The 114,325-nt window shown below is 48.1% G+C and overlaps 3 protein-coding genes and 1 long non-coding RNA gene across 9 annotated transcripts; 2 read left to right on the top strand and 2 right to left on the bottom strand.

The window, feature by feature from the left end:
* Nucleotides 1–12,953: 12,953 nt before the first annotated feature.
* RNF185 (ring finger protein 185) lies at nucleotides 12,954–43,086 on the top strand. Of its 2 annotated transcripts, none has more exons than XM_070628488.1 (7): nucleotides 12,954–13,124; nucleotides 27,628–27,851; nucleotides 30,463–30,481; nucleotides 32,443–32,555; nucleotides 34,003–34,057; nucleotides 38,570–38,687; nucleotides 40,608–43,086. In XM_070628488.1, the coding sequence occupies exons 2-7, from the start codon at nucleotides 27,676–27,678 to the stop codon at nucleotides 40,703–40,705; spliced, it is 579 nt and encodes a 192-aa protein (XP_070484589.1). In that variant the 5' UTR covers nucleotides 12,954–13,124; nucleotides 27,628–27,675; the 3' UTR covers nucleotides 40,706–43,086. The 2 variants fall into 2 exon arrangements, with proteins under 2 accessions (XP_070484589.1, XP_070484590.1); XM_070628489.1 differs by having other exon boundaries at nucleotides 12,958–13,120.
* Nucleotides 43,087–45,173: 2,087 nt separating this feature from the next.
* On the top strand, nucleotides 45,174–100,111 carry LIMK2 (LIM domain kinase 2). 4 transcript variants are annotated; one of them, XM_008542181.2, is made up of 16 exons: nucleotides 45,175–45,362; nucleotides 56,153–56,252; nucleotides 83,652–83,787; nucleotides 84,455–84,564; nucleotides 85,162–85,350; nucleotides 86,575–86,680; nucleotides 87,042–87,238; nucleotides 88,938–89,124; nucleotides 89,974–90,060; nucleotides 90,757–90,888; nucleotides 91,132–91,188; nucleotides 93,314–93,379; nucleotides 94,290–94,464; nucleotides 95,202–95,257; nucleotides 96,315–96,472; nucleotides 98,310–100,111. In XM_008542181.2, exons 1-16 carry the CDS (start codon nucleotides 45,347–45,349, stop codon nucleotides 98,452–98,454), a joined length of 1,917 nt encoding a protein of 638 aa, XP_008540403.1. In that variant the 5' UTR covers nucleotides 45,175–45,346; the 3' UTR covers nucleotides 98,455–100,111. The 4 variants fall into 4 exon arrangements, with proteins under 4 accessions (XP_070484588.1, XP_008540403.1, XP_008540405.1 ...); XM_070628487.1 differs by lacking the exon at nucleotides 56,153–56,252 and having other exon boundaries at nucleotides 45,174–45,362; XM_008542183.2 differs by lacking the exons at nucleotides 45,175–45,362; nucleotides 56,153–56,252 and adding an exon at nucleotides 74,534–75,055.
* On the bottom strand, nucleotides 60,916–70,980 carry LOC139084683 (uncharacterized). Its single transcript, XR_011542249.1, has 3 exons — nucleotides 70,575–70,980; nucleotides 65,017–65,219; nucleotides 60,916–63,476 (listed from the first exon to the last, which is right to left on the bottom strand). It is a non-coding gene; the product is annotated as an uncharacterized lncRNA (long non-coding RNA).
* Nucleotides 100,112–102,409: 2,298 nt separating the features above from the next.
* On the bottom strand, nucleotides 102,410–112,621 carry PIK3IP1 (phosphoinositide-3-kinase interacting protein 1). 2 transcript variants are annotated; one of them, XR_011542247.1, is made up of 6 exons: nucleotides 112,130–112,391; nucleotides 111,046–111,162; nucleotides 110,488–110,968; nucleotides 109,711–109,905; nucleotides 109,531–109,609; nucleotides 102,410–103,076 (listed from the first exon to the last, which is right to left on the bottom strand). XR_011542247.1 is itself a non-coding variant. In XM_008542184.2 (6 exons), the coding sequence occupies exons 1-6, from the start codon at nucleotides 112,197–112,199 to the stop codon at nucleotides 102,872–102,874; spliced, it is 786 nt and encodes a 261-aa protein (XP_008540406.1). In that variant the 5' UTR covers nucleotides 112,200–112,621; the 3' UTR covers nucleotides 102,410–102,871. The 2 variants fall into 2 exon arrangements, 1 of the variants encoding a protein (XP_008540406.1); XM_008542184.2 differs by having other exon boundaries at nucleotides 110,849–110,968; nucleotides 112,130–112,621.
* Between the last annotated feature and the right edge of the window lie 1,704 nt (nucleotides 112,622–114,325).

The following is a 114,325-nucleotide window of genomic DNA, read 5'->3' as shown; positions in this document are numbered from 1 at the left end:
CATTTGGATTGTTTCCACTTTTTGGCTATTATGAATAATATGTCTATGAACAGTCATGTAAAAATTTTTATGTGGACATATGTTTTCATTTCTCTAGGGCACTTACCTAAGAGTGGAGCTGCTGGGTCATGTGGTAACTCTATCTTTAACCATTTGAGGAACTGCCAGACCATTTCCAAAGTGGCTGCACCATTTTACATTCTCACCAGCAGTGTATGAGAATTCTGATTTCTCCACATCCTTGCCAACATTTGTTATTGTCTGTCTTAATGCCATCCTACTGGGTGTGAAGTGGTTTCTCATTGTGGATTTTTTTGCGTTTCCCCGATGGCTAACGATATTAAGCATCTTTTCATGTACCTTTTGGCTATTTGCATATTTTCTCTGAAAAAAATCTAGCAGACATCTTTACTGTAACCTCACGAGGCCCTGAGCCAGAACCACTCCACGAAGCTACTCTTGAATTCCTAACCTTCAGAAATTATGTGAGATAACAAATTTTTGTTGTTTTGAGACACTAAGTTTTGAGATATTTATTAAACAGCAATACGTAATGAACGCAGAAGGATTCAGGAATGCATTATGGGTGCCTACTATTAATGCTTCTGAAAGTCCTGGCCAATGCAATAACACCAGAAAAAGAAATACAAATTGTCAAGTTTGGAAAGGAAGAAACAAAAGTGTCATTTTTGTAAACTGGTTTTCCTACCCAGAAACTCCAGATGTATCCCACACCTGAGTGGAGAAAGCAGGGCAGTGGAACAGAATAAGCCTGAGACAGATCCAGATTTGAGTTCTAGCTTTTCCCTTACTTTCTGTGTGATCTTGGGCAAGTCCTTTCACCCCTTGGGGCCTCACTGGTAAAATGGAGATAAGAACAATAATCCTGGGGCAGGCCCCGTGGGCGAGTGGTTAAGTTTGCGCGATGTGCTTTGGCGGCCCAGGGTTTCGCCGGTTCGAATCCTGGGCGCAGACATGGCACTGTTCATCAAGCCATGCTGAGGCGGCATCCCACATGCCACAACTAGAAGGACTCACAACTAAAAATACACAACTATGTACTGGGGGGCTTTGGGAGAAAAAGGAAAAATTAAAAATAATAATAAAAAAATAAAGAATAATAATCCTATGCCATGAGGATTAATGTGAGAATATAAAAAGTGCCTCAGTGCCGACATACAGTAGCCTTTGACAAGTGGGGTCTCCATTTAGGAGGGGATTTGAAGGCAGCAGCCAGGCAGGATCACATTGTGACTGATCTGATGCCCAATTCCCAGGATGCGTTCCATTTCCCCAACTGACTCCAGCCTGCTAGAGGGGTCCTAAGAGGCTCAGCACATCCTTATCCACACCCTGGGTTCACCCCTGGCTCCGCTTCCCCTCACTCGGCAGCCTTAGGCAAGTTACTTACCTTGGCTGAATCCCCATGATGTAATCTGCTGATTGGGATGCTCATGCCTTCCTTTCTTACTTCCCAGGGGATTCGGTGAGAATCAGAGGATGCAAGAGTTGCTCACTGAAGGGAAAACTTCACATTAGGCCAAGAAAAGCCCTCATGAGTCCTTCATGCGGCATGAGACCCCACCCCCAGAACTGTAGGGAAACCCAACAGAAACAAGGGGGCAGAATGGGCCCTGAGAGCTCTTTCTAGCTGGACACGGAGGCCACAAAGGGTCTTGGGGTATAAGACAGAATGATGCTGAGTGCAAGATTCACACTCCTCCTGTTCAGATGGCACTTGACATTTTCACCAAGCCCAAGTGGTAGGGTTGCCGGATAAAATATAGATGCCCAGTTAAATATGAATTTCAGAAATCAGTGAATAATTTTTAGTGTAAGTGTATGCCCCCAACATTGTAAATGTCTTTTGGTTATCTGTAATTCTAATTTAACTGAGTGTCTTGTGTTTTTATTTGCTATATATGGTAACTCTCCCCAGCAGTGGATGAGGTGAGGAAAAGCAGGGCAGCAGCTTTTCACCCCACTTCACAGTGGAGGCACAGGGAGGAGATAGGGCTTTCCCAAAGATCTGCTGCTTACCCACCCTTTCATTACACACAGGATTCTTTCTTGAGGTTGAAACCTGGGCTATTTGTTGGCTCTAGCTCAGAGAACTTAGCTCACATCCCCTCCTTCCCTTTTGGGCTTAGCCTGGTTTGTGGGACCCTTGAGAGGCCCTGGGAGTCTAATCCACTCAACAAGATGAAGAGTGTGGGTGGGGAACATAAAAGGAAGATCAAGAGGCTCAGAGGGAGGTTTGACTGCAGACTTTGGCCCCTTGAGGACTAAATAATAAATCTTCCCTTTTTACAGCCAAGGACTCAAGTTCTCAAGCACAGTTTTATTTGGGAATTTGCCCAAGGTCAACAGCAAAGGGCAGTTGGAGCTAGGACCAGACTTTGAGCCTCTTGACACCCATGGCTCTCCTTGCTGCTCTGGGGTCTGGACAAGAAGGCCCAGGGAGCAGCTACCTCATCCCCAGACCAGGGACCTGGTAGCCGGAAGGCCTGTGGGACAGTGTGGTGGGTCCTGCCGGGAGCTCTCAAAGTTTGGTCCAGCCTCTGTTGCCACCTAGTGGGCACCTAAAGCCAGCGCCTCCTAGAGAAACTCCTGAACAAGGAAGGTGATCTTCGCGCCTTTCTGGTCTGTCCTTGCACCTACCTGACCCTTCTCATCTGGGCTCTACCCTCTGATTCTCTGTATGACACTGACAAGTCCTTTGCCTCTCTGACTCTCAGTTTTCTTTTTTAGAATAATGGTTATCTAAATGGCAGCAGGCTTGATCTTTCTAAAACACAAACCTGGCCAGGTCTGTCCCCTGACACCCCCTGTCTTTCAGGTTGAAGCCTGTCATGCCTTGCAGGGTCTGCGTCTGGTTACCTCACCAGCTCCCACTTCTCTGCTTCAGCCACACAGAGCTGCTTTCATTTCCTCAATCATCAGGGCCTCTTAGGGCCTTTGCACATGCTGTTCCCTTTACCTAAAACACTCTTTCCTCTCTTTCACCTGGTTTGTTCCTACTGATCCTTCAAGTGTGGGTTTAATCACCCTCTCCAGAAAGCCCTCCTTCCTGATGCCGCCAACCCAGGATGGGCAAGCATACTTTAGGTCCCCACCGAGGATTGATTGAAGTCTCAATGGGGATATGACACTGGAAGAGGTCAAATGGCAGTCCATTCAGGCCAGAGTGTTGGGAGTGGCCATTGTGGGGAGCCATGGGCTCAGAATTCAAACTGATCTGATTTCCCATCCTACTCTGCCATGATTGGGCAGTATAAACATCAGCCAATGACTCCACCTCTCCGAGTCCCTATTTTACAGGTGAATAAATCAGATTCTGTCTACACTAGCGCTGAACAATAAACTCTAATGCAAGCCACAGATGCAATTTTAAATTTTCTAGCGACAATTTAAAAAGTAAAAGACAGTTGAAATTAATTTTAATAATACATTTTATGTAACCCATGTGTAAAATATTATTTCAACATGTAATCGATATTTTAAAATTATTAACGAGCTATTTTATATTCTTTTTTCATACTAAGTCTTTGAAATCCCATGTGTGCTTTACACTTACCTCGCATCTCAATTCGGATTCCACATTTCAAGTACTCAGTGGCCACATGAGGATATAAAGGCCACTGTATCTATCGGACAGCACAGCTGTGTATCTTGATCTGTGTGGTGGTTACACAGGTGTGCACATATGTAAAACTTCCTGGAGCTGAACACTTAAGACTTTGACCTTTTTTGTATGCAAATTATATCTAGCCTAGAGAAAAAAAAGTAATTTCCAGGTTTCTGGCCTGAACACGGATGGACAAAGAGTGGGGCAATTTCCTAGGATGGACGAAGCTGAAGGTGAACAGACGGGGTGCAGGATGGGGGAAGGCTGAGAGTCTGAGGATCTTTGTCCTTTGGGTCTTTGTTGCCCTCAGACCCTGATAGTCTGCAGAGTCGCCTGACCAGGAGCTGTGCAGACCTCGGCTGCCCCCTGGTGGTCAGGTGACAGGTGGCAGGCAGCAGTTGGCCTTGTGCCTGGGCCTCCCCACAAAGACCTGAGAGAAGGTCACGGTGTCACTCAAACTTCTCTTGTAGACCCTACAGTCTAAAGCTCTTGCTGTTGGAGCCATAAGCAGCCCCTCTATCTAGGACTGTCAGATTAGCAATAAATAAAAGTCACTGAGTTAAATTTGAATTTCAGATAAACAATAAGTAATTTTTTTAGTATAAGTATGTCCCATTTTCGTTTATGTGAAATTCAGATTTAACTGGGCGTCCTGTATTTTATTTGGCAATCAGACTCCTAGCTCATCATCCAGGACTCAGAAGCACAGAATCCGGCTCTGCTTTCTTGCTGTGTAACGTTGGCCATATTTCTTCACCTCTTTGAGCGTCAGTTTCCCCCTCTGTAAAATGGCTAATAATTCTTTTCTCAATGACCTATTAAGAGGACTCACTGGGAAAAACATAAGAAAAGGAACTCCCCATAATGCCTGGCATGCAGTAGGCCCTGAGTAAACATGTGTCCCTTCTTCCTGGGCTCCCGGAAGTGAAGGGCAGAGATGGGCTGCCCAATGAGTACCCTGCCTTCCTTCCCACACTGCCCAGGGATTGGACCCCATGATCTCTTAGAGCCTTCCAGATTTTCCCCTCCTTCGCTAGTTTTTCCCTTGCTTGGTTTCCTGGACTTTTGTCCATGCCTCATTTGTGTTGGGAATATCCCAGAATCCTCTGGGAAGGGCCTAATTCTCAGGAATTGGGTCCTCCTGACCCAGCTCTCAGAGGATTCCAGAATATGGCCATAATACCACCTAATGGCCATGTCCCTAATCAAATAATACTGTCCAGACCCAAACCTAGGAAGTCAGTCTGGTTCACTCTGTCCCTGAGCCAAGTGAGACACTGCCCTCAGCCAGCAAAACCACCATGCAGGCAGAGTCCTAGGCCAGGCCCCAGAGGGAGGCAGAAGAAACAGACCCTGAGCTGTCCTGGGGCAGGAGGCTTGATGGCAGGGGTGCAGTGGGCTTCAACCTAAGCTTAGGGAGCCTGAGGCCCAGGGGTTAGGTGACATGCCTGAAGGCACACAGCAAGGATTTGCACATTTGCCCCAGGTTGCGTCACCAATGAGGCCATGCTCCTAACCGGTCTCCTCCGCTCCGTGGAAGGGTTGCGGTTGAGGAGGATTAGGGGGTGATTTCTCTGGCTTATTCTCCCTTCTGTCTGCACACGTAGTCTTCCTCTCTGAGCCTCCTGTACCCACGAGGGGAGACCAACCTCAGCCTGGGGTGGAGGGTGGGGACAGGCCAGGCCCAAGGAACCTTCTCCCTGATGTCAAGTGAGGGGACTGTAGGAAAAACTGATGCCAGCTCCTCACCACCTACCAGAGCTGGGCTGGTTCCTGGGATCCTGGAATCTTCTCTCCCTGCATTAAACAGAGAAAACTGAGGTCCAGGAAAGGGTAGAGACCTGTGAGTCTTAACAGACCAAATAGGCCACAAGGTCCCTCAGACCCCTTGCCTCTCCTCTTCTGTCAGATGTACACCTGGAGCCTCAGGGTCTCAGTCGCATCCTTCTCCCACCCAATCACCTGCCCTTTCCCACCATTTGCCCTTGCTGGCCCCCCAAGCCCCTTGACGCAGGTCCCTGCTCCCTTTGATGCTCTGCAGTGGCCTCCTACTTGTCTTGTGCTCCCAATCTCACCCTTCCCCTCCATACTCGGGAGAAGCTCCGAATGCCCCTCCACGGATTCCCATCCCCATCCCCCTGCCCAAGCCTTTTCCTTCCTTTCCAGCCCCACCCTCCCCTCCATCCTTTCACAAACACTCTCTGGCCCAGAGTGGCAAGGCAGCATTTCAACAGGAGCAGGTTTTATAGACAGATTCTAATCTTGAGCCTGACTCTTCCCAGCTATGTGGCCTTGGGGGTGTTATTTAACTTCTCTGGGCCTCCAGCTCCTCATATGTAATAATACTTGTGTCACAATTTAGAGGTGAAAATTAAATTGCATAAAGCCCTTAGCACAATGTGTGGCACATTAATAAACATGCAATAAATATTAGCATTAGTATTAGTATTAAAGGAGTAAGGGAAGAAGTAGGGGCGAAGGTTAGGGCTATTAAATTGAGAACACTTGGGATGCTCAGAGCAAGCAGAGGAAGAAATCAGAACATTTCTATTGATTTTATTCTTTCTCACTGGAATGAATATTTTTCATTCAGCACAATCTGTTGTAGGCATCAAATAACATTAAATTCATGCTGGGTCCTAGCAGGATAAATGCAGACATCACCAACAGGGCGTCTGGGGTCTATGAGTGCCTTAGTGTGCTAAAGTTGAGAAGATATTACTTGGCATATTTTTGAAACTGAAGTGCTTTCAAGTTTGGTAGTTTCAATTCTGTTATTTCTTGGGAACGTTTTTAATAACAAGAACATGAAGAAATAAACAGTGCTGGTTCCCTAACATTAAAGTTTCAGGAATGTGGTTATTGCTTGCCAGAAGAGACCATGAGAATGACCCCATTTCTGACAAAGGAAAAGTTGAACTCTCACCTTTAGTCTGCCTTGGGAACCCAACAAAAAGAGTGAAGGGGAATATAATCAGCAAGTTTGTCTTCATTGAAGCTGACGGCTTCAAGATCTTTTCATAATGATGGTGCTCTGTGAGTTTTTCTCTTTTTTTCTTGCTGAGGAAGATTTACCCTGAGCTAACATCAGTGCCAATCTTCCTCTATTCTGTATGTGGGTCACTGCCTCAGCATGGCTACTGATGAGTGGTGTAGGTCTGCACCTGGGAAGTGAACCTGAGCCGCCAAAGTGGAGCACACCAAACTTAACCACTAGGCCATGGGGCCAGCCCCTCTGACTTTTTCAAAGGAGGTAGGAGCTCAAGCAGGAATTTTTTAAAGTATACTGAGAGCTTACTCAGTGCTAAACCTCTTCTATATCCTCACAGCAACCTTCTGAGATGATAATAAATCTCTCCATTTTAACAGATGAGGAAACGGAGACTTCTGTAAGTGAAACTGCTGTCTAAAGTCACAGAGCTTGGGGAGCCAGCCTGGTGGCACAGTGGTTAAGTTCACATGTTCCCCTTCTTGGCGGCCCGGGGTTCGCCAGTTCAGATTCCAGGTGCAGCCATGGCACCACTTGTCAAGCCATGCTGTGGTAGGCGTCCCACATATAAAGTAGAGGAAGATAGGCACGGATGTTAGCTCAGGGCCAGTCTTCCTCAGCAAAAAGAGGATGATTGGCAGTAGTTAGCTCAGGGCTAATCTTCCTCAAAAAAAATTAAAAAGCAAAGAAAAGAAATAAAGTCACAGAGCTAGTGAGTGTGGGAGCTTTCAATACCCTCCAGTCAGAAATCCAGGAGGGGCCAGCCTGGTGGTGCAGCGGTTAAGTTCCCACGTTCCACTTTGGCGGCCCAGGGTTCGCTGGTTTGGATCCCGGTGCAGACCTACGTACCACTTATCAAGCCATGCTGTGGCAGGCATCCTACATATAAAATAGGGAAGATGGGCACAGATGTTAGCTCAGGGCCAATCTTCCTCAGCAAAAAGAGGAGGATTGGCAGTGGATGTTAGCTCAGGGCTAATCTTCCTCAAAAAAAAAAAAAAAAGAGACCACCAGGAACATATTCACGGTTGAACAAGGTGGGTTTATTACTTATTACTTGTTACAGCGAAGAGGGGATGTGAATCAGGAGGAATGATGAGGTATTCAGTAACAGGGTGTTAGGAAGGGCATTTAAGATTTAGGCTTGTGTTAGGAAATCTGGAGCGGTTAAAGAGGCAGGGTTTTGATCTGGATTGAATGCTATCTATGATTGGATATCTTGGTAAATCTAATCTAGAAGGCAGGAAGACTAGCCTGAGACTAAAGCTGTGATGAGTAAAGAAGCAGCAATCTCTATATAAACCAGGACAGGGAAATGTCTGGTCATTTTTGTGGTTTGGACAATGCTCATGTTTTGTCTTGTTCAAACATGATTACGAAAATCTCTTGCTATTTTCTGGATTCATCACAGTCACAGAGTGGCCTTGTCTGATGTTGATATTCTGTGACATTTTTATGCTCAACAGAACACCAAGGCCTACCTGTGAGTGCCAGGCCAGGTCCTGGATATCAGGGGCTTCTTTCCTTTTTCTCAGAGCCTGGACTCAAATCCAGGCTTGTGTGACTAGAAACATCCCCTCTGTTACTCTCTGTCCACAGGAACCTGAGAAGAAGGCTGGCAGATGAGGAATTTCATCTATGAGTTATTTTGCCTACTACCTTCATCCCCTACTGAGACCCTATGTAAGTGAACATAAGTGAGGCCATCTTGTTACACTGAATAACCCTTTCTTAGTTGAAATCTTTCTAGCATATGATCATTATAAATTGCTGCATGGTTTCATAATTTTCTGGCCCCGATCCTGTGCACGTACCCCTGCTGAGGGACTCTGATAGCTTTGTTCCTAACAATTTTAATGAATTTTCCCAGGGAATAAGAAGGCATCTAAAAAGAAAGAACACTTGTAGAATATACATCATTATCGACAGAAGAAAAGAACAATGAGAGATCCTGGAGTCCATCATGTACATTTCTAAATCCCCTCCTTACTGTCCATTTTCCCTACAAACTGCCTCAAGATTCTGTAATCCTTGAAGATGGGTTTTTGAGACATTAGTCACCCATCTTCTGATTTGCTGGCTAGTTTAATCTAATTAAACTTCCTTTCTCGATCTCTAACTTGTGATTAATTGGCTCAGATCGAGGTGAGCAGAGGGAGCCCATTGCTTGTTATTACCTATACCTTTGAAATGCCTCCCCCAGGGTGGCCAGACTAAGGGAATCTCTGAGGAAGCTCCTCCAGGTGCTACCACATCGTTCACCTTTCATAGTAGGGCTATTTAATTCCCACAGATTTCAGGCTTGACTTTTCTCTGTTGTTGAGGCTAATTTGAACTCATTATTTATATTTTTAAAAAACACAGTCTCTGGTGATGCAGATTAAGGTCGCCCCAGGGAGAGAAGCCCAAGGCGTACTGGCCTACATACCCATCTATATCATCCTCCGGGAAGTATAGGACGTCCTGACCTGATTAGTATCCAAAGTTATAAGACTCCAATAACCAGACGCCACCTGTACTGATACCATTTTAATGACTTTTTAATATAATCTTTCTTTTGTCTTGTAAAGAAATAACTCCATACCTATGCCCTATAATTTAGCCCTAACCCTCAACCCATTGCAGCTCTTCACTGCCCATGGGTCCCGTCCCCATGCTATTCTCTGAATAAAAGAGCACTGCTACCAGACCTTGAGAGTCCAAGAAATCTTTCTTTCGACTCCTTGGCTCGCAAGCCTGCACCGTCTGGGATAATTGTAGGCACTTAATAACAAATGTTTGTTGAATTAATGAAACAATGAAGACAAGTGTCAAGAACTCCAGAGACTGACTGCCTGTATAGTGGTTTCAGACTTAAAAAAAAAAAAACCCTTTTAATTGAATGATAAAATTGTCCAAACTTTTAAAAACTCTCCTTTACTAATGTGTAAAATGGAGATAGTCACCAAAACCATTCATAGGGCTGCTGTGAGGATCAAATGAACCATTGTGTGGAGTATGCTTAGTTTAGCTCAGTAAATGTTAGTGTGGGGGACTGGAATTGGCCACCCCAAGATATGTCTCTTTGGCATGAGGATTATTTGGGGCTGGTTACTTAAACTGCAGACAGGAAAGAAAATCTGAAAAGTAGAATTTACTTACCCTTTGTTAAGAGACATTTACATTGTAAAGGAAATCTCCATCTTAAAGGTGTCTTCCTCTCTGCACCAGGAAGAAGAGGGGATGACCTTATCTCTAGAGACTCTTAACGCCAAAGGCAAGGACTTAAATCTGCATCTTTTTTACTGTACTTGTCTGGTAACCTCCTGTAACTGACTCCACCCACCTCAAACATCCTCCTTTGTCTTTAGCTGAGGAGGATATTTAAGGTGGTGGATTCAGCCATTTTGGCGAGTTGCTGAGGTTGCCTGAGCCTCTCCCATGTATACATGTTATAAAGCTCTGTTTAATTTTCTCCTGTCTCCTGTGAATTTAATTTATTCTCTGGCCAGAAGAACCCACAGTGGGTAGAGGAAATGTCTTCCTCCCCCACAGTTGGTATTTTTTTTTTTTAAGGAGGATTAGCCCTGAGCTAACATCAGCCACCAATCCTCCTCTTTTTGCTGAGGAAGACTGGCCCTGAGCTAATATCCGTGCCCATCTTCCTCTAGATAAATAGTCTATTAGATATGTGATTACATGTTTAATATCTTTCCCACTAGACATGAAAGCAAAGGTCTTGCTTTGTCTCTCACTGAACTACCAGTGCCTAGCACATAAATAAATGTGTGATAGATAAATAAGGAAATTCACTAGGACTGAAGCACTCCCCCCTTTTTGGGGGTAAATTTTAATTTTTAGATCATTTAAAACTTAAAGAAAAGTTGCAAAAATTACATAAAGAACTCCATATAACCTTTACCAATGATGGGGTTCAGAGTAGGTCACCCCAAGATACACCACTTTGGTATGCAGATTATTTCAAGCTGAAGACAATAGAGTCTTAGAAGACTCAGGAAGAACATTTGACCTTGCCCCCTAACTGCCTAAAAGAAATTTAAAATAAAGGCCTGTCCCCTACAGGTCATCACCATAGATAACTCTGGGTATCTGTAGACTGGGAGGGTCCTTGCTAAGCTCACTCTTATTGAAGTTCTATTTACCAAACATTTGCTTTTCCATCTCCATGTGAATTGCCTTCCCCGCCTTTGAAGCCCCAAATCACTACCCACAACGTCCTCCTTGTCTGTGGCTAAAGATATTTAAACAGGCAGCCTCTACTGGATGGCTGAGTTACTCAGTTTCTCCTGAGTTTCTCCCTTTTACACATGCTATTAAACTTATTTTCTCCTGCTAACTTGTCTATTAAATTATTTCATCAGCCATAAAAACCTTGAGGAAAACGGGGGGAATTCACCCACCTCCCTAACACCTAGATTCACAGTTGTTTTCATTTGCCTCATTTGCTTAATCATTCTATTTATATATATATGTGCATTTTTTTCTGAATCATTTGAAATTAAGTTGGAGACATTGTGCCCTTTTACCCCTAAATACTTTCACAAAGATTTCCTAAGAACAAGGACATTTCCTTAACATAACCACAATACGACAATCATATTTAGAAAATTTAACATTGATACAATATGTATTAACAGCTAGCCCACAATCTGTTTTTAAATTTCATCATTTGTCCCAATATTGTCCATTGTACCTATTCTGTCCCCCCTCACCCCAGTCCAGGATCCAATTTAGAATCACACACCAGGGGCCAGCCTGGTGGAGCAGCGGTTAAGTGCGCATGTTCCACTTAGGTGGCCTGGGGTTTGCCAGTTCCGATCCCGGGTGCCGGCATGGCACCGCTTGGCAAGCCATGCTGTGGTAGGTGTCCCACATATAAAATAGAGGAAGATGGGCACAGATGTGAGCTCAGGGCTAGTCTTCCTCAAGAAAAAAAAATCACACACCACAGTCTATTGTCATGCCTCTTTAATCTTCTTTAAAGAGTTCCTAAGCCTTTCTCTGTCTCCCATGACAGAGTTATTTCGTACAGTGTTTCTGGACTTGGATTTATTTCATGCTTCCTCATAAGATTTGGGATATGCATTTTTGACAAATACCACAGAAGAGATGTTGTGTCCTCCTCAGCGCATCTTCCCACCCCCCCACCCCCCCCCGCTTTTTCTCCCCAAATCTCCCCAGTACACAGTTGTATATTTTTAGTTGTGGGTCTTCTAATTGTGGCATGTGGGATGCTGCCTCAGCATGGCCCGAACAGCGGTGCCGTGTCCGTGCCCAGGATCCGAACCAGTGAAACCCTGGGCTGCCAAAGCAGAGCAAGTGAACTTAACCACTCGGCCACCTTTTCAGTTGATCTTATTAGGAGGCACATGATCTCTACTTGACCCATAACTGGTGATGTTAACTTTGATCACTTTGATTCACTTGTTCTTCAAGGTTATACCTCTGTAAAATTACTCTTTTTCCTTTGTAATCAATAAGTAATTTATGGGAGACAATTTTACTGTGTAACCATCCTGTTCTCAAGTTTTACCATTCACTATTGATTTTTCTAACTCAATCATATTCGTTGGTTGGCATTCTACCGAAAGGAAGAATTTTCCCTTCTCCCTCATTTATTTATTCACTTCTTTATTTATGTCAGTAAAGACTCATGGATTACCATTTTATTCAATTATACTCTGTTACTATCATTATGTATCTTGATGGTCAAATTGCCCTGATTTGGCCAGTGGTATCTCCTTCAAGTTAACCTCTGTGTTGACCCCTTTGACATATTCCCATCATTCTTATTCCTATCATCCTCACATTCTGATGCAACAAGAAGTTCTAAGCTTATCTTGATGTGGATCAAGGCTGCCCCAGGTAGAGAAGGCCAAGGTGTCCTGGCCTACATGCCTGCAGCCCTTCATTGCCCATGGTTCCTGTCCCCATGCTATTCTCTGAATAAAGGAGTACTACTACCAGACCTTGAGAGTCCAAGAAATCTTTTTTTTGACTCCTCCGCTCGCCAAGCCCGCATCAATCTGGTACCTTCTCTGCCTCAACCAAGGCTCTTTAGAAGCTGCCAACGTTACCCCAGCTCTGGCTCCATAAGACATTAAGCACAACCTGCTCAGAACAAGCCAAAATGTTATCTTTAGCTCGCGACACCGAAAAGAGGAAGAACTCCAAGAGGAAGGGCAAGAGACCCTTCCTCGGGCGGCTCCCCAGTTGCGGAGAATGTTCAGTTGGTAACACCAAGTAGGCCCTAGGGTCCCCCGCTGCCTGCCCGCAGGCGGAACCTTAGAGCCGGGTACCTGGATCGGAAGACAGTGCAGCGGACCAACCTTTTCCGGTTGTGGCCGGAAGTCCCTCGGGGAGGGGCGGTTCTGTATCAGGTGACCGGAGTCCGCGTAGGAGGGATCAGAGGTCTGGCCTCGACCGACTGACGTGACTGCTGGAGTTGCTGGGCGGCCGACGGACGGGGCTGCGGCGGCCTCGGCGGCGTTATCTGAGCAGAGGCAGGTACATAAGGGGCTGGGTCGGCAGCTCTGGGCTGTCGAGATTGAGGGACGGGGGCAGGGCGCTGCGTTCCTTCCTCACCCGGCCCCCGGGCTGCGACTCCTGAGCCCAGGGGCGCAAAGACAGCAAGCCCAGCTCTGCCCCGGGCCCGCCGCCCCAGAAGAGAGCTCGGGCTGGCGTTGTGGTCTTCCGTCCCGGGATTATAGTTTGGGGAAACTGAGGCCCCGAGAAGGGGAAAGCTCCCACGAGCTCTCCTTTCTAGGCAGGGACTCATTCTCCTTCTGTGCCCCGCTCGAAGCTGCCTCTCTCATGTGGAGGTGCTTTTAACGAGTTTCCCGAATGGTCAGACGAAGCCGGGAACCGTGGTAAACAGAGTTGGGGTTGGGAGTAAGAGAATCGGGTTCGAGACTTCGCTGCCGACAGCCAATTGTGCGTTCTGGGCCAAATTCCTTCCCTGTGCTGGGCCTCAGTTTCGTCATTTGTGAAACAGGGCAGTGTTTCTCAAAGTATGGTGCTCACACCATCTGCTTTGAAATGCTCTGAGATGCATGCTTTACACGACGAGGCTCAAATAAGACCCCTGATTTAGCATCTGGGTCAGAACCTAGGAAACTGCGTTTTGAACTTAGACTTGGGGGTCCTTTGCTTACTGATGTTTGAAACCCACTGATCCTAAGTGCTTTCCTGCTGTGAGTACTAGGTATCCATTCTTCGCTTTCTGGCAGCTGGAGCCAGTTCAGGATCTTTGAAAGAATTGGGATGTTTAGCTCAGAAAAGAGAGCCCTGCAAAGGAAGTGTCGTTAAAAACTGAAAAAGTTGTTATGGTGAAGAGGGCTTCCACTTCATCTTTGGGGTTGAAAGAGGCAGAACTAGGACCAACAGGTGAATTCTACAAGAAGACAAGATTTTGACTTAATTAAGAACTAAATGCTGGGCAGAGGTGACCAGCAATGGAATAGATTGCCTCCACAGGTGGTGAACTCCCTGTTGAAGGAGGTATACAGGTGTCGGATGAAGCTCCTTTCCAGCTTAAGAGTGTCTGATTCTGAGTGGTTATTTTGAATCTTTCTGGTACTGAGTGCTTTTTTTCTGCCCTCTTTCCTGACACCTCGATCCCCCTAGCCTACATCCTCTAGAAGTAAGGCCGGTGGGTCTGAACTTATGTAATCTCTTCCTGGTTGTCCTGTGCACCATCCTTCCTTTTAAGGACTTTAGAACACCCCATCTGATAAAGGCTCCTTAAAGGTTTATTGAATGAATAGCTAAGCAGGGTCCCCACCCTATGGGTTTGTAGCTTATTTTCTTAGAACAACTTGGAAATGCCTCTGAAGACTTTGTGTTTGATCAGAAGAAGCCAGTGGACTCTTTGGATCACAGAATGAGGGGTCAGAAGGGCCCCTTGAGATCGTTCAGGCCAGCCTTTCCTCCCTGAGACATAAATCCCTCTTTAATCCTCTCTCCAGCAGTGTGTTGTATAGATGTGTCTACAGAGAGAGTTTTTGAAATCTGTCAGCTAACTTTCCATCCAGCATTTAAAACCAGTCCTCTTAAGGACTTGACTTGCTAGTTAATCCTCACTTACATGTAATCTGCAGATAATACTCTAGCGTGTCTTTAGTTTTCTAATCAAACATCAAAACTCCTTATTTTGTGATTTACAAAATTCTAAGCAGATCACTTTTTCAGAACCTGTTAGAATGCTTACGTTGCCCTGTGGCGCAGAGATTCCATATTATGACCTAATTCTGCTGACACCACCCTCCACTTCTCTTCCCCTCCCCCCCAGAAAAGGTTGGGTTTGAGCCAAGACTTCCTGCCTGTGTTTGTCTTCCTGCCTTGTTTGTGTTTCCTAGGATTAAAAAAAAAAAAGTTCTCAAATGCTTATTCAGATATTATCCAGGTGCTGGGTAAAACTATTTTAATTTGGTGGCGTCTTTAAAGCTTCTCAATCTGAAAATTTCCTTTTAAAAAAGTTCCTAAATCAGCATTTCTGTTGTGTGTCTTCAGGCCACTAGTCTGAAGAGATGCCCCTGAAAAAAGTGTTGTGTGGTAAAAATAAGTTTGGAAAAAGCTACGTATCATTATCCCTTCTAGGAGCTTGTCAGTGTGTAGTACCACATTAAAGGCACTGAGATGTCCTGCAATAAAGGCGTGTACCTAACCTTCTTTGATCTAGTGTTGCCAAACTTAATTGATGCGAAGCAATTTTTTTGCCTTAATTGAAGCACGCATTGGCAAATTCTGACCTAGAGCAGGAGTCTGCTGTCCCTGCCCTGTGGGCCAAATCTGGCCCTAATGCCTGTTTTTGCATGCCTGTGAGCTAGGAATGGCTTTTACTCTTTTTTTTTTTTTTTTTTTTAAAGATTGGCCCCTGAGCTAACAACTGTTCCAGTCCTTTTTTTTTTTTCTTTCTGCTTTTTCTCCCCAAATTCCCTCTGTCCGTAGTTGTATATTTTAACTGTGGGTCCTTTTCTAGTTGTGGTGTGTGGGATGGCATGTGGGATGTGTGGCCTGACAAGCAGTGTCATGTCCGCTCCCAGGGTCTGAACCTGCAAAACCCTGGGCCACCGAAGCGGAGCGCACAAACTTAACCACTCGGCCACCGGGCCGGCCCCTGGCTTCTACATTTTTGAATGATGGAGAATAAATGCAAAGAAGAATAAAATTTTGTGATATTTGAAAATTATAGGAAAGTCAAATTCCAGTGTCCATAAATTAGGTTTTAGTGGAACGCGGCCACACTTGTTAATTTACATATAGTCTTTGGCAGCAGAGTTGAGTAGTTGCCCCAAAGACCATATGGTCCACAAAGTGCAAAGTATTTACTATATGGCACTTGACACAAAAAATTTGTCAACCCCTGACCTGCATCGTGTACTTTTTTTTTTTTTTTTTGAGGAAGGTTAGCCCTGATCTAACTGCTGCCAATCCTTCTTTTGCTGAGGAAGGCTGGCCCTGAGCTAACATCCATGCCCATCTTCCTCTACTTTATATGTGGGACACCCACCACTTCATGGCGTGCCAAGCAGTGCCATGTCCACACCAGGGATCCGAACCGGCGAACCCTGGGCCGCTGAAGCAGAATGTGCGCACTTAACTGGGGCAGCCTCATGTACATTTTTTTAAACTTTTTGTTTTAAAATAATTTTAGACTTGCAAAAATAATACACAAACTTCCTGTATGCTCTTTGCCCAGTTTTCCCTAATGTTAATGTTTTACATAACCATATTCAAATTATGTAAACAAGAATTTAACGTTAATGTAATACTACTAACTAATCTATGGACTTTATTCAAATTTTGCCATTTGTCCCATTAATGTCCTTTTCCTGTTCAGGATCCAGTCCAGTTTCCCACATTGCGTTTAGTTGTTAAGTCTCCTTAGTCTGTTTTCTTTTTATTTTATTTCTTTTTTTACTTTTTTTTTGAGGAAGATTAGCCCTGAGCTAACATCCACTGCCAAGCCTCCTCTTTTTGCTGAGGAAGATTGGCCCTGAGCTAACATCTGTGCCCATCTTCCTCTATTTTTTTATATGTGGGATGCCTGCCACAGCATGGCCTGGTAAGTGGTGTGTAGGTCCGTGCCCAGATCCAAACTGGCAAACCCCGCACTGCTGAAGCGGAGCGCATGAATTTAAGTGCTATGCCACCAGGCTGGCCTGCTTAGTCTCTTTTAATCTGAGACAATTCCTCCATCTTTTTTGTCTTTCATGACTGGAAACTTTTGAAGAGGACTGGTCAGACTGGTCAATTATTTTAGAGAATCTCTCTCAAAAAAAATTTTTTTTGAGGAAGATTAGCCCTGAGCTAACTACTGCCCATCCTCCTCTTTTTGCTGAGGAAGACCGGCTCTGAGCTAACACCCATGCCTATCTTCCTCTACTTTATATGTGGGACACCTACTGCAGCATGGTTTTTGCCAAGCAGTGCCATGTCTGCACCTGGGATCTGAACCAGCGAACCCTGGGCCACCGAGAAGTGGAACATGTGAACTTAACCGCTGCGCCACCGGGCCAACCCCCACTCAAATTTTTTTGACTGAGGAAGATTCTCCCTGAGCTAACATCTGTTGCCAATCTTCCTCTTTTTTTTTGTTTTGTTTTTGAGGAAGATCAACCCCGAGCTAATGTGTGCTGCCAATCCTCCTGTTTTTGCTAAGGAAGACTGGCCCTGAGCTAACATCCATGCCCATCTTCTTCTACTTTATATGTGGGATGGCTACCACAGCATGGCGTGCCAAGCAGTGCCATGTCCACACCCGGATCCGAACCGGCAAACCCCAGGCTGCCAAAGCAGAACGTGCGCACTTAACCACTGCACCACCCGGCCAGTTCCAGAGAAATGTAGTTTTTAAAGTAGGGAGGAAGCCACCAAGTGGCCCCTGGCTTAAGATTATCAGAGGTGGCCCAAATTGCTGCATTGTTACCATGGCCCCTACTTCTCTACTCTTCACATCAGCTAGAAATGGCGTGGGTCCATCTCTTCATTTCATTGAGCAGTGGGAGCAAAGCACCGCTAAGTGGTGGTGCCCTTGTCCACCAACTGGCTTAAGGACACACAGAGATCAGAAGCAACAGGCCGTGCCTGCTTCTGGAAGTGGCCTAGGTGACTGGCTGGCCATTTCAACCTGGGACCACTCGTCAGGTTGACTGCCATGGTAGTCTCCACAGCACTTGGCTGTTTACTGTCCACACTCCCCATTGTTCCTCAGAAGTGCCTTGTGATGTAGGCATGGCAGGGGTTTTAAAGATGGACAGCTCTGGGGGCCGGCCCATGGCTGAGTGGTTAAAGTTCCGTGTGCTCGGCTTTGGTGGCCCGGGTTCGTGGGTTCGGATCTCGGGCATGGACTCATCAGCCATGCTGTGGAAGCATCCCATATACGATAGAATAGAGGAAGATTGGCACAGATGTTACCTCAGGGCTAATCTTCCTCAAGCAAAAAAAAGGGGAAGATTGGCAATGGATGTTAGCTCAAGGCGAATCTTCCTTGCCAAAAAAAAAAAAGATGGACAACTCTGAATATGGGAGTGGATTCTGGGCAAAAGCTCAGGAAAATTACTTGTTTTTTACTACTATTTCTACAGAGGCGTTTCTCACTGTGAGGCGCTTTTTAAAAAATAGCAGTTAAATCCTGACTAGATGGTGGATTCCTTGAGAGCAGGAACCAGAACCTTGTCTGATTTATTTTTATCTTTGAGCCTAGTTGTTGGCATTCTTTAAATGTTTCCAAAACCACACCGACAATTAATGTCAGGTAGCTTGGGACACAAGCCTGATTTGTAAAAATCAATATTAATAGATTATTCAAAATGATTTCATTTTGGTTTTATTGTTTTTAACCACAGTTGGTCTATCTTATATATGCTTTCCTGATGGTCCTCCTGGGGACCTCCTATTGAAATGACAAGTGAAATCATTGTTTTGTCAAGTATATACTGGATGTTATTAAACGCTTAGAAATTTTCTTTCTTAATTAAATCTTGTCAACCTTATTCATTTTCTTTTTATACTGTACCTTCAGAGTATTTTATAGGTCTTTAGCTCAATCTCAGGTAAAATCTGAATTGATGAGATTTTGTAGAATCTGAATTAATTAGGATTAACTGCCTATGTGACAACAAAACCAAAACTCTCATTTTGAAAACTTTTCTGATAACAAAGGAAGGGCAGACACAATTCCCCCATTTGCAAGTGAGGACCCTGGCTTGGTGAGTGGCAAAGATGAGCATCAGACTAGGTCCTCTGGCTCCTTTCACTATATTGTACTAGAAATCCGCAGCCCTTAACTGGGAGCTGACCAGTCTGAAGATCTTTTCCTTAACATAATACTCAGTTATGTTGGTTTGAATTGAAATTTGCACGTCCCCATCATTTGTTCACATACTTTTATCGAACATTTACTGTGTGACAGACACTGTGCGTGCAGCTCTAGGAGGTGTCTAACTAGAGTGAGTAATAGACAGTTCAATGAATAATTAATCCTCTGTGTGTGTGTCATTATCCCCAATAGAGGTGGGTACAATTTGAGAAAATCCAAACCTTTTTCTGGTGGCATATCCCTGATCTTTTTTTCTTGTTTAATAGTGTTGGGTAATACTTATTTAAAAAAAAATTACTCTAAAACCATTATGTAACATTCCAGTTCTGAAAACATCACTGAAGAATGTCTTATTCTTTTAGGATATTGATTTTCCACAACTTGAGTTGGCCTAGTTGATTCATATTGAGTTGTCCAGTTCTAAGTACTCCTGGGCATCAGATCCATCAACCCACACACATTTGTGAGGTGCTCTTGAGGTGCCTGGCCCTGGGCTGAGTAAGGCACCTGGAAGCTGAGTGTGGTCTTGAGGAGACAGACACCAAGAGATCACTGAGGTACTGTCTGTTAAGCACATTGACTTGGGAGTTGGGAAGCTTTGCCTTTGACTGGCTCTGTGACCATGAGAAGTGACCTAACCACTCTGAGCTTTAATCTAACATCCCAGGAGATGCTACCAATGATATAATAGTGTTTACTTCAAAGGCAGGCTGTAAAGATTAAATAATATAATTCATTGTAAAGGGCTGGGCAGAGTGTTAGCTGATGTTATTCATAGTGATGATAAATATAACAAGTGCCTCGTGATTTTAACGCTTTATGGGAAAATCTAATTTTGCCTGAATCAAACTGTGTCCCATTCTAGATTTCCTTATAGACGGTTCTGATGCCTCACCTACCATCCCTTCAAGGAATGTTGCTTATTCAGAGAGTGAAGTTGTGATTCATTCGTTCAGCAAATGAACCGAGTACCTGCTGATTGCGTAGCTCTGTGGGGAATATAATGAAGCAGTACACCTTCAGTGTACTCCGTGAGAGACCTTACGGTGGAGAGAGGAACATTTCTTGAGCACTTAACTGTGTGCCAGGCACTGTGCTAGTCCCTTACTGTTTTATCTCTTTACTCCTTACAGCTGTCCTGTGAGGAAGGTAATAGCTCCTTTTTTACATATGAGTAAGACAAAGGTTTAGAGAGGGAAGAATGTCTGAAAGAGTGAGTGGCAGAGCTGAGGTTTGAACCCAAAGCTATCAAATTCCTCTGTGCCATGCTAGTTTTTAAGGACAAAAGTCCATAAAAAGTTAAGGGACATTTTAAGACAGTGATGTAAGGGCTGACAAAAGGCAGCCTCTTGGATGGTCCTTAAGAGCTTGTGCTAGGTGTGCCCAAGTCCTACTTCACCCTTTCTTAGGAAACCTGATAAACTTTTAGAAAAAGCATTGAAGCTTAAAACAAAATAAAAAGCCCTTTTGATTCAGAAATAGTGGAAGAAAATATGAGAAAGTAGAAACAGCTGACCCTAGAATCCCAATTCAAGTATGACGGGCGCAAGGACTCTAAGGCCGTTCTTCCTGCCTCAGTCCCAGCCCTTGCTGCCCTATCATTCTCATATGTGCCCTGGGCTCCAGCCACACTGAACTTGGCACATTGAATTGTCCACTTGTCCCGTGTGCTGCGTCTGTGTCCTCCCCAGCATTCCCTGCCCTCACACACTCTGTACACACCTCTCTCAGCACCCAGCACACTGGGCTGCCTTGTTGGTTTACTTGTCTGTGTGTCACTTTAGACTGAAATCCTTAATCTCTGTATCCTGAATGCATGGCAAACAGGATCTTTAATAAATCTTTGAAGGTAAGAGAGGAGTTGGTTCAACAGAGGGTGGATTAGAGGGTACCAGAATAAAGGACCAGTGCAACCCCGAGGAAAAGAGGCCAGTCTTCTAGCCTCCTCTGTCCTTCTGGACCTGAAAGGCCATTCATGCCCTTAGTCCTGAATTTGAGGGCCAGGCCTCTGTGAGCTAGCCTAGAGACCCAAATTCCATTTAGTCTCCAAAATTTTAGAGCCTGCTTTCTGTGTGTTCCAATCAACCTACTCAGATTTCCTCCCACGCCAACCTTCTGTGAATGTGATGTAGATGTTCTTAGGGTCTGGATCCTGTTTCTGCCTCCATGTGATCCAGCAGCAGCCTAATGAGCAGCGCAGACAGGCTCAGGCACACTGCAGTTCCTGGCAGAAAGCTTCCCTGTGAACAAGTGTGTGCCCACCAGGAGCAAGACCTCTGCTGGATCCCCTCTCTGATCATGCTAGTTATTTATCACGCAGATTTCTAATATTCATAACTAGGATTAAGGTTTCTAGATGTCTGTGTACATCCTGGTTCAGGAATTCTTAAAGGAGCAGAGAAGGCAAGTTATGAATATCTGCAATTGTCTAGAACCTGAGAACTGATCACAAGAATGCTACAAAGAGATTTCTTCATGAGGTTGAGTTCCCTGGTAGTTCCTACAGGGATATGCAACTCTTGTGTTCTTTTCCTTGCTCAGCTCCTGTGAGGTGGTCCTGGCCAGCTCTGGGAAGGTAATAGGAGTGAGGATGCTGGGTCAGTCGACTTCAGCTTCCAGGCTATGCACTCCTCCGGGGATAAGTATTGCACCTCTGCCTTAGTCCCAGCACCATGTGTTACCCTGGACATCTCAAATTTAGGAATGTTTTTCAAAACTAGGTTTGAACTTGTTTCTTAAATGGCCGGCTCTCTCCTGGATAGGCAAGGTGCTAGCTGATCTGAGATCTCAGCACACTTGTCCCCCGCCCCCCAAGTTTATCTGACCTCTTTGTAATCCCTGTGGACTGTAGCTGGGGGTTGTGTGTTCTGAAGGACAGGCCCTGAGGTTACTGTCCCTCCCAAACTCTGTGCTGTGCTGTGTTGCTTTGTGCTTTTGGTAGAGTTCTTCCCTGTTCAAGACCTGGGTTTCCAAAACTCTTCATCAGATGGTCATCTGGATTGGAAGGTCGGGACACATATTTAAAAATATAGAGGCGCTGGCCCTGTGGCCGAGTGGTTAAGTTCAGCATACTCCACTCCAGCAGCCCAGGTTTGCTTCCTGGGCATGGACCTAAACTACTCGTTAGTGGCTATGCTGAGGTGGTGGCCCACATATAAAATAGAGGAAGATTGGCACACATGTTAGCTCAGGGTGAATCTTCCTCAGCAAAAAAAATACATATATATATTTATTTATTTATAGATATTATATATTATTAATATATTAATGTATATGATATATTATTATATATTATTAATGTGTATATATATATGTGTACATGTATATATTCTTGGGCACTATCCAGATCCTATTTAAGTTACTGAAGGGGTCTAAGAACCAGATCTCGGGGAGAGTGCCTTGTTTAGGAAAAACAGACAAGTTTGATGGAGCCCCTTGGTAAGAATTCTTATAGGGGCTGGCCCCGTGGCTGAATGGTTAAGTCCACGTGCTCCAGTTCGGCGGCCCAGGGTTTCGCTGGTACGGATCCTGGGCATGGACCTAGCACCCACATAGCACAACCAGAGGCACTCACGACTAGAATATACAACTACGTACTGGGGGGCTTTGGGGAGAAGAAGAAAAAAAAAGATGATTGGCAACAGATGTTAGCTCAGGTGCCAATCTTTTAAAAAAAAATTTTTTTTAAAGAATTCTTAGAATTATCCATGTGACTTCCTTAGCTCCTGTTCTAGACTCCAGAGCGTCAACTTGGCCTTGCTCTTCTTTGTGAACCCCGTCCCCAGTTTGATAGCCCCATGCCTCCAATGTAGTTTGGTACTGGAGATCTCTTGATTGAATGCATAAATGGATGAGTGGTGAGTTTACTTTACACTCACTTCAGAGAACACAAAAGTTACAGCATTGCACGATAAATTTGAGTGAAAACAAAGACCAAGTATTTAACTTTGTAAAGCTGCATGTTAAAGGGGTAAAATGTAAGAGCGAAAAGATTGCTGATGTTGTGTTGGGAAGTCTGAATTTGGCACTATATGATGCCTGGCCTTGGGCAAGTCCTCTAACTTCCCTGGCCTGATGTCCTCATTTGTAAAATGGAGTGAAGGTTGAAAGTGGTAATACATGTAAATGTGCTTTGAAAACCAGAAAGTGGATTCAGATCAGGAGTAAAGAATTGTCAGGGTAGGAACAGGGGCAGAGAACCAGCCACACAAGGTTGCTCTGTGGTCAGGACCAAGTCCACAGGCCCTACAAGGACTAGGTGAAAATTTTAGTAGGATGGCAACTCAGTCATGCTCAGGACCTTTTATTCTGTCTAGTTCCTGAGCCAACCAGGGCCCTCTGTCCTCTGAATCACTGTCCTGCTCCAGCTGGGCCTGTGATGCTGTGACCACTTCTTTGTTCTACACATGCTCCGTGGACAGGCCCCAGGGAGGGCTGCTCACATCTGCCATGCTGGCCTGGTGTTTATGAGGGTAGGGAGGAGGTGAGGAGGAGAGGCTCCAGGGATGGGTATGTGACTGGGGATATATTGGAAAGGAAGGTTTGTGAGCAGCCCGCCTGGGAGTTGTCCAAAACCAGTCATGCATGCCTGTACCTACTCACTCAGCAAGTATTTGAGTGCCTACCAGGATGAGGCTGTAGAACCCAGGTAGGGACCACATGGTCACTCTGCTAAGAATTAGAATGAGAGTGATGTGGTCTGCCTAGAGTTGGGATGTGCAGGCCTGTTGCAATGCCTGGCCTGCTGCAAGGCTGCTACTCCCTGCACACTCTGAGCTGACCTGTTACTGTCCCCTGACCATTTCCATCCCGACACCTACCTTGAGCCTCACTGTCCCCTTAGGCCTTTGTGTAGGAGTGTGCACCATGCATAGCCTTGTTGGGTCCAGGGAGTCGAGAGGGCAGTGGACTAGGGTAAGCAGCATGTATATGAGTCTCCCCAGCCCCCTGCTACCTTGGCAGGCCCTGCAGGTCACTGTGTTCTCTCATAGGGCCACCTTAGCAGTCTTGTAGGAGGCATGATACTCTCACTTTTTAGGTGAGAAGAGAGATGGAAGCATCGAGGGATCTACCCAGAGCCACATGGCTAGTCAGTGGTGGATCCAGGACTTGAACTCAGAGCTTTTCACGATTAGGGAAAACTGGAACATTGGGGAAATTTTTTTAAAAAGTAGTTACTCTTTTGTCTGATTTCAAAATTAATACATGTAAAAATGTCAGTTTTGTGAATGGGGAGGAGTTAGAAAGTATAAGTCACTACCTCTGAGCCCTACCAGTACAGAGATAATCACTATTAACAGTTTGGTATGTTCTTCAACATTTTTTAAAGACGTTTTCTAATATTTATATTCATTATTGCAACAAATATAATATTATACATATATTTTACAGTTTTTTAAAATGTTATTTTAGAGCCAGACCTGATAGCCTCATGGTTAAAGTTCGATTCTCACCTCTTCGGCGGCCCAGGTTCACTTCCCGGTCACTGAACCACACTGCCTGTTTGTCGGTTGCCATGCTGTGGGGGCGGCACACACAGAAGAACTGGAACAACTCACAACTAGGATATGCAACCATGTACTGGGGCTGTGGGAAGGAGGAAAAAAAAAAAAGAGGAAGATTAGCAACAGAAGTTAGCTCAGGGCAAATCTTTCCCTGCAAAAAAAAAAAAAAGTTACTGTAAAAAGTAGTACTTGCTTGTCCTAAAACATTAAAACAGGATAAGAATATGAAATTCAAAGTTCCCCAGCCCTCATAGTCCCAGAAATAACTGTTGATAGTTTAGTGTGTGCTGTCTAGACACTTTCTTTGTGTATGTGTAGATATATATTCATTTATATACTTTGTTTTTACCCAAATAAGTTCCCACCTACTGTTCTGCAACCTGAACTTTTTAAAACATACCTTTTATTATGGAAATTTATGAGCACACACAAAAATAAACTAATACAATGAACCCCTATTCATCATCCAGCTCCAACAACTGTCAACTTTACAGTTCTTATTTCATCTTTTCTCTCCACTTTCACTTTTCCCCTGGAGTATTGTGAAGCAAATCCCAAACATCTTATCATTCCTTCATAAATACTTAAATATGTGTTTCTATCAGATGAGAATTTTTAAGAAATATTACACAATACGATTATTATACTCAACAAAATTAAGAATTTCTTAATAGCAACTAATGTCCAGGCTAACTCTGATTTTTGTCTGTCATCTCACAAATGTCTTTTTCCAGTTGATTTGTTTGAATCTGGTTCTGGTGAGATCCCCACCCTACCGGTGGTTAGTTTGTCTCGTCTCAATCTGTAGCTCCACCCCTCACCTGTGCTGTTCATTTGTTTGGAGAACTTGGGTTATGTGTTCTGCAGGAAGTAACCTCGTTCTGGATTAGCTGGTTGCATCTTCCTGGAGTTAACACCTGCATTTATGCCCCATATTTTCTGTAAACTAGTAATTTATTTTAGAGACTGGATTAAAGTCTATGTTTTAAGGTGAGAGTCCTTCATTGTTGCAGTATATTTCCTGTTGCATCACATAAGGAGACTCTCATTAAGTTTGATCAGTGAACCTGACTTTATGGTTGTCTTTCCACATCTGTACACATAGTCCTTGATTTTAAAAGATTTTTTTTTTTTTTTTAAAGAAACACACGTATCAAGTACTTGAGCAGGAACAACAAAGGAAGGCCGTAATGTGGCCCTTATAAGCAGGCTCCATCCTACGAAGAACAGAGCAAATGTGTATGGAAAGAAGGAAGCACTCGGTTGCGGGGAAGGTCTTAGAGCCAAGGCCAGCAAGGCACTGATGCTGTTGGCAGCCAGCTGCCCTTCTGGGACATTATGTAAAATGATGTAACTGAGTGAAAAATTGGCAGTGAGCTGGCCTTCTCTCCCTGCTCAAGTCACTAAGCTGCTGTCATGGTGAGGGATGCTCACGAGTCCAGACTTCTGAGTTCGTGGTGTGTAGGAAGGCTTCTTGGTCTGAGGGGAATGCGGCTTTTTGGTCCTTAACTCCTTGTACTTTGGAAGCTGAAATCAGAGTGGTCGTCTGGTGCTCCCACGGTGAGTTCCAGACTTGTGGCGGGGCGCCTACTTTGGAGAGGATGAGTGAGATGCACAGTCTCACCAGATGCATAGAGACTGGAGTAGCACAGTCTCAGAGCTAGAAGGTGGCACCTAGGAGACCATGTAGTCCAGTGCCTCAGTTTACAGATGAGAAAACTGACCCACAGAGGAGAACGGAGGTTCCCAAAACTACCTAGCAAGCTGGAGGCTCAACTAAGGCCAGCATCCAGCCCTCCAGTTCTCTCACTCTGGTACCAGCCAGCATTTCCTACTTGGAATTTCTTTCTTTCTTTCTTTCTTTTTAAGACTGAGCTAACAACGGTTGCCAATGTTTTTTTTGTTTTTTGTTTTTTTTTTTTCTTTTTCCACTCAAATTCCCCCAGTACATAGTTGTATATTTTAGTTGTGGGTCCTTCTAGTTGTGGCATGTGGGATGCCGCCTCAACATGGCCTGATGAGTAGTGCCATGTCCACGCCCAGGATCCAAACCGCTAAAACCCTGGGCCGCCGAAGTGGAGCGCGCAAACTTAACTACTCGGCCATGGGGTTGGCCCCCTTGGGATTTCTGAGATGATCAGGGTGGCCAGATCAGGATCTTGACAGGTTCTTAATCTGCACCCAGAATTTCTGAGTATCCTTTGGTGTTGGTCTTGTCCTCCTTGTTCAATTCCTGGCAAGTTCTTTGATTTGGAGGTGGTAACAAATAATGGTCCATTTCTTCCAGCATTTGGTGGCCAGCTTGGACTGTGGTGGTACCGTGGTTTGAATACAAACCAGGTGTCGTGAGTCCCAGTCTCAGCTATACATCAATCAGCTAACTGAGATGTCTTGGTCCGCAGTTTCCTAAAGAGATTGGACCGGGTCACTTTTGTGCAGAGCATGGTATGTGTGCCAGATGGTTTCAGGTGGTATAAGGGTAAAAGATTTTCCTTCATTACGTTTATATGTATCTTTCGCTTATGGTAAGTAATGCTGGTTTTCCACTTTCAGCAGTGACATAAGCCTCCTCTTTAAATGTATTGACACTAAAAAGTTGATAGATTTAGACAAAATAAAGTGGGTGGTATTCTAACCTGGCAGAAGGAGGAATGCAGAAGATTGTAGCACGGAAGACATTGCACCAGATGATCTTTCTGGTCCTTCTTAGCTTCTTAACCTTTCACAGTTACAGGATTTTCTTTATATTCTGGCATATACCAGTCACAGCCTTCTGGCCTGAGCAGATTCACCTGCCAACGTAGAGGCTGTCCAGAGTTAGACAGCCTGTGAACGTTCAGTTCGGTTGAGCGTATATTTATCACCTGGCGTGGATACCCTGGGAGAATGTAAAGACAGTGAGACAGGCTCCCAGTTCCTATGGAGAGCCATCTGGAGGCTGTTCGGTATTTGCGCAGTTTGTGTGTTTTTGTGGTACGTTTGGTCCGTGTTCGTGGGAAGTTTCTGAGTCATTGCTCTCCAGGCAGTGGCCCACAACTATCAGCCTCTGCAGCCTCTGGGGAGTCTACTCAGGGGTGCAGTCATAATCTGAACTTCTGGAGCTGAGAGAAGGTGGGCGTATTGACATGGAGGCTGGAGGGAGTGTGCTGCAGAAACGGGCAATCAAGGGCTCTCTGCCTTTCAGGATTTTCCTGGGGAGAATCTTTACTCAAGAGTTTGCTGACAGCCAAGGATGGCGAGCAAGGGGCCCTCGGCCTCTGCGTCCCCTGAGAACTCCAGTGCAGGGGGCCCCAGCGGCAGCAGCAATGGCACTGGTGAGAGCGGAGGGCAGGACAGCACCTTCGAGTGCAACATCTGCCTGGACACAGCCAAGGACGCCGTCATCAGCCTGTGCGGCCACCTCTTCTGGTCAGTACCCCTGCCACTGCCCCAGAGGACACACTGCCAAGTTTAGAAAGTTCATGGCCCTGGACAGCTTTGGAGCAGAAGGTTTCCCACCCACTTTGGGTCCTGATACACTCAGGTCCAAGGCAGGAGACTTGGGTTCTCATCCCAGCTCTGCTGCTGATGAGCTGAGTGACCTCAGGCAAATCCTGTCCCCACCTGGGCTCCATCTCCGCATCTCTAAAGTAATAGCACGCACCATTTAGTGAGCACTTACTACACACCACCTGCGTGCTGAGCCAACAGGCAGTATAGCAGAGTGGTTATGAGCAAGGACTGTGGAGCCAGACTTCTCCGCTCTGAATCCTGACTCTGCCACTTCCCTTACACACAGTCTGCCACATTTTATAGGCTTGTTTGTGGGCATAAAATGACTTGAAATATGTAAAAGGCTTAGAAGAGCACTTAGCATATAGTAAATATTGTGTGTTAACTATGATCCTATTAATTGTTACTATATTTTATGTATATCAAAGTAAAGTGGCAGAGTCAGTGTCTGTTCCAGCCTCAGCTACAGAAGCTCCTCCTGGCTCTGAGGATCTGAGTGAAGGTTGAGATTTTATTTTTTTTCTCTTGGTAGTGAGCTGGACCTAAGGGGTGAGTTAGGGTAACTAGAGGGGTCAGAATGCCAGGAAAGGCAGAGTGTGTGCCATCCCAAGGCAGGCAATTTCTAGGGACAGGCATATGCACTGTTGGGTTTGTCTGAGACCCTGAGGCTACTGTTGACCTGGAATAGCACCTTGGATGGGCACTCTGGTCTGGGGAGTGTTAGGAAACAAGAATGGTTAAGGGAGGGTTGGGCCAAGTTATCAAACCCAGATCTGACTGAGTAGGACATTAAGTTATTAAATATTTTTGAGCAGGGAAGTGGTGTGAAGAAAGGGTCATTTAAGCAATATTTAAGGGAGTTTAAGTTGGCACCATTGAAAAAGAGAAATTTGTTGGTGAATGAATAGAATGGGGCGGAAATGTTTGTTTTGGAGGTTCTTGCCCTAATCATTAAGTTTTATGCAGAAACTGTTGTCATCAGCCCTCTCCTAGAAATTGGAGATACTCCAATTTTGTGATTCAGGTATCAGAAAACCAGGACTTGAAATGAGTGACAAAATTAAGAATTAAGTCAGGGTACCGTTGGAAAGAACACAGACTCTAACAGATGCTTCCAACTAGAGTAGTTTTTCCCTAGGCAAATCTACTAGCCTCTCTGTACCTCAGTTTCCTCATCTGTAAAATGGAGATAGTGGCACTCTCTTGTAGGTTACTGTGACCATCCAGTGACATTAACAAATGAAAAGCTGTTCAGCCACAGCCTAGCACAGAGTAGTTGCTTAATAAATGGGAGTAATCACCATCTTTGTTATAATTCTGAACTTTCCCCTGAGGGAAAGTCACTTCCACTTCTCCCCCACAGCCTCTGTGGGAAATGGCCAGTGGCCATCTGCCATGATTTGGGGTGCCCTTCACTCAGTTTGGAATGGCATTTCAAGGTTAATGTTGGAATCAGATGTCAGGTGTCTGTTATGTCCGAGGAGGTTGTGTACCTGGGTTGTGAGGCTAAACTGTGGTTCAGGAATTGAGAAAGGAATTATTCTCTGAGTCCAAATTTTACTCAACTAGAGGAGACAAGTTATGTGAGGGACAGAAACCATGTCCACATTTTCTCCTGTCCTGGCATGTAGTAGGTGTGCAGTAGACGTTTGTTAGTTGAATGAATGAATTGAGAGAGAAAGAAAAGTCAAAAAATCTGGAGTTAGAGTAACTTTTCCTTCAATTCTGTAAATGTCATTATTTGCACCCAGTGCTGGGTGATAGAAGGGACAATAAACTGGACGTCAAGAGACTTATTGTTTAGTCCTGGTGCCGCAAGCAAGTCCTTTCACGTTTCTGAGGTTGGTTTCCTCATTTGAAAAATGAGAGAGTGGGCAGCAACCTCTGTAGTGTCGCTTACTAAGCCAAAGGTAGTCCTTTCTGCCAAGCAGCTTCCCCATCCTTTCCATTACTTAAAGATGTTTTTACAGTAGACTTGAACTTTTAACCTACTTTCTGCCAGCAGAGCTATCAAGGCAGAGGACAGCCTGAGGATTTTGTTAAACTGGATCTGAGTATGAAGAGGCTGTGAACCCACTGAAATTGAGTCTAAAATAGTACACGTATGTGTGTGTGCACATGTGTGCATCTGTGCATAGGAATGCCCCCATGAATTTTTCTGCACAGGGGGTCCTTAGCTTTTATTGGATTCCTTCATATGCCATAACCCCTCAAAGGCTGACTTGTAGAGAAGTTGGGTCTGGGGTGGTCTGGAACCTGGGGTCTTCACAAGCACTGGGATCCCAGGGATGGAGACTAGGGTTTTGTCTCCATTGCCTCATTTTTCCTGTGATTTTAGCCCAGTCTTTTCTAATTTCTGACGCCAGAGATCTCCTCAGACCCTCAGTGGGGTTGTGTTGCTCCACAGTTTGATTCTATTTTCCCATTTTCTACTCCCGCTCTGACCCATTGATGTTTCTGCTAATAAAAGCATCTTTCTCCCTTTCTTTTCCTCTTTGATGATTGGTTGCCCTGGGGACATTGGCAGTTGGCCGTGTTTACATCAGGTAAGATGCATTTCATTTTACTTTGTCTTTCATCAGCTTTGGTTGCACAAGACACCACTGCTCTCAGGAGACTGCTGTCAGAAGCTGCAATCTCCCCTGCTTGTGGGCTCATTTGCTTGCTTTCCCCTCAACCCTCTTTATACATCTGCCCACTGACAGGCACTTAATGAAACAAGGGGTCGGTGTGGTACCCAGGATGGTCCTGACTCTGCTACTGATGGCTTTGTGGCCTTAGCAGGCCACTACCTCTCTGAGTCTCACTTCCTCATGTAAATTGCATTGGATTTGATAATATATTAGGTATTTATTTTTGAGATTGTCCCTCTATAAAATAGTACCTCCTGGGCCGGCCCAGTGGCGCAGCGGTTAAGTATGCACATTCCGCTTCGGCGGCCTGGGGTTCGCTGGTTTGGATCCCGGGTGAAGACCTGGCACCGCTTGTCAAGCCATGCTGTGGCAGGCGTCCCACATATAGTAGAGGAAGATGGGCATGAATGTTGGCTCGGGGCCAGTCTTCTTCAGCAAAAAGAGGAGGATTGGTGGCAGAGGTTAGCTCAGGGCTAATCGTCCTCAAAAAAATTTTTTTTTTAAAAGGTACTAAAATAGTACCTCCTGTCATATCACCAATCCCCCTTACCTTTAACGGTCTTAAAAATGTTAAGAAAGGGAAATTTTTTTCTCGAGAGAGCTTTTGTGAGAGGAAAGAAGTCTGTTTTCCCAGCTTTAGATTATTATGAAAACCACTTAGCAGATATTCACGAAGACCCAGGCGCCTGCTTGGTGTGACAGAGCAGGGCCTGGCTTTCACAACCGACTGTGAATAATCGCTGCAAGCTGACTGTCTCCACGACTGTTGGCAGTAGAGCCCGACACTAGGAGGTGGCTTAGGAATGGAGAGGGAGGACAGAAGTTCCACACCGCGAGAGCCTCAGAATCTGGATGGGAGAGAGAAGCGGGGGAAACGAGAGGGGTTCCCGCTATGTTCAGGGCTATGCATTCTGACCCCAGTGGAACTTGGTGGAACATGTCTGCTGAAAGTTTATAAAGCACACATAACATACAAGTTTTGGAGCCTTTGACAGTAAGATAAAAGAAATAGGATATAAAATCATTAAATGCTGCCTTCTCCTCGGCCCTGAAGTCCTAGATTCACATTTATGTAATAAACTTTATATCATTGGGTCTAAAGATGCAATTTATGTTTTAAGATAAATGTTGAGAAACTATTATTTAATGTCTACAAAGACACTATAGGTAACATGTTTTTATCATTTTTATTTTGTTTTTAAGAAAGTTAAACAAAATGTTTTTAAAATAACCAGTGTAAGAGCCTGGGAAACCCCAAACAGAATTTTGGTGTTTTTAATATTGAAATAATTGAATGCAAAATCAATGAAAGTACGTTAGAAACACTAAGCAAATTTAGATAATGAGCAAAAGCTATCATTTAGCACATAGTAAATCACCAGAAAGTGGTCAGTTTATGCCCAGATCCTGAGGTCTGGGATACAGAGTTGTTGAGGAAGTGCTGTCAAAATGAGAAATCACAGAAAGAAAAACCCGACTGCCGTGGTAATATAGTTGATCTGTCGGGGAAAGTGGGGATTTAGAGTTCCTCTACCTGCACTTGCGGCCTGAACTGAGCTGGGTCTGTCAGAGCTGGTGGACACAGCTCCAGGATTAAAGTGCCTTCCTGCTTTATTGCTGGGAGCCCCTAGAGAGACGAAGCCTGAAGAAGCATGTTTAATTATGATGGTACTTAAAGGCAGTTTTGATTTAACCACTAGTAAATATTTATTGAGTGCCAGGAGCAGGAATTAGTTGGGTTCCTTGAGGTGTTCTCAGCTGGTGCTGGTACTTCCAGTTTGAGGCCTCTGGTCCACGTGGGTCTGGTGGCTTGACTGACTGAGTGCTCTGTGGTAGGCTTGTGCCATTCATGTCTTTTTCTCTCCTGCTTGCAGTGGTTGGAGACCAGACCTAACAGACAAGTGTGTCCAGTTTGCAAAGCTGGCATCAGCCGAGACAAGGTCATCCCGCTCTATGGCAGGGGCAGCACCGGGCAGCAGGACCCCAGGTGAGGCCTTGAGGCATCTCTCACGCCCACTTCTCCCCTTGGACGTGAAGTCATTTCCATTCAGGACCCCCTCACCCCACCCTTTACTTAGTGCTTACAGACCCTCAATTTTGAGGCAGGCAGTTGGGATCCAGATGGGAGTCAGCCAGGAGGAGAGGGGAGCCAAGTTGCCACTTGCTAGACTGTAATACAGATATCCACTGAGCGTCTGCCAACAGGCAAGCAATGTGCCAGGCAGTGCACACATCCTCACAATTCCAAGTGTGCAAAGTGATGTGAAGGAGCAGCCTGGGAAGCAGGATATCCAGCAGGAGAGTCTGCAAGGAGCAGAGTTGTTAGAACAGTGAAGTATAAAGTACAAGGGGAGGAGGGGACAGTGGGCCTAGGAGGCTTTGTGAAGTTTGAGATACAGGAAATGGAGGTGTGGTTGGGTCCAGCATTCTACAAACACAAGTACTGAGAGCCGTTCATGGTCTGGCGTGCACATGTGCACACACATACGTGCGCGCGTACACACACACACACACGACCTCCCTGGCAGCATCTCTTACTTTCTCCCTCTCCACCGCAGCATATCCTGTACCCAGACATATTGGGCTTACCCTTTCACATTCATGGTTGTGTTAGTTTTCCCTCTGCCTCTTCTGCCCTCCCCAATCCTGCTCAGCCCCCTCCTCCTCCTCTAACGTCTGCCCATCTTTAATGAGCAGCCCTAAAGCTACCTCCTCCATGAAGTAGCCCTTCTTCCTCACATTAGTTGCTCTCACCCCTGCTTCTACCCCATTTAGTTGATACCTCTATTAAAGAAGTCCCTTTCCACACTGTGTTGTGATTGGTTGTGGCCCCCTTTAAACCATGGACACTTCAAGAGTAGAGTCGGTCATCAGTCTTAGTATTGGTAGCATCCTGCCTAGTGCCTGATAGGTAACAAGCCCTCAGTCCAATATTTGAGGGAGGAGTGATAGAAGGGGCTAGAACCCAGAGGCAAAAAGAATAGTGTAGAGTACTTGCCCAAGAGTAGTGGGAGGTAAAACTGCAGTTAATAGGGGCAGATCAGAGAGACCCTGAATCTCAGCCCGCTCTGCTGGCAGACCATCTCTGTTTCAGTTTGGATTTGGGATTTTTGACATCATACGTCACATAGGTCCAGCGAAGATATCTGGCTGGCATTCGTAACCAGTCTGGGTCAGGCTCTGAGAGGAGTAGGCTGAGTGCAATATGAGGAACATCTTGTAACAGCCTGAGTGTCTCCCTGGTTTTCTATACAGTAGGGAAAAACGATTGCAGGTAGAACAGAGTTAGTGTTTGGTTTAATTTGACGTAAGTTCATGTGCTGGAAGGAAAGGGCGCTGTGACCCTGCCCCTGTTGATGAAGAGCTCTCAGTCCACTCAGGGAGCAGCGGAAAGCATTTTGTAATAGACTTATTTTACACTGTTTCTGTTTCAGAGAGAAGACCCCTCCCCGTCCTCAAGGACAGAGGCCAGAGCCGGAGAACAGAGGGGTGAGGAGAATTCCAGGAAAAGTCTCTAGAAATAAACCCATGACTTTAGAAGTTTCTCTCTTGGCCTTTTTCTCCTTGATTGTAAAAGTAAAGGAAAATTTGTAAGAGACAGAAAGGAAAAGGGGGGCAGGGAAGCACTTAGAATCACACCATCCAGAGATAACCACTGGAAACATTTTGGTCTGTTTTCTTTTCTATTTTTCTGTAATTACCTATATACGCATGCAAATTTTATACATCTATTTATCTGTGTATTTTATAGATATACGTGCTTGTATACTTATGTGCATACATATGTATATATTTTTTTTTACAATATTTGGCTCCTGTTTTGTAACCCTCTTTTGAAACTTTATTCATTCTATGGTAAGTGCCTTATGTGTGTTGGTCATCATGCTAGGCACTGGTGATATATCAGTGCACATAGCAAAGATCCCTGCCCTACGGAGTTTACATTGTCAGAGGGAGAGAGAGATCTGGAGATTTTACATGTCAGTAATATTTTATTTAATGGCTGTTTAGTGTTCAGATGCACAGACTTAACATAATCCTTTGTTGGACATTTAGCTGCTTCATTTTCTCTTTTCTCTTTTGAAAATAATCTGATGAATTTACAGATAAATTTTGAGCAGGTTCACAATTATGAGGATAAATTCTTTTTTTTTTTTTAAAGATTTTATTTTTCCTTTTTTTTTTTTGAGGAAGATTAGCCCTGAGCAAACTGCTGCCAATCCTCCTCTTTTCGCTAAGGAAGACTGGCCCTGAGCTAACATCCATGCTCATCTTCCTCTACTTTATATGTGGGACTCCTACCACAGCATGGCGTGCCAAACAGTGCCATGTCTGCACCTGGAATCCAAACTGGCGAGCCCTGGGCTGCTGAAGCAGAATGTGCGCACTTAAGCACTGCACCACTGGGCCGGCCGATTTTTCCTTTTTCTCCCCAAAGCCTCCCAGTACATAGTTGTACATTTTTAGTGGTGGATCCTTCTAGTTGTGGCATGTGGGATGCTGCCTCAGCACGGCTTGATGAGCAGTGCCATATTTGTGCCCAGGATCTGAACCGGTGAAACCCTGGGCCATGGAAGCAGAGCGCGCGAACCCAACCACTTGGCCACGGGGCCAGCCCCAGGCTAAATTCTTAGAAGTAGAAATTACTGGCTCAAAAAATTTGCACATTTGAGGCTGGTCCCGTGGCTGAGTGGCTAAGTTCACACGCTTGCTTTGGCGGCCCAGGGTTTCACATGGCTGGACGAGCGGTGCCATGTCTGCACCCAGGATCCAAACCAGCGAAACCCTGGGCTGCCAAAGTGGAGTGCGTGAACTTCAACACTAGGCCATGGGGCCGGCCCTCTAAAAATTTTTCTTGTTAAAATATTAAAGAAATTTTAGGGGGCCGGCCCTGTGGCCAAGTGGTTAAAGTGCTATGTGCTCCACTTCAACGGCCTGAGTGCGGACCTACTCCACTCATCAGCCATGCTGTGGAGGCGTCTCGCATACAAAGTAGAGGAGGATTAGCCCAGAAATTAGCTCAGGGCTAGTCTTCCTCACAAAAAAATAGATATGTGTTAAAGAAATTTTGAAAGCAAAATATTTACCCACACTACCCGAATTCCAGAACAAATATATTTTCATTTCTCCATCTTCTCTTCGTTTGTGTGATGTATTTTTATGTAGCCATCACCATTCTGTTTGTTTCTTTAAAATTTAATTTTGGCAGTATTTTCCATAGTGCTCTGTAGTATTCTCTTTATTATTTTTAAAGGCTGCTATTTATTCCATTGAATTTTGGTGCATTATAATTTGGGTTTGCATTATAATTAGTTGCTTCCAGATTTTGCTGTTGTAAATAATGCTACAGTGACCATCTTTGCACACGTATCTATTTTCTTATTTTAATTTTGGCATTTCCTTAGGATTCCCAGGAGTGGGATTATTGAGTCAGGGATCTTGATAGAAACTGAGAGTCTCTTCTCCATATTACCCTCAATAATAATACCAGTGAACGCTTGTTGAATAATTATTATATGCAAAGAATTATATCTTAAGGGCTTTATATGCACGATCTCATTTAAGCCTCCCATCAACCCATTTAACAAAAGAAGAAACTGAGGCCCAGATAGGTGAAGTAACTTGTCCAGAGCCACACAGACAAGGCTGAAACCCAGATCTGGCTGGTATGAAGTCCCTGCTCTTGACTACCAGGCAGCGCCACTTAACCTTCCCAAGCTCTGGTTCCCAACAGAGTATTAGCTCCTAACCCAGGAATCAGAGGCCCCAGGAAGTCAGAGGCCCTGGCCTTGATGACTGCAGTCCCACACCTCTAGCATTTACAAGCACCTGCAGCTGCCAGTGATGCTTTTTGCCTTCTCTGCCCCAGGTACATAAACCCACCAAATGTGAGGACCTGTGCGATTTGTATAGGGGTTGCTAAAAGGGATGCTGTGGGGTCAGTCTTCAGGATTGCACTGGGTGAAGTGGTGTTTCCTGATGAAACAGTTGCACCTTCCTGGGTAAGGCAGCTTCGGTCCCAGGAGCCCTCAGACTCAACCATGCTGGGTCTGATTAGGAGGCATTTCTGCACTGAGGAGATGGAAACCAGTTGTTTCCTTCCCTATAGGTTTGCCCTCTTATTAAACCGGCTGTTAAGCTTTGTAGGTGGTGCCACCCAACAAGAAGTTTGGAGCTAGATGCCAGACTGCTCAGTATGGGATAGGGAGCAGCCACTTTCATGACTTGCAAAACACTCACAAATGACAGCCAATCAGCTCTTTGTGGAGAGCAGTTGGCCCAATGATTACTGCTTCTTTATTTTTTAATCATTTGTTCTAGAGATCTACCCAGGGATGTGGGAGAGGAAGAGATTTTTTGGTAAGGTGTGCAAAATAAGAGCATGGGTTTTTGGATCATATTGACCTAGTTTTAGGTCTAAACTCTACCCCTTACTAGCTGTGCAAACTTGGTCAAGTTATTTCACCTCTCCGAGCCTCACTTTGGTCATCTGTAAAATGTGGCTGATGCTGATGTAAGAATTAAATGCAATTAGAGTAGCTTGTGCTTAACACAGTGCCAGCACAGAATTAGCACTTATAGAATGGGAGTTCCTTACTCACAACATTAGGATTCCTGCTGAATCTTCTCATGTGAAAGATAATGCAGTGTAGAACATGTATAGGGGAAAAAGCTGAGGATGATATACCAAACTCCCAGCAGTGGGTATTGGTGGGGAGGGGCAGTGAAATGGAGGGTGAGTATGGAGAACTCTAACTTTCTATGTCAATTATTCTTCTAATATATGAATTTTTTTTTTGAAGATTGCCACGTGAGCTAACATCTTGCCAATCTTCTTTTTTTCTCCTTCTTCTCCCCAAAGCCCCCCAGTACATAGTTGTATATTCTAGTTGTAGGTCCCTCTGCTTGTGTTAAGTGGGCTGCCTCCTCAGCTTGGCTTGATGAGCAGTGCCATGTCCATGCCAACAATCCGAACCGGCGAAACCCTGGGCCGCTGAAGCAGAGCGCGTGGACTTAACCACTTGGCCACGGGGCCAGCCCTTGAATTTCTTATAATAAGCATGTATCTTTTTTTTTTTTTTGAGGAAAATTAGCCCTGAGCTCACTGCTGCCAATCCTCCTCTTTTTGCTGAGGAAGACTGGCCCTGAGCTAACATCCATGCCCATCTTCCTCTACTTTATGTGTGGGACGCCTACCACAGCATGGCTTGCTGAGCGGTGCCATGTCCACACCCGGGATCCGAACCAGCAAACCCCGGGCCGCCAAAGCGGAACGTGCGCACTTAACCTCTGCGCCACCGGGCTGGCCCCAGCATGTATCTTTTTGTAATCAGAAAAAAGTTAAAGTATTTTAAATTTTAAAAATTCTCTGTAACAATATTAAAATTTTAAGGGAAAATACTTATACCTATGTCTTGTCCACATACCTACATATTGTCATATACTTGTGACCATAGTATTCAGTTTTGTCTAGTAACTTGGTCACAAGAGTTTCTCTTGCTGCAGGGTCAGTGTGTAATGGTCCTCAGACAGCATGTATCAAGTTTCTGATCATGACCTCCATTGTTGGTTAATTAGATTTCCACTTATTTGCTATTACCGATAATGTGTAGCTTGTTCTAATATTCCCTTGTAATTGGGCGTAGGAGTTATTGCCAATTTTGCTGTTACAAAGTATGTAGAGAATTTTACTGGCTAGTGTGCCACTCTGGGAAAGAGCCTGGAGCTCTAAGAACCCTGACTTGCGTCAGCAATGTTTTACCTTGGGTCAGAGCCGGTCCTTTCTGGCATTCACAGCTCCTTCGCTGGGACCCCTTGAAGGCTAGAAAGGCAGAGTGGCCACCTGGTTTGAGGCCTTTGCTTTGGGGTCTAAATGGGAGGAAAAGATGTCCCCCCTTGGAAACAGGTGGCAGGAGAGGTGGATGCCACATTTAAGGTGACGTGTTTGATAGGCGTAAGAGAAACCTGCTTCTTGTTCTTATTTGCATTTCTTCCACGCAGGGATTTCAAGGATTTGGATTTGGGGATGGTGGCTTCCAGATGTCTTTTGGAATTGGGGCATTTCCCTTTGGGATTTTTGCCACAGCATTTAACATAAATGATGGGCGGCCTCCTCCAGGTAAGACCCTAATTCTTTGGTAATCCTGCTTGAAGCCTCCTTGGAATTCGGCAGTATAAAGGTTGCAGATAATTGTCACTGCTTGGATAATCAGCCTTTTCAAAATATGCTGAACTCTTTTCAGATTACTGGTAGTTATGCTAATGATATCGCGCACTTACCAAGTATTAGGCACGTTCACAGCACTTGCCATTACAATTTTGGGGGATCCTCACAACAAGCCTTTGAGACAGGTGTGCAGTTAGCTCAGTTACAAATGTTTCCCAAGACGTACCCCATGGCCATAAGATGAAAAAGTATAAATGATACCCACCTGAGGAAAAGCCTAGTCCTGTGCATACCGCCCACTTTGACCATTTGGGGGCAGCGAGGGGCAAGGCGACCCTGCAGGAATCATGGCCTCTCCATTCTCTGTCCAGCTTCCCTCAGGACACACATGGGGCTGGTCCCAAGCCCCAGCCCTTTGGGAACCCTTCTTAGGTGTGCCACTTGCTGCTGCCTTTCTCCGTCCAGCCAGCTTGAAGGTGTCAGCTGCATTCAGTGTAGAGCAGGGTGGTGAGGTTGGTGCCCTGTACTGTATCGCAATCTGACCCCTGGGCCAAGATCCTTCCCATGGAGTCTGCTGAGATGCCAAGGTCAGTTGAGCTCTGTTTGCACTTGTTGGAGCCTCATGTGTACTGGGCACAGTGTGGAGTACAGAAGGGACCAGTGTGTGGTTCCTGGCCAGGAGCTTATGCTCTAGGGATAGAAGCCTACTCCTGCATTCCCACCCTGGTGCTTGGCACATAGTGGGCAATCGGTAAGTCTCTGTTGACTGCCTGCTTGCATGAGTCCATCAGAGCACCTAACTGGGAATAGTACAGCACCCAGAGATCTTGGGAATGCTCCTCCTTACTTCATCTACTGCAAAGGTTTCTCGTGTGTTCACATGTTGTTTTCTCAGAGGAAGGAGACCCCAAAGGGCAGGGGCATGCTGTACTCTGAAGTGGGAATAGAGCCCTGTGGAGGCAGCAGGAATTTGCCTGGTAGCTTGCTTCCCTCCAGCCTGGTCCAGAGCTCACCCTGGGTTCCCCCGGTAAACAGAGTTCCACAGCCAGGCTGGACTCTGAATCATTTTATCTCCCTGCCACAATCACAGACAGTTTTCCCTTGTAATGTTTGGTACAATTTGCCCATCCTGGATCTAGATTCTCTTACTCTCCTTCCCCCAAAGTCAAGACAGAGAGCTCTACATAGTAGCTTTTCTTAAAGCAGAGAGGAGTGGAGAGCCAGCCTCTCAGTCCACTTCTGCCCCTATTGGCTGTGTGATGAGGGAGACAAATCATTTTGACTGTCTGGGCCTTAGTTCTCTCCTCTGGAAAAGAAAGGCATTCTGTGTGGGGCTCTCTGAGACCCCTCCAGGCTCAAAAGTGCCAGAATCTGGAGACTACGTGACTCGAGATGCGGTGTGCAGAGAGGCTGAGCACGCAGCTGCAGAGCTCTGCCACCACCTCCTGAGCCTTGTGATCTCCGGCAGGTCACCTCCTACCTGTGCTTCAATTTCTTCTTACACAAAGTGAGAGGAATAATACCCACCAAACAATAATGTGTGTACAAAATACTTAGCACACAGAAGATGCTTAACAAACAGTAGCTTTTCTTTTATTATTTCTTCTAAGAGTTTCCTGTTTTATTTGCACCTGCAGGCCAAACCCTCTTAGGATAAATTGGAGACCTTATCCTCATTGTTATATTATTCCATGTCTTTTCGTAATTCCAGTTTTATTTTGCCTAATATTATTTGGGGTTTGGAAAGCTTTTTAGTGTGCAGGATTCTGTTGTAAAGAGATGAACAGTGATGCTCTCCACTTCTGGCCCAAATGGGCAGTGTGCACAGCAGCAGCATTCTGACAGTCTCTCTTCTCCCTCCTGTCTCTGCAGCTGTCCCTGGAACGCCCCAGTATGTGGACGAGCAGTTCCTGTCACGCCTCTTCCTGTTTGTGGCCCTGGTGATCATGTTCTGGCTCCTGATTGCCTAATGCTGGGCTCCTGGCCTACATCCGTGGCAGGGCCTCTGGACTGGTGACACACCACCCCAGCTCTTGATGTTTGACTTCCTGGCTAATCCTGACCCCTGGAATCAATGGGGTCAGTAATACATCAAGGAGTTTTGCTTCTCCATCAGAGCTTTCGGACTCAAGACCAGCTGTCGAGGACCCTAGAATGTGGCCACTGCTGGGAACACCCTGCTATCCTCAGTCCTTGGCATTGAGTCATCTCTCATGGGTTACACCATGAAATCCTGTTCCAGCCAGCTCAGCACGTCCTGACTCTGCACAGGGAAAAGGCAGGAAGAGCAAAACTGGCAGTACAGTTTCACCTGAGTTTAATACTACAAAAACAAAGGGATGAACCAAATAGTACTTTCTTTTATCTCTTTAAATACCCCTTGATAAATGACCTCTGAAATCCCTAGGGCTCCTCGTACAGAGAGGTTCTCCTTCCAGGTCCCAGTGCTGCTCTGTCCTATTTCCTCCTCCTTCTCAGCAGAAATGCAAGAAATTGCTGTCCTATAAAGATCATAATGGCAGCAGCTGGAGCTGGAGCCACTTCAGGAATTCACCAGAGACCCAAAGATCTTTTTTTGGCTCTAGGGTGTGCTCAGTGTCTTTGGCCCCAGAGATTGGCTTGAATGACCTCCTGGTTTCCTGGATTAGATTGTCCCTGGAGACATGTGGCTTCACTCCCAGATTTCCCATCAGCTTTCCCCCCAAAACTATGTGCATCTGCCTCTTGGCTAGAGGGCACACAGCCTAGACTGCTGCCGAGCCGGGACTGACTGCTGCCTGTGAGGAAAGACCTGCAGTCAGGACTCCAGTGGCATTCCGAGCTCTGATGGAGGAGCAACCGAACAAGGGGCCCTGTCCGCAAGGCTGCAGAAGCTCCGGGTGCATCCTCTCCCAGACCTGCCCAAAGGAAACTGGGGGCTTTGTCAAGTCAGTCCAGCTGCATGTTGAAGACCACCTTCCTCAGAAGCTAAATTGTTTTCAATGAAGAGGCAGGGAAGGGGGAGACCAGCTTGTGACCCTGATTTTGGTGTGGCTTGATGGATTCTCCTGAAAACTCCTTGTGTGTGTTCTAAAACCAGGGAAGCCTGGGACTGCAGAACAGGCAACCCCTGATGATTTGTAAAAGCCAGGCACAGGACCTGGGGAGCCTCAATATGATAATGTGATATGGTCTTCCTGTGGAAGTCTTCCCCTGGAAATTTCCAGGGGCACTCATTCTTCCCAAGCCTTTGATTTGTTTTTCAACTTCACAAGCTTCTTCCTCCGAATCTGATTGAAGGAGTGCGGTGTCAGGCAGGAAGACAGGTCACTTGGTGGAATGGTTCTCACTCTGCCAGTCAGGTCTCTTCCTAGAAATCCATCTTCTTACAGGAGACGTCGAGGGTGGGGGGAGGTGGACTTCCTCTGGGGGCCTCTCTGTCACTTCTCCAGTCCACACTGCTCCTGGCTTACTCCCAGCAGTACCCAACAAGTGGTAGAAAGCCCCACTTAGTGCTCTTTTCCAGATATGGCTCTGCATAGTGTGTGAACCAAGACCTTGAGGAAGAAGATGAAGGAAGCCCTCCTCCCCTCTCCACAGCCCCACCCATTTCCCTTGTACCTGTCAATGCCAGAGTTCAGTGTTTAAACAGACAAAATATAAGTATTGGATAATAGGTGGTTCGTTTGCTGAATTCATTTGGTAGGAATAAGCCACCAGCTTTACAGTGTGCCTGCTGGATTTTAAATGTCCTTGGGGGCACCCACTTAAGAGTGCTCTTTTTATTACCTTCTGGAGATCCCCAGAGTCAGAGGGTGGCCCCTGGAGTTTCTCAGCTGAAGAGGATTGGTGGGATTCCCTCAGTGCAATGGCTCCACCTAGTGGTGGGTGAAGTAGAGGACTTCAGTCAGATGGTCCCAGAAGAAAGGTTAAAGCGTCGTGGATAGAAAGACGAATCCCTTGGACTCCTTACGAAATGGAGTGAGCCCTGGAGAGCACCACCAGCAAAGGCATCCCAGGAACCTGTTTGCAAAGCCAGGTTGGCCACGTGCCCTTTGATTTTAAACCTTATAGGCCCCCACTCATCCTCCTCCAGGAGCTGGGGCAGGAGAGCTGACTTGGGACTGCTGGCCCAGCCCCGACAGGGAGCCCCCTTCCCACTGCCCCTCTGCCAAGGCAATACTCCCTTCTTTTGTGTGTATTTTCTATGTTCTTTGCCTCCACCCCCCGCCTGCCACCTTTGTGGGTTAGGACCAGGTCCCAGCCACAGTCAGAAAATGACACCATGTACAGTGACACACCTTGACCAGTCACTGATTTTCACTGTTGTGAAAGTGATATGATTTAGAATTAAACAAATGGTTTTACATTACTATGAGCTTTGAACTTCTTGTCTTTGTCATAGGAGGTGGTGAATGGGTTGGGGAGTGGCCACACCAGTCTGGCCTGTGGGAAGCACCTGGAAATGTCACACTGAGGATGAAAGTTCTCAGACAGCCATCCATCATAATTAGAGATGAGAAGCATAGGTTGGAGGCCTGGCTTCATACACAGTCTTGCCCAAGGTGTGACCTGTCTGACAGGCAGCCCTGGCCCTGAAAAGTGCATGGAATTCCTAAGCTTGCAAGCTGCCATGATGGAGCTTAGCTTGTAGTCTGTCAGAGCCTTGAGGACAACCAGGTTATTCAGTGTCTTCATCTCTCCGCATGTTCCTCAACAGGGCAGGTGGGCCCCCACCAACCCCTCTACCTGGAGCAGAGGGTGTGCTGCTTCCTGAGTTTCCTCAGTAGCAGAGTGTGAGATGGAAGATGGTGAGGATACAAACCTGGCCCAGCCTCAGGCTCCCCAGCACACTAGAGCTACGGGTCATCACTCTGAAAGGAGATTTTTTTCTTTTCTCCCTCTTACACTCTGACCTAACAGTTATCAAGTTGAATAGCGCCAAGATATACAGTTGGCCCTCCTTATCCGTGGGTTCTGCATCCGTGGATATGGAGGGTCCACTAAGGGACTTGAGCATCCATGGATTTTGGTACTCGCGGGGGGCTCCTGGAACCCATCCCCCATGGACACCCGGGGACAACTGTAGTAGGAAATGGAAAGATAAGGGAACTTCAGGAACTCATAAGCCCAGCATCTGGTTTGGACCACAGAGGGCAGGAAGAAAGAGAGCAGTGTTCATCTTTGCTTACTCAAGAGTGCTGGGACCAGAGCAGCTGGGTTGAACTTTGTCCTTGGGGGGCATCGTGATCCATTTCCTTGGGCCCTATCCTTGTTCCTTCTTGGTCATTTGGACACTTTTCACATGACCTAAATCTGATCTAGAGAAATGACAGTTGCCAAAGATCCAGCACAAGAGAATCAGATGGGAGGAATCTCAGGGAGCAGATGATGTGGCCAACCCCTCCTCACACGGAGGACCCCAATCCACTCCCAAACCCAGTGAAGGGAAGTGGTTCTCAAGGCCCCTCAGCCTGCTAGCAGCTGCCAGAAACCAGTCTGGTGTCCCGACTCCTCGTCCAGTGCTCTTTCCTCCACAAAGAGGAGCCCGCAGGGCAAATCTAGTCCACAGGTGTGTTTCTTTTGGCCTACATGGCATTCTTAGAATTTTTTAATGTTTCCAACATTTTAAAAAGTGGGAAATTTCACTTAAAGACCTGGATTTTTGGCTTGTCGTGAAAAACTGGAAGATCTGGTGTGCTGGGTTCATTTATATACCTACTTGGCCTTGCTAAGGATCTGCCCCTGGAATGCTGATTGTACCACCTCCATGCCATCTTTGACCTAGAGATTATATACTGAGTGTCAGCTTACTCATAGTGGCACAGAGAAATGGCTTCTCTGAGCTGGAAGCTTCTAAGAAAAGTCCACTTTCAACCCCCAAAGCTATTTGTGGGGTAGACCTGGTTTCTCTCTATTCATTTCTTTTTTTTTTTTTTTTTTTAAAGATTTTATTTTTTCCTTTTTCTCCCCAAAGCCCCCCGGTAGATAGTTGTGTATTCTTCGTTGTGGGTTCCTCTAGTTGTGGCATGTGGGACGCTGCCCCAGCGTGGTCTGACGAGCAGTGCCATGTCCGCGCCCAGGATTCGAACCGACGAAACACTGGGCCGCCTGCAGCGGAGCGCGCGAACTTAACCACTCAGCCACGGGGCCAGCCCCTCTCTATTCATATTCTTGATTCCAAACACTCCTGGAAAGAGCTTTTGACTGGGAGTCAGAAGACCTGGGTTTCCATCCCAGCTCAGCTGCTAATAAGCTGAGCCATTAGGAGTCGAACTTGTCCCCTTTGGTCCTCAGCTGTCCCCATCTGTAAAATGGGCTGAGGATCCTCTGAGTTGAGACCTCTGGCCTGAGCAAAATTACGCTTACCAGCTTGGCGCCCACAGAGGGCGCCAGGGCCGTCGAGGAGCCCAAGCCAGGGGGCGGGTCCTGGTCCGGGGTCTGGGGGCGGGTCCTGGCGTCGGCGGGCGGGCCCCGGTGCCAGGTGCGGTTTGGTCCTCCCCGGGCGCCGTAGGCGGCGCATCCCGCTGGCGCCCGGGGCTGAGGTCCTCCCGCGCCTGAGGCGGCGGCGGGAGCTGAGAGTGGCTGCCGCGCCCCTGCTTCTTCCGCCGCACTTCTGCGCCCCCGGGACCATGGCCGAGGAGGCGGGTAAGGAAGGGCCGCGTCGTCCTGTCCCACCGTTATCTCGGAAGCCCGGGCCCGGGCGCCCGAGGGGAGCCGGCGGCCTCTCGGGGGTCTCGGGCTGAGTGGACGCCCCTGGGTCCGGGTTCCTTAGAAGGAGAATTTGGAAAGTGAGCACAGCACACCTCGAGGACTCGGAGGTTGTGGGGCTCCGGGAATTGGGGGGCCGGAGATAGAGCTGCGCGGGGCAGGAAGGTTGGGCGGCTTCCCGCGAGTTGAGGTCCCCGGGAGGAAGGGATGCTGGCTCTGCCAGGGGGCCAGCTTTTTTTGTGGACCTCGCGACTGCAGGTCCTCAAATGAAAACCCTTTTAAGGCAGCTAGGGGGCCTGGGTTCCCTTGGACTGAGTGTTTTGTGGAATATGGGGAGTACGGGATCCTCGGGCTTCGGGGCAATTAGGAGGGGATGGAGAATTGCCCCGGGTTCTGGGTTTTCTGGGGGAAATGGAGGAGAGTATGACTTTCCCGATAGGATCCAAGGCTTCTCGTGGGGTCCTGATGCCTGCGGTCCCCTGGGTCTTGGGGCTCTTTGCGGGGAAAAAGGAGAGGGTGGGCTCCCTTGGGGTTTAGGACACAGATCGAGGCTGGGGAGAGATTGGAGCATTCTTCCTGGGGAAGGTAGGCTCCCTGGGGTTTTGAGCCCTCTCATGGGAGCCGGGTCCTCCCTTGGCCTCTCTGAGACAGGAGAGGAATGGGGCCAAACACCTCCTGGAAAGAAGAGCTGTCTAAGGGTGAAGGTTAGCCTCAGGGTTAGGTTAGCTGGCCCTGCAGTCCCCTCCCGGTCACCTCACACACCACCCTGCAGCTTCCTGCCCTCCTGGCGTGTCCCCCAGCACCAGGGACTTTCTGTTGCCTGTGTTTCCCAGACACCTGTGTAGGTGGCTCAGTCTCTAGGTCGGCTAGGGTCAGCGTCCAGAAGCTTTCTAGAGGTGGCAGGAGGGACTAGTGGAGGAGGGAAGTTGTCCTGGATATCTACCCCCGCTTCCTGCCTTTCAGCCTGTGGACAGTCACTTCCTGCATCCTGAATACAAGAACCAGGCCACCAGTGGGTCACTTCCTCACCCTGGGAGCATAGGATTTTCTCATTCTTCATAATAGGCTTCTGGAGAAAGAGGGCTAGAGGTAGAAATGCTCCCTGTCCCTTCATCTTTTGTTTTTTTGGCTTTCAAAATTCTTCAGCTCATGATTTCCGATGACTTTTTCTAACCTCTGTGTAACATAGGTGTCCCGTCTTGAACCTTGATTCTCAGAAACTTGCAGAAGATCTTAAAGTACAATAGTGTTTATTACATTTTCTCTGAGTAAACCAAAAAGCTGTCTAGAGGCATTAAAGCCTCTAGATGCATTAGTTTATACGTTCTTCCATAAGAGTATTTGTTAGATACTTCTGTGCCATGTACTCAGCCAAGTGCTGAGCAGTATAGTGATGAACAAAACAGACACAGTCCTTGCTTTGTGGTGCTTGCAGTCCTAGAGATGGACATTAAATAATTGAGGTATCAATTGAGATAAATGGTACAATATTCAAGATAAACAGTTGAGATAGTGCTGTAAGAGTGCAGCAGGGGAAGGAGAGTGGATAGGGAATACTGTCCTTAAAAAAGCAAGTTTATGCTCATCGCTGAGGAGAAGTAGAAGTTAATTCAGAAAAGAAAGGGCGAAGAACATTCCAGGCAGAGGGAACAGCATAAAAAGGCCTTGGGGTAGGAAGTCATGTGGTGCCTCTGAAGAACTGAGAGAAGGCCAATGTGGGTTTTTTAGGAGTGGGGAGACTAAGACTCAGAAGTGATTTGTTCAGGGTTCCATAGCCAAATAAGCCATGGTCATAATTCATATTTTCCAATTTCAAATTCAATACTTCATCCTCTCTATATCACGAACACCAGAATGAGGTTGCCCATGGAGTCAGAGAAGGAAGTAGGACTTAAACTTTTACTTGTTCTGTCCAAACTGTGTTCCAAGACAACTCAGATTCTTGTGTAACAGGAGAATCAACAAGAAAGAAATCAAATATTTACTGAGTGCCTGTGATGTCGAAGGCACTGGGCTGGGCCGAGTTTCACCTCTTATGAATTTTAGCAGATGCTAGAGCCGGGAGAAACTTGTGATAATGTAACTCCTCATTTTACATGTGAAGAACTGAGGCCCGGGCAGGAAAATGGATTTGTCCAGGGTTGGTGAACGAGTGGTAGAGCCAGGGCTAATCTAGGAGTTCTCCCCGCAGTGCTCTTTCCAGTATTCCAGGCTGCTTGAGACACAGGGCCTGGCGCACAGGAAGCCCGTAATAAGTATTTGTGGAAATGAATTTGTGGTTTACACCTTCAAGAAATTCACTGTCTATTGAGAGTAATTAAGAAAAAAATGGACAAATCAAGACACACTGTTATAAGGCTTATTTGCAATAACATGGAATTTCAAAGGTGGGAAAGAACTCTGTACACATATTCATTCCACAAATATATATTGAGTTCCTACTGTGTACCAAGCACTTCTAGGCCCTGGAGGATACAACTGGGAACAAAGTAGACCATATCCCTTCCCTAATGGAGTGTGTGTTCTGGCGGGAGAGATAGACAATGTGTAAATATATGAATATCATCCATTAGGGCTAAATGCTCTGAAGAGGAATAAAGTAGGATAAGGGCATAGGAGCAGTGGGAGGTCAGGGGAGCCTCTCTGGTTAGCGACATCTGAGCAGAGAACTGAAGCAAGGAAGTGCGCCATTTAGATATCTGGGGGAAGAACATTCCAGAGAGGATAAAAGAGAATGAGCAAAGACCCTGAGCCAGGAATGTGCTTGGCATGTTTGAAGAACAGCAAGGTGTCCAGGGTGGCTACCAGATTTGGTCAGGGAATGCTTCTTGAAGGAGGTGAGGTTTGAGAAGTCTTAGGTAGGTTAAAAAAAGGGGGTGGGGTCAGGATGATATCCTGGTAGGGAAGAAGCCTGTGGGAGTAGGAGGGAAAGGTGGTCAAGTTTCAAGGTCTTCACAAGGGTGGGGAATTCATATGTGTGGTAGAGATGAGGATTGGGAGTGGAGGAGTCAGAGGAGGTGGAAGGTAAGGCTGAGAGGGTGGGTGAAGCCAGACCGTGGAGGGTTTAATGCCAGGCTTGTGGAATTTTCCAGTCTGTAATAGAGACCATAGGTTCAGAGGGAGGAAGAGTCATAACATGGGCATTTTGTTTTTAGACTATCAATCTGGCATTGGTGGGCAGGATGGATTGGACAAGGGTGAGACAGGGCACCAGTCTGGAGGTAGATAGAGTGGGCCCTGAGCTGAGGTGTTAGTGATAGGAATGGAGAAGAAAGCACCAACCAGTAGGAAATGCCTCTTGTCATGGGCAGAGCGGCGTGACTTGGATGGCCGTAGATATGGGGTGGAGGGAGCAAGGTAGGATCCAAGAGAACCACAAGGTTTCAGAGCTGAGTAGAAACCCATCATGTTCAAGGGGCTGTATTAGGCTTTCCACATTCCTGGTGGGTTTCCCGCACCTTCTGGAAGCTGGGCTGATACCCAGCCCAGGGCTGGCATCTGATCAGTGCAACCTGGAGGGGGCTAGGGCTCAGGGCATACTCGGGGGGGTGGGGGGGCACCCCCAGGCATCACTTTGGCATTTCAGTGAGAGGACCTGTGAGAACTGTGGCAGTCTCTTACAAGTCTGTTTTCTTTCTCACCCCTCCCCTTTCTTTATCCAGTAACAAGAATTAGACTGTTTTACCTATTAATTTACATCCAACAGTAACTAGAACGTGAAACCGTTGCCTGGTTCTATTAAAGTATTCCTTGAGCGTCCACCCTGGGATTCTATTTTGTCAGATCTTTTGCCTGTAATTTATTTTTCCTGGAAAGAAAGTCTAAAATGTAAAGATATAGACTTTGGAGTTTAGCAGACCTATGGTCTAATCCCAGCTCTAACACTTGTTTGCTGAGCATTTCAGTTTCCTCTTCGGTAAAATGGGAACAGTAATAGTCCTTCACAACTAGTCCTTATCGTGGGATCTTTATGTTCAGTTCGTTCGTGCTTGCATAGTGCTGAGAACGCTGCCCGGCACACGATAAGGACTCAAAGTAGTTGGAGTTTTTTCCCTGTTATTGACAATGGGTAGAGAACTGCCATCTGGGAATATGTGAATTGGTGAACTCGTCTTCTGATAAAGAGATTCTCTCTAGGTCTTCCCCCAGATAAGAAAATGCCTGCTCACTCATAGCCGAGTAAACTCACTGTTGGAAGTGAGAACCTGAGTGCCCGAAAGCCACAGGAACCATCTGTTCGTTTGTTTCTCTACCAGGTGTCTTATTACTGTGCCGAGCTTGCCCTGCCCCTGGCACCTGGTTTGTCCCTTTCTGACGTGTGTTATTTCTCTACATATCCTTGTCCCTCACGCCCCATGAGTACCCACCAAGGGCCCCCAGCAGTTTGTGGCCTAGTCTGTGTCTTGCAAGTGGACACATAGAAAATATTTGCTCAATTTATGTTGAAAACGTTCCCTTCAGGTTTTAGAGGTTAGCGTATGCAGCTCAACCTTTACTCAGCCAACCCCCTAGATATACATGAAGGAAGGAAGAAAAGCCACTCTCAATTCATTTGCCAACTAAGTGCCAGGTACTGCGGGAGGTATTTTCACATATATTGTTGTTTCTCTTAATCCTCTTGGTAATCCTGTAAAGTAGGTGGCATTATCCTCTTTTTTAAAGATTAAAAGACAAGCTCAGAGAGGTTAAATAATTTGCCCAAGGACACAGAGCCAGGTTTCAAACCCAGGTCTAACTCTAGTTCTGCTTGACCCTCACAAATTTCTCCTGATGAAGAAAAGCAGAAGAGAACAACAGCAAGAATGAAACTTTCTGAGATGCCTATGTCTGTACATAGACATTTTTTTCACCTGAATGAGAAGCCCCTGGTTTGGCGTCACAGACTCTCAGAGCTAGAAGGAGTCGTTTGACGCCTCCTTTTATGAAGGAAGAATCTAAGGTCCAGAGAATTTCCAAAGCTCCTTTAAAAATCATCTAATCTTTTTTCCTTAGACACTCCCTTTGGTAATATTTGGTAAGCTAGTGAGGTGGAAAACCCTTTGGGATATAGAGGAAAGTATCTAAAGGAATGTTAATCATTACTGTTAGTCTCGTTGGTAGTCACTTCATTAAAATGTGATCTTTTCTCTTTTGGCTGTTCCCCACAAGCTGCTGCCCTGCCCCTCTGCTTCCTGCTTTGTCCTGAAACAAGTGCAATTTATACACCTGACCTGCCAGATCCCAGGGGTCACAACAGTTACCATACTTGTTGTTTTGCACTCCACTGAATTGGCTGGATTTTGTTCCTGGTTCTCATTGCCTGGTGGAACATGAGAAGCATCAAGGATTTTTCTCAAACAAGAGGATCGGGTCTGTGCATGTTGCTTCAGGCTAGGCTTTATGGTCTCATGAGTTCTCAGCACTTGGGGATTTCTCACCACTTTGAAGTCTGAAAAGGACTAGTTTGCAGAAACCCAGCTCTTAGACCAAGATTAAGGTGAATGTTAGTGTCTTGTGGGAAATGCACGGGCTCTGAGCTGAGCTACCAGGCCAAGCCCTTCCACGGAACAACTGTGTAGTCTTGAGCAAGTCTCAGCTTGTCGGAGGCTGCGTAAGATAATAAAAATGCGACTGGTCTGGTAGTCTCAGAACTTGGGTTTGAGCCCCCCCCACATCAGCTTTCTGATGGTTAGGCAGCTCAATTCTCCATTTCTTTTAGAAAAATGAAAGAATTAGATTAGAGTAGATGATTTCTAAAGGCCCTTCCAGCCTTACCATCCTTGCATCCTGCATAAACTGAATATGTTTTATACTAGTATTCAAAAGAACCTGAAGGTGAGAACTTTATAATGAGCCATTTGGTACAATTCTCATCTTGTTTACGTTGCACATTTACCACTTCTTGTAGGCAACAAATTCCAATAATAACTGTCAGGGCACATTTTTCTGATTATTAAACATTTAATAAGGGCCCCTTATTATTTGAGGCTACTGAGGACATTGACTTAATCAATCTCCCTTTCTGGACTCAGTCAGTAGCCACTGTTGATAAGTCTGCAAATATGAGAGATAAATACAGTAGAGGGAGAGAGTGAACAAACTGGTACAACAAGGTGTTTTCCTGGAGGAAGAATTTCCTAGGCAGACTTGTCTCGGGATTGGTCTTCCATTGGGCCTCACGGAAATCTCCAAGACTTTGTATTATTATACTTCTCTCACCTTTCCTAGAGTGAAGGTTATCAGAGAGCTAGGATCATGGACTTTCAGGGCTGTAAGGGAGCTGAAAAGGCCAAGAGTATTCTTTGGAAGAACGTCTGGGCTTGGGAGGCTGAAGGCTCTGCGTGAATATCCTTGCTCAGGTAGAACATGATAGACTGAGGCCTGTGCACCTACATGTGACTTTACCTGTAGGTAGTCAGCCTGAGAGCCAGAACACTTTTGCCGGTTGAATCATCCCTGCTGACGGTTGGAGCTTATCTTTACAGCTGGCAGTTGGATCCACTTTTTCAGTTGGATTTGCCACACAAAGGAGTATCTGTTCTGCACCAGGCTGTATGCTAGGCCCTAGAGATTTGAAGATGATCAAGGTGCAGTCTTTGCCCCTTGGAGCTGGGGGTGGAGGGAGGGACTGGAGGAGACAGAAACATAATGAACTGTAATTACAGAATAAATAATATAAAGCAGGTATAGACAAAGTGAAAGAAACACTGCCTACCTTTGGGGGACCATCAAGGAAGGCTAGATGTTTGATTAAGGAAAAAGGTGGGTAAAGTATGCTAAACACAGAGAATAGCTTGAGGTGTGAATGTTAGGATGCAAGAACATGAATGTGTGTGGCAGGAATAGAAAGTAGATCGAAATGTGGCTAGAGCATCCTTTGTAAGGGATGGTGAGAGATAAAGGTTCTTTAGGGCCACCTTGCGGAAGGCCATTGGTTCCTACAATAAATGTTTATTGAGGCTGTAGCAGACCGGTTTTGCTTCCCCTAGTCCTTTGGAGCTGACAGTAGCTGACTTTAATGATGTGTGGGGAGTTTGTATTCCTGCCTCAGGACCTTTGCACGTGTCTCCCCTACCCCAGTCTCCATTGTTATCCTTCCTTCCTCCTTTTTTTTTTTGAGGAAGATCAGCCCTGAGCTAACTACTGCCAATCCTCCTCTTTTTGCTGAGGAAGACTGGCCCTGGGGTAACATCCATGCCCATCTCCTCTCCTTTGTACATGGGACGCCTACCACAGCATGGCTTTTTGCCAAGCGGTGCCATGGATCTGAACCGGTGAACGCCGGGCTGCCAAGAAGCGGAACCTGCGAACTTAACCACTGCGCCACCAGGCCGGCCCTCCTTCCTCCTTTTTACCTGGTTAATTTATATGCATCCTTTAGAGCTCAGCTTGGAAATTACTTCCCTAAGTATTACTTGTTTGCCCTACCGCACCCCCATTTTCCTAGTTATGAACTTGATAGCTCCTTCATGCTACTTGCCCCAATTATAATTAAAATAATTATGTTATTGTTTAATATCTGCTCTATGTTTAATCTCTCTCTTGTTTGCTGCCCTTTTCCCAGCACAGTGTTAGACACATAGCTGGCATGCAGGAAATATTTGCTCAAAGAGTGACTGAAGCGTGTCCATTGAATTTAGCAATAAACGGTCACTGTTGCCCTTGGTGAGACAGTTTCAGAGAAATGGCGGGGGTGGAAGTCAGATTGCAGTGGATTATGCGGTAAGTGGGAAGAGAGGAAATGAGGGGTAATGTGTAAACAACTTTCTAATACATGTGGCTGTGAAGCGTTCGCAAGGGTGGTAGCTAGAGGAGAAAATGGAGTCCAGATTTTTTGTTTTTAATGGGAAAGACTTGAACTTATTTAAATGATAACTGGAAGGAGCCAGTGGAGAAGGGAGTGGTGGTAGAGATAGCGGAAAGAGCATATCTTCTGAGAGGTGGGAGAGGATGAGTCTAGAACAGGAGTGCCGTGCTCACCAGCTGAGCCTTTGTTCTGTAGACATCGGCGAGTCTGGGTGAGCCAGCCAAGATGGTGCAGGGGACGGGGAAGAGAAGCCAAAGACCTGAACTCCAGCTGCGGTGAGGCACAGGGAGGGACTGGAGAGAGATTGGGCAGGTGGAACCAGGTGGATGTGAGAGAAGCCAGCAGGGGTCTTGATTTTGTGTCCGCAGTGCCTACCACAGAGCAGGTGCTAAATAAGTGTTGATTGAATGGCTTTGAGTTTCTCGGGACTGGAGAAAGCAGGGCAGGCTCTAGAGGGTGTGGCGATAGAAAGTATCTCGAATATCCTCCTAGTGGAAAGTCTTGATCCTTTTCGAACTTTGGAAATAGCCAGAAGTTGTAGAGCCAAGATGTTGAATTTTTAAGTGGGTGGTCAGGTTACAGACTATTCCTTTTGGTTAACAAGTAAAAACAAGACACAAGGTGTGACTTAAAATAATAAGATTTGCTGGGAGTGAGCCAGCCCTGATGGCCTAGTGGTTAAAATTTGGTGCACTCTCCTTTGGACTCCCCAGTTTGCTTCCCAGATGTGGAACCACACCACTTGTCTGTCAATAGCCATGTTCTGGCAGCGGCTTACATAGAAGAAGCAGGAGAACTTACAGCTATACACAACTTTGTACTGGGGCTTTAGGGAGGAAAAGGGAGGAAAAAAAAGAGGGAGATTGGCAATAGATGTTAGTTTAGGGCGAATCTTCCTCTGCAAAAAGAAAGAAAGGAAGATTTGCTGGGGGTGGGGTGTGGCAGTTCACAAACTGACTCTGAAAACCCTTCCATGTAAGACTTCCAGAAATGTTTCAAACTGGTACCTCTAGACTTGGAAGATTCATTTGGATATCTGTGTTCTCACTAATTCACTGTCTCCCCCACTGTCCATAACCCAATTTGAGTGAGTCTCGCAGACTTTCTGCCTTGGAGTTTTTGTGAAGATGATGGTGTAGTCTCTGGCCACAGCCACCCAAAAAAACAAAAGGCCCCAACTGACAGTCTGAGAAGTTTAAATCCAGGAGGTGATGGGCATGTATGTCCTGTCGCTGTGGAACTAGAGGAGAGGAGTGGGTGGGTCGAGGTTTTAAAGCCTTCTGCCAGCTTATTTAACTCTCCTCAGGGCTATCTGCCCTGGGTGCCCCAGAATGCTGCTGAGCAATCTTGAAGTGCCCGGAGCCGTGCATTGTCTATTCATGGCCCCTGTGTCTATGAAACAAGATTCGGTGACTGTCACTGTGCCTGTGGCAGTCTAGAGTTACCCAGAGAGAACAAAGCTGCATACACGGAGCGCACAAGGGAGTCTTGTAACAACCTTGTCCCGCTTTCTAGGGCTGAGTCAGGTACCACAGCTTGAGCTCAGCTGCCCTCTTTATTTCAAGAAGGTGGCATCTGAGCCACACCAGGAGTATTGTGTTTTGTCGCTTTTGGAGGAACGTGGATCGACTCTGTGCTATTACCCATGTTCCACAGCTCTTTTGCATCCTTTCTCAGCCTTTGGTAAACGTGCCCCATCTTTCAGGGCTCAGCTCAAGTGTCAGCTTCCCCTTCAAAGACTTTCCTGACTCCTCTCAGTGGAATAAGCAGGAATTAACATGGTGGAGTGGGAAGAGCATGGGCTTTAGAATGAGCCAGACTTGAGTTAAAATGCTAGATCTGCCACTTGGCCTGTCACCACCAGCCCCAAGTTATGGTTCTCTCATCTATTAAATGAGTATAATAATCCCTGTCTCACAGGATTGTTTTGAGAATTAAATGAAATCGGGTCTGTGAAAGCACCTAGCACAGTTCTTGGCATATAGGAGATATTCATTAGATGTTTGTTCTTTGCCTTCTGTACCTATAGCTTATTTCTCTGAGCTAAAATAGCACTTTGTTTCTACCTCCGAAATAATATGTAAATGAAAAATTACAATATGGAAGAATGTCTCTTTTCCAGTGGATTTGCTCCTGGAGGAGCATGGATGGTGTTATCCAACAGTCTCCAACATAGAGCTTTACATCAAGAAGACCCATGATGTTAGCTGAATGAATGAGCTCCTGGACTAGGTGATGGGAAACCAGAGCTTTTGAGGAATAGGAAAAGGCAATGATGTATTTAACCTAGAGAGAAGTTTCTGGGTGCTGGCTGGGAACAGTCGTAAGAAAGGCTGACCCTGAAAAGAAAAAGACCTTGTTCATTTCATCTACTCAGAGCTATGAGCAAGGCTGAGAGTTCAAGGAAAAGGCAAGTTTTGTTTCAGAGGAAAAAGGAACCATCAGAACCATTTTTTAAAAATGGAATGAGATTGGGGCTGGCCCCGTGGCCGAGTGGTTAGGTTCGCGCGCTCCGCTGCAGGCGGCCGTGTTTCGTTGGTTCGAATCCTGGGTGCGGACATGGCACTGCTCATCAGACCACACTGAGGCGGCGTCCCACATCCCACAACTAGAAGAACCCACAACGAAGAATATGCAGCTATGTACCGGGGGGCTTTGGGGAGAAAAAGGAAATAATAAAATCTTTAAAAAAAAATAAAAAAAAAATGGAATGAGATTACTTTTGAGGCCTTGAATTCCCTGTCCCTGGAGAGATGAGCAGAGGCTGGATGAGTGCTTACTTACCAGAGATCCTCTGGAGGAGGAAATTGTGCATCTAGCCGAGCATTGGCCCAGCCCTTTCAATATGAGTCTCTTAACTCAGTTTTATTCTACACAGTAGAAATCCCGTCCCTGTGCTCCGTGCTGCTTCAGCCTCTGAACCCCTTGGTTTTGTGTGCAGGTGAGGATGCCTGGAGGTGTCAGGGCTGTGGGGACCACGTCGCACCAAGCCAGAGGTTGTATAGGACTGTCAATGAAGCCTGGCACAGTTCTTGCTTCCGGTAAGTGGGCCTGTCCTCCTGTCTTTGCCAGTGCAGTAAGGGCCAGGCACTATTTCATGTTCTGAAAATGCAAAAATAAGCTTCTGACTTGAGAGTTTCCATGTCAGTGTGAGTGAGTTGGGGGCAGGGGGCGGGGCGTGCCAAGGAAGGGCACATGAGCAAACGTCAGGTGTGGCCCCCAACACCAGGTGAAAGTGGAAGAGCCATAAATGGGCCAGCTGCAGCTAGAGGTGGGGTGTGGGGATGGAGGAGCCCTTTCCAGGGTGTCCCAGCGCCCTCACTTTATAGATGAGGAAGCCGAGGCCCAGAAAGAGTGACTTTCCCGCCGCTGCACTGCTCATTATGCAGGTGCCTGAAGGGCTGTTTTGAGCACAGTTGGCAGAGCCCGCTCTTCACCACAGGATGCCTCCCTAGTGTCCTGCTTTTTGTTATGAACTTTATTATAGCTCCTAGATTATTGTTTGGAGACAGCTCAGTTTCTTGAAAGTAACGCAGACTTTAAAATCAGATTTGTTCCTGCTGTCTGAGGCTCAGTTTCGTCATTAGGAAAATACAGGCATTAAGACTCTATCTCATAGACTTGTTAAGATTGAATGAAATCATGTGTACCGAGGGCCCAGCACATGGTAGGCACACACTGAATGGTTCTTTCTTTCCCCTGGGTGATTGGAATCCTCAAGAGTGGGAGCTTGTCTTTGCATTCTCCAGAACATAAAACAGTGCCTGGCCTGCAGTCATTCCATGTCGGAGGCTGGGTAGGCATGTGTGGCCCCCGTGGTCTGAAGTGGTGGGACTGTGCTCACATTCTGAGAATGAGACAGACTGCGTAGACAGGCACCATGTGCTGTGGTGTAGATTCCAGCTCCCGCACACAGCTCTTGTTGTAAAGCATCCTTCTTGCTGCTATCAAGTAATTTAATTGACCTTTAAGCACTTGCCTCCACCCGTAACTACAGGAACTACGCGGGGTTGGGGTGTGTAGGGGGTTGGTCTGGGGAGCTCTGGCCTCTGGAATAGTTGGAGAGGAACCAACATTTTTGTGCCGTCTCAGCTCTAATTCAGAGCTCTCCAATCTTCTCTGTGGATCTAATTGCCTTGGTTCCTCCTCCTTTTACCCTCAGGCAAGTTGATTCTACCTTTACTATGCCTTTTAGTAAGACAGGAGCAAAGCGTCAGAGCTGTTAAGGGACCTTACAGATAAAGCTTTGGCTGACTCTTCCCTTTTGGAGCTGAGGTTAACCAGCAGCATCTGAACCTAGTGAGTTCCCAGGCCGGGGCTTGCCTTGGTGTCTAACCCAGATGGTCATATTTGTTCCTGCTGTTTTCCTATTTGTATGAATATTTTTTATCCAAAATAAGCAGGATAGGGTACAACATGCTAATCTTTGGGATTTCTGGATTCTCCTAGAACTAAAGAACTTCAGAACTAGAAGGGACTACCTACTGTGTGATATAACCGCTTCATATCACAGATGAGAGGCCTGAAACCAAAAAGACAAAAAGAGTTACACAACGGGCCATGGATGGCAGGAGCCGGCCTTAGAAGTGAAGTCTTGGGTCATTTGTAGATCTGGTCAGATGCTAGCTGTGTGTGTGTGAGATATGTGTCAGAGAGAGAAAACCATACACACAAATACATGCTCGTAAAGAAGTGAGCCACGATATCGTGGTGGATAAGAAGGCAGGCTGTGGAATGAGACTATCTGGTTTCAAATCCTGGCTTTGCAATTTATTAACTGGCTTTAGGTGACTTTGCTGAGCTTCAGGCACCTCATCTGTAAAATGGGGATAAGAGTGTACTACTCCCACAAGGTGGTTGGGGAGGATTAAGTGTGAGAACCTGTGTAAAGTGCCTAGCATAGCATCTGACACATACAAAACCCTTAATCATCAGTAGCTGTCACTTTATATTACACTATGTGTGTGTTTATATACACCGCCATGCGTACATTTATTTCTCTTATTACATACTCATGGGTCATCTGATGTGGAGGCTCGGCATGAATGTCAACCTTGAATTACTCTGGCACAATTAAACCAAAGATCATGCCTGTGAGGGAAGTAGAGCATGAAGATTCGTCTCCTGTTTACAACTTTGCCTCAAGGGTGGAGTGTCTCTAATCCAGCCGTATTGCAGGGGTGCATCTCCAGACTCCTGAGCTTTCCCGTGCAAACTGGAAGATGGGGAGCCCCTTAGACGGAGTCTAGTAATTTGCCGTGGGGGCATCTGCTTTGGAGCCAATTTGACTTTTGCCCAAATTGGAGGAAGATCTTCAGGGCTGTGAAGGCCCAGCCTGACCCCGGAAGTAACCTGGGTTATGCGGAGCATGAGGCATCAGCCTGAATGGTCTTTTAAGGTCTCTTCCACCCCAGCTCATCTGTGATTCTCTGATGAATTCAGAGTGTCTGGGTGCAGGCCTGCTGGAAGCAGGACCCTCCCTCCATGCTACCCAAAGCAGTTCATTCTTCATGACTCCCTTCCAACCTTGCTCTCACCCAGCTGGGCTGCAGTTACAATAAAGGAAATGACTTTTCTTTTCCCCTTCCCCCACACCTTTGTTTTCCTAGTCACAGGGTGGGGCTGGATATTGAGTGGACAAATTGCTGGGGTTTGGCCCAAACTCCTTCCCTCGCCTTCTCCTTGCACTACCCCTTCCCCCCTCACTGCGTCTACATCCCTAATCCTGCCTCCGATAACCTTCCGCCAGATTCTCAGGTACCCAGGAAAATAGGGAGCCACTTAGGGCTGGAACCTGGGACTGTAGAGTGGAGGCCAGCTGACAGACCTCCTGGAAGTAGCCCAGTCTGTAATTGTGCTGGCGCAGTTGGGCGCCTGGCCAGGATCCTTCTGATCTCTGGACACTCAGCTGACCAGCCCTTCTACTTCCTCTCTTCTGTCTTTGCAATAGGCCTGTTTAGACACTAAGTACCTCTGGCCTTTCCTTTCCTCGAGCAGTGTCATTGGCTCCAGAGCTGTGTCCTTTCTCTCTGAAGCTCTCCAGAACTGGCTCCCTCTCAGTGGGGGAGGCCAGGAAAGCAGCCAGGCTCACGTCGTTTGTGGCTGAGGTTAGAGTGTCGAGCTATGAATGGTGACCCGGCCTCTTGGCAGGTTGGCAAGCCAAAGAACCTTGACAAGTTTTCTGATGATTGCCCTTTCACCTCATCAGAGGTGTTTGGCCAAAGAGGAGGGTTCGTGGGCAGAGGGAAAAGCTGCCTCTGTTAGTCTTTATGGCCCCTACATGGGACTCTGTTGCTTGACCTGACTCCTAACAGCATCATCAGAGGGAAAAAATCCACCATTCTTAAGGCTCCTGGGAACTATTCAGGGCCTCCTTTCTCAGGGCCATGAACACACACTATTTGAGCTTTCTCTTTTGAGAAGTGGTTTCTAATGGCTATGCCCTTGAAAAGGGATAATGCAGCAAGCTCTTGTCATTTCAGCGGGCAACAGATCATTTCCGCTAAATTTCTGACTCCAGGAAAGGCTGGTGAAGAAATTACAGACGTAACGACCAGAGACTGTGGTGTAATGGGCTGACTGATGACAGAGTATTTCTGTGGTGCTGAAAGCCATGGTCATTTTCTCACCCACACCCCCTTCTAAACAAGTGAGGTAGAATCATAATTACAGTAATAGGTACCATTTATTGAGTACCTACTCTGTACCACACACTGTGCTAAGCATCTCACATGCGTTATCTCATTGCATTCTTACAATAACCTCATTGTCGTACTGGTCTTACCTATTTTACAAATAGGGAAATGGAGGTTATTTGCTTAGTCACAGAGCTACTAAGTAGAGTTCGCTGGGGTTCTGACTCCTGGCTTACAAGAATCTGTTTGCATTTCTGGGTATGGACGTGTCATTTAACCTCCCTGAGGCTCAGTTTCCTCTTCTGTAACTTCAGGGTAAAAACACTCACCCTACGTGCCACAGGTGGTGTCAGATAACACTGAAGGGTATTGGTTCAAAGGCTTGAGGAACTCTCAAGTGTCAATAAAAGTGCTATTAAATTTCCCCTGGGTCTGCCGGCTCCTGGCGTGGGAGTCAGTGGAGCAACTCTGCCATCTGCTGTTGGACTGTTGACGCTGCTGCTGCATTTATTGACCCAGGCCTGGGATTCCGATTTGCCATTTGTCTAGTTTATTTCTAAGGAAACAGCTGGCCAGTGGGTCATTAAGGCTGGCTGTTGGGCAGGGAGCTGGGACCTGCCTGACAGAGGCACAGGCTACCACCTCGGCCTTCCTGTGCCCCCACAAGGGACTCTAGCATGAACACAGGGTGGGACTCCTAGTATGTAGCAGCAGCAGCATGTAACCTTCCATGTGCCTTAATCCTGCTCTGTTCTTTGGGAAGAGACAACTAAGATGCTATAACAGAAGCCCCACAGCTGCAGTCTGGGGCAGGGATAGAAAGGGGTGGGGGTGGGGCAGGGGATGGATGACTGGTATTTATTAAGCATTGTATCTGGAGTTTCACTTAGATTATGTGAGTCAACCCTCACAATAACCCTGCAACCCCATCTTCCTCTTCTTCTTCTCCTTCTTCTTTTTTTTTTTTCTAAGGAAGATTAGCCTTAGCTAACGTCTGTTGCAAATCTTCCTCTTTTTTTTGCTTGAGGAAGATTCACCGTGAGCTAACATCTGTGCCAGTCTTCCTCTATTTTATATGTTGGTTGCCACCACAGCATGGCTGACAAGTAGTATAGGTGCACACCCAAGATCCGAACCGTGAACCCAGGCCACCAAAGCAGAGCATGCTGAACTTAACCACTAGGCCACAGGGCCAGCCCCTGCAACACCATTTTATATAAAACAGGAAGACCCAGAAAGGTAGAAGAACTTGCCCAGGGTCACACAGAGCTGACATTTGAACTCAAGTCTCCCTAGCTCCCAGGAGGGTCATCTTTCCACTGGGACTTCCAGGAAAGAACAGTGGACTTGAAGTCAGAAGACCTAGATTTAGGTCTCAGTGGAGCCAGGCTGGCTGTGTAACTGTGGGCGAGTCCCTTTGCCGCTTGAGCCTCAGTTTGTTATCTATAAAATGTGGTGAAAGTAATTTACCTCATGGAGTAGTTGTAAGGAGCAAGGAGGTACGGAGAAGAAAGCATTCTGAAACCATTCGAACGGTATAATGTGAAGGATTAGCAGCATGTGGCAGCATTGTGCTTCTTCTATTAATCATTCACATTTAATTTGGAGCATCGTCTGCTGTATTGAAGGCACCAAATTAGATGCTATTGGGGATACAGATTTACGTACTGGCCTGCTCTCCTAACTGACTCCCTCAGACAGCTGAACACAGGTAATAACACAGGGCGTTCCTAATAGCGGGCTTCCGTGCTGTCTCTGTCCTGACACAGCTTCCCTTCGTAATGTTCCAGAGGACAGCCTCGTTGGTTCGTGCACTGGGCACTCTTCAGTCTTCATTTTATATTAACTCCTAAACTGCACTAGAGGTAGTAGAGAAAAGCGACTCAGAGTTTGGAGTCAGGCTGCTTGAGTTTCCATCCCAGCTTCTCTTATCAGACATCTGACCTTGAACCAACTGCTGAACTTCTCTTTGCCACAGTTTCATCAACTAGAAAAGGGGAAACAGTTCCCAGTTCAATTGGTTGTTGTGCAGATTAATTGTATCATGTATTCCAAGCCCTTGGCACAGTGCCTGGCCATAATTAGGACTTAATAGATGGTAGCATTTGTTATTAGTGTCTTTGTCGCTCTTGAAATGTTCTCTTCCCTTGGCTTCCATGACATTCCACACTCTCCTCCGTTTCGCCCCACTTCTCTCATCATTCCAGTTTGCTTATCCTCCTCTATCCAGCTCTGAAATGGTGGTGTTTTTCCCAGATGTGGTTCTCTGTTTTCTCTCTAGGCAGTCCTACCCTCGCCTGTGGCTTCTGTTGTCCTCCACACAAGGACAATCCTGAAATCAGTATCTCCAGTCCAGACTTTTCCCCTGACTGAACTCTAGACCAATGTGTCCTGCCGTCACCTTCACATGTCCATTTGAATGTCTTCCAGGCACCTCAGACCCAGCTGGACTTTGTCTTCCTCCCAAAACTGGTTCCTCTTCCATTGTCACCTGTCCTGTTGAATGGCACCACCATCCGCGCACTGCCCAAGCCGGCACCTGGGAGTCCGCTTGGATGCTTCTCTCTCATCCTCTATACCCAAGCCTATCAGTTTTATGTCCAGATTATATTTTGAATGCATCCACTTCTTTCCATTTCCCCCACCTCCACCCTGTTCCGTGCTACCATCCTCTTTCACCTGGGTGACTGCAGAGGACTTCTAACTGTCCATAGTCACTCTGCACCCGCAATCCCTTCTCCACAGAGCAGCCAGAGTGAGTGATCTTTAAAAAAGTCTGACTGCGTCACACTGTGTCGTCTCTCCATTCTTACACACTTCCACAACTTACTTTCCAGTATTCTCGGATAAAGACTGAAGTCCTTACTTTGGCCCCTAGAGCCCCCCGTGGCATACAGAGCCCCCTGTAGTCTGGCCTCTCCCCACAGCCTCCTGCTCTCTCTACTTCAGCCTCTCTGCCCTTCTTCATACTGTCCAAAGTGTGTCTTCCTTTCTTCTAACAAGGCCTTTGTTCCTCCCATTCCCTCTGCCTGGGATGCCCCCTTGCCCTCTTTTGGCCTAATTAACTCCTGCTCATCCTCCAGATCCTTACCTGGATGTCTCAGGGAAGTAGTTATAAAATAGGTCATGGCCCCTGTTTTATGCTTTCATAGACCTTTCCTTTGAAGCTTTTTTGTGGTTTTAATTTCACGTTTATTCATGTGATCGTCTCCTTAGTGGCATCCTGAGACCTCTAATAGTCTGTCAGCATAACTTGGTCAGGGACCACGGGGCTTTTTGCCCCTTGTTGGGTCACCACTGAACATATCCTTAGCATGGGAGGGATATTTGTTGAATGAATTGCCAGAGGTGGCCAAAAGATATGATGTAAGCGAGGTCTTTCCCTGCCCTGCCCCTTCCCCACATCCTTCCCTTAGCAGCCACCGTGGCTGCACTTACTGTAAACGGCAGGGAGGAATCGGTTCCGGACATTGGGTTGTTTTGGAAATTTGCCTGCAAATGTCGAGGTGAGAAGTTGAAACTTATTCTGCCCCCAGAATAGCCAGAGAGGCTGGCCCAGGAGTGCTCCTGTCCAGCAGTAGGTCTTGAGCTGCGTTTCTCTGTAGGCACAATTCCAGACAGGAGCAAGCCCTGGAGAGAGAGGCAATAGAGGGAAAAATGATTTCAGCCCAAACTAATTATGAATTGCCCTGAAATCTGACAAATCTCAATTTTAATTGTAAGTTTCTAAATTTATTTGTTTTTAAGTTTTAGAAATCTTTGAAGGATGCTATTAGCTAAAGATGCCCATTAAGTATAGAGTGGAAAAATTGGAATACTTAACATAGTATCTTTTACTTATGGGTAATTTATGGCAGGGTATTGGTAGATAGGTTGGCAGTTCCCCAAGAACGTGGAAATAAAGTTTGTCCTCTATGAGTTAAACTAGTTAGATCTACATGTAATGAGAGCACACTCAGGTGGTAGTTAAGACCACAGACTCTAGAACCAGATTGCTTGGGTTCAAATCCTAGTTCTGCCATTTATTAGCTGTGCACCTTGGACAAGTTACTTACCCTTTCTGTGCTTCATTTCGTCATCTATAAAATGGAGGTACTGACCTACTGCCAACCTCAGTGTGTTATCGTGAGGGGTAAACAAGTGAAGTCATGTGCAGCACTGGGTGGGAACAGGGCCTCGCAGAGTGAGCACTCATGTGTTAGCCGTTTGTGTTAGCTACTAAGGAGGCAAATGTCTTCCAGGGCTGAGTAATATGTGAATTGGTGATCATTACATATCTAAAGAAGTAATGATTTTTTTCAATTAAAAATTAGTTTAGGGGCTAGCCCTGTGGCTGAGTGCTTAGGTTCGTGCACTCCGCTTTCGTGACCCAGGGTTCCGCTGATTCAGATGCTGGGCACAGACATGGCACTGCTCATCGGGCCGTGTTGAGGCGACGTCCCACATAGCACAACCAGAGGGCCTATAGCTAGAATGTACAACTATGTACTGGGGGACTTCGGGGAGAAAGAAAAGGAAAAAAAAAAAGGAAGATTCGCAACAGATGTTAGCTCAGGTACCAATCTTTTTTAAAAAAAAAAATTAGTTTAAAAACCAATATAATAATGAGTGGTCAGCAGTGAAACAGAAAGTGAGAAGTCAGAGAGGCAAAACTAGCAGTGTGTCCAGATAAAGATACTGAGTCTGGATTTGGTCCCTAGAAGGGCGTTCTTTGTTGTAGGCAGGGCTGGTTTGGCCGGCTCACCACCGACAGAATGAAATTTCTCTCCATGGCCGCTTATGTCCCTTTTTAAGTCCATGTTCACAGAGCAACCTTCTGATGCCTAATTCAGCTTCCTGGGACTCTTGATAACAGGAAGAGTCGGGAGGTAGCACCTGTTTAGGGGCTGTGGGTGTTCCAATTTCAAGTGTCAATTCATAAATGGACAGTGGGGTTGATAAATTGTTAGGATAGATCATCACAGAATGTCTGCACCTCTCTGTGTACTATGAAGTCCTGTTTCTGGACCTAAAAGGCCAAAAACAAGGCCCAAATTAGCATCATTCACCAAGGTGATGCCAGCCTTGGAACAGTGTCTGGGTGGTCAGCCAGCCTACCTTTCTCTGACCACAACCCCTTCCTCATTGCTCCCTGCAGCACTGACCTACTGGTGTGGAGTTTTTTGCTCACCCAACATCTTCCTTCTGCTGAGGAAGAAATTGAAGCCCAGAGAGGTTTAATGGCTTCCATCAGATCACACGGCAAGTTTGTTGTTAGACAGTTCAAATTTTAGGTCTTCTCTGCCAGGCCGGGGCTCTTCTCCTGGCATTACCCAGAGATTAATTAAGGTGTCCAGAGCACTTTTTCCCCCGGCGCAGCCAGAAGAAGAATATCTGTGTGAACAAAGCATTTGACACTGAATGTCAGACACTCAATTTTCTAATGTTAGTATCACAGAGCAACAATGGATGATTGTCTGTCTACAAGAGGCTGTGACCCCGTTCCTCTTTGCTTACAGCCAATACAGGCAAATCTCAGCTGTTAAAATGACCAGCTCGGTAGAGATGTGGCCTGAGGACGAAGCCATAGTCTGCTGTTAGTGAACACTAGTTAGCCAGGGACTCCACGTGGACGTACATGCAGCCACCTATAGACTTGAGGCATAAATGCCCATTCAGGGAGACAAACTGGCAACTAAAGACTGACACTGTCTTTGGTGTTTCAGGCTTTACATTCTATTCGTTGGGAACCTCTGCTTATTTAAATACCTCTGATAACTGTTCACAGCCTATGGGTGACTCTCACCTGGCCGACTTGGCGCTTGGTGATCGTGATCTGCGCCTGCTCTCTTCCACCGTCCCAGCCTCCTCCCTGATCACTCCTCACATGTGTCCTGCACTGCAGCTTAGGGACCATACTGTATTCCTCCTTGCCGTTTACAGTAACTGTAACTGTTATGCCTCCGAGCATTTGCACATGTTGCTCCTTCAGGCTGGAATGCTCTTGTCTGCCTGGCAATCAGCCAGTTAGATTCAGCCACTACATCCCGTCCTCTGTGGAGGAGCCTCCCCAAGTCCACCTTCACCCTCCCTACCAATCAGAGGACAATTTTCTCCCTCGCTGTTATTCTCCTCGTACCTCAGTTAGAGCCTTATCAGTATTTGTTTACACATCTAACATCACTTCTGGAGTATGAAATTCTCCAAGTCTGGAGCCATATATAGTTCGTCTTTGTGTCCCAGAGCTTAGCAGAGTGCCTGGAACAGAGTTGGTATTCAGTGTTTGTTGAATGGATGATATTTTTGTCCAATGACCACCTTTCTTTTTGGACTCTTGGGTAAGTGTCCAAAATGCACCATCACCATGTCTGCTCTGCAGTATTCTCCCAGGCAAGCACTTTTGTTTTGAAGTAGGGGCCTGGAATAAGACCTCTGTGTGTAAATGTTATTCTAAAGTCTAAAACCATCAAAGCCAAGGCCTCAAGGGATGGCATGCCTTCTGCCTTGCGGCAGCCCACGGTACTAATTTGCCTTGTATTTTTTACGCCAAGGGCCAGTCTCTCCTCCCCTGGGCACTGCTGGAGGGGTGCTAACAAATTCTCTTTCTCCACACTCCTCACCGTTACAGGGAAAAACCTCCAAGTTCCTCACGCCAGATTTGAATTAGGGTAGTTTTCTTCTGCATGTCAGTCGTCTCCTGGTCATGCCTTCCTGAGGCTGCCCTGTAGTGATCCTGATTAGATCAGAGACTGCTCCGCTCCACTCCCTTCAGTAGCACTGATGCTGGCAGCAGCACAAGCTGGTTCTGAAATTGGCTTATGCCCTTGTGTTCTTTGTGGGGTTTTTTAACTTGTTTCAGTTACCAAGGTGGCCTTTTCATGAGATGACCCTGAATTCTGGAGTCACCTTTTCCCACCATACCCTGAGCACCACTCCAGCGTCACTGAGGAAAAGAGAGAGGCAGCCACTGTGGGGTTACAAGTGAATCAGAACAGTACCAGGAAGGTGAAAGTCCCCAGCGAGCCAAGGCTTGACAAAATATCAACCGGCAAACATTTATTATTAAGCTGCATCCAGAATAAGAAGATGAACAACCTGTCTTACAGTCATTTCCTCATTTGTAGCAAGGGAACAGTAGGGATCTGCCCTGCCTGCCTCTCAGGGTTAGCGTGAGGGTAGAATGCAATCTAGTGGACGCGCATGTAGGAAAGCGTGAAGCAGTGGTTGCAGCCTTCAGTGTGCATCAGAAACATGGGGGCTTATTGAAGAATGCAGATTATGGGGCCCCGTCTCAGCGATTCTTCGTATGTAGGCCTGGGGTAGGGCCAGACATCTTCATTTTCTGCCTGGAGAAGTCCGATGCTGCTGCTCTTTCAACCGCGCTTTCAGAAGCACCCCCATAAATCAAATAGCAAGTGTAAAGGAGTTAGTTGAGGCAACTTTAGTGTCTCAGACCTGGAATCCAAAGACTTGGCTTAAACCCCAGCTCTGCCAATTCCTAGACCTGTGACTTTGGACTACAGCCTTCTCTGTGAGCTTCAGTTCCTCATCCGTAAGGAGATGACAGCCCCACCTCACGGAGTTATGAGAATTCAATGAGAGCAAACGAGAGCAAGCCCACCTCAGCACCTGGCTTGTGGAACTCGGTCAGTGTTTTGCAGAGTGAGAGCTAAGTGTCCACGACCTCTGTTTCCTGGTGTCATGTTAACAAACACCAGGTAAAAGACAATCCTTGGTATCCACCTTAATCGACTATTGTGGAAATCAAGATAGAAGCGTAAGGATTTAGTCCAGTTCCTTACTGTACAGCTCATGAACTTGAAATTAGGAAGGGAGGACAGGAAGCCCAAGATGTATGAGGGTGCCCAGTCACATGAAATGCATTTAGATTTTCAGACCAGAAAAATGTGTTTCCCAACTAAAGAAAAAGAAAAAAACCTTTCTAGCACAGTAACAGAACCACTGTTAGTAACTTTTGAGAAACCGTAGAGAATGGGGGCAACACCCCAAGTATAATGATTATTTGTTCCATACCTACCATATACCCGGCACTGGGGATCTCTTAGTGAAATGAAAATGGAGATGGCTAACTGGCTGAGTTTTCAAAAAGGAAGAAAAAGAGATCCTGGAAAAAGTAAATTCATAGTCTTTTTGACTTGACTCCTTCACAGAACTCTTGAGGGAATTTTGTGGACAAATTCTGATGGAATTCTGTGGAATTTTGTAGAAGATGGAATAGGTGGACACTGCGCACTTAGAAAAGGAGCTGATCGCTAGGATTCGGCAGGAGTGAATTAGTTGTGACTTAGACTTGACTTTGTGTTTTCACTGGATTGCCAGTCATGAGACCCTCTCTTGATTTCCACAAGGCATTTGGTAACCTCTTTCATGATATCCTGACAGCAGGAATGTGGGCAGGAAATCTAGAAAAATCAGACGCCGGAGTTCAACGTACGCCGCAGTTTTGGGCCCTGTGTTGGAGAGGCGGGATTCCTGAACACCTTGCTAAGGCTCGTGGTGAGGAAAGGGCGTGGGGTTTGAGGTCAGCAAACCCGGCTTTTCCTCTCAGCGCTGCCCTTCCCAGCAGTACCTTGGATGAATTACCTGCCGTCTCCGGGCCTCCCTTGCCCTGTCTGTGCTGGAGGTGCTCCTCGCAGGGTTGTTGCAGGGACTAAACTAGATGATGAGCATAAAAGCCCTTTGGAAACTGAATTGCTAGCTGTGGGCTTGGTGTGGGCTCCGTGTAGTTTGATTGGAGGTAGACAGATACAGGCTCAGAGCGCTTCCTGTGGTGATGTGCTTGGGGACCTGTCAAGGAAATCCTTTCCAGAGAAGATTGAGTGCTCTGTTGGAGTTGGGCCTGGAAAAAGGAGACGACAGCCACCAGCTGGAGATGTAGGAGGCTGCAGAGGAGCTAAGAGAGCAAAGGCTTGGGGACTGCTGGGGAGAGCCTGCATGGCCAGGCCAGGAAGCGGAGTGGGGCAGGAGGGGGCCACAGTGGTGACCCTGGTGGAAAAGCTAAAGAGACAGCGCCAGCGGTCCTGAGTGCCGTGCACGTAGGGTGGATTTGCCTCTGGACAAGAGCACTAGGAAAAAAGAGTGAGGAGGTTTTTGCTTTATGGGACTTCTTTTTGTTGTTATCCATTTATCATTTTATTTTTTAGACTCTTTTTTAAAATTTTATTTATTTATTTATTTATTTATTTTGAGGAAGATTAACCCTGAGCTAACTACTGCCAATCCTCCTCTTTTTGCTGAGGAAGACTGGCCCTGAGCTAACATCCATGCCCATCTTCCTCTACTTTATATGTGGGATGTGTACCACAGCATGGCTTGCCAAGCGGTGCCATATCCACACCCAGGTTCCCAACCGGTGAACTCCGGGCCACTGAGAAGTGGAACGTGCAAACTTAACTGCTGCGCCACCGGGCCGGCCCCCTCCATTTATCATTTTAAAAAGCAGCACTTGGGGCCTGCCCAGTGGCATGGTGGGTGGTTAAATTCGTGTGCTCTGCTTCAGCGGCCTGGGGTTTGCAGGTTCAGACCCGACATGCGGACCTACACACCGCTCATCAAGCCATGCTGTGATAGCATCCTATATACAAAATAGAGGAAGATTGGCACAGATGTTAGCTTAGCACCAATCTTCCTCGAGCAAAAAGAGGAAGATTGGCAACTGATGTTAGCTTGGGGCCAATCTTTCTCACCAAAAAATAAAAAAATAAAAAGCAGCGCTTAAGTGTAAGAAAAAAGGTAAACAATATCAAAATGGTAGAACATGGATGCTGTTTTATCCCTGCTTCTTGTCTCACTGCTGTAAAGGAGAAACTCATAACCATGTAGTGGAGTCTTCTAGGTGGTCTCTAAGGATTATGCACATCAACTTTTTAAACAATGGGATTATACTGTACACTTTCTCTGATACTTGGCCTTTTCATGTAACACCTTACCCAGGACAATTTCTGTTTCGGGACATGGATCTACCTCATTATTTTTAAGAGCTGCATAGTATTCTGTTATGTGGATGCCTTATAGTATTTAGCCCACCCCTTTTGATGGACACGTAGTCTGTTCCTAGGATGCTGGATACATGTCTTGGCGTATTTCTCTAGGCACAGTTTCTCATAGTGGAATTTCTAGGACTCCTGTTTTATTTTTTTAAAGATTTTATTTTTCCTTTTTCTCCCTAAGCACCCCTGGTACATAGTTGTGTATTTTTAGTTGTAGGCCCTTCTAGTTGTGGCATGTGGGACGCGCCGCGCCTCAGCATGGCCTGATGAGCGGTGCCATGTCCACGCCCAGGATTCGAACTGGCGAAACCCTGGGCTGCCAAAGCAGAGCGTGTGAACTTAACCACTCTGCTGCGGGGCTGGCCCTAGGACTGCTGTTTTAGAAAGATGATTGGAGGCCCGCCCGGTGGTGCAGTGGTTAAGTGCGCATGTTCTGCTTTGGCGGCCCGGGGTTCGCTGGTTCGGATCCCAGGTGCGGACATGGCCCTGCGTGGCAAGCCATGCTGTGGTAGGCGTCCAACGTATAAAATAGAGGAAGATGGGCACAGATGTTAGCTCAGCGCCAGTCTTCCTCAGCAAAAAGAGGAGGATTGGCAGCAGATGTTAGCTCAGGGCTTAATCTTCCTCAAAAAAAAGGAAAAAAGAAAGGTGATTGCTGTAGATGTGTGGAAAGCGAGTTGGAAGAGAACAGCAGCAGAGGCAGGAGAACTGATCAGGAAATGGGGATGGCAGTGCTCACCTTTCAAGGTTTCAGAAGCTGCAGAGTCCCCTGAAGTTTCCTTTTGTGTTTGGAGTCCTCCCGTCCCGTAGAGGGCCCCACACGAACACAGTTCCTTAGACTTCAGTTTGTCTGACCAGCGCCTTCTCTCGAGGAGAGGGTGGGTGATTCAGTCCTTCACCGCTCCTCCCCAGGCCTCTCACTTGGGCCTGCTGACCTTGAAGGCTGTTGTCCCTAGCCTCTCACAGACGCCTTGAAGCCCTGTGGCTCATCTGGTTCCGAGGAGTCGGTTTGCTCGGCTCCCCGCCAGGTTTCCAACTTGTGAAATGTGCAGGAGATTAGCACTTCTCCTGCCATTTTATCCTGTCCGTAACTGCCAGCCCAAAGATCCCTGCAATTGCCTCTGGCAGCTGTAACTGCTGAACCCTCTGCCAGCTGTTCTGGGGACCTAGAAGAGCAGTATCCAAGGGCGGGCGGGGGAAGTATATCCTCCAGTGTGACCTTTCACCTCCCAGTTCTGGGTGGTTTGGGCCCTTTGAAGTTGGCCCTGAGGAACCACGCGCTTGGGTCTGAGCGGCCAGCGGCTTATCGCATCTGGTGATCAATCCTTCAGTGGTTCCTCCTGAAGTCTGGATTTATGAGGGTCAAGTGGATTCCACCGAGGAGGGGCGTCCACTTCAGCTCAGGACATGGGGAGACGGCTGCCCCTCTGCCAGGAGGAGGCAGTTTTCGTGGCATTGAGAAGTCCTCTTACTAGTTCCCCGCACACCAACCCACCCACCCACTGAGTCCTTTTGAAGGGGAGTGGGGGGAATGGAGAATGCCTGCAGCCTCCTGCTCGCATTCCTAGACACCGACTCACTGCACCCGCCGCCGCTGGAACGGCGGAGCTGTGTGAAATGTCAGGAGGAGTTATGCTCACGGGCTCCCTGGCCCCAGTCTCTTTGTGGCTTGCATTTTCTTCCACCCGCACTCTGTTCATCAGATGGAAATCAGAGGGTGCAATTAGAAGATAATTTGCTAGTTCCAGACTTAACTTGGGGCCCCCTTCTTGCCTGATCGAGTTACAGGGGAACATAATAGATTTTTGGTGAGAAATAGTTGGCTCTGTCGCTGGGAGAAAGAGAGCTCCCACTCTCCAGCTGGGCAGGCCTTTCAGTATCCCGTGTGTCATTCCCCCCTCACACCCTGCCCCACCTCTTCTGTGGCTCTTGTGTGGCCCCCAGGCTAGGATCCTGATCTCAGGGCCAGCTCAAGGGGTTTAAACTCAACTTGAGATCCAAGGAAAACAAGGAGTCCTCTGCAACCTCATGGGCTGCAAAATGTTGAAGCTGGAAGCTGTTTAGAGACCTAACCAAGGCCCAGACAGAGGCAGCGACTTGCTGAAGGCCACATAGCTAGCCCTTAGTGGTAGTAACAATAGTCTTAATGATATTAGCAGCTAACATTTATCAGCCCTTAATGTGTTCCAGACTCTGTGCCAAGGGCTTACGTGCAGTGCATTGTCGCATTCAAACCCAGACAGTCTGGCTCTGGGCCCAGGCTGGGCTCCAGCATAGCAATGGTAGAGCTCATTAATAGGCAGCCTGGGTTCGAATCTTGGCTTCACTTCTCTCTCATGCAGCTGGGTGACCTCAGGCAAGTGATTTAACCTCTCTGTACCTTGATTTCTTCCTCTGTGAAAAGGTAGAAATCACAGCACTACTGACAGTGTGGGTTAAAATTTATTCATACACGTAAGTGCTGTGAGCAGTGCTTGGTGTGGGGGGAGCGCTCGTCCAGTGCCCGCTCCCCACTGGCTGCCTCTGGGGCTGGAGTGTGGTGTCTCTGTGGCAGTAGATAGACATGGCTGAGTTCTGCCCAAATGCCAAAAGCTGGTCTTCACTATTAGAGGCAGTAAACAGAGTGTTTGAATGCATTGCTCTAGAGCAGAGTTGGCAAACTGTAGCCCACACTGTCTGTTTTTGTACAGTCTGTGTGATTTTTACATTTTTAAATGGTTGTGGGGGGAAGCAAAAGAATATTTCGTGGGACATGAAATTCAAATTTCTGTGTCCGTAAATAAAGTTTCATTGGAACACAGCCATGTCCATTTGTTTACTTTTTATATATAGCCTCTTTCGCACTGCAGTGACAGAGTTGATAGCTATGACAAAGTCTGAATGGCTGCAAAGCCTAAAATATTTGCTTTCTGGCCCTTTACAGGAAAAGTGTCCTGACTCCTGCTCTAGAATCATACTCGGTTTAGAACTCATCTCTGCCACTTACCAGCTGTGTCTTCAGGCTAGTGACATAACCCTTCAGAACCTCAGTTTTCTCATGTGTTAAATGGGGATGATAACATCTACCTCATACATTGGCAATTTAAGTATAGTAGATAAGAGGGGCCAGCCTGGTGGCGCAGCGGTTAAGTACGCACATTCCGCTTCGGCAGCCTGGGGTTTGCTGGTTCAGATCCTCGGTGCGGGCATGGCACTGCTTGGCAAGTCATGCTGTGGCAGGCGTCCCACATATAAAGTAGAAGAAGATGGGCATGGATGTTAGCTCAGGGCCAGTCTTCCTCAGCAAAAAGAGGAGGATTGGCAGCAGATGTTAGCACAGAGCTAATCTTCCTCAAAAAAAAAAAAGGTATAGTAAATAACAGATGCAGAGCACTTAATAACACAGGCCTGAAACATATTCACTGCTCAATAAATGGTAGCTTATAACAGGATGCAAACCCAATCTCTCAGCACATTCGTTGTTGTCCCTGTGCCCAAGAAGCAGCGGAATGAGAAAAGGCTCCCTTTTAACCCAGCCACCACCTTCACCACAGACTTTGCTGTCACAGTTCGCAATGAGAGACAGCAGTTGCAGGGTGACTTGTGGCTCTTTGCAGTGGAGAGGAGTATGTGCCTGGTGGGAGACAGCTGGTGTCACTCCCCTGAGTCCAACAGTTAGGTCTGGACACGCCCCAGTCTTCTCCAGCAGCCTTGCTTTTCCCCTTTTCATGGGGGATAAGGGGCTTTCCCAGTGCTGGGCTCTGGTTTGGCCATCCGCACAGCTGGGGCTCTTCAGGCAGGCCCCCACTCCAGATACCTAGGCCCATCATCCCCACAGGCACGCTGGGCCTTGTCCATCATGCCCCGTTTTTCAGTTTGAGAAGCCTGGTTACCATGAACACAGCAGAATAAGTACCATTGCCCACTGAGGCAGATGGATGACAGAGAGGGACGGGTGACTTGCGCTCCAGTCCCTGTGCTCTCTCCTACCTGCAGAAGGGCTTTGAGGGAGGTGTCTCCCTTTGAAGAGGCCCAGTGAAGCTAAGGGGCTGAGAGCCCCAGCTCTAAGTCAACATGGGCCGTCATTAAAATCGCAGCCCTGTCACTAACTAGTTTTTTGGCCTTGGGTGAGTTACCTGATCACTCTCTACCTCACTTTCCTTGTTTTTAAAGTGGAGATAATTCCCATCTCGGCAGGGAAATAAAAGGGTGCCTACACAGTGCTTGCCACAGGGAGAAACATCAGGTGTCAGTTAATACTGGGCCTTGTTTCCTCATCCGCAGCACAGCTCTGCCCAGAAGTGGAGTAGCAGCCCCCATTGGCCAGCTCTTGGGGCTGTCCCTGGGCCAGGCCAGGGGAGGGACGAATGGGGACTCTAGCACCAGGACCAAGTAGAGAGCCCAGAAGGCGACTCTCTGGACCTGCCTCTCCTTCCAGAGAGACACCAAACCACCCCCCCCCCACACACACACACACACCACCGCTTTCTGGGGGCATGGCTTGGCCCAGAGCTGGTATCCTGTGCTTTCCTTCACCTCCAAGATGAGTTACTGTCCTTTACGCAGCTCCTCAGGCTGGGGACACTTGGGGGCAGATAAGCTCAGCCTCTCTCCTGCCCAGCCCTTCCCTGAGCTCAGGGATGGACGCTCAGCCAGTCCTGGTTATTGTCTGCGGCGCCTGCCTGGAGCCTCCCTCCAGCCCAGCTCCACCCCTTGCCTGCAAGGTCTGTTTCCTAATAGCTGCTCCAACCACACACCTCGGTTCCGCGAGGAGCCCCTCCTCTTCCTCCCTCCCTCCCTCATCAGGGGTGGGACTGGAGAAGAAGGCTAACTTGACAGCAGCGCTTCTTTCTTAGCTAGTCACCGGTCCCTGCCCAAGAATGCCTGTGTGTGTGTAGCCTCCGCAGAGAGGTGGTTCTCCCGGAGTCCCGAGGGGCCGCCGGAGCTTCCGAGAACTGGGGAGGAGCCATTCCAGCCATGAGCCCCTGCGGGAATCTGCCAGGGGGCAAGTGGCCCGGAATCCTCATGCCCCTCCGGCTGCTCCAGAGGGAGAGGTGAGCGCTGGGCAGCCGGCCCGCAGCCAGAGGTGCCGAGAGCCTTGGGCCTGTCATGGTGGCCGTCTGCAGCCAGCCTGAGGCACTCCCAGACGGGTTTGCAGCTGAGCTTGTTTATCTGGTGTGGGAAGAAGATGGGGAGTTACTTGTCCGTCCCGGCTTACTTCACCTCCAGAGACCCCTTTCGGTGAGTTGGGCTCTGAGTCCCCCCTCCCCATCTCCTCTTCTGGCCCCTGGTCCTGAGGGGAGGGCAGAGGCCTCCCTGAATCGGCTTCTCAGATTTCATTTGTCCTTTGGCCATCAGTTCTGTCAAGCAGAAGCCAGGAGAATCTGTTCCCAAGCAGAACTGGCCTGGCGAGGGTTCCCTACCATGTTCTGGTAATGGTGAGGTGAGGGATATGCCCAGAAGGAAGCTCCTGGGGAACTCTGGCTCTCCTTCCTTCCCAGGCACACCTGGAAGAGCCTCCAAAAGATGCCGCTGACGCTGCCTACTCTTGGTCTTACTGCTTCCGGGGGGAAGAGCACAAATAGGGTGCTGTTCTTCTAGCTCTCACATGTCTTACCTGCAGGCTGTGCCGCCTGCCCAGGAATTTGCCCCAACAAGCAGGATGGGCAGGTTTTGCCAAACAGCGTGGAAGCTGGCAAGGTCTGGGTGTGGGCAACCTGGTAGTACACAGTAGGTGCTCTGTAAACGTTTGTTCTCTTAATGGCAAGCACGTAAGGCTTCTGAGCTCCCAGGTGAGTACAGTTGCTAGGGAAAGGCCTGGGCAAGTGCTGCTGAGACCGGGGCAATTCCTTTGGAGTGTTCCAGCCCCCAAGCAGCCAGGGGGGCCTCTTTTCTGTGGGCCTTCTCAGAGAGATGTGGAAACTTTCTACCTCTGACCTGCCTTTCTTTGCTCTCTGCCCCGCCCCATCTCCAACAGAAACTCCCCAGGGGGTTTCTAGCCCTCAGGGTCCCTTCTGAATGGAGCCATTCCTGGCTGGGGTGGGGCTTGTTTTCATTCTTTGGGAGCAGCCTGTTCCAAGGGCTGCCTCCCCCTCACCAGTGGTCCCAGTCAACTTCTCCCTTCTGGCTTTCCCAACCCAACCCCATGCCCAAACCTCGCTGCTGGGATACTAGTCAAGTGGCTGTGCCCTGGGCAGAAAAGCAGAACACTATGTGGTTTCACGGAATTACTGGACCCTGGTAGAGTGGTGGGAAGCCTCTGGATTTGGAGGAGGGCGAAGGGAACTGGTCCTCAGTGCTGACACTACCAGGCATCCTGCTAGGCACTTTATCCTTTGATCTGTCAACAGCCTGAAGATATTACGTGTACCCACTTTACAGATGAGGCAACAGTTCTCATGTGGGGTCACTGTGGCCAGGCTTTTCCGTCTTCCCAGTTTCTCATCCTTCAGGAAGCTGAACCTCCCTCTGCCCGCACCTCCCCCAGGGGTGTTCTCAGGTTTGCTTTCCTCTCCTAGCAGAGAGAGAGCAGAAAAAGGGCCCCCATAGTTTGCCTGGCATGTCGAAGGGATGGCAGAGATTCTTTTCTGAAGAGCCTTCGGAAATTGATCTTGAGTTTAGGAGGCAGGTTTTACCACGTGGAGTCAAGATGCCAAGTGTTTGAAGTAGCCACCAGTTTAGGCCAGAGCCTCATTAATCCCTCTTACTCTTAATCCTGGAAAGGCATCTTGGGGGAGGGGTTATTCCCTTAGGAGTCAGGCATGCTGTGCCCCTTTTAATCTTTGGGAGCAGGATACAATTTCTCAAGAAGCAGAGCTGATAATGAACTCTCAGCCTGGACTTTTGAGGGCTTGGCCACCATTGCTGCCCAGAGCTGCCTGTCCTTTGTCTTGTTCTGCCCCAGCCCCTCGGGGGACCCTGACAACCCCTCCCCATCACCAGCTCTGTTTGCCCAGCTGAAGTCAGAGGGGTACTGACTGACTGAGTCACTATAGACCCTCCCCCAAATGGGAGGCCACATTCCTGAAACCACTTCTGAAGAGATAGCCAGCACACTGGGCTCTGTGCCCCACAGGAGGGACCACCCAGACCCTCTGCTCTCCCAGGTATCAGTCTAATCAGTCATCACTGTCACTGCTTGGTCAGAAAGCTGCTTATACGATTAGCCCCCTCCTTTATTACAGGGCATCTTCCAGGGCTGCTCTCTGACCAGGTGCCTGTCCCCTTCCTGGGCCTTAGTTTCTTCTACAGAGCAGAGGGGCTGGACTTCCTGGGCTCCTGAATAAGACCTTTGCCAAATTCTGTAGAACAAATTAAGTCCTTGACCTCACGCCTCTGGGGGAGTACAGAGTCCGCAGGACTTCTGGGGCTGTGGTTGCAAGAAAGTGACGCAACCAGATTCCACGGGGACATGATCAGGCGTGACAGCACGCAAGGGAGGGAAGAGGGAGCGGGAATGAAGAATGTAATTTTTGTGCCCTGTACACCCCTGCCTGACAGGCCATGCTCAGCAGAGTGCACTGTCTTCCTCTGCCAGTGCCACTAGTGTGAGGGGTGAGATGCAATTACAGGAGTGCTCCCAAGTAAGAAAACACTTCAAATTGGAATTTATAAAAGAGGTAAATTAAATTTTTATTTTTATAGAATTTCCCTTAACGTCCAACATTGATTTAATGGGTTTGGTTTACACATTGTCTCTTGAAGAAAACAAGTGCATCTTTGTATTCTAAAGCAACCCATGTTTAAAGGGAAAAATTATTCTTAACCCTGCCTGGCTCAGCAGTAACATTTGGCAGCTGCCTCAAGTCCTCTGGGACTCTTTTTCTCCTCATCTGAAAAATGAAGGACTTGGATCAGGTGAATGGTTCCCAACTCCTCAACTCCTGTCGCTCCTCAGAGACACACAGCTCTTTTCCATTTTTTCCAAATAACAGAGCTTCTACCCTTAACTGCAGTATGACTGCACAAATTACTTGAAACTACAGGCTTCCTGGCTTTTGGTTGGAACTGAATCAACGCACTCTGGTAACACTTATTTCTTGCTGATCAGAGGCTTGTTATATGTTTGGTTAATTTTTTTAAACAGGATAACAACATATTCCATAATAATTACAGCTTAATTGATAGCCTGTTTCAATCTACAGGGTCTGCAGGAAGGAGGAGTAGTAAAGGGATCTGTGGTGATAGCAAACTGGACTCTGATGGACCAGAGTCTGTAGGCCCCTGTTATATTTGCCTTCTGGGCCCTAGAGGAGAGTTGGCATCCCCAGTCATGGCACTCTCAGGCTGAGGCAGAGAAGCTTGCCCATCCTCCCGTTCAGCCCAGTCAAAGCTCACAGGCAAGGGGCTGGAAGAATCTTCGCCCCAGCTGTCTGTCTGCTCATGTGGAAGGCTAACGATGAGGGGCCGGCCCCCTGGCCAAGTGGTTAAGTTCACGCACTCTGCTTCTGCGGCCCAGAGTTTCGCCGGTTAGGATCCAGGGCACAGACATGGCACCGCTCATCAGGCCATGCTGAGGTGGGTCCCACGTGCCACAACTAGAAGGACCCATATCTAAAATATACAACTATGTATTGGGGGGATTTGGGGAGAAAAAGCAGAAAGAAAAAAAGATTCGCAACAGTTCTTAGCTCAGGTGCCAATCTTGTAAAAAAAAAAAAAAAAAGGCTAACGATGAGCATCCAACTAGGCCTTTACTAGGATGTGGGAGGGCTTGTTTAACATGTGTAAATCTACTATTAATAGTGACTCTTTGGTTCCCGTAACATTAAGGTTGAAAATTTACCTATAAACATTTGGTTTGAAGAATTTGCGTGTGAGTGAGGGCTGCACCTCTATCTTGTCTCACTTGGCTCCTCTCCAACAGCAAGCGCCTTGCCTGTTTGGTCTTACACATCCTAGATGCACAGTAACTATTTCCTAATTGATAGAGATTGATTGTAATCAGTTGATTTCTAATTGATTAGATAAATAATTCATTTTAGGACCTTCTCTCCTCACAGAAATTTGGTTCTGCACTGATAAGCAGATCCATATTGCTTGGTCATAGGAGGGAAAGGGGTCTGTCTCCTTTCACCCTTGGTGTCCTCAAACTGAAGAGGAAAGGGAGAGAAATGAATACTTACTGGGCACCTGCTGTGAGCCAAGCATCATGCTAGGCCTTTGTACATATGTAATTCTCAAAAACCCCATGAGATTTTATCATCACCAGTATACAAATGAGGAAACTGAGGCTCACAGCCATGAAGTAGCTGGCTTTAGGTGATGCAGATATTAAATGGCAAAGAAGGAGTATGGATCTGGGTCTTAAAAGAGTTATTTGTGAGAATCTCAACTGATTATCTTTTTTTAAACCTCTGTTCCCTGCTGACTCAAAAAGTCTGTTTGGCTCTGAGCTGCCCACTGAACTAAATGCCAGGGTTCCGTTCACTTTGTAGCTACCCAAGCCCTCTGGAGTGCTTTGGAAGATGAGTGTTGGAGGTTGCCTTCAATGTATGTGGGCCTCTCAGTGATCTCTGGCTGCTCAGAAGAGTGTGGTGACTGATGCTGCAGCCCTGGGTTTGAGGCTCCACCACCTCCAAGCTGGGTGCCCTTGAGCCTGCAGCCAGGGCAGATTCTCACTTTCATTGGAAACTTCCAAAAATTGAAAGCTGGAAAAAAGCCTTGGCTTGGAAAGAACATATTGTGGCCATGGCCTCTGAGAATCTGAGGTGGGATTTTTTTTTTTTTTTTTTTGAGTAGCACTTTACATTTCCAGAGGTGGTTTCGGATTCTTTTCTTAAAAGGGCAGAGACTGCTGGGGAGTAGAACGCTGTGGATTAAATGAAGGAGAAGATAACTTGATTATGCCAATCATTATGCCAAGGAGAAGCCTCACGGAGTGTTAACTCTCCTGGGGACTTGAGCTCTTGGGGCTCCAGCCTCCTTATTCTCACAAATGCGAATCCCGAGGCCCAGCTTAGTAGATGTGTTGCATCACTCGGGCGATGGACAGTGGAAATGGCTTCATAGCCAAGTACTCATAGGTTGGGATTCCAGCTCCATCATGTATGTATTTAGCAACTTTGCAGAAGGGATTTGACTCTGCTTTTCAGTCTTCTAGTCTATAAAATAGAGATCATCCTGTCACGTTGCAGGGTGTGGTCAGGATTAGAGATCGCAGATGCGAGGCACCTCGTGCCCAGAAGATGGTTGGCATTCAAGTAACAGGTAACAGTAGCTGTTATTAATATCTAAACTAGGACTCTGCCATGCAACTTCTCCAGTGGCGTAAGAACCATTTGTGTTCTATGACAAAACAGCTTGGGGACCCCCGCCAGTTTTCCTATCAGTTGTTCACCTTCCTGCTCTTCAGAGACACCTGTGGCAGCCGACTTTGGCAGTGTAGCTGGCCATGCCCTTCAGAGGCATTCCTTCCACAGATATGTGCATTGGTAATGTCGCTCTCAAGCCAGGTGTCTTCCCAGGAGGCTGGCGTGGCTCTCCTGCAGGCCTGCACTCGCTTTTCTCCCTGCCCCCTCTCCTGGGCCTAGCTAGGCTACTCACAGCAAACAAAAGCAGGATATTGGCAATGGAAAGGAGGACGTGTTCTGGTGCTCTTGTGCCCTGCGGCACACATACCATTGTGAGGGTGTAACAGGGCCCAGGCCTGCAGTTGGGTACAAAGACGTCTGTACCAACTTTTCTCCATGGCAGACAGAAGGGCAGGACCTAGTGACCTTGAGCCATGGAACCCTTGTGCTTCCACCTGGACTGCTGGTTCTTGCCGCTCCCACCATTTTCAGTTTGGAAACATTTGCTAAGGGCTTACTCCACCTTGCCCTTTGCTAGGTGCTGAGTCTCCCGAGAGTAAATGGGACACTGTTCCTGTCTTCAGGGAGCTCACAGTCTAGTGAAGGAGAAACACAGGTACCCAGGAGCTTTAAGTGAGAAGGTGAGAGGCGAGAAGGAAGCCCCTGCTCCTAGTGCTGGCCCTCTGCTAGGCACCTTCCAGACATTCAGAACTGCACTTAGTCCTCACTGCTACCCCGAAGGCAGGTGGTGATGTTGCCGTTTCACAGAGGAGACGTGAAGTAGCTGGCTCAAGATCACTTAGGTGGTAGTGGTGGTGCTAAGCTATGAACCTTGGATCATCCAGGGAAAAACAAAGATATGCACAGAATTGAGGGGTTCTGGTGTATAGTATAATCCCCTCATTTTACAGGTGGGGAAACTGAACCTAGAGAGGGAAAGGGCACGTAGCTCCCACGAACTTGAACCCCGGGTCTCTCTCTTCCCAATTCAGAGCTCATCCAGCATGTCTTTTACGTTGAGAGGAGTTGGGGCTGCTTGCCCAAAATGGGATCTTCCCCTCCACCCCCTGTAATTCATGGTTCTCACTGTGCCGCCTCAGGCACTTCACAGTCTTCGTGCTCTACCCAGCTCTCAAGAGCCTAAAGTTCAGCATGCACAGGACAAGTAGGAAATGCTGTAGGATGGGAATGGCTCATGGCAGAAGCCATCAGTCTGTTAAGCATCCATGGGGAATTGGGCACTCCAGAGAGAGGGGTTCACCTGCTTCTCCAGACCTCCCTAGCTCAGCTGCTTTCCACAGCTGCTTCACTTCATTCCCGTCTCCCTCCCCTGCCTCCCGCAGTGCCCAGAAGTAGTAGCACCCATTGTGGCCTCAGCTTGCATTGTTAAGTTTTGTTTAGACTTTCTCTTCCCCAACTCATTATAAGCTCTTGGAAAGTGGAGTAGGGAATCTTATGTATCTATCTTTTATATCAGCCGTGTCTAGCAAGTTATAATAATACACTTAATACAAGCAAACTATAATAATTACCTTGCCCTTCACAGGTTGCAAAAGGCTTTCCTCATACATTAACTTATTTAGTCTTCACAGTGGCTCTTTGTAGTAGGATGCTATTAGTCACATTTGTCAGTGAGGAAAAGCTATTGAGAGAAGTTGTCCAAAGCTATCAAGCTAGTGACAGTGGCCAATAATGTGAGTAATGGCCAATACCATTATCATCATCATCTTTAATAGCACTTAACATTTATTGAGTTCCTACTGTACTAGGCCTTTTATATAAACTATCCATACTTTAATACATGTTATTTCATTTTCACAGTAGTCCCTTTTTACAGATGAGGAAACTGGGTCAGAGAAGTGAAATAACTTGCCCAAGATGACATAACTAGTAAGTGGCAGAGTCAGGATTCAAACCAAGAGGCAGCTCCACCCGGCCTCTCAGAAGCAAGGCTATGGCTCATGTGGGTGGTGAGAGGCCTTGACAAGAAGAATAGTCTGTTGACTAGAAAGAGGTGGCATGGGCTCAGCAGGCCAGGGAGCTCTTAGCTCTGGGTGCTGGAAGGCTCAGAAATAAGGAGGAGCTTGTCTGTGCAGACATGGCCTGAGAACACACCTGACCTGACTGAGAGGTGGAGCGTCACAACCAGGTGACTGGAGGAGAAAGGAGCCGTGGGTCTAACGTGTACATCTCACACAATGCTAATGGAGTTTTGGGTTTTTTCCCCCCAGCATTTTATTTCGGAATTTTTCAGGGGCTGGCCCTGTGGCCGAGTGGTTAAGTTCGCGTGCTGTGCTTCGGAGGCCCAGGGTTTCAGCAGTTTGAATCGTGGGCGCGGACATGGCACTGCTCATCAGGCCATGCTGAGGCTGCATGCCACATGCCACAACTAGAAGGATCCACAACTAAAAGTATACAACTGTGTACCAGGGGGCTTTGGGAGAAAAAGGAAAAATAAAATCTTTACAAAAAAAAAAAAGAAGAGAAATTTTCCAAATAAACAGAAAAGTCAAAAGCATAGTTCGACGAACACTCATGGATCCTGTACCTAGATTCATCATTTGTTAACTTTAAGCCACTTTCTCTTTATCTGTCTATATGTGTACACACACACATATACACAATGTATTTATTTATGTATTTTTGCTGAACTGTTTAAAAACAAGTGGTAGGTATTTTGATTTTCACCCTTAATTACTGTAATATGTTTCTTCTAAGAATTCTTCTATATAACCAAAGTATTGTTATCACATCTAAGAAAATTGACAGTAATTTCACAATATAATCTAATGTATAGTCCAAATTCAAATTTCCATAATTGTTCTAAAAATGTCACTCATGGCTGTTTGCTTTTTCAATCCACAATCAAATCTAAGATTTACGTGTTGCATTTGGTTGCTATGTCTTTAGGCTTTTTTAATCCCTATGCAACGCCCCCCGCCCCCCCCCCCCCCAAGAAATTAACTTTTTGGAAAAGTCAAGACCAGCTGTCTATAGAATGAGCCACATTCTGGATTTGCCTGGTTGTTTCTTGAGGCTTAACATGGTTTTCGCAAGAATGCTACATCGGTAGTACTCTTGGCTAACAGGGCAGGTTTGGAAGAGTGGAGGTTATTGAGCGTCTTTGGTTCATCAAGCTATCTGTCTAGACCAGAGGTGCTTAACTGGGGCCGTGAATAGGCTTCAGTCATTGACACACACACAGCCTGTACCTAAATTACGTGCACATTTTCCTTGTATGTGCATTTTTCTGGGAGAGGCTTCTTGGCTTTTATCAGATTCTCAGAGGGTTTCAAGACCCAAAGAGGTTAAGAAACACTGGTCTGCCAGCTCAGGCAGGCAATACAGAGCTGGTTTCTGGGGTCTTGTTCACTCTGAACCAGCTTCCTTTGGGGAGATAGCAGTAAACTGTAACTTTCCCCCATTCTGGCCTTGGATCAAAGAGAGGTCTGTCCATTTTGTTGTTAGACCTGAAAGGCAGGCACAGCCTGTGTGGCCTTGTTCCAAGGATCCAGAAGAGTTTCTGTTCTTGTCTTGCCTTTCAGGTGTTCAGAATGCCAGGATTCCCTCACCAACTGGTACTACGAGAAGGATGGGAAGCTTTATTGCCACAAGGACTACTGGGGGAAGTTTGGGGAGTTCTGCCATGGGTGCTCTCTGCTGATGACAGGGCCCGTAATGGTGAGTGAGTCCCTCCACCTCTGTCCCTCTTGGTCATCAGAGTCCATTGAAGGCGCCTCTGGTTCTCCATGGACATTCATCTTCTGAGGCCATTCATCAAGGCCTCTCTGTTTATTTATTCAGTAATTTAACCGATGTTTGTTGAGCTCCTGAGCCAGGCAAGATCCTTCCCTCAAAGACTTAACAGTCCGGCGTTGGGAGTGGGTGGGTGGCCAGGCAGGGACGAGACGCAATACCATGGGATGCGGGCCTTAAAGGAGAGCAGTACAGGTTGAGAGGTGGATACACCTAAGTTGTGTTTAGGAAATCAGAAAAAGAGACCCCGGAATGGACTGGCAGAGAGAGGTACCGCCTCCCCTACCTGCTCTAAACAAAGGGCTTTGAACCTAGTCACAGACTTGCCAACCCTGTGTTGGCCTTCTAGTGGGGATGGTTACTTCTGAGGACTTGTTCTCATGGCTGAGACCAAAACAGTTTTTTGCAATCTCAAAAATGACAAGGAGCCACCAATCTGACACTTACTCTGGAAGCTCAAGTGCAGAGGTAGACTATGACAGGGATCTGTAGATCCTTGATCAGAGATCACTGACCCACCCCTACCCTCACTCCAGCAACAGTGACAACTCACTTCCTCCGTCTGTCCACCCCTCTCCTCACCTGCTCACAGGTGGCCGGGGAGTTCAAGTACCACCCAGAGTGCTTTGCCTGCATGAGCTGCAAGGTGATCATCGAGGATGGGGACGCATATGCCCTGGTGCAGCACGCCACCCTCTACTGGTAAGATGGTGGCCCTGTATCTCTCCCCTACAAGAGTGGCCCATAGAGAGGGACAGGTGGCAGTGTGAGTTGGGTGGGAAGACTACTGGGGTATCAGAGAACTGGATTCCTATCAGCAATGCTCTTAACCAGCTCTGTAACCTGTAAGCAAAACGGTTAACATTTCCCTGCCCTCTGTTCTTACCTGCTGTGAGGAAAACGATGTTCTGCCCTGCAGTCCTCCCAGAGGAAGAGGATGGCTGGGAAGGTGCTCTTGAAAAAGGATCCCAGAATATTAAAGGCAAAGGCCCCTGAGAGCTCACTTAGTCCAACTGCCTCGACTGACCAATGAAGTCAGGCTGAGACCCAGAGAGGAAGGGGGCTGGGTTCTCACTGTGAGTCAGGCAGAGTGGAGAGAACACAGGCCATTTCATCCGCAATCCCAGCCTGCCCCAGAGAACCCAGGCTCCTCATTCTGAGCAGCCAGCTAGAATCATGGCAAGGGCAGTCATAATGGGACTGTGGATGCTATTGCTGGAAGCCACATGGTGCAGTGGCTGCTGGGGGCTTCCAGGTGGGGCTCCAGGATCTTAGCCCCCTTTATGCTCCTCTCCCCAGTGGGAAGTGCCACAATGAGGTGGTGCTGGCACCCATGTTTGAGAGGCTCTCCACGGAGTCTGTTCAGGACCAGTTGCCCTACTCCGTGACACACATCTCCATGCCAGCCACCACTGAGGGCAGGCGGGGCTTCTCCGTGTCCGTGGAGAGTGGCTGCTCCAACTACGCCACCACTGTGCAAGTAAAAGAGTGAGTATTTTGGGAACCCTGGAGCAGAGGTTCGTGAGTGAGCAGAGTCCATAGATGGGCCTCAAGTGGCTCAGAACTCCAGAGTCTTATGCAGAGCTCCCTTCATCCTCATCCCATATCTTTCTCCTTGAGGTCACTATACTGTAATCACACCCGGGCCTTGGCACTTACTGTTCTCTGTGCCTAGGCCGCTTCCCACCAGACACTTGATGCCAGAATTGTTCACCTTTCACATGTCAGGTTTCAGATCATGTTTGCTCTTTGAAATTATCTGCTTAATCATGTGTATTAGTTTATCATTTGTCCTCCCCACAAGTTCCTTCTGGAACTTAGTCTTGTTCAGTACTGCATGCCCGGGACCTGGAACAGTGCCTGGGATGTAGTAGGTGTTCATTGATGATTGTTTTGTTAGTTGAGTGAATGAATGGAGGAAGGAGGAGAAAGCCTCCATTCTAGGTCCAGGCCGGAGACCAGAAGGGGAAGGAATCTGTGTCCGTCTAATACCAGTAATGAGCCACCTATGGCTGCTAACCCTGTAAATCGTGATTGTGCACTGAGTTTGTGCTGGGCACTGGGTGCTTGCAGTATAGGTGAGAAGTGCTAGGATTGGGGTAGTCAGGAGAAGCTGAGGTCTGCTCTAAAGCCTCATTAGATGAAAGAGGGAGGGAATTGTGTTCAGGGCAGAGGTGGGAGTCTCTGGTTGTGCCTGGTGTAGATTAGGTGGTTGGGAGTAGCCGGAGAGGGGGCTGTTAAATCATGGAGGGCCTGGATTATGAAGACTCAGCAGGTCTATCGAGGGATCTAAGCAACAGGGTGACGTGACCAGGTTAGCATTTTTGAAGGATGGCTGGTATGGAAGTTGGACGGGAGAGGAGCAAGCGAGCAAGCCTGTAGAGACCAGTTAAACTGTTGTAAGATCCAGATGAGAGATTTTGGTGTCTGGTGATAGAAGGAAGGATTCTCCAAGATGGTGAGGGTTGGGGGCAGTGAGGGAACTCTCGATGGGGAGGATGACATCTAAGTTTCTGGCGTAGGCCACTGGGCGAGTGGAGTGCCCTTCACTGAGACGAGGCATCTGTGAAGGGTGTTGCCTTTCCCTGTGAGCGGCCTGGGCCTTGGAGGTCAGCGGGGGCCTGGGGCCTGGTGAGCCTTCCCTGCATGTGTGAAATGGTCAGGCCCATTTTTAGGATGCCTTTGCCTTGCTTCAATTCTTGTCTGGTCCAGGGTCAACCGGATGCACATCAGTCCCAACAACCGCAACGCCATCCACCCTGGGGACCGCATCCTGGAGATCAATGGGACCCCCGTCCGCACACTCCGAGTGGAGGAGGTAGCATGTGTGTCCAGTCAGTCTCGTAGGGGTGGGACATGAAATAGATTTCTGGGAGATCAGACTCTGGCCTTTACCTTTCCCCACCCCGACTCTATCTCTTTGTCTTGTCACTGAGTCTGTGACCACTCGTGACCTCCTGTGTCAGCCTGGCATGTTCCCAGGGCAGCAGGGATGGCCTGACAGATGGGGAAGCTGACAGGATGCCAGGCAGAGGGCACCGTGGGGCTACGGCAGCTGGAGGCCACCATTAGCCAAGTTGAGCATTGGCCACACTGCACTTGGATCATCTGGGCTGACAGTGGGTGGCCTGGGATGGGACAGCCTGTGGGAGCCAGCCTTACACTGCTCTTGGCCACAGGTAGAGGATGCAATTAGCCAGACAAGCCAGACGCTCCAGCTCTTGATTGAACACGACCCCGTCTCCCAGCGCCTGGACCACCTGCGGCTGGATGCCCGGCTCTCTCCCCACATGCAGAACACCAGACACTCCCATACCCTCAGCACCCTGGACACCAAGGAGAATTTGGAAGGGACGCTGAGGAGACGTTCTCTGAGGTGCTGCCTCCCACCCCAGTTCTGTGCTGACCCCTGCCAATCCCTTAGATGAGGCAGAGCTGGCTTTCGAAGGCCAGCAGAATTAGGAAGAGAACCAGCTGACTAGGGGCAGGCTATGAGGATTGTGCTGACCCAGCTCCCCCAACGGGGATCACAATTCATAGTCAGGGCCTGTTTGTGATCTGACCCAGCTGTCTGCCAGGTTTCCGTAGAAACCAGAGGGTCAAGCTCTGTCCACTGAACTTCTGAGCTGGACAGGAGGCGGCAATGCTGGACCCTAAAGGAGATCATGGTCTGTGAGAAAAACATGGGGCTCAGAGGCTGGAGTAGGGGCACAGATAGGATTAATAAGTATAAATAAGGATGTTATAAACAATAAAGCAAGAGATGAAAGTAGGTTGTTTTACATTTGAGGGACCAGCAAGCAAAACCTCACAGTTGTCCAGGTCCATGGGGAGGGAGCACTCGCCCTGGGTGCAGGTGCCAAGTGGAGAGACTGAAAGAACAGGAGCCTGGAGCAGCAGCTCTCAAGGCACACATGCCCATACTGCTCCCTCCCTTAGAAATCGTTCATCTCTCCAAGCCTCTGTTTCTGCATCTGTGAAGTGGAGTTGCAAGATAGAGGTGGCTGTCTCACCAATTATGTAAGGATTCAGTGTGGAAAGGGATGCAAAGTAGCACAGTGCTGGCATAGGGTCAGCACTCAGCAAATGTGAGGTGTCATTAGTATCACTAGGAATCGGGTTCTTTATCCACCCGCCTGACCAAACAGACTGAATCACTCAGGGCCCTCCCCACAGCTTGCTCCCATCACTCCTGACTGCCCTCTTGGCCTCAATCAGCACAAGTGAGCTGGTGGAGGCTGGGCGCCAGAGGGCAGAGAAGGCCTGAGAACACATGGCCTGGGAAAGGGAAGATGTGGGGGTGGCCAGAGAGCTGCTTAGATATCTGGAGGGCCGTCATGCAGGAGAGGGGACAGCTCATCTTGTGTGCTCTGGTGGGCACAGTTGGGGGGAGGCAGAGCAAAAGAGCAAAGGCTAGGAAGCCTGCAAGTGGTCCTTTCTGGGTAGGCCAAGTGAAACAGGACCATGCCCTGGAGAGAAGTTTGCGGGGTTGCACTTCGCCTGCAGTGCTCTCAACCTTGTCCCTTCTTCAGGAAGTCAGAGGAACAGTCCTCACCCATTACTATTACTGGCTGCTTTTAAAAATGTAAACACGCTGGCTTTGCTGCTATAAAAACCATACATGCTTTTTATTTTAAAATTTGTTAAGTGTAGACAGGTACAAAGATATGCAAAATCCCAAAATCCCATTTGACCGTTTTTTGGATGATGGTAGGCTATCACTCTAACCTGGTTAGTGCCTTGAATCAAGCAGACATGGAAGGTGGTGGATTACCATCTACGGTGCTGTTATATATTGATCACCATAAGCTAGTAGAGTCTAGTCAATTGTTCCCGACGAGAAGTACTCAAGGTTCCCACTTTGAATGTGTTTTTACCATGCTTAAATAAGCTACTGATGTCTGCAGCCCCAACACGGCACATCTGTATGATGTGGGTCTCCCTCCCACTCCTCATAGCACCTGAACTACAGACATTGGAATGGACAGGGTGGCCCTGAAGTTCCTGCTTCCAGGATTTCCTGGTGGCTCTCCGAGAACTACCCTATCCTTACCTCCATCTTTCCTTGTTCTCAGGCGCAGTAACAGCATATCCAAGTCCCCTGGCCCCAGCTCCCCAAAGGAGCCCCTGCTGCTTAGCCGTGACATTAGCCGCTCAGAGTCCCTCCGCTGTTCCAGCAGCTGCTCACAGCAGATCTTCCGGCCCTGTGACCTGATCCACGGGGAGGTCCTGGGGAAGGGCTTCTTTGGGCAGGCCATCAAGGTGAGCACAGGCAGTAGCTGCTCTGCCCCCGTGTCCCCAGCTTTCTCTCGCCTTCTTTCAGGGAGTTCTCATCACATAACGTCACCCCACATCCTGCAGAACACCAGGCCTCCTACTTGGCTGCAGGTGATGGTGTGAGGGCTGACCCCCCACCCTCCCAGGCCACCTAAGGGCAGCATTGCTGTTGCAGTGAGCTTGGTGGACCTGGAGACCTGGGCTGTGACGAGCTGTGCCCATGGCCCTCCTGCCTCCAGTCATTGGGTGTTTTTAGGTGCCCAGAGGCCTCAGTGCTGGGCATGCTGCAGGGAGCATAAGGGAGAGTGGCTTCTGCCTCCCTGATGAACAGTCTCAGGGACTAACCTTCTCTCTTTCTCTCCTCCTCCTCCTCTGCTGAGAGCTGGGAGGGGGGGTCAGGTAAGCCATATGTCTCAGCTTTCGGGGCAGTGGGGCTCAAGAGCTCACACCCCACCCACCTAGCTCCCTGGTGCATGTCTGTGGCACTGACCCTCCTGCCCCCAGACTTCTGTTCACCCAAGGGACTCACCCCTGTGTCAGATGACCAGAGCTCCTGCTTGGCTTGGCAGCATCCCCTCCTGCCTCCTTCTGCACTTCCCTTTTTTGGATTCTCGCCTCTCCTCTGTGCATGCCCAGCTCTCCAGGGAAGAGGGTATGCTCCCCTCTGAATTTCCTGTTGCCCCGTGCTGTGTCTTCTACACATGAACTCTGTCAGTCTGATCCAGCTCAGTGTGTCCTCCAAGGGATGGGGATGGCCAATTGCATAGATTTTCACAAATGGTTCCTCAGAACTGCCTCTGGTCTCTGCACTGGTAACAGTTTCCCTCCTTATAGGTGACGCACAAAGCCACGGGCAAAGTGATGGTCATGAAGGAGTTAATTCGGTGTGACGAGGAGACACAGAAGACTTTCCTGACTGAGGTACAAAGGTGGCGTAGGGGTTAGGAGTTTGGTGTCACCATTGAAAGGTGAAAGACCTTATTAAACAGTGTTTTCAAGAGGAAGCTTAGTTTGCAATCGCTTTCTTAAAGGCTGAGCAGCAGAGAGCACTAGAGGAAGGTCCCTGCCCCTCTAAATTATAGCATAATTATTTTTTCAATGAACACCTGTTAAGACAGCACGAGCTGGGCATGAGGGATGCAGTAACAAGTGAGAGGTGGTTCACAGGAGCTCACAGATAATGGGGATGATGGACCTGGAAACAGACCAATTTAGTAGAGCAGATGCTATAATGACCCCCTAAACACCCTGCTAAGGGAACCGGGAGTGGGGCCTCCCAGAAAAGTGACACCCACTGAGCACTTAGACCACCTCTCCCAAGTTGCTCCATTACTTCAGTTGGGCGCACTTGTGGTCTAAATGCTGCCTTCCAGGCCTTTGTTTCACTCTTGGACCCTCCCACTCCAGTTCCTCCCAGTGCAATTCCTAGAAAGGCAAGATCCCAAGGGTGAGCCTGTGAGGCCATCTCCATCCATGTGGAGGTGTTCCTCCCCATCATGTAAGATGAGAGGTAGGAGATGCAGGTAACACTTACCAGACTGACACCCTAGAGGGAAGGGGTGAGGAAGACATAGTGGGAAGTAATCACTTACCCTCCGTGTCCTCCCCCACCCCCAGGTGAAGGTGATGCGCAGCCTGGACCACCCCAATGTGCTCAAGTTCATTGGCGTGCTGTACAAGGACAAGAAGCTGAACTTGCTGACAGAGTACATTGAGGGGGGCACGCTGAAGGACTTTCTGCGCAGTGTGGTGAGCACAACACCCCGATGGTCCCCAGGAGCCCTGGTGGGTTGTCAGTGGGATACCTATGTCACCACTACCATGGAACTACAAGGGCCAGAGAGGCTCCCCGCTTTGCCTACAAAGGGCCATGCTGGGCGGGGCTTGGCACGGGCAGGGAGGGTTCACTGGCAGACCATGTTGACCCGTGGGGCCTGGACCACAACGGGGATAGGCCCAACAGCCTCTGATGAGCATTTTTCCTTCCTGCAGGACCCGTTCCCCTGGCAGCAGAAGGTCAGCTTTGCCAAAGGCATCGCCTCTGGAATGGTGAGTCCTGCCAACAACCCTGCCAGCGGGGGGTCGGGAGAGGTGCAAAGATTGTGGGCAGGCGCTGGAAGGCAGAAACCCCAGCCTGGACAGCTTGTTTTTGCTGGGTCATTCAGCAGGCACTTATTGAGCTGCTCTCCGTGCCAGTGAAATTGCCCCCAGCTGGCTGTTCTCAGCTCACAACGCTATCTCAACGAATTCTAAATCTTCAAGGGAAAACAAGATATGGGCAAGGCAAACTGGAGGAGCAAACTAGCACAAGGTGGCCTGCCCTTGCTGACGCAGAGGTGTCCAGCAAGCAGAATACCTCACCACCTAGGAAATCAGAGAAGAGGGAAGTGTGTTCTAGCTGAGCACTGGAGGATGGTCAGAATTGGATAAAAGTTCCTCTTGGCAGAGAGGCCCCAAGGTTAGGGTGATGAAAGCAGCAAAGACTTGGGGGGAGAGAGGAGGAAATAGTTTATTTTGCCTGGGAAATAATGGTGCCAAACATAGCAATAATAACAGTGATAATTGCTGAGTGTTCTATATGCCAGGCACTGGGCCGAGCAACTTAACATGCACGTGCATATTTATTCCTTACTACCACCCTGGTTTCCAGATGAGAAGCTGAGACTAGAAAGGGACAGAGCTAGGCGCTTGGGCTAGTCAATTGACTTCCAACCCTGAGCTTTTAGTCACTGCTCTTTATGTGGGGTCCATGAAGACAGTATTCGTCTAGGGGTACCTTAAGGTCCCTGTGTTTCAAGCTAAGGAGTCTGGACTTTATTTAGGAAGCCAAAAAGATAGGTGTAAAATATTTTTAAGCAGGAAAATTTTGTGACTAGGCTGTGCTTTTTTCAAGATGAGTCTGGTGTCGTCAGGAGGTTAGGGTAAAGTTGGGAGAACTCAGGGCAGGGAGACGTGAGTAGGGGGCTAATGAAATATTTCAGGTTTCTGAATTAAGGTATGGCTGTGGAGACAGGAGACTGGGAGGCAAGATGGAGTTAGAATGGGGAGACTGGTGGGCAGTGAGAGAACAGAGGTAAGGGGAGGAGGAGTTGGGGGAGCTTGAGGTGCCTAGATCAATGGGGGTGTCATTTACCAGATGTTAGGGGGTGGCAGTGGTGGTCTAGAAACAGATTTGGGAAGAGCTAGGATAGGTGCCTGCTGAGGTTGATGTGTGGTTAGTGGGGGTCCGCATGTGAAGAGAAGATGGTTTTGAGAAGGGCTGGCATTGAGGAGGCTGGAAGGAAAACGCAGGCAGCCAGCAGTCTCGGGCAGGTAGCTTGGGAGAGGTGTGAGCCACCTTTGAGGAGGGGATAGGCAGCAGGTCACAAGCTACAGGTGATTCAGGTAGAGCTCCTTGGGTCTCTGAGCAGCTCCAGGAGCCTAGGGGATGGAAGCAGTGTTGCAGGGTGCTGGGGAGGGGGAGTGGCTCCCTCCACATTTGCTGGGGAAAGGAAGGGAAGGAAAAGCAAGTGGCTCCAGAGAGTGACAAGAGCCAGAGGCGGAGGCCTGGAGGGGGAAATAGCAAACAGAGACTTGTTCAGAAACATTTGGGTAGAAGAGGGAGAGATTAAAGTGTAGACAGAGAGCAAGGAGGGTGCCGAGTCTCAGGGGAGGGGAATATCAGGAATATAGAGCCAACCAGACAGGGAGAAGATCACTTCTTCCCCCATCACAGGCAGGAAGGACCCAGGGTGGCTGAATCTAGAGATTGGGGTGAAGGTGGGTGTGAGGGGGCCGGCAACAGTGCATCTGAGGGCACTCACTTCAGATGGCCTGGATCTAAGTAAAACAGGTAGAAGGTCTGGGGGCATGCAAGGGCCAGGGCCCAGTAGAGTTAGGAACTTTAGCAGAGAGCAGTGAGGGCTTAGAGCAGCCACTGGGTTAGGGTGAGTGAACAAAGGATGGGCAGGAGATGGCAGCAGGGAGAGAGAGGAAGCCCAGGTGGCCTTTGGTTTTCTTTCGGTGTTGGGACAAGGGAGTAACAGCAGGAGGGTCTGGGCTCTGGAGTCCAGGTTGGGTTCTGAAGCTGGGTGGGGATGGCCTGGGAGAAGAACGGGTTCCGTGGCCCCCAATTCCGGCATCAGCGTCTGGTTGATTTACTGGCCATCAGCCTCAGCGTGTACTTCTGTTCCAGGCCTATTTGCATTCCATGTGTATCATCCACCGGGATCTGAACTCACACAACTGCCTCATCAAACTGGTATGTCCCACGGCTATGGGTCTCCCCCTAGGGCCAGCCCTCCTGGCTTCCTTGTCACAAAGGAGACTGACTGTCTCCTCTTGCTTTAGACCAGAGGTGTCTCCTAGGGCTCCTATCCTGCCCTTCCTGCTGCCTTCGATGCCCTCCTCTCTCTTCCGGGGGTTCTCAGACACCTGCAGACACAGTTCCAAATCGTTTGGTTGAAAGGGACTTCAGAAGTTCCTTAACTGTATGTAGAGCCCTGTCACTTTTCCTGGTTTTGCCCCATGGTGGTCCTGCAAAGCAGCTCACTGCAGACCCCATGTTATAACTGTGGCACCAAAGCCTCAGCCTAAGGCCACAGAGCTAGTAAATTACAGTGACCGGTTTGGGGCCAGCACTCTCCCACTGGCCCATCAGCTCTGGTTGTTAGAGTTATTCCTCCTGTTGACTTGCCATCTGGCTTCCTGGGTGTCCACTAACTGGCCCTGGCTCTGCCCTCTGGACCGACACCAAATAATCTTAATCCCTTTTCCACATGACTGCTCTGTAGCTATTTGAAGAGCTTATCTCCCAAGTTCCCTCCCTGACTGCCTCCACCTTGTCCTTTTCTGTCTTATCCTGGTTCTAGCCATGGCCTTAAATCTTTTTGGGAAAAAAGCAGGATGGGGAAAAAAACAAAATAAAAGAAAGCCCCTGTCCTGCCTCTGAGTTCCACTCTCTAGGTCCCGGAGCCTTACCCCTCCAGGCTCTTCTACAGATACCCCCACATCTGGGGAATCGGCTGTGTGCACAAATGAGACTGTTAGAACCTTGGCCGCCAGAGAGCTCCAGCTCTGCCTCTCCTTGGCTACAGACCTTTCCTACCCTTCTCAATGGCTTCTCTTGGGAATGTCCCCACCAAGCCCTGACCTGGCCCTTGTCCTACCAGGACAAGACCGTGGTGGTGGCAGACTTTGGGCTGTCACGGCTCATAGTCGAGGAGAGGAAAAGGCCCCCAGTGGAGAAGGCCACCACCAAGAAACGTACCTTGCGCAAGAACGACCGTAAGAAGCGCTACACGGTGGTGGGAAACCCCTACTGGATGGCCCCTGAGATGCTGAACGGTGAGTTCTGATGCCCTGAGGGGACGTGCCGTGCCCCCAGAGGGGAGTGGGGGCCCACATCTCGCAGCAGAGCCCTGGGAGCTCCAAGGGAGGCCTGTGAAGTTTAAGGCCAGGTACCCAGAGCTGAGAGCTGGATCTTTTTTGTCCTTTGCCAGACCAGGCCTCATAAGCTCCTTCCTCCCTGAGCTGCGAGCTGGTCAGTGTCCCATCCAAGGCCTAGGGCGAGATCTGACTGTGGCTTTTGTGTCCCAAGGGTAGCTGAGAGCTCAGGCTATTTATTGCCCAAACTTGCAGCCTTTTCTTCTCTCTCCACGCTGAGAACTGATGTGTGGTGCCCCCTTGTGGATAATGCTAAAACCAGCCAGAGATGCTGGCTGGGGTTCTTGAAATGCACAGGGTTGTGAGGCCTCAGAAATGGAGGGGTTTTTGGAGTCTGAGGCCCAGAGAAGTTCAGTGGTTTGCCCAGGAGCATACAGCTAGCTAATGGCGGAGTCCACTTCTCTTCCATTTCATCCTGGGCAGTGTTGTTTGATAAGATCTCTCCAAGGCAGCCCACCCCAAGGGCTAAGGAGAGGTAATTTTCAGATGGCGCCTTTTCTGGGCAGCCTTTGGGGCATCCTCACAGAACGTATTATATTCTAGCCCTGGTTCTTGGGTGTGGCCTGGCTTGACCCTAGACTTAGTACAGAGCAGTTAAGGGACCAAACCTAACAGCCTGCTGTCCTGTGTTCCCCAAGGAAAGAGCTACGATGAGACAGTGGATGTCTTCTCTTTTGGGATCGTTCTCTGCGAGGTGAGCTCCGGCGTGGAGGCCAGGCCTGAGGCAGCAGGCCTAACAGCTGTGTTCTGCCTCAGGACTGGGGCTTCTCCTCCTAAAGATGAGTAGCTTGCCATAGGATCAACACAAGGGTAGCGTTGTACAGTTTATCATACATCTCTTGACACGTGCGAGTCTCGTTGGTCCCCTGGGAAGGATTGGGCAGGTTTTTTCAGGTGAGGAAACTGAGGCTCAGAAAGGGCCAGTGGCCTGCTCTTAGTGACATGGCCAATAAGGCACAGGTGAGACTCGGAACTCCACCAGGAAAGGCACGAGGTTGTTCCTGTGGCTGTCTGTCTAGCACTGGGCCAGATGCAGCCTTTCCCTCTGTTCCCCTTCCACAAGCCCTAGTGGCGCCCCCACCTCCGCCTGACAAGTGGAAGCAGGCACTCCAGGAGGCCTGTCTAGCACAGTGCTAGGCGCTGTGGGGTACAGGATGAGTAGTCTCGGAGAGATTCCTGCCCTTAGGAGCTTCGCTCAGTCTTCTCTCGAAGCACTCACCCAACCACATGCATTCCAAGGCTACTGTAATTCCTACAAAGTGATGAGTGTAGAGGAGACAAGGGACAGTTGGAATAATGGAGGAAGTGTTTTTAAAATTTTTCTTTAATAGAGATCAACTGAGCATCTACTGTGTACAAAGCACTAGGCTGTCGCCAAAGGGCTTCAGACATGAATCAGACCCAGCACTTCACAGAGCCTGAACTCTGGCAGGGGACACAGACGCAAGGGAACACAGCAGGGCAGGGTGGGAAGTGTGGAAGCTGCCCCTCCAGATGCCAATTTGAGACATTGTGCTTCCGCCGCAGCGAGGCCTCCTCTAAACCCTCCTCGGTAACCAGACTCTCTCAGTCGAGAGACAAGTCTGGATCAGCAAGATTTGGAGAGATGGGGGTGGGGGCAGCTCTCTAACCTCAGTCTTTACCTCCCTCTTCTTCTCATCCTTCCTGTCCACACACCAACATCCCTCTTTCCTACCATGTGGCTGCACCCTCCATAATCCATTCCTGACCAGCCAACTTGTCATTTGCAGATCATTGGGCAGGTGTATGCAGATCCTGATTGCCTGCCCCGAACACTGGACTTTGGCCTCAACGTGAAGCTTTTCTGGGAGAAGTTTGTCCCCACAGACTGCCCCCCAGCCTTCTTCCCCCTGGCTGCCATCTGCTGCAAACTGGAGCCTGAGAGCAGGTTGGTACCCCACCCCTTTCCCCCAGCTCACACAGCTCTGGGATACTGGCCCTAGCCTTCAGCCTTTCTGAGCTCTTCCCAGGCACGGGGCTGGCAAAAGCGTTGAGCTCAAAGAGGGGCTGTCAACCACTGAAGCCACCTGACAACTCTGACATGCCAGGTAGGGGAGGGAGATGAGGGCGTAGTAGCAAGTGACCTGGATATCACAGGCTGGATATAAACACAGCCATTAAAAAAATTTAACAGAAGAAAATTCACCCAAACTATACCATTCTAACAGAATAAATGTCTTCATGTTTCCATATTCCCCGTCCGTGTCCAAACACACATTTTTTATATCATTAAATAATCTCAAATAGAGAAAAGTTTTATATTTTGCCCTGCATTTTCCTTGTTGCTGCCCAATTTTCCTGTTTATCATTTTTGTTGACTACCTGAAATTTCAATTAAGAAGCTGTCTGAACATATAATATACATAATGTAGATGTTCAGGTTTTTCCAGTTTCTCTTTGCAGTTGATATTACTACAGTGGGCATCTTTATGCATTTAGTTAATTTTCTCCTTTAAAGAAATCTTTTAAAAATTACTTTTATTCTTCTCAGGTTATCACTTTCATTATTACCAAAGTTATCCTGGGTCTTTTCAAGTTTGTGCATCAGAAAACTAGAATCTTGTGCTTTTTCTCCTGCTATCAAAAATCGTGTTTCTTTTAAAAAAACAAATTTAAGCGTTACCAAAATATATAGCACAGGATGTATATGTCTTCCATAATTTCCTAACCAATGCACCCTTCAGCACTCTCCTCACTCCTCAACTCCACCCCACCAAGAAAAGCAGTTGGCACATAGCCTTTATTTTAAAATGATTTCTGATGGTCCACTTCACAGCTGGGACTTGCTAGTGCGAGGCTCTAGATCTTGTTCCTTCATGGACCAAAGGACCACACTTCTTCAGTAACGCCAGATGAAGAGCACGAGGAGAAAACAAGAAGCTACACAATATTTGTTAGCTAATATCCCTTCTCAGTCACTCTCAATGTTTGTCTTTAATTCATTCAAAAAATACTTAGTGAGTGCTTACCATATGCTCAATACTGTTCTTAGCACCTGGGGTACAGCAGTGAACAACACAAAGGTGCCCGCCCTACTGGAACTCACATTTTAACGAAGAGAGATGATAAACAGTACGTATAATAAACTAAGTATTAGAAAGTGACGAGTGCTATGGAAAAACGAGTCAAGCTGAGTAAAGAGGATTGTGTAGGGTGCAAGTTGCAATTTTAAATATGGTGGTCAGAGTAGGTCTCACCGAGAAGGTGACAAGATACTTAAACAAAAACGTGGAGGAGGCAGAGGAGTAATTCTGAGATGCCTTAGGATTCCAGGGCAGCTGAGCTATTTCCACAGCACGAGGAGCCCAGTGTTTGCTTTCTCTGGGGAGAGCTGCTGAGTCTATGAAATGCCCCTTCCTGGGCAGATGCATTGATGTGGAAACAGTCTCAGGACTGGAAAGGATCTTTAAGGCACTTAGTCCAATCCCACCTTTGATGATTGCATTTTCTCCAAGACATGTGAGGGGCTTTTTTTCTCCTGGACTTTCTTTTTTGAAGCTACTCCCTGGAGTTAGGCCAGCCTTCTCACAGTGTTATCTCTAATCTTTGCAGCAGCAGTAACATTATATCATCCCCATTTCCCATGGAGGCACAACAAGGTTAAGGGGCTTGCCCGAGCCCATACAATTAGGATGTGGTTGAGCCACAGGCCTACCTGCCTTTCACACCACCCCATAGCCGTGCCCATATCTCACCTGCCCCTAACTCACCCCTTGTCTTTCCAGACCGGCGTTCTCAAAACTGGAGGACTCCTTTGAGGCCCTCTCCCTGTACCTTGGAGAGCTGGGCATCCCACTGCCTGCAGAGCTGGAGGAGCTGGACCACACTGTGAGCATGCAGTATGGCCTGACCCGGGACTCACCCCCCTAACCCCTGCCCAGCCCCCTGCAGGGGGGCGTTCTACAGCCAGCATTGCCCCCTCTGCGCCCCATTCCTGCTGTGGGCAGGGCCGTCCGGGCTTCCTGTGGATTGGCAGCTTGTTTAGAAGCAGAACAAGCCATCCCTACTACCTCCCCAGGAGGCGAGCGGGTGCAGCACCAGGGAAACACATCTCCACAGGTTTGGGGCCTGGCTACTGTCTGTAAATCCAACACTCGCCTGAAAGCTGTGAAGAAGAAAAAGCCTGGCCCTGGGCCAGGAGGAGTCTTACTTGTGACCACTCGGGAACTCCCTGGCAGTGGGATTCTGGGACGCTCTTGCTTACACTAATCAGCGTGATCTGGACCTGCTGGGCAGGATGCCAGGGCGAACCTGCCTGGGGCTCTGAAGTTTCTGGTCCAGCTGGGTACAGGAGGACTTCAAGTGAGACTGTGGACAAGAGAAAGCCTGGTGGCCAGGCGGCACTCCAAGGATGTGAAACGACAGTGGTGCTACGCCCCTTCCACTTCGTGTCCTGCCTTCCCTTGGGGCAGGGATTGAGGGAGTAGGTTTTGAAGAGTCTCTTAGTCAGTTTGTGGTGGAACTGACCAGGAGTCAGGGGAAGGGCTGGTTTCTGTTCACCTCCCAGGTGCAGGGGCCATATCAGTGTGAGGGGAAGCCTCCACCTCGTGTTCTGCTGGAGACTGACTGAGAACTTCTGGGCCTTCCTTTCTGCCTGCAACAAGCAGTCACCCACAAGTGCAGGAATGGCTGGGGGCGAGAAAGAAAGAGGGCCCTGACCTCTAGAGAGGCCATATCCTGGCTGCTGTCACTCATACCTGGTGGGCACCTCAGTCAGAAGCCCAAGACATTTTGCCTAGGGCTAGATGGGTTCTGGAGGACTGTGTGGCTTGTCACAGGCCCAGTGTATGAGGCGGGGGAGTGGCAATCTCAGCAATCTCTTAGCCTTGTCCTTGTGGCAGCCACTGCTCACCCTTCACCATGCTGGTCCAGGCAGCACCTTGGGCAGGAAGAGGTGGTGGCAGAGTCCTAAAGCTGAGATGCCGGGGAAGACAGCTCCCTGCGCTGGGCTCTCTGGCTTCTACCTCCCTTGTTGGCTGGTCCAGCTCACTAGCTCCTGGCTGCCACCTCCTGAGCCACAGCCATGGGCACTGAAGAGCCCTGGGGGCACCCTCCACCTTGGCTTCCAGAGCTCTAGGGACTGTTGAACACAACTAGATTTGCCTCTCCCTAAGTGTCTGTGAGCTTGCACCATATTTAACAAGTTGGGAATGGGTTTGGGATATTACTTTAATGTGTGGTGGTTGTTTGGAGGGGGTGAGGCGGGGCGGGGCGGGGGGAGTGATCCAAGAGAGTGGTTGCTGTTAATACTATCTTGTTATATCTGTTGGGTGATATGTGAAATACTGTACATAGACCTGATAAGTTGTGGGATTAGATGTCATCTCTGACCAGAGTTTACTTGCTGTATAGACCATACTTAGGTGTGGAGTGTGCAAGCTTGTATAGGGTTGAGCCCTGGGCTCCCAGCAGCAGCAAGGTCCGTATTGTGTGGCTGGTTGTGCCTCGGCTGTCCCCAGCAAACGTGGGAGTGGTGGGCCCACGCTGGGCCATTGAGCAGACCAAATAAATTAAGCAGTTAACTTAACTGATGATACTGAGAGTGAAAAAGTGACTTGGGGCCTGGCTCAGGGAAATCCGTGTGGAGGTTTTGCTGGCCTGTCTGCCAGGAAGTGCAAGGCCTCCCCTGCTCCCTTCTAGAGGAACACTGCTGGGCACTTTCAGGCCCAGGTCACACGACTCCCCACAGCAGGGAATTCTTATGCTCCCGAATCCTAATCCCCTCTCTTTATGTGGACACCAACCTGCTCCAGAGAACATGTACATCCCCCCTGAGGCAGCCCAGTCCTTGGAGAGGGCTGACTGACTCCCACCTGCTGGCCAAGTCATTCCTTCAGGGCCCTACACTCCCACCCTCTAATATACATACACTCCTATAGCCTGGATATCCTGGAGTCCTCTCCTCAGGGCCGGGTCCACCTTCATAATGGGAAGCAATGAATACAAATGACCACACCCCTTGTGTTTCCCCACAAGTGCTTGAGAGGAGACGACCTGTTTCTTCTTGCTTCTGTATATAGAGGATATTGTGGACGGATGACCCATGGGGCAGGATGATGCTATCTGGCTAGTGGGATTCTGGGCACAATATAAATCCACATACCCAAAAGTGGTTTCTCCCAAAGCTTGAGGAGTCCAACTTAAGGGCAGAATCTGGTTACTGGGAAACTGACGCTCCAGGGTGCTCCTTGCTTATAGAACTATAAAGCAATGTCTGGACATGGGCAGAGGTCACTCTGGGGATTCCTAGAGGCTGAAAACCTGTTGCTGAAACCCACTGGTAAAAGTCCAACAAACACTCCTATTGGTAGCTTCTTGAGCCCTAGGAGTCACCCCCACAGGGACCTTCCTCAGCCCAAGGACCCATCCCCCTCTGCACACCCATCCCTCCACTGGCTGCCGTAGCTCCATCACCCACCATCCCTGTCTCCAGCCCCTGCCAAGGGCTGCATGGATGTTCCTTTAACTACCTCCAGCTCTGAAAGAATGCTGACGTGGAGAGGATTTGCAGCGACCAATATCCCTTTGGGTTGCCCGCACACCCACCTTTCCTGCAGCTTCAGCCTGAAAGATTCCTGGTGATGACAGAACACAGAGGCGCAGTTACCAACCATTCAACTGTTGCCACCTCCCAGTTAGAGCTGCAGAGTGAATGAGAAAGCCAGAGCTCACCACACAGTGTTGACAAGGTAACTCAAGACTTCCCAACTTAGGAGAGAAGTGTCCTGGTACCCTACAAAAAATTGGCAATACGGAGTCTTTTTTTTTTTTAATTTATTTATATAAGTGAAATGGCAGAGCAATTTCCTGCACTTCATACACAGGTGTCAGAATGAGGTATATAAAACACGTATACAGAGAAATACTTTTATAAAAAAGTAGAAACCAGTAATACTCTCTTCTTCAGCATCACTAACACCAAGGGACCCCCTGAGGCCTAGGTCCCCTCAGCAGACGACTCCTAGGAACAGCCTACTGAAGAGAATGGGCCCTACCAACCCCCCTCTCCACGTGGGGCAGTGGAAGGGCTCTGGGAAGGAAGCTCTGTGGATAGAGTACTGCTAAGGCTTCCAAGTGTGACATCAGGGCTTGGAGGCCCTGCTGAGGCGCTGGCACAATCCAGCACAGTGCTGTGGAGAAATGTTCCTCCTCTTGGCTATGCCGGTAGCTTGCCCTGACCTTGGGGCGTCACTTCCCCCCTCTGGGCCACTTTGTCCAAAAGGCTTGAGGAACCCTAAGGTCCCTTCCAATGGTTCTATGATTGTTTTACAAGTTAGGGGTTGTGACCCCTAGCCCCACTGCCCCACAGGAAGGTGCTGGCCTGGAGGCCACAGGGCCACCTGCAAACTCATACCACAGCAGAGGCAAGCCTGAAGGACTTCATTACCTTGCCTCTGAGCATAGTTTCCAGGTCACCCTCTCAGAAGCAGCTCACAAGACCCCACAGTGTAATTCCCGTAGGTTAGCTGGCTGTTGTCTTACCCCTGCAAAATGAAGAGGTCACTGTCTACCCTGAGGGGAGAGAGACGAGGGCACCCCAGGTCCACCTCAGGTCCTGTGGCCTAAGGCAGTCATGGATCCTTCTCTACCCTCCTCCTAAGTGGAATGTTCAGTGCAATTCTTCCCTTCCTTTCCTCTCCAGACAGGAAGAGTCCCTGGGCCTGGGCCCAGGCCCGGCCCACGGTTGTCAAGGCACATCACTGCCAGCAAGCTGGAGCACACCCAGCAGCCCCCAGCCTAGATCCTGTTCTCAACCCACAGTTTTGACTTTTGTACAAACTCATTTCCGGTTCTCAGAGGTCAGTAGGGAGTTCCATCCCAAATATTTAAAAAACTAAATATATTTTTTAATGCTGCCTCTCGACCTGCTTGACCTGGACTATGAATAACAGTGTGTGCCCACAGAGAACAAACAGAAAGGCAGAGACTGAGGCCATCTTGGATAATAAAGCACAGAGGAGCTGGGGGAGCTCCCTGTTCATCCCTGGTTCAGTTCTGGGGCACGGGTGATGTTTGGAAACCTTTGTCAGCAGCACTGCTGTGGGGGCGGCCACTGTCTCCATCCACGGGCGAAATCCTGCTCCAAGGGATCGAGAAGGCGTATTGGTAGGACCCTACCCAGCTTCGCCCTCAGCCCACAGCGCCTCCTGCTTCTGTCTTAGGATTCACCAAAACAAAAAAGTGAGGGGAGGGTTTTAACCACAACAAAAGTGTAGACCTCCCAGCTGTAGGAGGGTAGGCCAAACTGCACCAGTGTCTGCATGGGCTCCTGCCCACTGTGAGGGGCTCAGGCCCCAGGAGTGCCTGCTTGGCCCATGAGGGGGGCACTGCCCTCCTGAAGGTCAACTGGAGTCTGGTTGGTGTGGACCACAACAGTCTTCTCATCCACGATCTCACAGGTGGGGTTGGTGAAGGCAGACAGGGGCAGGGTAATTCGCTGCATCTCCCTCTCACACACCTTCTGTTCATGCTGCTCTCTCAGGTCCTTCCCCCTGGAGAACAAAAGGGAAGCATTCAGGCTGTGCTTCTTGTGTGGCTTTGCTCATTAGACAGCATCTCTGAGGCCCGAGCAGGGGCAAGCCATGGTCACAGCAAATCAGTGGCTGATGTACTAGATTTGTACCCTGCCAGACTGCCTTAACTCAACAAAGAGCTCCCACACCTCTGGTCTCTGCTTCCTCATCTGTAAAATGGGGACGACAGTAGTATGAAACTCACACGGCTGCAATGGGGCTCACTGAAGACAGTGTAGAGAGGAAAGAGAGTCTTAAAGCAAGATGCAGTTTTGTTCTTTCAGCCCAGGGCTCCAAGAGACTCAGAGAACTATCCTGGCCCTAACCCATAAAGTCAGAAAACTGGTTTGACCATCTTGTTCTGAGACAGTCATCTTATCCTGAAGTCCCACAAGGTGTGAGCCCCGACTGGAATCAGGGACCATCCCCACCCAACGCAGGGGGCTAAAACGATTCTGATGGCTGCTCAGGTCAATGGGAAATGATGAGACAATGACGGTCAGACCCCTCAGAGTTTTCACAGGCCTTTGAATTCTCATGGTGCTCATGACTCAGTGAGGCCATCGTGTTGCCCTATTTTACTCAAGTGGAGTGCTCACTCCATGCTGAGAACTTTATGTACATTATCTGACTTCATTCTCAGCTGAACCCTAAGAATTAGATCTCATTCATTTTATAGATGAAGAAATAACCCAGAGAAGTTAAGGAACTCTCCAATGACATGGTAGGCTCAAATCCAAGTCTGCTGGACTCTGGCTGGTACTCAGAGAAGTTCTGATCTGATCAAGGTCACCCCAAAGAAATGGTGGGGCAGGGACTCAAACCCAGTCTTCTGGCTGCACATGTAGATCCCTTTCCACTGCACCAGGTCACCCCAATTGCAGGCCAAAGGGTTGGGTGAGTGCCCAGCACACTGCACACTAGAACCAGGACCTAGGTCAGCATCCTCTGAAGCCAGCAACTAGACACATGGACTCAGCTGTTGGAGGAAATCTTCCTGGAAGGAGCCCATCCCAAAGAGGCCTTGACGCAGGCAGCTGATGGATGACTTGGTGAAACAACACAGGCCTGCTTCAGACCTCCTCAGGGAGATGGCTGAGATCAGACAGATTACACATCCATCACAATGTCAGGTACAATGACCAGAGTTTCCAGAGACAACAATATTGAGAAAACAGCAGGGGCTGGAGGGGAAGGAGTTTGCACGGGTGCCTCAGAACTGTCTTTAAATCAACCACTTCTCTTTACTTCTGTTCCAGTATCAGCTCAGCCTTAGCTGTGTGACACTTGGCAAAACACTTAGCCTTGCTGAGCCTTGGTTTCCTCATCGCTGAAAGAGGGATAATATCTGCCTCAAAATAAGATAATGGGGGCCGGCCCGGTGGTGCAGTGGTTAAGTGCACACGTTCTGCTTTGGCGGCCTGGGGTTCACTGGTTCGGATCCCGGGTACAGACATGGCACCGCTTGTCAAGCCATGCTGTGGCAGGCGTCCCACATATAAAGTAGAGGAAGATGGGCATGGATTTTGGCTCAGGGCTAATCTTCCTCAAAAAATAAATAAGATAATGAATGTGAAAGCATTTTGAGAACAGTGAGACTGCTGTAAAACCCATAAGTGGTTATTATGATTTGCCCTGAGTATGACTTGACTCACCAAGCAATGTTATCTTAATTTGGCTTCCCAAGCAAACTCTCCTACTGGCCAGCTAAGGCAGGTATTGCTGATATGACCTGAGCAACTCCCCTCCTCTCTGGGCCTTAATTTCAACATCTGTAAAACAAGGAGTTGAACCTGATCATCTCTGCGGCCCCTAACATTCTGTAAGATCCCTTGCATGAGATGTTCTCTGATTCCCCGCTTGCCACTGTAAGGTCACAGAGGGCAAAGTCATGAGCTCATCTCCTTGAGTCACCTTGGGTGACTGAGTTTCTGAATGTGCAAGCCTCAGGCTCTTGCCCCATCCTTCTCCTTAGCCTCTGTACTGGACACCACCAACTCCCGCAGCAGAATAACTCCCAGAGCACCCAGAGGGGAAATGGAGGGACGTGGGGAGAAGGTCATCTGGACCAAGTGCATCCACACTCAGCTTGAGATTCACTTTACCGTTGGGCACTGCTCATCAGTTACAGTACTGCCACATGGAAGGAAACACCCACCTCCAAAATAAAACAAAAAGCCAGATTCTTCCAGGTTGCCCAGGTAGAGAGAAACTTGGAAGGTCTTGGTTTAATTTTATCAAGGGAGCCCCCAAGCCAGCAGAAGACCAAAAGGCACTTTACAAAAGATGTAGTTTGCAAGTGTGTTTGCTAAGGCCTGAATTTCACGATCTAAGGGGCTGGAGGAACAGGGAAAGTGGGAACTCATACTTCCTGAGTACCTACTAAGCTGCCAGGAAATGGCCTTCCCATTACCCAGGATGAGAAGAACTAATTGTGTACCTACTGGATGCCATGCACTTTATATGCATACCCTCTTCATTTAATATCCACACCAACTTTGCAACATAATGTCATCCTCATTTTATAGATAAAGAAACTGAGGCTTTAGAGACTGAGTCCAAAGCCCTGCTCTCCTCAGCTACCTCCTTTACCAGGCATCTGGCTGTGGCCAGCTGAGTTGTTGATAATGGCCAGGCTGCTTCATACACAAGTCTTTAGGGGGAAAAAAATCAATTGTATTGGGGCAGGGCAGGGCTGGAAGAACAGCCAAGGGTAAAGGAAGCGGGTGCTAGGACTCATCCGGATTACAGTCTCATCCATTTGGAAGCCTCAAAACACACCCAATCTCACGTGCCTCATGTTAATGGTGCCTATGAGTCCCAGAGACGCAGCGGCTGCCTCCAGCTCCCTCCAAGACCTGCGAGAGGCCACTAGGCCTGCTGCACTGACCATCATGCAGCTCAGCCCCTTCCCCCTGGGGAGGGGCAGGGGGGCAGCTGGGCCGTGGTCTGGCAGCCAAGAGAGAACAAAAGGCTTATTCACTGACTCAGCTCCTCTCCTAAGGGGGCGGGAGTGGTGTTGACTTACAGTTTTTCCCTTGCCTTTTTATCAGAAAATAGGCACTCCCTCAGGAGCTAGCACAGACATTGTGCTGAGGGTAGGGACAGGGAGCTGCCCAGTCACCGACTGGCCTTCTGAACCTCGTGACCTAGACAACCAGGACGAAGACCAGCCAGGCTGAGCCCTCACTCACCCCCACCTGCTGCTCTTCCTCCCCAGAGAGGAAGCCTGGTGCCTGCCCGCCCTTCCCAGCCAGAAGAAAGCTCCATCCCATTAGCCTCATGGCCTTGGCAGAGTTCAAGGCTTGCAGTAAGTCTATCCCTGGCTGCTCCACGGCCAGAATCAGGAGCTGGGCTGGCCAGAGACAGCAGGTGTGGACGGAGCTGCTGCCTGCCTCTGACATCCTCTTCAGGGGTGATGGAGGCACTGCAGATCTCCTTCAGGCAACAGAGGTTTCGTCCAATTATTACTTAACTGAGCCACTGCTATTTTCCCAGTCAGAAGCAGTGCTGTGCCACACTGCTGCTCGGGGAAAGCTCCTCAGGGCAGCTAAGGTTATGAACACCAACTGGATGCCCAAACTACACCGTCTAATTTCATCCTCACAACAAACCTACATGCTCTCTATCAGGATCTCTGTTTCAGAGATGGGAAGGCAGACGCAGAGAGGTTAAATCATTTGTTCAAGGAAATAGACGAGCTGGGATTTGAACCCAGAATGCCTGCAGCCACCAGCAGGCAATATTGTCTTTTCAGGAAATATCAGAGCTGGGAGGATCATCATATCTAACTCCCTGCCCTTACGCTATTTTACAGATGAGGAAAACAGAGAAAGGAAATGATTTGTCCAGGGTTGCGCCCAGAATCGGTGCCAATTCCAAAACTAGATCCTGGTTCTTTTGACTTCTAAAGCCAGCTATTTTTTTGAAAGGTTCTATTTTTCCTACTATCCTTTGCAATTCAAAGCAAACTTGCATGAAGCTACTGGGCCTCACTGGACTTCTGGGAAATATTGATAATCCTTAGACACACCTTATTAGCTGTGTAGCTTGGACATGGCACTTAACTCCTGTAGGTCTCAGCTCCTCACTGTACAATGGTGTCAAAGTGTTCCTTCTAGTGTGGTCATGAGGCTTGGGCGAGATCATCAGGGAAATGCATTCAATAGGGCCTTACTTACTAAAAAAGCATGCAATAAATGTTTGCTGCTCTTGTGATTACTTTACCCAATTGGTGTTCTACTATTTACATTTAATACTTATGAAAATCTTGGGTAGATGGGTATGGATATGTGTGGAGGGGGGATATATCCCCATTTAAAAGACAACAAACCAAGGTTCAGAGGCTGGCAGAACCTACACTCAACAGCTCTTTCTAGACATTCTGTTCTCTGACTCTGGGGAGAGATGGCAGCTGAGAGCTTGTCTCTAGCTCACATGCGGTTTCCTGTTGTGCAGTCTGTTCTCAGAGCACTTTTGCTGAGGAACGGGGTGGTCCGGTGGTTGGTGACGGGGAGTCTGGTGACTGGGTGCCCTGCCCTGAGCTTACAGGAAAGTCAATTCTAGTCCTCAGGGCAGTCCCGTGACAACCTTAGAGGAGCAAATCTAGCAGAAAAAGGCCTGGCTTCTTCACTGGGCATGAGACCTGAGCTCAGAATTAACATTTAGTCAGTTCAAGCACCTGGAGGCCTGGAAACTGTCACAAGACTGGAGGAGAGCCAAACGCTATCCAGTGGCTGAGGAAGGAGGAAATATTTCAAGGGCTAAACTCAGCTAACATGGTTTGCTTCTGACTATGAAGTACAGGCCAGGACCACCACATCATTTCCTCTAACTCCTTAAAATGAACAAGCAGGTGTCCTGGACTTGCCATGTCAACTATCCCACTGGGGCAACAACCTCAGACAAGGAATCAGGAGACCTTATCAGGTCAATACTTCCCCTCTCTGAACCTCTGCTTCCTGCATCATAGGAAATCAGGGAAGGAACAGGGCTCGGAGAGCACTAGTACAGTACCCATATTTTACAGAAAGGAAAAACATTATTGCTTACTGACCACTTACTATGTGCTACACAGTGAGTGAAGCAGTCACATGCTTTAGCTACAGCAATGCTCTGGAGTAGAAATAGAAGCAACCTGCCCAAGTCACACAGATAGCTAGTTAGTGGCAGGGTTAAGACTTGGCTCCACCAAATGCTAGGTATGTGACCTCCGGCAAGGCACATGTCCTCTCTTGCCTCAGTTTCCTAATCTGTAAACTGGGGATAATAATAGCATTTACCTCATAAGGGTGACTAGGAGAACTGAGTTAAAGCATGCAAATTGCTTGAAGCAGTGTCTGGCATGTGGTAAATGTTCGCTAGTGCTGTAATTATTATTACTCTTACCCAACACTTCCCCTTTCTCATCTGTAAAATAAGAAGGTTGACTACTTCACCTCTAAGCACACCCTCAGTTTATGCACACCCTCAGTTTATTTAATGCTGGGTGTTCCACTGGGAACGTGGGCTCAGACGTGGCCCTCACCACTGGAAAATGCAGGCCACCATGTCACTTCTTTTACAGGAAGCCTTTTCAGACCATAGAAAAGAAATATCACAGACACTCAGGGCTGGAAGAATGATTTTGCCTAAGAATGGCAAATAATTTTCCCAGAGTCAGCCAGTACTGTAAAAATGAACGTGACTCTGGCTTCTCGTCGTGCACCCATCACTGACTCTGACAGCCTTTTCCACACGGTATCCCAGAGGGCCTCTCAAAATAAGCATCTTTCCTCCTGCCGTCCCAACCACAGGGCACGTCCTTGAGCTTCCCAGGTAGCCTCTTTGGCTTTCTCACATGTGGCAAACAGGCTCTCTGTCCTCCAACTCACTTTTTCGCTCCTGTCCTAGAGGAGATTCCACTGCCTATGGCTCAGGAAATTCAAAGCTGCAAAAAGAGTGGCTGGTAACCTTTTCTAGTAGCAGAATTTTGTAATTCACAGAAAGAATTCAGCCTCTGGGTCCCCTGCAATGAGTGCCCAGCTTGATTTCTGCAGTGCCACTCACTTCCATGCCAGACACAGTCGATTAGACAGCAGGGAATTTGGTTTACAAAAGAGCTGGGTTTGAATCCAGGTTCTGTCATTCCCAGGCAGTGCGACCTTGGGCAAATCGCTTCACCTCTCTGATAAAGGTTTCCTCATCTGCGAAATGGGGAACAAGAACCCCTACCTCACAAGACTTTTGGGTTAGGAGTGAAGGCACCAAAGGAAAGGGTGTGTCCAAGGTCACCTAGTAAAGGCTGGAAACCAAGTCTCTACATTTTGAGCTGACTTTTCTCTTTCAACACCTCACTTCCTTTTTTGGGGGTAAGAATGCCACAAAGGAGTCTGATTTGACTGTGTACCTTCCTCCCCTCCTCTAAAGAGAGCACAAAAGAGAAGCTACTGACCTCTTGTAGGTGTAGCCCAAGACAATGCCAGCTCCAATGATAATGATAATCACCATCATGGCAACGCCCAGCACATAGCCTGCCAAGGACAGGACACAGGTTCCATTAGCCTCACCCCAGACAATCAGCAAATGACATTGCTTGACGAATCCCACAAGGACAGGGGTGGGGCAGACATACCCAGGGTTCCTAGGTCCTTTTTCTCCTTGGAGTTCACCCGCACCCGCTGGCTGATCCCAATCACTGGCTGCACGGCCGCCGCCTCACTCTGGGCAGGCAGGGCGTTGGCAGGAGCGAACACCTCATCTTCGCCTGGCACTTCAGATGCCTCCTCCGTTTCTGCTGTGGAGGCTGGCAAGGCCTGGGAAGCGGTCTCTGGAGGTGAGGTGGGAAATAGCTCTCATCAGAGAGTGGCCTGAGGGAATTCCACAGCTGAACCTTGCCAGAGTGTTGAGGAAGATGAAGGATGTCCACCTTAGAATGCTCCCCACACACAACACTGAAATCAAACCCTGCCCCAGGGACAAGACCAGGCCTGAGAGGGCTGCTCCATTGCTGGGACAAGGCAAATGTGAGGGCAACGCCATGAGAAAGGGCCTCTCCTGACTCCCTTGTCTTCATCTGTCTAAATCCTTGCCACCTTCCAAGGCCCAGCTCAGTCGCCATCTTCTCCAGAGGGTCCCTCTCTACGCCAGGAAGACAATCTATGACTCCTCTGAGCAGCTCACATTTATTGAGCCCGTGCTTTGTGCCAATCCCTATGTTATATGCTTTACACATCCCATTCAATCCTAGAGAATTGTCTTGCTGCCTCGGGAGCAACAAACCTGCGCTCTGGCGTCTAAGAAACTTGGATTGAAACCTGGACCCCGCCCCTGCCTTTGGTAGAGCGCGGAACTTCCCTAAGGCTCAGCTCCCCCAAACAGCTGCTTCCCAGGGAGGCTGTGAGCAGCGCACCTAGCACGCATTAGATCCTCCACAAACGGTCGGTAAAAGCTGAAGGGCTCGCTAACGGCCTCGGGCCCGGAGCGCGAGTCCCTGGTGCTCCCACACGCGGCGTGACGAGCCGGGAGCGCGCGGCCGAGGGGCGGGGCCTCGCTCCCACGGTTGTTTACGAGGCGCTCGGGGAGGATGAGCTCACTCCGAGCGGCGAAGCGGCCAATGGGCTTCGGGCCCCACGGCCTGGAGACAGCCTTGGCCAATCGGGCGGCGCGGGGGCGGGGCGGGGCAGGCCGGCGGCCGCACGTGCGCAGCGGGGGTAACGGCCACTCCCAGGCAGCGCCGGCCTCAGGGGGTCCCGGGGGTCCCGGGCGGGTACCTGGGCAGCGCAGGTCCTCGCAAGGCCGCTTCTTGGGAGCGCTGGCCTCGCCGCTGACGTAGCACCAGGGCCCGTCGGGGTCGTTGTCCGGGTTCCGGCAGTAGCTGTGGTTGCCGGCGCCTGGAGAGGAGAGAGGGCAAGATGGGCCGGGGCCGCGGCCGCCGCCCGCCCGCCCGCCGCCAGGGGCGGACACTCACCTGACCCAGGAATCAACGCCAGGCCGCTCTGCGCGTCCAGCCAGTTGAGGCAGCGGAGGCCCGGCGCGGGGGAGGGCTGGTCCGCCCGGTACAGGTGGCCGTGGTCCCAGAAGCAGCCTGTGGGGCAGACTGAGTGGCAGGCGGCGAACGAAGGCGCCACGCGCGGCGGGCAGGGGAGCCCCGGCCCACCCTGGCCGTGTCCCTGCCCGGCTAGGGCACCCGGGGCCCTACACTGTCCTCACGTGGAAAACCTCGCCTGCCTCGAAGGGTTGTTGTGAGCCCCATAAGAGAAAGCAGCCGCCGGTGCCTGGTCCCCAGTCAGCGCTCAGAGAACGTTAGCTTGTTTTTTTGTAAGCCAAAAAGTACTGCACAAGTGTCAGGGGTTGTTACTCTGGAACTCGTGGCCGCTTTGGAGGAAGGTGCGGGAGAGGCCTGGGTTCGGGTCCCTTTGTGGAGATGGTGGGAATTTGGAGTCAGTGGGCGGCCAGAACTGAAATTCATCCCCGTGTTGTGTGTAATTCCATGTTACATAAACTCTGGGGTTCCCCTCTCCCCGGATACGGCCACACTTCCGCAGGCAACACTCCTTCCCAAGAGACTTCTACAAAAACCTTGATTCAGTCAGGCACAAGAAAGCCTCAAACGGAGGGAAGCTGCTCTCATCGCTGCCTGGATGTGACTCCCAGCTCCCACTCCCCTCAGCAGGAGAACCCCAGGAAGAGGCTGGGGAAGGAGGGCCTGTGCCCTGGCCGCATGGGTGCAAAGCCTCTGAAAGGAACAGGACTTAGGTAGGGAGTAGGGGAGATGAACCCCCGAGCTCCATCCACTCATGAGCCACAGGCTAGCAAAAGGAAGGAGAAAGTGGCTACTTGCCTTTGTTTTTAATGACAAGGATGGAGCTGCAAGCCCCTGGCAGGGAAAGGAAGAAAAAATTTTAAAAAAAGCTTTCATGGGACAACAGAAACTGGCTAAAAGCTTCGCTTCCTGTCATCTTCCTGTCTATCCTGGCCATGCTTGGGAAATAGGGAGCTTTACCCTTTCTGCTTCATTAAGTTGCTGCAGAAAGGAAAGATTGTTATCTCACCTCCAGATCCATAGGCTTTTGCTAGGAGCATGTTGCTGATGAAGAATGTTTGCACCCAGGCCAACAGCATCCTCACCTCCTTCGTCTTGCAGGTGATCAATAAAGCGTCCAACCGGGGTCCCCTTGGCGGTGGCTCTGCCTCCCGGCCCCAGCCTTGCAGTCAGACCTGCCCTTGTTATGCTCTTCTGGTAAACAGCCTCTCTTTAGAACTGGGAGCTTCCCAGCTAGCTTGCTGCAGCGAGGTGTTTTTCAGCTGAAAGGCGCCCCCTGGGTCCTAAGCCTCCTATGCCATGCAAGATCACTAACCCTGAGCCAAGAGAGGAACTCAGCCAAGTGAAGAGAGGCAGAGAAGTTCAGGTTGTGCTTAGCAGCAGATCAGTTTGAGACCTGCACTGGCTGCATCCCCAGGGCTTTTCCTCTCTTCTGTTTCCATTTGTGTGAGTACAGAAAGAGTAATTTTGTCAAGAGGCAGCGTTGAGGGGAGGGAGTCTTGGAATTATACTGACTAAAGCAGAACAGTTTATAGAGGATGTGCTAGCTAAAAAAGGAGGAGGGACTCAAGACCACATGGGAGGCACAAATAAGAGTATCCAGGTGGAAGTAATCTTTGTACTCATTCTCGAAAAAGGGCCTTTGTGGTTTATACATGTTTATGAACACCGACTTGATTTTTTTTTAAAACAGTGTAACTTTGCTAAGGTCAGATCAGTCACATTCGTTTTCTTATATTTGGGGTTTGGGGTGTCATACGTAATAAGAATACAGAAGGGGTCTCTTTAGTTGAAAACACATGTGCAAACATTGGGGCATTTGCTCAGCTATATTTTTTGATAATCTGTCCTTTCTACTAGCCCTGAATTCATATAGAGAACATTAAGTAAAATGTTTGCTGTTTTTCCCCCCACCCTGTGGGAAATCCATTTGCAGTGATTTATATCCATCATTAAACCTCACCACATCCATATGACTTAGGCCTTTTGGAGTTGGGCAGAAGGGCCCTCTTCCTGTTTGGCTGACAGTTCAAGTTCCCAGGCAGCCTCAGTAAACTGAAAGATAGAGCCGACTGATTCGCCAAGACTACCTTGTGACTCAGGCACGTCTCAAAATAGAAATGGGAGACTGTTTGGATCAGAGGACTTGGGTCTTGCAGGCAGTAATTTAGGGAGGAGAAGAAAAAAAAGTTTACTCAATAAGTTTCAAAAGTTTTATCAAGGAAGAAAGCTGATGTCAGTGCAACTAATCTGAAGTGAATTTCAATTCACTACCATCGGATGTCAGACATGGAAAGAACAGAGAGAAATTTAGTTCACTCTTTGGAGAAGTTTACTTACGGTATTTGATCCCTTCAGTCCATTTAATAAGACCTTTTGCTTTGTTTTTGCAGTCTCTCTCCTGTATCCCCAGACAAGCTCCTGATCCTCTGACACCTGATGTGGTCTACACTGGGAATCACACCACAGACTCTGTAAATTGACTCACACACACGTATCCACACAGATATGCCAAAATTGTAGAACTTAACAATTCCAACGTACTATTCAGGGGTCTTTTTAGCTCTTATTAATTTTACGAACTTTTTGAGAACCTACTACATGCTAGATATAGTTGTAGATACTGAGAATACATCTATAAACAAAATATTTGAAGTCTCTACCCTCATGGAGCTTATATTCTAGTTGGGAAAGACAAATTATATGATATAAAATGTCAGATGGTCTTACATGTTGTGAAAAAAAGCGAAACAGTGTAGGGAGAGAGAGCGTTGGGGTGGTATTTCACTTGCTAAAGAAAGCTTACGCTATTTTCAGGGAACCAGTAGAACATTTCTGTAGGCAAAGGCTGAAGAGGAAGAGTTCTTGGCACAATTTTCCTTGTGGGTCCTAAATATTCTTGCACCGCTGTAAGAGAGATGATGTGTATTTTGTTTCATTACATAAAATATATGGGCTTGGGGCCGGCCCCGTGGCCGAGTGGTTAAGTTCGCACGCACCACTTCGGCGGCTCAGGGTTTCACCGGTTTGGATCCTGGGCGCGGACCTAGTAGCCTCATCAAGCCATGCTGAGGCGCGTCCCATGTACCACAGCTAGAAGGACCCTCAGCTAAAATATATACAACTACGTACTGGGGGGCTTTGGGGAGAAGAAGGAAAAATAAAAAATCTTAAAAAAAAAATATATATATATATATATAGGCTT

The sequence above is a fragment of the Equus przewalskii genome, chromosome 7 (genome assembly GCF_037783145.1).
Source record: "Equus przewalskii isolate Varuska chromosome 7, EquPr2, whole genome shotgun sequence".
Lineage (NCBI taxonomy): Eukaryota > Metazoa > Chordata > Mammalia > Perissodactyla > Equidae > Equus > Equus przewalskii.
Note: the sequence above shows the minus strand (reverse complement) of the source record. Positions and strands in the feature narration are given on the sequence as shown.

Coding starts and splice junctions, on each gene's coding strand:
- PIK3IP1 (XM_008542184.2), bottom strand. CDS start 112,199: ATGCTGTTGGCCTGGGTGCAAACATTCTTCATCAGCAACATGCTCCTA. Junction 109,906..110,848: donor CGAGGACCTGCGCTGCCCAG/GTACCCGCCCGG, acceptor CCTCACCTCCAG/AGACCGCTTCCCAGGCCTTG. Junction 109,610..109,710: donor AAAGGACCTAGGAACCCTGG/GTATGTCTGCCC, acceptor TGTCCTTGGCAG/GCTATGTGCTGGGCGTTGCC.
- LIMK2 (XM_008542181.2), top strand. Junction 91,189..93,313: donor AAGGCATCGCCTCTGGAATG/GTGAGTCCTGCC, acceptor CTTCTGTTCCAG/GCCTATTTGCATTCCATGTG. Junction 96,473..98,309: donor AAACTGGAGCCTGAGAGCAG/GTTGGTACCCCA, acceptor TTGTCTTTCCAG/ACCGGCGTTCTCAAAACTGG.
- RNF185 (XM_070628488.1), top strand. CDS start 27,676: ATGGCGAGCAAGGGGCCCTCGGCCTCTGCGTCCCCTGAGAACTCCAGT. Junction 32,556..34,002: donor ACCGGGCAGCAGGACCCCAG/GTGAGGCCTTGA, acceptor TTTCTGTTTCAG/AGAGAAGACCCCTCCCCGTC. Junction 38,688..40,607: donor TGATGGGCGGCCTCCTCCAG/GTAAGACCCTAA, acceptor CTGTCTCTGCAG/CTGTCCCTGGAACGCCCCAG.